The sequence below is a fragment of the Martes martes genome (genome assembly GCF_963455335.1).
Source record: "Martes martes genome assembly, chromosome: 7".
Taxonomy (NCBI): domain Eukaryota; kingdom Metazoa; phylum Chordata; class Mammalia; order Carnivora; family Mustelidae; genus Martes; species Martes martes.
In genome coordinates, this window is record NC_137894.1 from 67,028,807 (window position 1) to 67,154,128 (window position 125,322).

At 37.6% G+C, this 125,322-nt stretch overlaps 1 protein-coding gene across 1 annotated transcript; it reads right to left on the bottom strand.

Moving 5' to 3' along the window:
• Positions 1 to 21,620: 21,620 nt before the first annotated feature.
• Positions 21,621 to 120,149, bottom strand: CEP152 (centrosomal protein 152). Its single transcript, XM_080808327.1, has 27 exons — positions 119,607 to 120,149; positions 114,454 to 114,547; positions 105,965 to 106,068; positions 105,673 to 105,745; positions 105,314 to 105,592; positions 104,042 to 104,207; positions 99,840 to 99,980; positions 98,623 to 98,762; positions 95,370 to 95,570; positions 90,072 to 90,219; positions 88,311 to 88,402; positions 87,291 to 87,454; positions 70,490 to 70,694; positions 65,751 to 65,879; positions 65,058 to 65,167; positions 64,173 to 64,301; positions 63,909 to 64,041; positions 57,264 to 57,545; positions 54,579 to 54,710; positions 49,399 to 50,049; positions 46,229 to 46,370; positions 41,979 to 42,146; positions 38,653 to 38,749; positions 37,598 to 37,701; positions 35,038 to 35,194; positions 34,685 to 34,788; positions 21,621 to 22,951 (listed from the first exon to the last, which is right to left on the bottom strand). Exons 2-27 carry the CDS (start codon positions 114,538 to 114,540, stop codon positions 21,924 to 21,926), a joined length of 5,166 nt encoding a protein of 1,721 aa, XP_080664453.1. The 5' UTR covers positions 114,541 to 114,547; positions 119,607 to 120,149; the 3' UTR covers positions 21,621 to 21,923.
• Between the last annotated feature and the right edge of the window lie 5,173 nt (positions 120,150 to 125,322).

Here is a 125,322-nt window from a genome sequence, read left to right on the forward strand (position 1 = left end):
TGTAGAAACTAAAGATTTAGTTCCTATACAACCTGCCTGCCCCCTACATTTATATACTTTTCCCACCTGAAAATCTCAATATAGCTTATTATTCTTTTTTACTTAAATCAGTATAAAGTGTTTACATTATTAAAATAAATATTTAGAGATGAGTATATAGTATACAATGATAATATTACTTTCCACATGAAACTTTTAGTCTTCTTTAGAGGAAATACTGTCTTTTTAAAAATTTTCTCATTTTTTTACATACCTCTTAGTACTTCACCCACAATTCTTCAACCACACTAAAAATACTCTCTCAAATCCAAACTCATCAGGTACTCTACAGGTTTAATTTTTCTTGAAGACTGACCTCCCTTGGGTATTTCCATCTTTTTCTATCAGCTGTGCTCTGGGCTCATTGTACACTGGGACTTCCCTTCGTGATCATTCTGGGAATTTCCTCTCTTTCCTGGGAATTTCCTTCCTTCTCTACTGTGATGCATTGGGTCCTCATTCTCTGGGTCCTGTGTCTTCCACTTTCTTCATTTGCCACCTTGTTTTGGTGAAGTATATCCCATCATAGTTTCTTTAAAAAAGTAAATTTTAAAAGATATTGCATTATTCATGCTGACAGGCTGAGTATTGAAGTATGAGTTGAAAATCTCCTTTCATTGGAATTTTAAAAGCACTATTCCACTGTCTTCTAATTTTATTCATTGCAACTGAGAGGTCTGATGCCCTTCTGGCTCCTGATTCTTATTCTGTGATCTCTTTAATGTGTACATTTATGTGAAAAAACAAAAACAACTTATATGTCAAATAATAGGAAAACTATTGATTTAATTTTGATATCTTCATACAATTTAGACACTAAATATTTTAGAAAAACACAATATTATAATAAGTTCACATTGATAAAATGATATATGAATGTTTTAAAATATTGAAAGATAATTTACAAAAATATCAAAAGTGACACTTGGTATATGATGAACTTTTGGGAGCTTCCCTTTTTAGTAATTTCTTGTTCTGGGCTAAATGTTTGTGTTCAATCTTTAACTCCCAGTGTGATCATATTTGGAGTTAAGGTCTTTGGGAGGTAATCAGGTTTAGATGAGTTCATGAGGCTAGGGTTCCCATAACGGAATTAGCATCCTTGTAAGAAAAGAGACTAAAGTTCATTCTTTCCATATCACATGAGAACATAGGGAAAGGCAGGTGTCTGAAAACCAGGAATCAAATCTGCCAGGACCTTAATCTTGCATTTCCCAGTCTCCAGAACTGTGAGAAATAACTGTCTGTTGTTTAAGCCACCCAGTCTATGGTGTTTTGTTATAGCAACCCAAGCTGACTAAGACACTTCTACGTCAAGTATATTTCTGGAACCTGTATTTTTAGAGTTAGGTTTGGAACAGTGTTTGAATGCCATGAGCAAAGTCCTTTTTAAACCAGTAAAAAATATCATCGTTAAATTGAAAAAAGAATCAATAAGGGCATATTAATGCAAATCTTTATAACTGCATTTTAATCTCATATTTCCAATATTTTTAGTAAACACTTCCTAATGTATAGCAAAGGTAAAAGAATTTTTCAGTGAATGATATACCTATTACTTAAATTATACCAATAACATTTTATTATACTTGCTTCATCACATATTTATCTATCCATCCCTCTAGTCATACATTAATCTCTCACTTTTTATGTGTTTCACCATAAATAGCAGACATTAGTACACTTCTCTTTAAATTTTTTAGCATACATATCATTAACTAGAGCCTAATACTCTTTATAGTACTTTTGAGTATATAGTAAAATGTACATATCTAAAATATACATTCATTAAATTTTGAAAAATGCATACATTTAGTCTAAATTTCTTTGGTTTTCTTTTGTCTGAAAATGTCTTTATTATTTGCCTTCATTTCTTGAAGAATAGTTTTGTTGACATTGAATTTGGGATTCGCAGGTTATGCTTGTTCTTTTTTCTTGCAGTTCTTTAAAGATGTTAGTTAATTGTCTTCTGTCATTGTTTCTGAGACTACAGTGCTCATCGAATCACTGTTCCCCTATATGAAATGTATTTCTTTTTTTTTTCTGGTTGCTCTCAGGATTTTATCTTTATCCTTAGTTTTTAGCAGTGTCACTATTCTCTGAGTTGGGATTTGTTGAGATTTTCTAAACTGTAAATTTACAATTTCTATCAGAGTGGCAGGATTTTGGCCATTTTTTTATAAAAATATTTGTGTCCCATTCGCTGCTTCCTCTCTCTTCTGGGCTTCCAATAATAAATGTGTTAGCCTTTTGACATTGTGCCAAAAATCCCTGAAATTCTATTTTATTTTTAAGTGTTCTTGCTCACTGTATTTAGATTAGATCATTCCATTGATATGTCCTCAAGTTCAGTGGTTCTTTCTTTTCTCATCTCTTTCTGCTATTAAGCCCACCAGGTAAATTTTACATTTCAGGTCATTTAACTTTCAGTTCAATAACCTGTTTGATTCTTTTCATGGTTTGTTTCCTTCCTAAAATTTCCTATCTTTTCATTCATTGTAAGCATATTTTCTTTTACATCACTGTGCATAGCTATAATAGCTGTTTTAAAATTCTTGTCCAATTCTAATAGCTGTATCATATTGGTTTTTTTCTTTATTACCATTTTTCTCCCAAATAGATCAGAATTCGTTTCTATTATGTTGAGTAATTTTGGTTTGTATCCTGGTTGTGAACATTAGCTGGTGAAACTGTATTCTGTTACATTCCTCTGAAGAGTATTACTTTTTTTTTTTTTTTTTTTTAAATATTGGGTTAGTAGGTGTTAAACTCTAAACTCTAGTCTCTTGGGCACTAGCCCAAACCTCAACTCAGTTATTCTGTCTTAAGTTATTTAGAGATTAAGAATCAGCAAAGATTTTAACAGAATTTTTGGTTCCCTTTTCTGGCTTTCTCATTGCCAGGATTCTTCCCTCACTTTCCAGTGGCTTTGGTTGCCTTAAACTCTGTTCTGATTCTTCAGGTCAGAAAGATTATTGGTTTTCTGTAGTCATTTGCATTGCCACATATAGCCAAATGTGGTCTGTCTTGAAGCTAAAAGCTATAAAAAAACAAAGAAAACTCACACTTTGTCGTTTTCTCCTTCCAAATGCCAACTTCTCTACATATAATCTGTTTAATTTTATTCAGGCTTCATTGACTCCAGGTAGTTGTTTTTCATTTATTTCACCCAGAGTTTATAGTAGTCATCTGTGGAAGCATTCGTCTAGTAAGTGCTTAATCAGACATTGCTGAAATGAACAACCACTGTGGGAAATTTTTATTTTCTTTTTAATACTTTCCTATATTGTCCATATTGAACAAGAGTTACTTTAATGGTAAGATTATTACATTAGCATAGTATCACAAATTAAGAATTTTCATACAAAACATGTGACTAGTAGAAATGCTTTGGAGACTGATAGTGAACATTTTAGGAGACTGAAGCAGAGCTGAAAATTACACAACAAGAATTCAGACTATAAGGCAGTAAAGTCTCTAAGCCAAAGGACCCATCTGAGCAGTTATTGCATCCATTAGCAGCACCAAGAGGAAGCCAAACCAAAGCTTACCTAGGCACAATTTTCATCAGTAGGTATTCTTATTAGTACTTAGCCTTCCCTTCCCAGTGCAAGTCCCTCCCCTCCCAGAGTATCCATAGTCAATAATACACTTACTGAATTTGATTTCCAATTTCCTCGAAAGCATAAATCTCCCTCATTTGACGAGCATCTGAGTAGACAGGTGTAGGCTTTCTATTTCCATGAGAACCACAAGTTTATACGTTCAAAATTGCCTTTAGTAATGGAATGATCTATTAGAAACCAACTGTGTGATCTTGGATGAGTCATTTCCCCCTTTTGGATCTTAGCTTCTTCATCTGAAAAATAAGGAAACTGACAAAACTTCATTTTTTTAAACCTTTGAATTTCTACAGAACTGCACAGAAATCCTACAGAACATGAACATGCTTTAAATATATTTTTCAATTCTTTCCTTTAAAACCCACTATATCACACTTGGGGTATCATGTACTATATTAAAAAAATCCACTAGAGGGGAGTAAAACATTAGATGAGAGTTTACTACAGCTCAGCTTGGGTATCCTGCCTATGTTATATTTGCAACTGTTGCCTAACATACATTCTTTCCAATCAACCCCACTTAATAGCTTTAAAATACAAAGATGTGAGGGAATCACCATTCCTATGTGGAAATCCTCTGCTCTGTGGGATAAAGTCCAAGCTTGGGGCTAGGGAGTCTTTGTACTCTTTAAGGTTACTCACTAATGGAACAAAAGCAGCCCATTCCATTTCTAGTTTTCATTTACAACTGAGTTATAGTGACCAAAAAGATTCCCTAATCCTTAATTCGAAGAGATTCTTCATCCTGACAACTAATTTTTACGTGAAGGCCAGCGCAACCCCTGTGTTCCCATTCCTTGGGTAGTTCAATATTTAAAGAGACCTCAGAATCTTGTCTGTGTTCCAAGTTCTTTGCACCTTGAAGGCTGAAGAAAAGATTCCTTCGGTGGGGGTATAAGATGATTAGAGACCCCTGCCCCATTGGTTTAGTACTTTTACTTTGAAGAAATACAATTTAATATAATTAGTTCATGTTCTTCTCTTTCAGAGTAAAGTTTTTTAAAAGAGATCTGGGCCTCTGGTTTCTATTCTCAGGGAAACAGTTTCAGGGGAAGGGAAGGAGAGTCAGAGGCTAGAGAAAGAAGGTGATGCCTTGGTGGGGCTCCACTGGAGAATTAGCTCAGAGGGCCAGGCATTAGAAGAACCCAGTCACACACTTTTTCTTTGAGTTCTGTATCTTGAGGGTTTCATAATTTTTTAGTTTCCTCGTAGTTGCAGAATGACATAGCAGGAAGAACATTAATTGTGGAGTCAGCTGGACCAATTCTAGATCAATGAATTGACTTCTGTAGGATGTGGAACTATTTATGTAAACTTTCCTAAGTTACAATATATGAAGCAGGACTCTGGTTACAAAAGACAGATATCTAGCTCAAATTAGGTTAAGCATACAACATCATCAAGTCTATCTTTTGATTCCAGAGTCCCTGTATGTCATTCTAAGAGTATACTGTTTCTTTCACTTGGCTAATGGAGGACATTTAAACTGACATCAATCCAGAAAGACAGCATCTCTTTCTTTCAACTACTATATATAAATAAAATCCTAGCAAGAGATTCTGATTGCCCTAGCTTGAGTCGTGGCTGGAAAGAAAAGATTAAGGACCAGGACTCCCAGTTAAAACACAGGATGCCCTGCTAAATTTGCATTTTCAATGAACAACAAACAGATGTTTAGGGTGAATCTCATGCAACATTTGGGACATACTTACACTAAAAAAGTATTGTTTATCTGAAATTCAAATTTAAATTCTAATTGTGCCATACTTGGTCCTTCACCATCTATGGTTTGAGAAGCACTGTAATAGAGAAGACTTGAAGTGAGCATTCCCTTTAGTGAAGGGACTCAGGCAGCCCAGGGTAAACTAAGGGCTGGATTTAGGGAATTAAACTCCTGGATGTTCTTTTCCCCATCTCCTGCAAATATTATCCATTGGTCAATCCAACTGGAAGCCAGGAGGGGTTTGGAAGGAAGCACTGTTGATCCAGTCCAAACCAGCCAAAACCTGTCAGAGTGCCGAGGTTGAACAGGTGGACAAGGATGAGGGGGAGAGTCTGAATCAGCAAACCAAAGATATCCAGTATAAGGAGACTTGAAGTTATTTCTGTAACATCTCTGCTTTGGCTTATTTTCCAAATCTGGCATGGAAAAAGAAAATATATATTTTTAGCAGAAGTCTCTTCCCCTTCGAAAAATGGTCCTTGAACTATGTTGAAGGGTTGAGGAGCTCTCTGAGGCAGGGTAAAGGGCATATGGGAATGTCCTATTTCTGTTTGTGCCATTTTAAGGACCCTACAAAAGCAACAGTGGAGCAATAATTAGCTGTGAGTTCTTCCAGGATGAAGCTGGCCTGGCAAGGGCAGGGGCATTTGCCCACCAACTGCCCAGTTTATTAACTCTCTGTGATGACCTTGTAGTGTTTCAACTTGTTTGGGTTAAACTGTGTTAGCCAGAATTGCCTCTCTAGTATGTTTCTGGATAATGTGGGCTATAAGACACATTTTCTTATAAGAACTGGAGAATGAAAAGAAAATGGCAGCCATTTCATTGTATTCACATGTCCCCTTCTAGTTATTCTATCAAACACTAATCTATGTGCTGCTATGACTTTTGCAAATGTAAGTGAAGTCCTTAATGAGAATATGTAATTAGGGAGACTATCCTGGGTGGGCCTGACTTAATGGGTTGGAAAGCTTTACAAGAAACAGAGACCATGGGGTGCCTGGGTGGCTCTGTGGGTTAAGGCTCTGCCTTCAGATCAGGTCATGATCTCAGGGTCCTGGGATCAAGCCTCCCATTGGGCTCTCTGCTCGGCAGAGAGCCTGCTTCCCCCTGCCTCTCTGCCTACTTGTGATCTCTCTGTCAAATAAATAAATAAATAAAATCTTAAAAAAAAAAAAAAAGAAAAGAAAAAGAAAAACAGAGACCTTTCCTGTGGGCAATAACTTTGTCCCCATGGGGTTCTAGCCCCATCAGTGTTCTTCTCTTCTTGACTGCCTGTTCTAAAGACTTAGGACTTGCTTATCCAGCTATAACTGCATAAGCAAATTCTTTGTAATAAATCTCTTTATATCTATCTATCTATCTACCAATCTACCTATGCCTCCTACTGATTCTGCCTCTCTGATTTAACCCTGACTGATAACACTACTTCTTACATCTGAGCAGGTACTGAAGGCAGGGAAGACAGTCTTGATTCCAGCTCCTGGGCTATTTCCTCCACACCATCACCAGCTCAGTGTCATCCTCTCCAGACCCAGCCTGTTACAACCCTTACTGTTCTTCATCAATACACAGATAGCTCCTCCATTCCAACCAAAGAAGGAAGAACTCAAAGGTAAAGAATAGTAAAGATAAGGTAGTGATCAGGAAACCCAGAAAGTGGAAATGATGGAGGTGCAAAGAGTGGATGAAAAGAACTGGGAGTGATTTACAGAAGGAAGAGGAAGAAGAGGGTTGGAGAGGCAGGATGGGTAGCCTGGGAAGATGGCACAGAGGGGAAGATCTGAAGGAAGGGACTGAGTCAGACAGTGAGAAGAAGGTAGCAGGGGACACCTGTGTTCAGCTTTGTCCCTTTTTGTCAGGTTGCCTCCATCATCTCCTTGGGATAAGGAAGGCTGTCCCCACTAGAAGGTCACCTCACACTTCAGTTATAAATTACCTGTGAAAGACCACACCATACTTATAAGTGACTGACCATTTTTTTAATCCAGTTTTCACTATTTTGACTATTAAAAAAATGCCAATTTGCTGCTCATACACTCATTTTAAATTTTTTGATGTAAAAATAAGGCACAGAATAGTGGGTAAAATATGCTACCACTTACATAAAATAAGGGCTATATATACTTCTATACCTGTGTGTACAGATTCAGAGTAACGATTCTGCTTCAAGGTGAGAGAACTAGGATCTGGGGATCAGAGCAGGGAAGGAGGCTTTTCATAATACATATTCTTATACTGTTGGGGATCAGAGCAGGGAAGGAGGCTTTTCATAATACATATTCTTATACTGTTTAGCTTACTATTTGTATACACTAACAATTTAAAAATATAAGCTTACTTGGGGCACCCAGGTGGCTCAGTGGGTTAAAGCCTCTGCCTTCAGCTCAGGTCATGATCCCAGGGTCCTGGGATCGAGCCCCACATCAGGCTTTCTGCTCAGTGGGGAGACTGCTTCCCCCTTCCCCCCAGCCTGCCTCTCTGCTTACTTGTGCTCTGTGAAATAAATAAAAGTCTAAAAAATATATAGGCTCAATTATGAATTTTCACCACAGATACTGATCATTCTATGTGCTACACCTGCAACATGTCTTCAGATGTTAAGTAGAATGCATAGAGTAGGCAGCCATGGTTATCCTTATCGCTTTCCTAAGCCTCTCCAATGCTTAACCTATCAGTGATACTCTCCATAGAGGTATTTCCACTTAGGATTCTATCCCTCCTCAGCAAACACACAATTTGTGCCAGTTACTCTAACAGACTGCGGTGATCATGCTCTCCATTGGCATAACCATCCATCCCATGTGCCTTATGGGAAAAGGAGAAACTCCAATAACATATGGAGCCAAGTTTTCTGGATGAATTTAAGTGAGCACTCCAGAACAAAGGGAGCGCATTTTTACACCCATTTTTTATGTTCTTTAAAGATTTTATTTACTTATTTGACAGATCACAAGTAGGCAGAGAGGCAGGCAGAGAGAGAGAGATGGGGAAGCAGGCTCCCCGCTGGGCAGAGAGCCCAACGTAGGGCTTGATCCCAGGACCTTGGGATCATGACCTGAGCTGAAGGCAGAGGCTTTAACCCACTGAGCCACCCAGGCGCCCCATACCCATTTGAATGGAAAGAGGCATCTCTGTTTAGGACCTGCGTCTTAAGAAAACAAAGCTGCACCCACCACTGCAGAGGAGACAGTACATGAGATAAATACTGTGGAGGGGCTCTCCAGTCTTTCTCCAATAGAAACTCACATTATGGGTTTGGTGCTTCAACAATTATCCATGGTCTCTAGGATCATGGCAGCAAAGGGGAATGAGAGTACATCAAATTATTTTGCATTTTAAAAAGCACACAGAGAAGCTTTGTGTGATTACAAAGTAACAGATCCAAATAAGAGAGATTTGCCAGCTGGAACTATTGAGGAAAGGGCTCTTGGTGGTAAAACAACTATGTGTCTTGAGAAAACAACTAGTACGTGTTGCAGGCTCAGTGGAATTTGCTTAATAAGTTGCACATTTGTCATTGTAAGTCAGTTCTTTGGGTGCCAGGAGACATAACTTCTTTACATAATCAAATATTTGTCCTGAAACTGTGCACTGAAGAACGTCAATCACACTGCTATATCCGAAAGCCTTTCTCTGGCCAGCTGAGTATTCCGAATTGAGCCTCCATCATCAGGAACATCTCGAAAGCTAAGTCTGGCATTGAATTTTGGCCCCTCTGCCACCTATCTTTGCACTTTTTCTGGGAGAATACCACCTGGCCACTCTAGAAAGGCTGATGGGAACGGGGAGGAGAGCAGCTGTTCCTTCACGATCTTAGGAAGAGGTGGGAAGACAGAGGATTTCAAATTTTTCTACTTGCAAGTTTCTGTCTGGCCACAGATTTTATCAGCTACAGCAACATGTTAATTATTCTGAGGGACTTACAGACAAAACATCTTCATTGTTTGAGTTCTGTTTTGTTTTAATCTTATGGTGCCTGATGAGGGACAGCAGAAAAATGTTCTCCTTTAGTCCAGAAGGCTGATCTACAGCCCGCATAGCTTCAATTAAAGAGCAAACGGGGGCTGGCTCCTATGTTCTTAAAGGGTCTTCTGACTGCTTATACATCTCACTGCTAGTGAATATCCAGCTAGAATGATAAGCACCAAAGAAGTCTTGGGCAAGTTTTAAGAGCAGAAATTCAAAGAAGACATTTATGATCTAATACTCCCAGCACATCTCCTTCCCCTTGAACACTAAGCATATAACCAGCTTCATACAGCAAAAGTGCAGCTCTTTCTGCCCACAGGTCCTGTCCCCATGCTACTTAAACTTAATAAGTTTATGTAATGTCTCAAGAATCTTTTCTAGACCACTGTATTCCACAACCCCACAACACTGCCTATATCCATATGTGTTTGGCTTTAAAATCTTTGAAGACTTGTTTTAAGAACAATAAAGCTTTCGTTTCTTCTAAGGAGGACTCTTTTGGTTTACCGTACATATTCTGATTTGGGGCATGGTATCCAGTTTTACTTCTGAGTGGGCAAACAGATGTAGATAATTTGATTTGCTCCAAGGGAAAGACCTTTGAAAATAAACTTCATAGAATATTTATTCAGGAGGAGGTGACCTAAAGAAGATAATTTGCTTTTAATAGGTAAGACATCTAGAAAGTAGCTCTCACCTCTGATCTAGAGGTTATACGCTCGTCATTGCACATCAGTTCCATCCAATGTAACAGATACTATTTAGAAGGAACATTTTCCAGAAGCCCTCCAGCCCTTCCCTTATATCACATTGTCCAGAACAGAGTCATATGCCCACCTTAAACCAATCACTGGCAAAAGGAGTTGGAACCACTGTGCTTAGGTCATACTAAACATGAGTTAGCTCTTGAGTTGGAACAGAGTCACCAGGGGAAGGAACAAACACCCTCTCCTTGCTCTGACAAAAAGGAAGAAGTGGATGATAACGCTGTGTACACAAGCAACAGCCACATACCCATTTTTCAGAGGCAGAATTCCAAAGTCTGATCGGAATCACTACCTCGGTATTCTAAACTGAGAAAAGTATGGTTTGTACTAACTGGATTTGAGCTATGCAGTACAGACCTAATCTGATTTTAAGAAGGCGTTTCTTCAGGACAGTGTAGCAACTCCTAACTGTTTTTAGTAAGAAGGCCTCCCATGAATGATACAGTAGCATCCACATATAGTTTGGGGGAAAGAAGCAGCATCAGTGTTAGAGATAAATGGTTTGAGTTTATGGACAATGCCTGGTGAACATCTGGGCTCAGAGTCCCCTTGCAGTAACCCCATGGCCACTCTGGATACTTTATCAGCTGCATGAGAATCCTTGGGTCAGTCCCTTCACCTTTCTCTTCTGTAAAATGAGGATTTTAAAAAATCCACTTTGGAAGGATGGGATCAAAGTATATGTATGGAGCTTGATATGACAATTGTCCTGTTATACATAACCCCAAAACCATATGCTATTACTTCTGTTTATACATAGCCCAAACCTTAAGAAATCTAACAGGCAAGAATTTTGAAAAACTTTTAACCAATTACAACAGAAATTTGAATTCATGGGAAGATCAGAAACCATAATTATGTGAATGCTTGAACATCTAAGAATCAAAGTAATTATTTAATGAACAATCAAAGTCTTGGAGACTTTGCAAGGCAGATTTTGAAACTGCACCACATTTTTAAAAAATCTACAGAAAAACTAACTGGTAGTCATGAAACCATTAACACTTATAGGGCCATATAATGCATGAATTGGGTTCACCCAGTGTTATACAAATGAACTGTTTCTGGGATTCAGATGGTTGGGGAAATACAGAAAGCAGAATTTTGTCTAGTACATTATGTACACAACAAGATTAATAAAATTGTGAAATCAAATTTGTGAGGAAACAAAATCTTTCAGACAAGGACTATGCCTGAACCAAAACAAAACAATTTTAAAAACCACATTTTTGTCAGTTTTATTCAATTTACTCATCAGACATTTTTAATACAAAATTTAATTTGATCTCAAAGTTTCCATATTACTGCTGAGCTTTAAAGGAAGAAACCATTCTATTTATATTATTTTTAAAAATAAAGTTTCTCCTTAAAGACAGTTACCAGTTTGATTTCTAATTAATTTGCTGTCTGGTCCTTAAGGAAAAGTGTTGTTATAATAATATAATAATTATTATAATAATATCAAGAAGCTTGAATGGCCTATTTACTGCTAAGAAATTTCTAAACGTCTTTTAATCTTTCTTTTTAGATGAACCATTACTAGTCGAATTTTAAAATTACAGAAGACGGTTCTATTGTATTATAGGTTCTTCCGGTGTGTTGGTTAATTCCTAGTTTCGAAATAGCCTCCACATAATGTCCTATTTTATAAACCTTCCCTAAAGAGTAAATCTTGTTTTTTTTCCTATATCCTACCAAGAAAGCAAGTTAAACTGATTTCACATGTGGAGAAACCTGCTGAACTCATTTTCCTTCTTGGGAGCATAGGGGAGAAGTGGAAGGAGATGGAAAAGGAAAGAACTCTCCTTTAAAATAAATTCCAGCTCACCTATAAGCCAAGTCAAATAAAGACAGTATAGGGATTAGGACCATGGGTTCTTAAGTGGGGGGGGGGGGGGAAGGTTAAAAAAAAAAACCCCAAAACAAAAACCCTAGATGAAATCAATTCCTTAGTTGTGGCAAATGGAAGACGTTAACAATAGGGGAATCCAGGTGAGAGGTATATGACAACTCTCTGTACTATATTTGCAACTTTTTTGTAAATCTAAAACTATTTTAAATGAAGTTTATTGGAAAAAAAAAAAAAAAAGACCTGGGTGTGACTTCTGGCTTCCACATGTTAGCTGTGTTAGCCTTGAGCAAATTATTTAACCCCTCTAAGCCTCAATTTCATTGATCCAAAAAGTGCCCATACGGAGCCTACTTCAAAAGACTACCATGAGGATTAAATGAGCTAACGAAGTGCTTGCCACAACACTCAGCATGAAGTTAACATGTGTGTAGTTATAATCACTAATGTGTGCCCACTAAAGGCCTGGACATTGCAGTATTCAGTGGAAGGCAAAGCCACTCAAAATCATCATGTCCTAGTTTCTTCCTAATTTCTCAATACCTATAGATGGAAAATCATCTTTACAATCACCCAGGTTCTAAAAATCCCTTTTGGTACTTCTCTTTCACAATCAGGCAGCAAGTCCCATTAAACCTACTGCTGTACCATTGTCACCTCTTCATTCCAACCACTTGCACTTGGGCTCTGGCCTGGCTCCCATCTAAACTGTGCCAAGACATCATCCTCCTGGCTTCCCTGTCTATTTCCTCTGCTCCTCCAAGGCCTCCTGTGGCATGGTCTCACTAACCTCTGCACATCATGCTACCTGACCTCCAATAACTCTTCATTTTCTATGAACCAAACTTCTCATTCTTTGCTTTGCATTCAAAGTCACCCATAATGTAGTTTCACTGTACCTTTCCAGCTGTATTTCCCACTACTCCCCTTCATATACTCTTATATATACTCTACCTGAATCATTAACTAGTTGTGAGACATGCCTAAATCTTAATAACAGCAGACACTGAGGCCCAGAGATGCTAAGAAAATAGCCAAAGGCCATAGAGTTAACAGCAAAGCAGATTTTTGGTCACTGATGGCATTTTTAGTCAATACTTGGGGAGTATCCAACATCTGCCAATATATAGCAGTGATGAAAAAAAGAAAAAATCAAAAGTCATTAAAAAACAAGATATTTCTGAGGACTTGAAAAGTAAGGTACTACCTGTTCTGGATCCAAAAGCAGTACAGGTGGCCAGGAGTTCTTCAGAATATCAAGGATAAAAAGTGTCCTACCTAAAGGGGATAAAGGAAAAACTAGCTGTTTAAACTAGTAACCCAGGTAGAGCTTTCTTACCCTGGGGTGACTGAGAACAAAAATTACTGCCTGAGGCCATAGCTTATGTAAAAACTATGTACCTAAAGAGCCAGGAGGATCCAGACACAGTCTTGCAGCCAGGACCAGGGCCAACTTGCCTGCTGGCTCAGTGACCAGATTTAAGATATCCCTAAAGGATCAGAAACCACTTATATAAGACCTGCTCTGGAACTGGGGACCCAAGGGTCCAGGCAGAGGCGACCACAAAAATCTAGACAGGTGGATGGAGAGAATTCAGAAGGAAAAAAAAAAGTCCTCTTTACAACATTGCACTGCAAGTTAAAATTCCATACACAGGGCAAAACGAATTCTATGAAATGCAAAAAAGTAACCATTGTAACAATTTGGGTAAGGCTACTCCCAAGTGACATCAATAATTACTCTAGAAGTGAAGTATTTTTAGGTCTCTAAATATATAAACAGAATCTATTTTTTTTTCTAATTACTAAACAAAACAAGCAGAAATGATACAAAAAAATACAGGTATAAACTCATCAACTAGAAATCCTGAAAGTGAAATTTTAAAAAACTCCATAAACGGAATAAACAAAGAATTAGCAAATTGGAAGCTCGCACTGAAGAAGTCCACAAAGCAGCACAGCTAGAAATAGACAAAAGAACAACTAAAAGGTACAGAGGGTGCAGTCATATTTGATAAGAGTTCCTGAAGTAGAGAATGTAAGAAATGGTGAAGCTGTGATGAGGGAGCAAGAGGCTGGCTGAGCACAAAGCAAAAGCTGGCACCTTGCACCCCCTCTCCACCCACTCCCCTGGGTAATATGTGTGACATTCCTCAGGCACCCTTGACTGCCATAAATGAGAAACAAATAGTTAACTTGCAGAGATCACAATCCTGCAAGACAGGAGTCTCCCTTGGTTTACCAATGTCCTAGAGATCTACAAACAAAGAAGTTACCTTATTAATAGCACAATTATCAGAGGCAAATAACTCAGTTCCTCAAGCCCTGAATAAAGTTAAATTTCTTCTAAACCCAAATCTCACTAACAAGGACACTTGATAGGAGAAATGTGAAACTTTATCTCTAGATCTCCAAGATAGTGTCGAGAATCATTCCCAAGCATATGGCCCACTGCTATACATCTAAAGGGTCTCGTAAGAAGATTTTTACTACTAGTAATAAATAACCTTTCTCCCAACAATAGCTAGCCCCTCAAGGTCCTGGAGACCTTGCTTCCAAAATTCCTTAGAGACTAACATCATCCCCTTTGTTCTCACCTACCCAACTCCTGTGTATATAACCAGCCACTCCTCACATGTCCGGGGCAGCAGCTCTTCCTGCCCATGGGTCCTGTCCCTGTGCTTTAATAAACCACCATTTTGCACCAAAGATGTCTCAAGAATTCTTTCTTGGTCATCGACTCTGGCTCTCACCCCACGGAACCTCACCTAGGTTCTAGAACTTCATCAGCTGTATTCAATTCCTTCACATCATTACCCGAATGTTAGCATCTCAGAGCGACTACCCCCACTATCCCATTTAAACTTGTGACTACCTCTCTCCTATCACTCCGTCCCCTTACTTGACCTCACTTTTCTCCATAGCACTTAACCAGTTTCTAACATACTATGTAAGTTATGGGTATTTATTGTCTCCCTGACTAGAATGTGAGAGCTATGAGGATAGAAACTCATCTGTTTTGATAAGTGCTGCATCCCCCAGAACAGCAAAAAGCAATTGTTACAAATCATAAATCTGTAGTGAATGAAAATTAATGGCTGAGTGTTTTTCATAATGGAAGAAAAGCAGTGGTCCTCAGTTTGAAGGTGGAAGCAAAAATCTAAAAAAAAAGTTATAACACATTAATTATTGTGATAATTAGAGGAATTTGAATGTAGACTATGTATATGTTTATCAATATACAATTTCTTAAATATGACAATTGTATTTATGTAGGAAAAGGTCTTTGTTTTTAAGAGATGCATGTTGGAGTATTTGAGGAAGTGCCATGGTGTGTGCAACTAAATTTCATAGTTGAGAGTAAAAACATATATAACATATATGCATGTGTGTGTTTCCAAATGAATATAGAGCAAATGTAGAAATTTAACAATTGGTAAATCTAAATGAAGAGTATGCAGATGTTTATTTTCTATAGATTATGAAGTTTTTCTAGATAAAAAATTTTCAAGATAAAGGAAAAATTAGTACATGGAAAAGAATTTCAGAGAATAGATAAAAATAAGAGAACTTCTGGCAGTAAAAGAGGTCAGCAGTTCCTCTCCTCCCCACAAAACAACTATAACTCTAGAGGGGAAAAAAACAAAACAAAAAAAAAACAAAAAACAAAAAACTGTCAAAACCCACCTTTTCAGGGCTCAGGAAATAAACCAAAGGGAAACAACAACTTGGACAAGGGACTCTGAGGCATTGTTACCTGGGGCTACTCCCATTCTTTCCAGCTTGATGAGTTAGGTAGTGCTAACAGGGCATGGATGGTAGTGAAAATTAATAGCTTCTCTTCCAGATGGGCTGACTTAATCTGGAATGGAAGGAAAGGAGCCCACACCCAGAGGATACAGTGTTAGAGGGACAAAAATAAGGAAGGTATATAGTTCTGCTTGCCTGAGACTGTGGTCCCATTTGAGACCAGAATCCAGCAGACTAATGAAAAAATTGGCAAGAAGACTGCAAATGCGGGGCTAAATATGCTCTCTATGTTTCTGTCCCTGAGTGGGAGGCTGCATGAATATACAAGGAAGACATAAAGGACCCAAGCTCTCCATATATCGTTTGGCTGACAAAGAGGATACACATGTGCACAGAAGACCTGGAAAGGCTCAAGGGGATGTAAAAGTGGAGGAAGACAAAAAAACACTGTCTGATCTTGGAATGCATGACTCCACACACCTATGGATATATCAGCAAAGGATAGAAGAGCTACTGACTCAAGGTTTTTGAGTACAATCTCTGACTAATCATTGGATGACCACAAAACTATATATACAAGCAAGGGCATCCTCTAAAATCCAGACTTAAAAAATAAAAACACAAACTAAAATAACTGAGAAGAGAAATCAGCAGACACACTGCAGGAGAGAGATTTTTCAGATTAAGTCCAGGCAAATTACAGAGCAAACAAATTAACAACAATAACAGCAGAAGCAGCAACAACCCTCAGGGGAACAAATGTCAAATTCAGAGCTGCTATAGTATCTTACATAATATCCCAGTTTCCAACAAATTTATAAAGCATATAAAGAAATAGTAAAGTGTGACTCATGCTGAAGAAGAAAACTATCAAGAGAAACCGTGCTCAGATGTTGAATTCAATAAACAAAAACTATAACTCACAGAATACTGCATGATACTACATATATGAGATATCTAAAACAGCCAAACTCCTATGAACAGAGTAGAATGGTAATTGACAGGAGGAAAAAGTGGAGAGTTGCTTTTCAAGGCGTATAAAATTTTAGTTATGCAAGATGATTAAGTTGTAGAGACCTGCTGTACAACACTGTACATATAGCTAACAATACTGCATTGTGCAGTTAAAAAACTGTTAACAGAATAGATCTCATGTTAGTGTTCATACTACAATAAAAAAAGGGGGACTATAAAGTAGCCATTATAAATTTGTTTAAAAACTTAAAGAAAACAATGATTAAAGAATTAAAAAGAAATAGGACAATGAATCAACAGGGAATCTAAAAAAAAAAAAAAAGTAACTATTAAAAAGAATCCATGAAAATTCTAGAGTCAAAAACAATATCTGAAAATTCCTAGACAGGCTCGATAACAGAATTTAGAAGGCAGAAGAATCACCAAACTTGTAGATGAATAAAAATTATCCAATTTAAAGCATAAGATAATAAAAATTAAAGAAATATGTACAGGGCTTCAAAGAATGGCTCAACAGCAAATGTATCAATATACACATGAGCCCCAGAGAGGGGCAGAAGAAATAATGGAAAGAATAATGGTCAAAAAACCTCCTATTTTGATAAAAATATTAAACTACAAATCCCTGAATCTCCAAAGATCCCAAGTAGGATAAACACAAACAAATGCACACCTAGACACACTATGCTCAAACTGCTGAAAGCCAAAGAGAAAATCTTAAAAGCAGTAGGAGAAAAACAACTCTTCACAACAGAAAAACAATACGATTAACAGCTAATTTTTCATTAAAAACAATGGTGACAATAATGCAGTGGAAAGACATATTCAAAGTGCTGGGGTGGAGGGGTAACAATCAAAAATTCTAAATCCATCAAACTGTATCCCTCAAAAATTAATTGGACATATATCCCAAATAAAGACAGAGAATTTGTTGTTGGCACACTTACCTTATATGGAATGCTAAAAACAAAATGAAACAAAAGGCCTTTAGATGAAATAAATAAAAATAGACTCAGTAACTTGAATTCGTGGGAAAAAAGAAAAGCAGCAGCAATAGTAAACATTTTTAAATGTATATACATTCCCTCATATGTCATTGTTTAAAGTAATAACAGTATTGTGTATGCATGTATATATGTGTGTAGATATATATAAAATAAAACACAAGTGTAATATATATAACAATTAATAGAACAAAGGAAGGGGAAGGAAATAAAGGTATGCTGGAACAAAGTTGCTATATTGTACCAGAAGTTAGTAAATATTAATCTGAAGTAGTCTGTAATAAGTTATGCCTAATGACACCTAGAATGACTTAGAAAATGACTTAAAATAGTAAAAAGTTAAGATGAAAACAGTACCCCAGTAACCATGTTTAATACAAAATAAGGAGAAAAGGAATAACCCAATAATAAGAAGACATACTATATAGAGAAAGCAGGGGCACCTGGGTGGCTCAGTTGGTTAAGTGTTTGCCTTCAGTTCAGGTCATGGTCCCAGGGTCCTGGGATTAAGATCCATGTCAGGCTCTGTGCTTAGCAGTTCCTGGGATTGAGCACCCCACTGTGCTCTCTCTCTCTCAAATAAATAAATAAAATCTTAAAAAAAAAAAAAAGATATAGAGAAAGCAAATAGCAAAATGGCAGACATAAATCCAACCATAATTTTATTAAATTTTATGGACTAAAAACTCCAACCCAAGAGCAAAGCTGTATAGGAAAACAAACAAAAAAACAAAAATCAAGATCCAACAACATGCTACCAGAGGCCCACTTAAAAGACACAGATAAGCTAAAAGAAAAAGGACAGAAAAATATATGCCACATCAACGGTTATGAGAGTTGAAATGGCTGTATTAATATTAGACAAACGACTTTAAGAAATACCACTAGAGGCATAACGAGACACTTTATAATAATAAAAGGTCAATACATCAGAAAGACATAACAAATATAAAGGTATATATGCCTAAAAACAGAGCCCCAAGATATATGAAGTAAAAACTGACAGAATTGAAAGGAAAAAAGGAAAAATAGACAATTTAACAATTAGTTAGAAATTACAATGTTCTACTCTTAATAGCTAACAGAACAAACAAGCAAAAAATCAGCGAGAAGACTTGAGTAACACTGTCACCGAAGTGACCTGACATTTTTTTAACACTCCATCAAATGAGAGAAGAATATGCATTCTTTTCACATGCAGGTGAAACATTCTCCAGCATAGACCATATGCTAGACCTAAAACAAGCCTCAACATGGAGGTTCCCCAAAAAGCTGAAAATAGAGCTACCTTACGACCCAGCAATTGCACTACTGTGTATTTACCCTAAAGATACAAATGTAGTGATCTGAAGGGACATGTGCACCCGAATGTTTATAGCAGCAATGTCCATAATAGCCAAACTATAGAAAGAACCTAGATGTCCATCAACAGATGAATGGAGAAAGATGTCGTATATATATACAATGGAATACTATGCAGCCATCAAAAGAAATGAAATCTTGCCATTTGCGATGACGTGGATGGAACTAGAGGGTATTAGGCTTAGCGAATTAAGTCAATCAGAGAAAGACAACTATCATATGATCTCCCTGATATGATGAAGTGGAGATGCAACGTGGGGGGTTTGGGGATAGGAAAAGAATAAATGAAACAAGGTGGAATCGGGAGGGAGACAAACCATAAGAGACTCTTAATGTCACAAAACAAACTGAGGGGGGTCGGGGGGAGGGAGGGAGGGAAAAAGTGGTGGGGTTATGTCCATTGGGGAGGGTATATGCTATGGTGAGTGCTGTGAAGTGTGTAAACCTGGTGATTCACAGACCTGTACCCCTGGGGCTAATAATACATTATATGCTTATAAAAAATTTTAAAAAATAAAACAAGCCTCAAGAAATTTGAAAGGACTCCAATCATTGAAAGTATATTCTCCAACAAATAATTTAAAAATAAACAAAGAAATTCAGAAAATACCCAGTACTTGGAAATGAAGTGAAAATTTAGAAGTTTAAATATCTATACTAGGAAAGAAAGGTTTCACATCAATAATCTAAGCTTCCACTTTAAGAGCAAACAAAGAAGAGCAAATTAAACCTAAAGCAAGGAGAAGAAAGGAAATAAACATCAGAGGAGAAAGAAATCAATGAAATAGGAAACAGAAAAACAATAAAGAAAAACAAAGAAACCAAAAGTTCTTTGGGAAAAATAATCAACAAAATTGGGAAACCTTTAGCTAGGCTAAGAAAAAACAAGAGATGACAGAATACCAAAACTAGGGAAGAAAGAAGGGACATAAATAGCCACCCAAATAAAAAGGGCTATAAAAGAACCAATCTTACACAAATTCTTTCAGAAAATAGAGGCAAGGGAACTTTCCAACTCATTCTGAGACCAGTATTACCCTTTTACCAAAACAAGATAAAGATATCACAAGGAAAGTAGAGATCAATATCCCTTTTGTGCACTCACATGAAAATCCTTAACACAATATTAGCAAATAAAACCCAACAACATATAAAAAAGAAAAACCACCGTAAGGCAGTAGGATTTATATGACCATGACATCTATGAGGCTCCAACCTCCTCTCTGTGCTGATGTCACGCTTCATTCAGACTGATGCAAATTGCCAGTGGTACTTTGGCTGTGCAGTCCCTTCAGTATAAAGCTTCCTTGATGGTTGTGTGTAGAGTGGACAAAATAAAGTAACCTAATCCTACTGAACTTATGGAAGATACCATAAAAGAAGCAGAAACCAAGATGATTTCCAATTTCAACCTTGATATTGAGGGTTGAGATACCTGACAAGGATTTAAAACAAAGATGAAAAAGTAGGTGAGCAAGGAGCTAGATTTTCAGTTCAATTATATTCAGAGCTTAAAACTATCAATCACCAACCAGATCCAAGGGAAACATGGATGGTTAAGTAGTTTTCCTAGAATGAGAAACGACACCCTAACTGTTGGAAAAGGAACACTGTGTCACCAGGAATAGAAGTGAGACTTTGAGGAGATGTGTGTTCCTTTCTTCAGCTCATGTCAACTCAAACTCGAAAATCCAGGACTAAATTTTAGGCTTAGCACATCAGGTCACCAGTTAAGGTGACAGTGCTGTTCACTTCTAGGTGCTTGCTTTTAAAGATGGTTATCAGCAGGACAACGATGCACCCTGCTACCCATCCAACCACCAGCCAACTTAGCCTGGTAAAAAATAACTCAATCAATCCACAAATACAGTTCATAACACAGTTGAGGGTAAGAGATACCAGGGAAAGCTGTAAGAAATGTTTTCAAAATGCATTTGCACTCACCAAAGACTTTCATATCCATCTCTAGGAATCTGAAAAAAAAAATCATCTAGAAACATTGTTTAGGTGGGCATTCATTTGTGCATGGTTTAGAATTTTAAGTTTCGACCCATAGCATTAATAAGTTAACCAATTCTGCACTATGCATGAGCATAAAAATCTAATAATAAAAATCATAATCTTTTGCTATATGATGTTTTATTATTTCAATTTTATAAAAAGTAGTGTTTCAGATGAAACACTGTATGAAACCATAAAAGACAAAGCCTCTAGCTATCACATGAGATTTGAAATAAGGCAAATGTCAACTAAAAAATTTCAGATTAATATTTTAAATAACGAAATGAGGACACAATTATGTATTTTATGGCAATCCTTGAAATACTTCTTTTCCATTAGTTGAGAGTAAGGATCAAAAATTTGAGTCGATACTTCCAGGAAAAGTACGTCAAGTAAATCTACATCCTCATTAAATGTGACTAACGTCAAATACTGAATTTGGCTAATCATACATACAAACCATCAAGATTTATATTTTATTCTGGATGAATTTCCAACATATCAGTATAACATTTCTGTATTATGAACTGCAAAAGAACTTAGGACAATACAATGGGCAATATGCAAGTTTATTTAAATAATTTAACACTGCACAGAAAGCTAATTTAGAAGTATAAAAATAGATGGTTTAGGAACCAAATATAAAGCACCACACAGAAGAATATACACACACCATCAGGCCTTTGGAAGATTAAGGCAACATTAATATCTCAAATAATTTTATGAGAACACTTTACTCATATGATAGATGTTATTAAAACATCTCAAAATAGAGTCCACAATTTTTTCAGTATGAAGTCTTCCCTTCCAGTTTTCTTGTCAATATATTAATGATTTTTCTTAAATATTGTTCAACAATTAGTCTAGATTGACAAATGGGCTATCAAAGCCACTATCTTGCTGGCTAGATAGAGGAGCAATTAATTTTCTCGAGGGCTGCCGACACACAGATGATGGTACTGTACTGCTCAGTTTTTTGAAATCTGACTTTAACATATCAGCCTTATGATGAGGTGGGTGTCTAAGAGTCATACTGATCTCTGGCTGGGAACAAAGGTTGTCTTCTGACAGGTCTGAAGTGTGACCACTCTGACATTTCATTGGTTGACAAATCATTTTATTTTTCTCTGTATCTGAAAGACAAATGGCTGCTGAAAACTGTTTGAAATTAATAGCTTCAGTTGGTATATCCAGAGTTTCTTGTGGTCTACTGTGTAGAAATGACACTTCGTTGCAGGGTAAAGTGGCACTGTTGGACTGCCAGCCTATCGAGTCATCCAGGTCCCCTCCATCCTTCCCTGGAGTTTCCCGAACACCCAAACTTTGACTTTTCTCAGATGCAGCATTTTCACTTTCCATTAGTGCATTGCACTTATACACCTTCAAACCAAGCCTTTCATTAGGACCTCGAAAGGTTATATGTGTGGATTCAGATTCAGAAAGACTCGGGATATACCTAGGTGAGGGTTTATTTCCAAAGGATCCAAGAAAGGGGTATACAGCAGAATCCCCTAGTGATTCAGAGCCAGGATCACTGAGGTCTCTCTTCTTGTGCAAACCACAGCCTTTTTCACCTTCACAAGGAACAAACTGAGGGGAAACATTTTTTGGCAACATGTCTGGGTGTTTATAATCGTTATCCCCAAATTGGAAGACTGAGTGTGACCCTTTGGAACCCACGTGCTTCGTGTCCCCATGCTCCGCGTCCTCTAACCGTCTTCTTAAGTTACAAGCAGCCCTTCTCTTAGGGACTTGGTCACATATACTTCTGGGGATAGTTTGTATACTGTTTGATTTGCTCTCAGTGTGACATGGTGTATCCTGATTCATATCATTTCTTTTTGATTTTTCAACTCCAGTCAGCATCTCTGAAGTCAGAGGTAGTACTAAATACAAGGGAACACAAAATTAGGGGAAAACAAAATCAGGAGAAAATTGAAAGAGGAGGGAAAAAAATTACAGTTTCAAACATTTCCAAAGAAAGCTTATATTTTAATCATTCTCAAAGAAAATACATCAATGCTGGACATTTAAAAATATTATTTTACATATATACATTAAATAAAGTGAAGTGATTTTGTTATTGAAATCGGACATTGTTATATATCTGATCTGTTATTTTCTGCCACAGATATATATTGCATTTCAAGAGCCAAATGCAACATTTCCAATTCTGCTCTGATGAAGAAAATTTGCTAAAGAACCCCAACGCCCAATGCCTACATAAGCACACACACACACATACACACACACACACACACACAATAAAAGCTAGAATGGAGTTTCTGATTTAAGTTACCTAAGACACGAAATCTGTTCAGAAGCAAAGCAGCAACATAGCATAAAGTCAGAGAAATCAGACTTCAGAGTAGTGTCCCTTAGTCCCTACATCATGAAAAGGGTTTGCCTTTATTAGGGACATTTGAACAATTGCCCCACATCTTATACACCCAAGGTTCACATAACCATTCCCAAATTTACACAAATAATCTTTGTGCTTTTTTTTTTTTTTAAGATTTTATTTATTTGATAGAGACACAGTGAGAGAGGGAACACAAGCAGGGGGAGTGGGAAAGAGAGAAGCAGGCTTCCCGCCGAGCAAGGAGCCTGATGAGGGGCTTGATTTGGGGCTCGATCCCAGGATCCTGGGATCATGACCTGAGCCCAAAGCAAACACTTAACGACTGAGCCAGCCAGGCGTCACAATCTTTGTGCTTTTTAAAAGAATGTCTACCAATATCAGAATATCAGACTTGTGGATTCCTGAATAATCTCTGCTTCAAGGTTTCTAGAAATTCAAAAATCCCATTTCCCCACAGGTATGTTCAAAATCCCCCAGTGTGACTGGAAACTTATTTTTTTAAAACATTTCCATCAGCTTTTGCTTTATATAGTCAAAGCTATTTTATTATGAACAGAAAGAACCCATTTATAGGTTCTTAGGAGTCTTTACTACTAGCAACTTCACTTTAATTCAAGTATAATTGGCTTAATATTGTATTTAACTTTATGATTTATCTAATATCAATACTGCATTGCTTAGTATATTTATTCTCAATTGTTCTCGTAGAAATAACATACGTCTGGATTTTTAAAAAATGGAAATTATGGTCTTTTAATAAGTGAGTTTAACCTATTTATGTTTAGTGTGATTGCTGATGTTTGACCCTACAATAATTTTCTATTGACCCATGCTTTCTAGTTGTACTTTTCCTCTTTTGTGATTCTGTTAGATTGAAAAGTTTTCCTTACAAAATTTTCCCTTACTAGTTTGAGAGTTATATATTCTATTTCTCTATTGGCTAGTCTTCAATCTTAATACATGTACTTAAACTTGTATTTCTCTAGCAATGGCTAGAGTTATCAGTAACTATACCCTTTCCTTGAACATAGTAAACCTCTTAGGCATATTTGTTAGTTTCCTCTACAATATGTTCTTACATCCTTTTGAGAATACTACACTTTGCTAACATTCTCAGGTCCTTTTGTTTGCTCTATTACTTGGATCCACAGGTATAAGTTGTGTTTTTGTTTTTGCTTTTTGCCTTGTCTTATTTTGAGTTTGGTGTCTTATCATGGTGCTGGCTTTCTATAGGTATTTCGTGATTCTTGGTTGAATGTTTTGAGTATGGTGTCTTTTATCATGGTGCTGGCTTTCTATAATAGATATTTGCTGATTCTTGATTGAATGCTTATCTCATAGATGTTCTGAGTATGGCATCAGCTTATTTAAAGAAGTTGAGAGTGTAGTGAAAGGAACAAGCTGAAGGGTAGAAAAACCTAATAGCTACTACTTTGGGCATGTAAGATCTAACCTCTCCCTTGGTGTGACTAGCCATCTAGAGCCTTGCCCTGTTCTGAGACTCTTGGTTCCTCTTGCTCTTACTCCAGCCCAGTATTGGGAGTAGGGGAAGGGAAAGGAGAATGATTAATAAAGAGGGTGACCCTCCTTGGTTACTGTTGCTCTAAAACACCAGCTAATTATAATTATCTCACTGGTATCCCCTAGGCTTACTACTTCTCCTGCAACATACCGCCTTCATTTGTGGAACAGTTTTGATACTGCTCATATGCGTAGCTGTTATCTTCTGGCAGTTTTGAACTGTTTCCATCTTCAGTCTTATACAGTCTTTCTTTCAGGGATTTCTCACAGCTTCTGGCCTTTCAGTTGTAACTTTTTAAAATAATTTATATATTTTTAAAAATTGAAGTACACTTGCCATACAATATTGTATTAGTTTCAAGCATACATCATAGTGATTCAACAGTTCTAGACATATACACTGCTCACCACAATGAGTGTAATTACTGCCTACCACCAAAGTTATTAAAATACTATTGACTATATTTCTCATGCTGTACTCTTCATCCCTGTGACTTGCCTATTTTATAACTGGAAATTTTTTTTTTAATTTTTTTATTTTAATAAACATATAATGTATTTTTATCCCCAGGGGTACAGGTCTGTGAATCGTCTGGTTTACACATTTCACAGCACTCATCATAGCACATACCCTCCCCAATGTCCATTTCCCCACCACCCTCTCCCATCCCCCTTCCCCCCCGCAACCCTCAGTCTGTTTCTTGAGATTGAGTCTTTTATGGTTTGTCTCCCTCCCAATCCCATCTTTTCATTTTTTCTTTTCCTACCTCCCCCCAAACCCCCCCACTTTGCATCTCCACTTCCTCATATCAAAGAGATCATATGATAGTTATATTTCTCCGATTGACTTATTTCGCTAAGCATGATACCCTCTAGTTCCATCCACGTTGTCGCAAATGGCAAGATTTCATGTCTTTTGATGGCTGCATACTATTCCATTGTGTATATATACCACATCTTCTTTATCCATTCATCTGTTGATGGACATCTAGGCGCTTTCCACAGTTTGGCTATTGTGGACATTGCTGCTATAAACATTCGGGTGCACGTGCCCCTTCGGAGCACCACGTTTGTATCTTTAGGATATATACCCAGGAGTGCAATTGCTGGGTCGTAGGGTAGCTCTATTTTCAGTTTTTTGAGGAACCTCCACACTGTTTTCCAGAGTGGTTGCACCAGCTTGCATTCCCACCAGCAGTGTAGGAGGGTTCCCCTCTCTCCGCATCCTCGCCAGCATCTGTCATTTCTTGACTTGTTAATTTTAGCCATTCTGACTGGTGTGAGGTGGTATCTCATTGTGGTTTTGATTTGTATTTCCCTGATGCCGAGTGATGTGGAGCATTTTTTCATGTGTCTGTTGGCCATCTGGATGTCTTCCTTGCAGAAATGTCTGTTCATGTCCTCTGCCCATTTCTTGACTGGATTATTTGTTCTTTGGGTATTGAGTTTGATAAGCTCTTTATAGATTTTGGATACGAGCCCTTTATCTGATATGTCGTTTGCAAATATCTTCTCCCATTCTGTCAGTTGTCTTTTGGTTTTGTTAACTGTTTCCTTTGCTGTGCAAAAGCTTTTGATCTTGATGAAATCCCAATAGTTCATTTTTGCCCTTGCTTCTGTTGCCTTTGGCGATGTTCCTAGGAAGAAGTTGCTGCGGTGGAGGTCAAAGAGGTTGCTGCCTGCATTGTCCTCAAGGATTTTGATAGATTCCTTTCGCACATTGAGGTCCTTCATCCACTTTGAGTCTATTTTCGTGTGTGGTGTAAGGAAATAGTCCAATTTCATTTTTCTGCATGTGGCTGTCCAATTTTCCCAGCACCATTTGTTGAAGAGGCTGTCTTTTTTCCATTGGATATTCTTTCCTGCTTTGTCGAAGATTAGTTGACCATAGAGTTGAGGGTCTATTTCTGGGCTCTCTATTCTGTTCCATTGGTCTATATGTCTGTTTTTGTGCCAGTACCATACTGTCTTGATGATGACAGCTTTGTAATAGAGCTTGAAGTCTGGAATTGTGATACCACCGACTTTGGCTTTCTTTTTCAATATTCCTTTGGCTATTCGAGGTCTTTTCTGGTTCCATATAAATTTTAGGATTATTTGTTCTATTTCTTTAAAAAAAAATGGATGGGATTTTGATAGGGATTGCATTAAATGTGTAGATTGCTTTAGGTAAAATAGACATTTTCACAATATTTGTTCTTCCAATCCATGAGCATGGAATATTTTTCCATTTCTTTGTGTCTTCCTCAATTTCTTTCATGAGTACTTTATAGTTTTCTGAGTATAGATTCTTTGCCTCTTTGGTTAGATTTATTCCTAGGTATCTTATGGTTTTGGGTACGATTGTAAATGGGACTGACTCCTCAATTTCTCTTTCTTCTGTCTTGTTGTTAGTGTAAAGAAATGCGACTGATTTCTGTGCATTGACTTTATATCCTGACACTTTACTGAATTCCTGTATAAGTTCTAGCAGTTTTGGAGTGGAGCCTTTTGGGTTTTCCACATATAGTATCATATCATCTGCAAAGAGTGATAGTTTGACTTCTTCTTTGCCGATTTGGATGCCTTTAATTTCTTTTTGTTGTCTGATTGCTGAGGCTAGGACTTCTAGTACTATATTGAACAGCAGTGGTGATAACGGACATCCCTGCCGTGTTCCTGACCTTAGCGGAAAAGCTTTCAGTTTTTCTCCATTGAGAATGATATTTGCGGTGGGTTTTTCATAGATGGCTTTGATAATGTTGAGGTATGTGCCTTCTATCCCTACACTTTGAAGAGTTTTAATCAGGAAGGGATGCTGCACTTTGTCAAACGCTTTTTCAGCATCTATTGAGAGTATCATATGGTTCTTACTCTTTCTTTTATTAATGTATTGTATCACATTGATTGATTTGCAGATGTTGAACCAACCTTGCAGCCCTGGAATAAATCCCACTTGGTCGTGGTGAATAATCCTTTTAATGTACTGTTGGATCCTATTGGCCAGTATTTTGGTGAGAATTTTCGCATCTGTGTTCATCAAGGATATTGGTCTGTAATTCTCTTTTTTGGTGGGATCCTTGTCTGGTTTTGGGATCAAGGTGATGCTGGCCTCATAGAATGAGTTTGGAAGTTTTCCTTCCATTTCTATTTTTTGGAACAGTTTCAGGAGAATAGGAATTAATTCTTCTTTAAATGTTTGGTAGAATTCCCCTGGGAAGCCGTCTGGTCCTGGACTTTTGTTTGTTTGGAGATTTTTGATGACTCTTTCAATCTCCTTACTGGTTATGGGTCTGTTCAGGTTATCTATTTCTTCCTGGTTCAGTTGTGGTAGTTTATACATCTCTAGAAATGTATCCATTTCTTCCAGGTTGTCAAATTTGTTGCCATAGAGTTGCTCGTAGTATGTTCTTATAATTGTTTGTATTTCTTTGGTGTTGGTTGTGATCTCTCCTCTTTCATTCATGATTTTATTTATTTGCGTCCTTTCTCTTTTCTTTTTGATAAGTCTGGCCAGAGGCTTATCAATCTTATTAATTCTTTCAAAGAACCAGCTCCTAGTTTTGTTGATTTGTTCTATTGTTTTTTTAGTTTCTATTTCATTGATTTCTGCTCTGATCTTTATGATTTCTCTTCCCCTGCTGGGTTTAGGCTTTCTTTGTTGTTCTCTCTCCAGCTCCTTTAGGTGTAGGGTTAGGTTGTGTATTTGAGACCTTTCTTGTTTCTTGAGAAAGGCTTGCACCGCTATATATTTTCCTCTCAGGACTGCCTTTGTTGTGTCCCACAGATTTTGAACTGTTGTGTTTTCATTATCATTTGTTTCCATGAATTTTTTCAATTCTTCTTTAATTTCCTGGTTGATCCATTCATTTTTTAGAAGGATGCTGTTTAGTCTCCATGTATTTGCGTTCTTTCTAAATTTCCTCTTGTGATTGAGTTCGAGCTTCAGAGCATTGTGGTCTGAAAATATGCAGGGAATGATCTCGATCTTTTGGTACCGATTGAGACCTGATTTATGACCCAGGATGTGGTCTATTCTGGAGAATGTTCCATGTGCACTAGAGAAGAATGTATATTCTGTTGCTTTGGGATGGAATGTTCTGAATATATCTGTGATGTCCATCTGGTCCAGTGTGTCATTTAAGGCCTTTATTTCCTTGTTGATCTTTTGCTTAGATGATCTGTCCATTTCAGTGAGGGGAGTGTTAAAGTCCCCTGCTATTATTGTATTACTGTCGATGTATTTCTTTGATTTTGTTATTAATTGGTTTATATAGTTGGCTGCTCCCATGTTAGGGGCATAGATATTTAAGATTGTTAGATCTTCTTGTTGGACAGACCCTTTGAGTATGATATAGTGTCCTTCCTCATCTCTTATTATAGTCTTTGGCTTAAAATCTAATTGATCTGATATAAGGATTGCCACCCCAGCTTTCTTCTGATGTCCATTAGCATGGTACATTGTTTTCCACCCCCTCACTTTAAATCTGGAGGTGTCTTCGGGTCTAAAATGAGTTTCTTGTAGGCAGCATATGGATGGGTTTTGTTTTTTTATCCATTCTGATACCCTGTGTCTTTTGATTGGGGCATTTAGCCCACTAACATTCAGGGTAACTATTGAGAGATATGAATTTAGTGCCATTGTATTGCCTGTAAGGTGATTGTTACTGTATATTGTTTCTGTTTCTTTCTGATCTACTACTTTTAGGGTCTCTCTTTGCTTAGAGGACCCCTTTCAATATTTCCTGTAGAGCTGGTTTGGTGTTTGCAAATTCTTTCAGCTTTTGTTTGTCCTGGAAGCTCTTTATCTCTCCTTCTATTTTCAATGATAGCCTAGCCGGATATAGTATTCTTGGCTGCATGTTTTTCTCGTTTAGTGCTCTGAATATATCATGCCAGTTCTTTCTGGCCTGCCAGGTCTCTGTGGATAGGTCCGCTGCCAATCTAATGTTTTTACCCTTGTATGTTACAGACTTCTTTTCCCGGGCTGCTTTCAGGATTTTCTCTTTGTCGCTAAGACCTGTAAATTTTACTATCAGGTGACGAGGTGTGGACCTATTTTTATTGATTTTGAGGGGCGTTCTTAGCATCTCCTGGATTTTGATGTTTGTTCCCTTTGCCATATTAGGGAAATTCTCTCCAATAATTGTCTCCAATATACCTTCTGCTCCCCTCTCTCTTTCTTCTTCTTCTGGAATCCCAATTATTCTAATGTTGTGTCGTCTTATGGTGTCACTTATCTCTCGAATCCTCTCCTCGTGTTCCAGTAGTTGTTTGTCTCTCTTTTGCTCAGCTTCTTTATTCTCTGTCATTTGGTCTTCTATGTCACTAATTCTTTCTTCTGCCTCATTTATCCTGGCAGTGAGAGCTTCCATTTTTGATTGCACCTCATGAATAGCTTTTTTTATTTCAACTTGGTTAGATTTTAGTTCTTTTATTTCTCCAGAAAGGGCTTTTATCTCTCCGGAGAGGGTTTCTCTAATATCTTCTATGCCTTTTTCGAGCCCGGCTAGAACCTTGAGAATTGTCATTCTGAACTCTAGATCTGTCATGCTACCTATGTCTGTATTGATTAGGTCTCCAGCCTTCGGTACGGCCTCTTGTTCTTTTTTTTGAGGTGAGTTTTTCCGCCTTGTCATTTTGTCCAGGTAGGATTTGCTTTCTCCTGCTGTGGAATTCCGCTGTTCTTGGTGACTGAAGTTGGTTTTGGATGGTTTCTTGTTGATCTTCTGGGGGAGGGGCCTGTTGTAGTGATTCTCAAGTGTCTTTGCCGCAGGCGGAATTGCACCGCCCTTGCCAGGGGCCGGGCTAAGTAATCCGCTCGGGTTCGCTTTCGGGAGCTTTTGTTCCCTGAGCGCTTTCCGTAGAGTTCCGGAGGACGGGAATGAAGATGGCGGCCTCCCAGTCTCCGGCCCGGAGGAGCCGAGAGCTTGGGGTTCCGCTCCTCAGTGCGCTCTCAGAGCAAAGCGCCCAATAGCCCCGCCTCCCTGGCTTGCGGTCGCGCCTCGAGGAAAGCAGTCAATTGTTGGAGCTGGAGAAAAGCGCCGGGTCGCTTTTGTCTCCGTGGCCTCCGGCCGCGCTCCGAGCCCACCCAGCCTGCGACCGGCACAAGGTAACCCCGGGCTTAGAGCTCACTCCTCGGCTTTGTCGCTATAGCCGGCTTCCCCGCTCTAATACCTGCGAGCTCTGCGGCACTCAGACACCCCCAGTCCTTCTGTGACCCCGCGGGTCCTGGGGTTATGCTGACCCCGCCTGGGTTTCCCCCCAGTTTAGCCTCTGGAGCGATGTCTCCCAGTGGAGCCGACTTTTAAAAGTCCCGATTTTGTGCTCCGTCGCTCCGCCGCTTGCCGGGTGCCGGCCCCTCCCCCCGGGGTCTATCTTCCCGTCGCTTTGGATTCACTTCTCCGCAGGTCCTACCTTTCAGAAAGTGATCGATTTTCTGTTTCTGGGATTGTTGCTCTTCTTCTCTTCGATTTCCCGTTGGATTTATAGGTGTTCACAATGGTTAGATAAGCTATCTAGCTGATCTCCTGCTACCCGATGTCGTCTCAGCCTGCTACTTCTCCGCCATCTTGACTCCTCCCCCCATAACTGGAAATTTTTGTACCTTTTAATCTTCCTCACCAGTTTCACCCATCCCCACCCTGCTCCACTCTGGGAACTATCAATTTGTTCTCTGTATTTATGAGACTGTTTCTCTTCAACATGTTGTTTTTTTAGATTACACATATAAGTGAAATCATATGGTATTTGTCTTTCTGTCTTATTTCACTTAGCACAATACTCTCTGTATTCATCCATGTTGTTATAAATGGTAAGATTTCTTTCTTTTATTATGGCTGTGTAATACTTCTGTGTATGTGTGTGTGTGTATGAAGTCTTCTTAGTCCATTCACCTAGTGGTGGACAGTTAAGTTGCTTCCATGTCTTGGCTATTGTAAATAATGTTGCAATAAACATAGGTGCATATATTTTTTTCAAATTAGTGTTGTTTTTTTTAATTTTTTGTTTTGGGGGTAAATACCCAGTAGTGCAACTACTAGACTGTAAGGTAGTTCTATTTTTAACTTTTGGAGGAACTTTTATACTGCCTTCCACAGCAGCTGCACCAGTTTGCATTCCCACCAACAGTGAGGGTCCCTTTTTCTCCACATTTTCTTCACCAACATTTGTTTCTTGTGTTTTTTCTTTTAACCATTCTGACAGGTGTAAGATGGATGTCTCATTGGACTTTTGATTTGCATTTCCCTGATGATGACTGATGAGAGCATCTTTTCACATGTCTGTTGGCCAACTACGACTTCTTTGTAGAAATATCTGTTCATGTCTTCTGCCCATTTTTTAATTTTTAATTTTGGACTATTTGTTCTGTGGGTGCTGAGTTTAAGTCATATGATATTAACCCCCTTATAAAATATACCATTTGCAAATATGCTCTACCATTCAGGAGGTTGCCTTTTTGTTTTGTTGATTGTTTCCTTTGCTGTGCAGAAACTTTTGCTGCATTCCCAATAGTTTATTTTTGCTTTTGTTTCCCTTGGCTGAGAAGACATAACTCAGAAAAAAGCCGCTAAGGCCAATGTACAAGAGATTACTGTTTAATTTTTTTATGGTTTGAGGTCTTACAAATATTTAGGTCTTTAATACATTTTGAGTTTATTTTTGTTTATGGTTTAAGAAAGTGATTCAGTTTCATTCTTTTGCATGTAGCTGTGCAGTCACAGCTACACAATGACTGTCATTAAAGAGACTGTCTTTTCACCATTGTATATTCTTGTCTCCTTTGTGGTAGATTAATTGACCATATATAATTGACCATATAACTAATTGACCATGTAATAATGAGCTTATTGAATTCTGTCATTTTCCATTGATCTATGTATCTATTTTTGTTCCAGTACCACAGTTTGATTACCAAAACTTTATCATATAGCTTGAAATCTAGAACTGTGATACCTCTAGTTTTGTTCTTTCTCAAGATTGCTTCTGCTATTCAGGGTCTTAGTGTTTCCATACAAATTTTAGGGTTATTTGTTCTATTTTTGCGGAAAATACTATCAACACTTTGATTGGAATTGCACTGAATATGTAGTTTGCTTTGGGTAGTATGAGCATTTTAACAATATTAACCCTCTCATTTATATACATCATTTTCAATTTCTTTCATTGATGTCTTAAAGTTTTCAGAGGATAGGTCTTTCACCTCTATCATTAAATTTATTCCTAGGTATTTCATTCTATCTGATGTAATTATAAATGGAATTATTTTATTTCTCTTTCTGATACTTTGTTATTAGTGTATATAAACACAACAGTTTTCCATACATTAATTTTATTTCCTACAACATTACTGAATTCATTTATTAATTCTAGTCATTTTTAAGTGTTGTCTTTAGGGTCTTTTATGTATAGTATCATGTCATCTGCAAAAAATGACAGTTTTGCTTCTTCCCTAATAATTTGGATTTTTCTTATCTGACTGCTGTGGCCAGGACTTCTGGTGCTATGTTGAATAAAAGTGGTGGAGTGGACATCTTTGTCTTGTTCCTGATCTTAGAGGAAAAGCTTTCAGTTTTTCCCCATTGAGTATGATGTCAGCTGTGGGTTTGTTATATACAGACTATATTATGTTGAGGTATAATCCCTCTAAACCCACTTTGTTGAGAGTTTTTATCGTAAACTGACGGTGAATTTTATCAAAAGCTTTTTCTGCATCTATTGTGATGATCGTATGGTTTGTTCGCTTAGCTTTGTTAATGTGGTGTATCATGTAGATTGATTTGTGAGTAATGAACCATCCTTGCATGCCTGGAATAAATCCCACTTGATCATTGTCAATGATCCTTTGCATGTACCATTGAATTTAGTTTGCTAATTATTTTGTCAAGGATTTTTGTATCTATACTCGTCAGAGATTTGGCCAGTAGTTTTCTTTTTTTTAATAGTATCTTTCTCTACGTTGGTATCAGGGTAATGCTGGCCTCGTAGAAATGAATTTAGAAATGAATTCCTTCCTCTTGTATTTTTTGGAATAGTTTGAGGATGATAGGCATTAACTCTTCTCCAAGAGTTTGGTAGCATTCACCTGTGAATACATCTGGCTCTAGACTTGCGTTTGTTGGAACCTTTGTTAATTACGGATTCAATTTCATTCTAGTAACTGGTCTGTACGGATTTTCTATTTTTTTCCTGACTCAGTCTAAGAAGATTGCATATTTTGAGAAATGTATCCTTTTCTTCTAGGTTGTCCAACTTGTTGGCATAGAGTTTTGTGGTAGTCTCTTACAAACCTCTGTATTTTTGTGGTGTCAGTTGTTACTTCTCTTACATTTCTAATTTTATTTGAGTCCTCTTTTTTTTTTCTTGAAGAGTCTGGGTAAAGGTTTATCAATTTTGTTTATCTTTTTAAAAAAACAGCTCTTGGTTTTGTTGATCTTTCCTACTATTTTTTTTAAATCTCTATTTCATTTATTTCTGCTCTGTTCTTTATCATTCCCTCCCTTCTACTAACTTTTCTAAAATCTTTTCTGTCATTTCTAGGAAGGAAAGCAACTTTGGGAAACTGATGGGTATGCTCAGTCCGCCTACTCAAACTGAAAACTCCATACTTTAAGTTTTTAGTTTAAATAAAACACAGACACAACTTTACAAATTATCTCTCTCTCCTTACATTCCTTGTTCTTTTCCATGCTAAAAATGTTAAGTATTTAAGAGAGAAGAGAGAAAAAAGCCCTTTAAGTGACTCATTTTGACATACCTGACTGTGTAGTTTTGCTCTGGGATTTATGAGAAATTGGTGTTTCCAGCAATTTTGCCATTGTAGCAAGTTTGCTAGCAGCATTCATAATCTTTTTCTCAGCCCTGTGGGGAATTCCAGAATATTAAATTAATAATAGTTTAAAGGAAAAAATGAGTTTCCTTAGCCCCAGGATTTCTGTTTTCCTATTAGTTCTGCCAATATTTAGGGTAGTACAGACATAAGCCTCTCTTAACCCCTAATGGCCGATCATGTAGAAATAGTTAATTTTGTGGTTAAGGAAAATGTTTAGAAAATGACAACATGCTGTCCTGGTAGTCTCAGGACACACTGTTTGTTTAGATTGAACTTACCCTTCCTGTTTTCCATTATCCTGCAAAATCTGTTGGAGGCAAGTCAAGTAGTATTTGCGCATCTTCCGGGCGGTTTCTTGACGTTCTCGCAATACCTCTGCTTTTACCATTTCCGCAGCTCTTTCCTTACTCTCCTGAATATAACGAAGCATATCACCTAGTGGGAAGGTGAGAGTTGGTGGGGAGACAGGAATCCCCACAAAATGCATGTTTACTACCGGTTTTTCAAAAACAGGGGAGGCAGACTTCAGATCAATTTTCTGGGAGAGGAAGTGACTAAAGGCGTAGTTTAAACATTGTACTTTTCCACCATCATTAAAACAGAATGTTTCAGATCACTGTTTTAGGAGACTCAAAGGAGAAATAATCTAAAAGTCCTTTTAGAATGATGGTAGCCACATACGTTAAGGAAACAGCATATTCCCTATGAAAACATAGAATACAGAAACTTTCACATTTCAATTATGTATTGTCTGATTAAGAGAAAAGAAAAAAATACACATAAAGGGTGAGGAAGAAAGGAAGAAAGAACGAGTCACAGAAAGATAGTAGGCAATATGAACTGGAGATACCCATATTCCGATTTACTTAAGCTCTGAAAATCCATGTTTCATTATTTAATTCTTTTAGCAGCACTTATGAGTACCCAAGTAATATAATATTACAATCCATGAGGGATATGTACAAAATGCCAGGGAGAAGGTTGAGACCTATGTTGCCTTCTGAAATATACATTTAAAAATAGTTCACAGGGATGCCTGGGTGGCTCAGTAGGTTAGGCATCTGCCTTTGGCTCAGGTCATGATTCCAGGGTCCCGGGATCGAGTCCTACATCAGGCTCTTTTCTCAGCAGGGAGAAACAGGCTACTGTTCCCCCTGCTTGTGTGCTCCCTCTCTCTCTGACAAATAAATAAATAAAATCTTCAAATAAATAAATCAGTAAGATTAAATAAAATAAAAATAGTTCACTGATTTCAAGTTTTCTTTTTATCTTTGATTCAACACGATTTGATTGAGATTACCATTACTTAAGGTCAACATTTTTTTTTTTTTTTTTTACTAAATCTAGGGCTATAGCCTGCCTCTAGAATACCACCACTCTGTTATATTAAAGATTCAATTCATATGGGAATCTCCCTCAATATCAGTCAGCTCTTTCTGAATATTAGACACTCTATGCAAAAAATACTAACTGAAAGACTACTTCTCATTATTTGCAGTGGGACAAGTTAAATTGGAATACATATCAACACAAAACCTCCAACCCATGTCTAAAATGTTAAACAATACACATACATACAAATTAGCATATGAGTATGAAAAAATGCTTAAAATTTCATATCCCAACTGATATGATTGTTAACAAAAAGTTGCTTTGTTTTGTAGTAATATGTACTCTATTGGCACCAGCAACAACTGAGAAGTAAAGTATCTTTATTAATACCAAGTGGGTTTCTCAAAACATCTACACAAGACTATGATGATCTAACACATTTGGAACTTATGACCTTTCCCACTCATTTTGTTAAAAATAAAAGCGATTTTAAGAGGTAAACATACATTTCTCCTGTATCAACGCTGGTTATTGTTCTGGGACATACATATAATCTAAGCAATATTGTAATTAAAAAACAGAAGAGGGGCGCCTGGGTGGCTCAGTGGGTTAAAGCCTCTGCCTTCGGCTCAGGTCATGATCCCAGGGTCCTGGGATAGAGCCCCACATCGGGCTCTCTGCTCAGCAGGGAGCCTGCTTCCTCCCTTCCCTCTCTCTGCCTGCCTCTCTGCCTACTTGTGATCTGTCAAATAAATAAATAAAATCTTAAAAAAAAAAAAACAAACAGGAGATATCCTACTGAGAAAACAAACCAGAGAAATCCTCTGCATGGTATGCTACATCGGCTCTTAATGCAAAGTACCTGATAAATTTACATGTATGTCTTAATCCATTATCGAAATAATGGGAAAGAACAGAATAATGCCTAGCTAGATCTATTTCCTATGGCCTTTAATAGCTTATGGTAGAGGGACCCCTGGGTGGCTCAGTAAGTTAAGTGTCTGCCTTCAGCTCAGGTCATGATCATAGGGTCCTGGGATTGAGTCCCGGATCGGGCTTCTTGCTCAGCAGGTAATCTGCTTCTCCCCCCACCTGCTGCTCTCCCACTGGTTGTGCTCTCTCTCTTTCTCTGGCAAATAAGTAAAATATTAAAAGAAAAGAAAAGAAAAGCTTATGGTAGAAAGTAATACTTGCTAATTTAAAACTCATATCAGATTTTGTTTTAATTATTTAAGTTTTAAGATTCTGAAATTTTTAGTTTAACATTAGTACCCAAAAAAGAAACAAGAAAATTAACAACAAAAAATAACTCTACCCTCCTGTCACTTCCAAAAGATATTAGCCAAAATGATGCACTGCTGCATAATTTAGTGGCACTAATTTCTTCTTAAAAGTAGATAAGATCTCAGAACAAGATAGTTTGGAAAATTACCCCAAATTACTAGTGCTAGTAATAAAAAAGGCTCAAACCACCTTAAAATCCTGGGACTCTCCTCAAGGACTTACGCTTAATTTTTTTTACAGCTTTAATGTACTGTCCACGAAGTTCTTCCAAGGCCCTCCCACTGCACAGCAGGCAAGCATTTTCAATGGCCCCTTCTGACAACGACCTAACAATGGAACAAAATATTGCAAACAGAGATTAAGTAAAAATATCTAGCTATCTATATATTCTAATAATATCTCACTGAGATGTGCTAAAAAAATTATATTATCAGGATCTTTATTATATTGTTATTTAAAATAGAAGAAAAATAGAAACAAATGTTAGGGTTACTTAAATAAATGATAAATCCACACAATGAAAATATATGCAGCTACTAAAAAGCACATTATAGGAGAATATTTAATGATATGGGAATGTTTATCTTATACCAATTATATTAATAAAAGCTTACAAAATAGCTTACATGACAATCTCAGTTTTAAAAACATGCACATATGAGTATAAAGGGGCTTAAATGATAAAACAAGAGGTTAACAGAGGGTACCTACTAGAAATAAGGTTTTGGAAGGTTTTTTTTTTTTTAATACTTCTTGTCATGTAACAATAACAAGTTTTATACTCTTGGTATGAGTATTATTGATATAAACGGTATTATAAAGTTAAAAAATACTTAGAAATAAAGTTTCTTTAAAATAGTAAAAGTTGGGCACCTGGGTGGCTCAGTAGGTTAACAACTAAACTCTTGATTTTGGCTCAGGTCATGATCTCGGGGTTGTGACGTCAGGCCCTGAGTGGGGCTCTGTGCTGGGTGTGGAGCCTGCTTAAAATTCTCTCTCCCTCCTCCTCTCCCCGCTCACAAATGTTCTTCTCTCTCTCTCAAAAAAATAAACAAAATAAATTCAAAAATAAAAATAAGGGGCACCTGGGTGGCTCAGTTGGTTAGGCATCTGCCTTCGGCTCCTGATCCCAGGGTCCTGGGATCAAGTCCCTTATTGGGCTCCTTGCTCAGCAGGGAGCCTGCTTCTCCCTCTGCCTGCCTCTGTCTCTCACAAATAAATAAAATCTTAAAAAATAAATAAATAAATAAAAATAAAATAAAATAGTAAAAGTCTACCTTGGTGGTGTTTTATGAAGTGTTTTAAGTTCATCCAATTTACTCTTCATGTCATTGTTTTCTTCTAGTAATTCTTCAACAACTTTGCTATTCTCTTCTAAAAAAAGAAAATTAATGGTATGTTGGTCAATCTTTTTTCCCCTCAGTCTTCCTCTCCCTGAAATTCCCAGTGCAAATGTTTATAGAGGAGATTGTGGAACTGGCAGTTGCACCCTGTGTCATTCATTTCCTGATTAAGTCCTCATCTGACCAGTTCCTGTTTCAGTTTCTTAGCACTTAAAATCTGTGTTATATCCACATCTTGCTCTGGGTTACATACTGCCCTGGAATAGGTCTCCAACTGTTTGATATACATCTATTTTGTTTCCTAGCTAGACTGAAGCTCTGTTGAAACATACTGGGTCTTCTACTTTCATGTTGCTCCTGGATCTATGCTCATATATATACATATACATATATGTATATATGTATACATATATATACAATCATTGAACAAGCACTGCTATACAAAATAAAAAGAAAAGTAATATTAAGTAGATACCACTTTCACAATTAATGTAAGATTTTCAATTCTTTGAACTTCTAAAAAGAGGATCAGGAGACCAGTGGAGTTCATATAGAATGGAGGATAAAGCATGAATTTCAGAGTGAGACATGGGTTTAAATCTTAGCTATGCTTCTTTACCAGTTAAATCAACTTAGGCAAATCACTTATGCTTTCTGAAACTGAGTTTTTTCATATGTTAAATGGAAGTAGTATCATTTACCTTTAAGATAATAGAAATAAAATCCTAAGTGCACAGTACCTTAAACAAAGTTTGGCAATACCAGTGTTTAATAAATATGAACAGTACACACCATGTTTCCTACCATGCCACCCTCTCAACACACCCTATAAGTTGGGTAATGAACCATTCTACTCCTCCTAGTGATTGATATAATTTGTATATTTTTAAATCACTCACTCTTACTCTACCACTTTTCAATAAATGCTACGAGAAGAAAACAGAATTTAAGAAAAGAGCAACCATAATAGTGAAAATATTATCAACTAAGGGATGTACATTAAGACAAACACTGAAATGAAACTATCAGATGACTTAATTCTGACCCTGACCCATTTTATCAGCCCATTGTTTTGAGCTAAGTACCAACTTCTTGGATTATTTCTAAGTCTATGGATTACATAAGACAGCCTCAAAAAGCACTGTGCAGAATAACTATGATCACAATGTATGGTGCTACATACTATTTACAAATAACACTCTTATCCAGCTGCCTTTGTCATTTTATTATGTAAAACACATATTCTTGATTTCCATCAAATTCTTCAAGAGCTACAAATAACTCATTTACTCTTCTGGCCTCTACCAAAGAGCTAAGCCAACATCATGGGAATTACAGTTGTTAAAATTTTTATCTCAAAGTTCTTAAAATCCTGTCTTGTCTTACAATAAGGATTATCTGTCTCTAACAGACTTGGTAAGTCGGGGTGGAGGAGTGAAGCAGGTGGCTCCTCTAAGCCAACATTATTTCCCAAGTGCACTAAGTGCCAGGCCAGGACTTGATCCTTGTTGTCATCATCAAGGCCACATTCCAAAGGACAATACAGATACAAATTAATTACAAGCATGATATAATGTTAGAAAAATCATTGGAGCTGCAGGTAATGTCTAAGACAAGAAGCTAACCAAGTCGGGGGTGGTCAGGAAAGCCTCCCTGAGGAAGCCATGCACTGGGGAGGAAGAAGTAGGAGTTAGCCAGGCAATACGATCAGGATGGGAAGACATGTTTTGGTAAGTGGAGATGAAAACAGACAATAAGAGAAAAGAGACGGAAATCCATGCTCTGGCCCAATGAGAGAATAAATGGGATGGGGCAAGACAAGGCGAAGGCCCTGGCAGACGCCGAATCATGAAAGGCTTCTTAGATGATGTTAAATAAAGTGTGTGTATTTCCTACTGAGGGCCAGCTAAGCCACAGGACTTTAAACAAGAGAGTGTCATGATCCAATTTACTTTTTTAAAAGGTCACTGGAGCTCCCTGATGGGGAATGGCTTGGAGGGGCAAGATTGGAAGCAGAAAAGGGAGGGAGGTGACTGGTGTCCAGGCAAGCAATCAAGTTAAAATGTAGAAAAAAAGTGAACCTATCTGTCTGTTTTTTTCTGGATCACACAATTATTTGCGACCCTTGCATTCAATCCTCATTCATTCAAACATTTATTGTCTATTATCGCCTGGCATGTAATGGGCATCATGACTATAATGATGAACAAGATACAACATATTCTTTTTTCTCAGGGAATGCATAAGTTGGAAAGAGTATCAGGCAAGTAACCAAAAATATTAAATTCAGAATGGTAAGAGAGTAGGAACCCAGAGTGCTATGGGGCCACACAGAAGTAGCCCGAATAACCTAAATGGGAAAATCAAGAAGGGCTCTGCAGATAAGGCATCTTTCTCAGCTGAACCTTAAAGGATAAGGAAGAGTTAGGTCAAATGAGAATGAAAGGATAAGGTGTAGGATAGAGTGACAACACTGTATGCAAGGTCCAGCAGTACAATTCCTGCCCCACTCAGCAGTCTGAGTACTACTTCAAATGCACACAGGACAGCACAGGAGAGAAGTGACTAGTAAAGCAGCCCAGTAGCCTCCCTGGTGCAGAAGGGCAAGAGGAGATACCAGAAGCTATCCCTTCCAGACAATCTCCCTGACAGCACTGAGAAGAATGGACTGGAAGGATGTCAGACCAGGCCCATAGATCTTTGTACACATCTTTCCCCTCTGCCTAGAATGCTGTGCTCATTGGCAAACGCCTTCATCTTTCCAGGCCTAGTCAAGCCCCCCTTAACTCAAATAGGAGGAAGAGTTCACTCACATCCTTTCTGCCAAGTTTACACAAGCATACCGCCAGGAGCACTTGGCCCTGCAATTATTTATTAGTCAGTTTTTCGGTCTCCTCTCTTGATGATAAGCTTCTTGAAGGAAGGAAACAAGAGTCTTGTACATCTAAAGCAGAACTGGAATTCCATCAGATGTCTTCACTGCTGTGTTCCTAGGGCGTAGAACACTGCCTGACACATACTGGGGGACTCAATATCTATTCAATCCAAAAAGGAAGAAAGGAATGTGACCTTTTAATTAGAGCTCCAGTTTTCCTCTTTGTAGTTCAGGAATAATAATTTGGTCAGTAAAAACAAGGTCCAAATTAGTTTACATTAATCCTCAAAGAGAATCAGGGCCTACATTAACTAAAATGTCACATTTGAACATTTCAAGGATCAAAGAGATTTATACCGGTAGTAGTGCTACTTTAAATGCTAACCTCCAATTTTTTCCACTACAGCTTTGTGCTTCCTTTCTAAATGCTGAAGATGCCTACAGCATTTCTCCAGTTTTCTTTTCAGATCTTGACATTCCTGCTTTGCCTTTTCAAGTTCTTGGAAGCAGTGTCCACAGCATGAATCTTTAATTTCAAGGATCTTTTTCTTATCTGCAAAAATTAAATGACAGCAAACTTTCATATCAGTTTAGACTAAGAACTAAAAAAGAAGGGAAGGAATAAAGGAACTAAGGAACGAAAGAAGGAAGGAAACCAGGGGACATGACTAAAGAAAGGCAACAGAGCAAATGAAAAGAATGCAATGCTTAAGAGAGAGAGACCTGGGTTTAGATCTTCTTTATACTATTTATTGGCAGTGTGGCTCAGAGCATACTATGTAATGTGAGACCTTGTTTTTTAACATGTAAAATTAAATAATACCATCTATTTTAAAAATTGCTATGAAACATAATGTTCAGCTTTTGGTATTGAACACCATTCCTCACTAAAAGGAACCACGAATCTTCAAGAAAGGCCTAGCTCCAGTACTGGGACAGGGGTATATACAAGATGAATGCCAGAAAGAAATTCCTGAAAAATACAGGAACGTCACAAGGAAAAAGGAGTCAGTTTGAAAGGGCTCCAGTAGCTGAATATGGGGCAATCTGAACACTAAGTATACTACTGAATTATAAAATATTAAAAAAAAAAATTCATGAGCCATACCAATAATCTTACCCATAATGGGATAGATGGATAGATAGATAGGTAAGCAGGTGAAGTTGATAGGTAAGTAGGTAGATGGACTGATGGACAGATTGATAAATAGACAAAAAGACCAATAAGTAAGTACACAAACTAACAGGAGGATTCACGATTATAGCAACATTCCAAGTGCCAACTGGTAAAAGTGGAGGGTAGTCTAGAGCCAGAAAAATTGTAATATGGCAACCACCACAGTGAAGACTGAATCAGACAAGCATCATCGATGATTGCTAAATAGAAGGGAAATATTTAATAAAAAGGACATTTTCATGGTCTTAGAAGTGTCTCCCCACAGATTACTTATTAGTTGTGAGGTGGGAGGAACCCACTGAAGAAAATGGACCATACTGTGACCGGGTATTCAAATGAATGTCACCAATAAGACAAATGGACACTGTGCACCTCCGCATGTGATAAGACATCACCCATGCAGTGTTCCAGGCAAGGAAACACAGCTTGAATCTAATTGTGAAGAAACATCAGACAAACTCAAAATGAGGAAAGTTCTTCCAAAAGCCGGAGGTGGGGGTGGAGCAGTGGGGAATAAGTCTTTCAAAAACGTCAATGTCATAAAAGTCAAAAAGAGACTGTGGAAATATTCTAGACTAAAGGACACTAAAGAAAGACGACATCTAAAGGTAGTACCTGACCCTGGACAGATTCCTGTTCTGCAGGGGGAAAAATAATGAAAGACATTATTGCATCAGTTGACAAAATTAGAATCCAAACAAGTCGATACAATATTTATCAAATGCTTAATTTACTATACTAAGGTATAAAAGAAAGAAATTCCTATTTTTTGAAAATATACACTGAAGTATTTAGGGGTGAAAGGGCACAATGAATATAACATCCTCAAATGGTTCAGGAAGGGAAATGAAATGTTTACATACACATAAGCACAGAAAAACATAAAATTTTATACAACGTTATTAACAAATGTATCTAGGTAAAGGATAGATGAGTGCTACTTGTAACTATTTTTACTTTTGTGACTTTTCTGTAAGTTTAAAATTGTGTCCAAATGAAAAAAATATTTAAAACTCTCAAGAGGTACAAATGTATAAAAGTTGTGTGGCATAGTACCTGGCAGAGAATAGCATACAATATGTAACAGCTATTGCTATTAGTAATATACAGAATTTGCAAAATTTAAATTATATGCAAAAATGATACAAAAGTAGATTATTACTATTAACATAATTGATATAATAAAGTAGGAACACAAACTGGCATAGGATCAAAAGCCCATACCCAAAAATTTAATGTAAAATCATTGGTTCAGCAAAATTATTCTTAGCTCTTTCCTGACTTTAGTTTCCTTTGAATGGTGCCACTTATGTCCATGAGCATCAAAGAATTAATGAAGCATCACACTGGTATCATATACAGCATTTATATTTTTCATTTAAGATACTGTTGTAAAACTAGAAACCAGACAAATGCCCACTGACAAGAGATTTAATTATAGTATATTCATGGAATGGACTAGTACACAGCAACTAGAACTATATGCATTAACATAGACAAATATCAGAAGCTTGCTAGTAAGTAGGAAAAAGCACATTACAAAGACTACAATGAATATTAAATCATTTTTAAAATGTTAGAAGACAAAACAATAGCTTTTGCAGGATACCCGTATTTGGTCAAAATACAAAGAAAAGCAAGAGAATAATTTTTAAAAATCAGAATTTTGTTACCCTGGATTGTAAGGAAGTTACAGGGATGGAACTGTGGTCAAACACAGAGAGGGGTCTTCAACAGTACTGGTGACACTCTAGTTCTTAAGTCAAAGAATGGGCTCCTGGTTGGTAGGCTTCCTAACTTACATGTCTATCACATATTTTCTTTGCATGTATCAAATATTTCATAATATTTAACTTACTTTAAAAAATGATAAGATATTAGGAGACTATAATCAAATGGTTAACAATGGTACTCTCTGGTGGTAATATTATAAAGGACTATAGCACTTAATATATATTTTGGATTAGTTAGTCTTTTCTAATGAATTGGTTAATGTGTTTGGTTTTAGGGAAAAAAGACTAAAGAAAGAAAAATCTTTTTGTTGTTTGTTTTGTCTTAAGTAAAAACAAATTCCTTTCATATTGATAGGGCTTCTCAAAGCCAAATAATATGTAAAACTTGTTGCTAGCCATTTCATAATTTTTTTTAAAGATTTTATTTATTATTTTGACAGACAGAGATCAGAAGCAGGCAGAGAGGCAGGCAGAGAGAGAGGGAGGAAGCAGGCTCTCTGCTGAGCAGAGAGCCCGATGCGGGGCTTGATCCCAGGACCCTGAGATCATGACCTGAGCCGAAGGCAGAGGCTTAACCCACTGAGCCACCCAGGCACCCCCCCATTTCATAAATTTAAAAAAAAAAAAAATTCTCTGGTTATTCCAAATAAAAACAACAGATATACAATGACACTGAAAAGTAAGAAACAATACAAATTAAGGTAGTATTCCCATATACCTAATGAACAATAAGATATTCTCAACTACTCAGAATCTAGAAGTTAGGAAAAAGGGCTTATGGACGATCAGGAAAATAACTGTCAACTTACTTCTTAGGAAAGGCAGAGGTTCTCTAAAATTCTGATAATATTACTTACTAAATTAGAAATGGTGGAAACTAAGGTTATTAACCTAGTACATATGAGTTGTTCTGGCAAATCACAGTTCTTTTCCAGGTTGCAATAGAGACAGCAGGTAACAAACAGAAAGAGTGGGTAGGTGTTTGTGGAGGGCAGAAGCAATCTGTGAGAGATCTGTATTTTGAAAAGGATTAGAGCTAATAAAGGCTATGTCAGTTTCTAGATGAGAATTCTCAGTGATTAGGCAATATAAGCCCAATCAATATTCCTCAGCGAGGTCTGAATATGTCAAGGAGCTTCAGGACAATCCAGTAATTCTTTTTCATAATGACAACTGTACGTCATTATGGAAACATTAAGCTATTAATTTACCAAATATTCAAGGACACATTCACTCTGCCATGTATTGGAGAGGAAAAGATAAAACACTGTTCCTGCTCTCAAGAAACTCACCAATCAGGAAACACCTCTTCAGAAAGATTTCCATTAAAAAATGGTTGAAATAAGCGTCAGTAACGTGAACAAAAAGGTCCCAGTTGTTTGGCAATTCTTTTATATGAAACCCGTGATTTCCCAATAAAGCCAGGGAATAAAAACATGACTGTTCTATTAAAATTCTCATTCTTCTCCTTATAATAAGAACTACTTATGAATGGCAGGAAGACCATGAAAAAATAGAATTAAGAGGGTCTAAAGCATCCCCATCTCCTAAATGCAAAATGAAATCTAGGGAGAAGACACAGATTAGGTAGGAGTAATATTACCTACCCACTTGTTCGCTCATAAAAGCTGCATGCATCTTTGACTTCCTTTTATCCTCAAAGCAACCCTCTGCAACTGTGAGTATGAATGTAACAAAGACCAGTAGGAATAAAATCCCCATTACCAGCTTCTGCTTCTGTTTTTTGCAAGGCCAAGGCCTGAGCACAGCGTCCAAAAGTAGGTGCAGGAAGGACTGCCAGGACTCTGGGGTCTCCTCTGCCAGTGACCTCTGTGGCAGGGTCCTTAGAGATCTTGGCTGTATTTCTCTGAAAGAGAGTATCTTCACAGTTAATGCATGTAAAAATCTTTACACAGTTCTCTATTTAAAATGCTCATATTAAAAACATAAAAAGAAAACACTGCCTGAAAAAAATCTTGCTTAAATCATCACCAGTATTTTTGTTAGGGTGTTTCAGGAATACTGTCATTACTATGAACGAGTCTACTATGACCATAATTTTCAAATTAGAACATTATCTGACAGAAGTCTGGTGGGCCAACTATGAGACAGATAGGAGATACACTTTGCAAACATATATATGAATTTAAGATATTTTAATGGTTTATGTGGTCAAATCACAATTGTTCTTAGAAATCTAGAATATTAAAAAAAAAAAAAGAAGAAGTCTAGAATATTTTCACTGCAGCAGAGGTCAAACTCAGAAACTGTATCAAACTTTTGTCTCCCACAAATTTAAAGTTACATTTATATAGTATGTTACATTTCTAAATACTTTAACATATACTGTCAACTTATAAGGAAGTTCTGTTGAATTCCAAAGTTAGAGAAACTGAAGCTAACCTGAACATTTTGCACAAAACTATTTCTTCACTAACATTTATTGAACACTTTTGGTGTTCTATTCCCTGTTATGGCAATACAGCTACTAAAACCATTAATGGTGAAACATTCTTTTAAGGCAGTGTTTTCAGATTCTAGATGACTACTAAATCCCAAAGGAACAGAACAGGTGATCTTGAAAAAGCCACCTTGTTTAATTACTTAAAACTGACATATCAGCTTGATTCTAGAAGCCTTGGTTTTGATTTTAAGAAACCCATTTAACTGGCTGTTGGAAAACCTACTTACAATGTGCATCAGAAGTAGAGGTCAGCAGTTACATAGAAAATGCAAACTCCAGGCAATCAAGGGGATATGAGGCTGAGGCCAAAAGGAGTAATAAAAGTTGAACACTAAGGTAGCCAATGTTTCCAGATTTTACTCAAAACTGGAGAAAAGCCAAGATGACCAAAAAAGCAGAAGCAGCAACTTTCTTGTCTTAGTTTTAACTTGACATTGGTGGTAAGGAAAGACAGAACAAGCATCCTTAAATTTGTTTGAAAATTCTGTTCCAATTGATATTTTTGCTTTTTGCGTTTTTTTTTTTTCCCCATCATGGCCCATTGTATTAATGTATTCCAGTAAGGCATTCATTTTCTTGGAAACTTCATTTTTTAACTGATTGCATCCTGTCCATTTTAAAAAACTTCTGATCATCTAGGTTATTTTAACAAGGACTTGTTTTTATATGTACTGATTATTTTTTCCTGGTTTAATTTTCACAAACAGTTCTAAAACTGACAAACTTAATAAACTATGATTCATATTTCTTCATATTAGTAGCACTTATATTGCAAACTTAAAATCACTGGTTACAATCATTGCTTTACCTCAAGGTCCTGAGCTGGGATAGATCTCGAACAGCAGACAATCAAGTATTCTTCTATGACAAATGCCAGAGAAGGCATTTCAAAGCCACCCTTTTTTCAGGAATAGAATCTGATTCCACCCAACAAAAGCCACAAAAGTCTAAGTTCTTAACCAAATTATGTGATTCTGTCTCCACAGGCATGCGAGCAACATTAAGTCATCCAGATGATCTTAACACTGCTAGCACAATCAGAAACCCTATACAGAGACCCCAGAATTGAGTGAATATTGATAGAAGAAAGGTGTTATATTTTCTTGATCTTGGTAGCAGAGATTGCCTTTTCAGGAAAGTAAACTAGAAAGCATGTAACACGATTTTCCCATCTCTACTCATCCTTAACACTAGCTCTAAGTAATTCTTAGTTATTTTTCCAAAATTTTCAATTAAGTATTACAAGCATTATTCATGGGAAGTGATCTTTTTACATTGAAAACAACTCTTAACTAGTTGCTTTCACATCTCTGTGAAATCAGAATAATAGTATCAACTGGAGTGAACTGGGATGGGGTGAACTGATCTTTCAGGTAACTTTTGGGTATAAAATTCTGTACTACCTCAAACACAGGAGGCAGAAAGGCCAAGCCGTGTCATTCATACCCTACAAAACCCAAGGAATTAGGCCAGAGATTTATACTTTCTTTTTAGATAAGCAGTTACGCAGGTAGTTACACAGGTAGATACACTGGCAGTTACCAGTTACGCAGGTAACAGAGTAGTTATCCTCAAGTGCAGGACTGGAACTCAGATTTTTTTCCCAGCTTGTAACTCTCCAGTAAGTATTACTATCAAATGTTCAATCCTGCCTTGAAAATCATTAATCATGGTATCTTAATGAAACTTAACTCTTCTGTCTGTTCTCAAAACTTGTAATATTGGCATTTTTTTCTACCTCTAATTCCAAATGTTGAAATTGGCTACATATCATTCTAGACTTTTCATGCCTATCTCCTTTCTTTAATCATCAGATCTTTCACCAAAACTAAAAGCTGGTATCAGAGACTACTTAGACAACTAAAAGAATACCACTAACTCATTCTACATGCACAGATATAATAGAGCAACAAAACTGGGCTTCAGAGTTTTGTATGAGTGAGCCATACTTCTAACTGCTTGTTCTACAACATTTTTTGTACTTGGTTGGCATTTTTTTGCCTTTGTGACATAAATTCCTTGAGGGCAAGAAATAGGCTTCCAAATTCTTTAGAAGCTCTTAAGAAACCCTAGTTTAATATGATGCATATTTCTTGAAGTGGTCATGCCCAAGAAACAAAAATAGGAATGAGAGTTAATTCAGTTTCTCAAAGCTCAGGCCCTTACAAAGAACAGCATATATTTTTTAGGAAAAAGAGGTCTACAGCCTAAAAGCTCTGCCTCCTATTTGTGGCACCATGAAGAAGCAAAGCTTTTTGGCAAAAAGAAATGAAATCCTCTGGATTCACTACAAAAAGTTGTTAAGCCACTGCTAAAAACTCAAGTTTTGTCTACTAAACTGTAAAACGAAGAAAGGAAAAAAGACCATATTCGACTTCTACAATCATCTCTGATATTTATTAATAGTGCTTTTCATTTATCAGGAACATACCTTTTCCCACTCGGAGTTGGCATTTTCTATAGCTAGGGAGAGGAGATCTCGAAAAGCTTTCTGTATGCAGGCCTTTAGCTTTTCAAAATATTGGACAGACACCCATTTTGAAGAACAAGTTGACATGAGTTCCAAGAGTTGCTTGTTCTCTGAATCACTGACATGTTCCTTTTGTGTGTCCTTCAGGAGAAATTCAAGTACAGTGAGGATGTCTTCCTCATACTGAGAGATTTCCAGTTGGATCCTCCTGGCTTCCTGCGTTGCCCATTCCCTACGACTCTGGTCTAGACATGTTTGCAATTCTGTCTCCTTCTGAAGAAGTAGTTCAGTTTTCTGTTTCACAAAGTCTTCTTTGGCTGCTGCAAGAACCTCATTAATTTTATTTCGATGATCATCTAAAAATTGCCGGTAATCTTGTTCGTTTTGTTCTTGAATTCTGTGGATTTCTTCTTGCTTTTCTTTGTTCCATTCACTCCGGGCCTTCGCCAGCTCAGCCCTGACAACCACAGGGACTTCCTCGTTCTTTAACTCAAGCTCTCTCTGGAGAGAATGAATCTTCTCTTCCAATTCTTTTCCAGGTATTCTACTTTTTTTCATATTTTCAAGCTCGTTTTTCCATTTCTCTTTAGCTTCAGAAATAGCATATGATATCTAAAAGACATAACAATGCACATTTAAAATTCTTTGTGATCTCCTCATTAATTAAAAAATTAAAGTAACTATTTGGGATAAGACATTGTTCCTAAAGTATACCTATATACTATAACCAAAGATCCTTTCCTTATTTTTTTTTTAAAGACTTCATTTATTAATTTGAGAGAGAATGAGCAGGGGGAGGAAGAGAGGGAGAAGCAGAAGCAGACTCCCCACCCATCAGGGAGCCCAATGTGGGGCTCAATCCCAGGACCCAGGATCATGACCCAAGCCCAAGGCAGATGCTTAAGCGACTGAGCCACCTAGGTGCCCCCCCTTCATTTTAAATGACCTAATATTTTAGGTCTTATGCTATCTTAAAAACACCAGTTTCTTGAAGGAGAACTAGAAATTTAAACTGACCCCAAATATATGTAATTATACAATTACCCAAAATTAACTTTTGAAAAAAATTCCTATTAGTCTTACACAGATATAGCCTCAAATTTTACCTACGCCCATGGCAAATGAAATATCTTCTTACATAAAGCAAAAGCAGCCTCATAAAGAAATCTATAACACATACCTGTATAACTTGCAGACAAATATAACTATATTTTAATGGAAGCACAGTGGTTAGCAGAGTTCATTAAATGACAATACCAAACAGAAAAAGTCATTTTACTCATTAATCTAATTTTCTGACAGGGTAAGAAGACTAGCAGATCACAGACAGTAGTAGTATATAACCAAGAAGTCCTAGGGAACCAAAAAACTGAAGCCTGGCTCTAACCCCACCTCTGGCTGCTGAGAGCTGCCTCGCACAGTGCTTAACAGGGCAGGCTCTGGTGCTTAACTGACCAGCTGTGGGATCAAGGGCCCAATCCTCAATTTCTTTGAGCCTTAGTGTCCTCAACTATAAAATGGGGACAATTATAATGCTTACTTGATAGAATTTTGTTAGGAACAAATGACAAAAGAAAAAAAAAATCTATTTAAAGCCTTTAGTCTAGAGCCTAGCAGATAAGGACTCAATAAATGTTATGTCGTTCTTACTTTTGGCTGCATGGCCTTAGAAAAGTCACTTAATCTCTGTTGTACTTAGTGTCTTCTTCTACATAAGGTGCAGATCAGATAATGACCTTGAGTCTCTTTTATAAATTCAAAAATGTCAAAAGCATATGTGTTAAAGCAAGCATCTCCAAAAGCTGGCCTGGACAGTGGTGACTGCTAGTAATCAATACCATCTATATGTATGCTCTGGCTGTTGAAATAGGGTTATTTCCTAAATTTTCAGGTATTATATAATCTTAGCAAACATCTTCAACTAAAAAATTCTTAAACATGTTATACACCTTTATTCAACGATGTATTCCTGAATAGTTTCACATAAAACAAAATTTTTGAATTGTATTTTAAATTTTCTAAGGGAACCCACCATCTAAGATGAGCTTTACAAAAGAATGCACAGCAAAATTCTCTTGCTACCAGCAGGATAATTCAGTAGTGATGTGAAACATGTTTAAAGACTGCTGTTAGGGAAAACAGGCTTGTCACCGTGGATACCTAAAAATCATTACCAGGTGACTTGGTGGAGGTGGAAGATCCTACAGAATTTGGATGACCCGCTGACCTCATCAAAAGTGTGTATCCTCTCACATGAAGTGGTGCAAAGCAAATTTGACAGCATTAAGCAACTCAGGGGTTTCCTGATAGTTGCTGCACATTACATCACCTGAGAAGCCTTTAAAAATCCTAATACCCAGGCCACACCCTGTACCATTAAAACATTTAGCCTGGGGGATGGGAGCCTGGCAACAGTATTTTTTAAAAGATCCTCTTCACTTTGATATTCAGGCAGAAATCACATTGCATCAACACCCGCCGTGGGCCTTCACGATGCTTTGTTCCAAGTTTTTCTAATGTGCAGCTAAAGTTTAGGAACCACTGAACCACCTTGACTCTGGTCAAAGTTGGACTCTGGACAAACTGGCTTTAAATTTTTACAGATGTTGAAGGATCACTCTAACCTTATAAGAACCCTCCAGCCAGTGCTATGAAACTGGCCCTTGCTCACCTTCTTTGGTTTGGAGGAAGACTCCACAAGAGGTTAACATTATGTTTTGGGGCTCAATAATTATTTAGAATAGTGCTACTCACACCCGAGTGGCTCTAAAAACTTGCAGTGTCACATCACCTAGGAGTCTGTTAGACACACAAATTCTGAGGATTCTCTGTAGGCCCACCATTTCAGATTCTCTAGGAAAAAAGCCCAGGAATCTGCTTTAACAAACCCTCCAGGGGGATCTCATGCCAGCTAAAGTTTGAGAATTAACACACTGTGCTCTGATTTCTGCATGTCTGCATTCACATATATTCAGGTCTTCTGGTTCTTAAGGAAAGATCTCTTGACTACTTTATTTTCTGTATTCTACCCAACTTTATAATTCTTGACTTTAGAGCTCTGAAACACAGGTACATCATCACATTATTTCCCTTTTCTCTTCCTCTTAAATTTCCTTTTGAAATATGTCAGCTTACTAAAAAGTATAGAGAATAATGCAATGAGCACCAGTGTGTACTATCACATAACTTAAAAAGAATGTTAAAATAGTTTTTTCATGAATTATTTCCCTAAGTAATCTGTGGATTAAGATTATAAATATGACATATGAATAATTTACAATGTCTGTTGTACATATTATTTTCCAAAATGGTTGTAATATTGGGAGAACAGTATGTACTTAACACTGCAATGTATTATGTTTTTTTGTATTATAATTAAGAAGAGAGAATTTACACATGTGGCATAAAATAGTACCCTAAGTTTGTTATTTGGACTTCTCATTTAGACTGTATGTCCATTTTCTGCTGTACTTATCCACAGATTCTTGTTTTTCTCATAAATTTGTATTGTTTTTATCATGTATTAGTATTAACATTTCTCATGTTTAAGATTATTTATTTATTTATTTATTTGACAGAGCGAGAGAGAGAGAGAGCACACGCGAGCACAAGCAGACAGAGTGGCAGGCCGAGGGAGAGGGAGTAGCAGACTTCCTGCTGAGCGGGGAGCCCAATGTGGGGTCCTGATTCCAGGATTCTCAGATCATGACCTGAGCCAAAGGCAGACACTCAAATGACTGAGCCACCCAGGTGCCCCATCATTTCCCATGTTTAATTCATTCATTTTCCTTTTCATTATCCTGTCACTTTTTTAAATTACAAAAGCAAAAATGTTTTAAATGTTTGTACCTATTTTATCCACTTACTTTATCTATCTTTGCTACTATGTCTGTTGTCCCAAAATTGAGTTATTATGGTACAGATCTAAAATACTCCATTTTTTTCCCCTATGTGCTTATTTAAAAATGGTTAACTTTTTTTTTTTTTTTTTTTTGGGAGGGCAGTAAAGCAAAACCTATTGATAGTAAAGTTTATTGACTGATAGTACAAAGCCCCCGGAGAAAGACCTGAGAGGGTTGCCCTAAAAATGTTTAACTTCTTAACCAATTTAGACTTTATTGTGATGCATGCTTGGGTAACCTTAATTTTTCCAAATTGCTCTCTGGCTATCATAAGAGTATTTATTATGGAATAATTCCTTATCCCCTTGTTTTGAAACAATTAAGCTTTTATTCATAGTTGGTCCTATCTCTGAAGTATGTATAATACAGAATGAAAAAGAATTCTCTTTTTGTGACTCAACACTGAATTGTCGTTTTCCAACATATTCTATTATGTGTTAGGGCTGGACTACTATTTCTTTTCCAGAACATTTAAAAAATTTCTAGTCCTTTCCAAGTAAATTTTAGTATTATTATGTCAAAATTCAAAACCATGTTCAGTTTATTGGTATTTTGATTAGAATTGGTTTACTCTAATAAATTGGGAGAATGCAAAATGATTTTGTTTCTGGTCAAACATGACATATCCGGGAAGGAGTGTTGGCTATTTTCCAAGATTTTTTTTTTTTTTTTTTTTTTAAAGATTTTATTTATTTATTTGACAGAGAGAGATCACAGTAGACAGAGAGGCAGGCAGAGAGAGAGAGGGAAGCAGGCTCCCCGCTGAGCAGAGAGCCCGATGCGGGACTCGATCCCAGGACCCTGAGATCATGACCTGAGCCGAAGGCAGCGGCTTAACCCACTGAGCCACCCAGGCGCCCGGCTATTTTCCAAGATTATAAGACTACTGAGCGAGCGCAGAGAACAAACCATGTGAAAGGATACTGCACAACTATTAATAAACAGATAAACACCTGCTCCAAATTTCTCCTAAAGATAGGGCAAGATAAATGGAATTCAGTTTCACAGTTAAGGTTACCTTCCTGACTATGGGAGTTTTAGGACCCTAAAATATATTCTTTCTCCCACAATGTCTTGATGATGATAACAGACATCATCAGCCAGGCTCTGAGCTAATGTTCAACATGAATGTTGTACTTAATCCTTCCATAACCATCTGAGTAGATACAAATTCCCGGGACGAAGCTGGGAGGTCAGGAGAGAGGCCGTTGTGAAGCATCTTTCAAGGAGAGCGCTTACCCGTCTGGCCACAGTGATGTCTTGTTGTTCTTCCCACTTCTTCTGTTCTGCTCTGACACGTGCTTTATACTCTGCAAGGTCAGGCATTTCTTCCAGCCATCGATGACGAGCATTTTGTACAGCTGTTTCCACCTGCAATTGGATATTGCGAGAGAAAGAGGTAAAGTGAGGTATTAACCTTCAGAAAGAGCCCATTTGCAAATAGCTACTACAATTTCATGTGTATTTTTCTTTTTTTCTTTTTTTAATTTTTTATTTCTTTTCAGCATAACAGTATTCATTGTTTTTGCACCACACCCAGTGCTCCAGGAAATCCATGCCCTCCCTAATACCCACACCTGGTTCCCCCAACCTCCCAGCCCCCGCCCCTTCAAAACCCTCAGGTTGTTTTTCAGAGTCCGTAGTCTCTCCCTTCCAATTTCCCTCATGTGTATTTCACATTGTACCGCACTACATTAGTTACAGTGACTTCTAGTACTCCACCTTACCCCCAACAGTAGATTCTCATCCTTCTGTTCAAAACTTCCCACACTGTCTCATGCGAATGCCACCACAACAAGCAAGAATCTATAAATGTTCGACAGTCAATACTACTATTGGAAAGCTTCATACAAAGTACCAATGCCATTTCCAAAATACTCCTATTTCTCTTGAGAAAAGGAGAAGACATGCAGGAATGCTACTTGACGTCAGTTGATGTCTAGTAGCACACCAACCGTATCCACAGTCCTCATGCCTTACATATAAACACATTAACACATGCCAGCACACACCAATATTGTTTATAGCTTTGTCCCAGAGCAAGTTTTCCTGTCTATTGTGAGTTTGCAACTAAAGAATGAAGGTGATACATCGATTCAGGCAAAAATGTAAGACCTGATGAATTATGAGGGCTACATGGTTGTAAATCTGTCACAGGTTACCACAAGATAATTTATTAAGTACTCTTTCCTTATTTTGAAATACATAGACACATATATACCTACATCCATACAAACATACAGAAACCAAGTTGACATAAGGGGCTGAACTGTTTTTGCAAAATGCTAAATATATTTACAGGTAAATTCCAGGGAGTTAAAAATATGGGGAAAAGATAAAGCTCCTATAGAAATTTATATTCCTTAAAAAGTTATTATGAATACTTCCTTTCTACTACATCATGTTATTTTTCTTCACAAGATCTGTGATTAGATATACACCAGAGCAGTATCCTTAAACATATCTCTTTGTCTGTAGAACATTTTCTTAACTCTGTTCAAACCTTAAACATTTCAGGAAATTATTTAACTGACAGAAGATACCCTTGATACCATTATATATATTTGCATATGTTTCCATCCGATAAGGATTCCCTCTAAAATCACACAGAACAATTTAACAAAGAGGCAGAATGCCAAGTTTTTGTCAAAAGTGGAATATACTTTTTTAAAATATTACTTCAGGTATTATTTTAAGAGTTTATAGTAAGTGATAGGTCTAAAATAGTAAATACAAACTAAAGAATGTTATGTTAAAGTCCAGGAACCTCTGAGGGACTAAATACCCTGTCAGGTGCTCTGTGAGGTCAAGACTATTTTCAAAATAATATTTAGACCTTTTCTTTTTTCACTGCCACTCCTTCATGTGTGGATAACACAATGCTCCAGAGGCTACATGCTATATGGCATCTCACTGCTCTGACAGACAATGGCAAGCGTGCTTCAGTATTCTTTTTTAAAAATTTCTCAAAGTTATTTTCCAATACAGTAAATAGGTATAACACACACACACAGAAAAGCTCTTTAGGGTCTTACATTTTTTAAAGGTGTAAAGGCATCCTGAAACCAAAAAATTCAGGAATCACTATAATAATAGATAAAAAAATATTAACTCTTTATTCCATTTATACAGAGCTATACTTTTCTCAGTATGACACTTCTGGAAACCAAGTAACATGACCCAGTTAAATGGGAGCTAGTTTTCTGAGTGTTTGGTCCAAGGGGAGGCAATGGCACCGCTTTCTGGCAGGATATGGGATTGACAGACAATGTCCCATTTGAGGGACATGCCTGCAGATTCAACCCTGCAAGTCTCAATGTAAATACTGTTAAATATCTTACTTGCTTTAAGTTTGTTTTTCTATAACTACTTCAGTGGAGTATTTTCTGTAAAGTTAGATATGAAAGATACATAGTGAAATTGTGCTTCATTCAGCTGTAAAACCACCTTTAACCTTGATCATCCTAATGCTAGATTGAAAAAGGAGCAAATATTCTGAAAACTTAAAGAATACACAGAAAAACCAAGGGAATAAAAGCTTTGTGACAGAAATATAATGAAGAAAATTTTAGTGACAACATAAGAGGTTCTCTACCCTAGAATGCACAAAATTTTTTAAAATATAAAGTTATGAGGGCGCCTGGGAGTCTCAGTCTGTTAAGCGGTTGCTTTCGGTCATGATCCCAGGGTCCTGGAATCGAGCCCTAAGTCGGGTTCCTGGTTTGGCGGGGAGTCTGCTTCTCCCTCTACCTCTGCCTGCCTGTAGCTTCCCCTGCTTGTGTTCTCTCTATCTGTGTCAAAAAAAATAAAATCTTAAAAAAAAATATATATATAAATTTACAAACAAGTTCAATGGTACCATTTTACAGGTTTTCATTAATAGGCAGTTCCAATAATTTTACAATAATAAAGCATTAATATTACCTGTTTGGCAATATTTTCACAGTATTTGAGTTCTAATTCAACCTCAAGTTTTTTCAAGCCCCCATTGATAGCTGTCTCCTTCTCTTGTTCTAAATCTTGCCGGATCTTCCGCGTTTGTTCTTCTAGCATGACTGCCATCTCTTTTTTGGAAATAACATCCATGGCGGTAACTTGGTCAGTTTGGCTGCAACAATCTGAGGTCTTCTTTTTCAGGACCTTTATGGTTTGATCCAGCTTAGACTGCCACTCCTTTTCAAGCTGTTGAATAAGTTCTTGTTTGATCTGTTTTCAGAAGAAAAATCATACAAAAAATACTCAAATAAGCAAAAACTAGAATAGCTAGCTAGCCAAAAGAGCAACCACAGCTGTGTTTGAAAACCATCTAGACATTGTTGTAGTAATTACATGAGATTTAGAAACTTAGTTGATGAAAATATATTCTCAAGTAAATCCTGAAAGTTACTGTGTATATATGTGACATAAATCACATGGAGGATTAAAGTGTACTGCATAAGGTCAGGCTATCTTGCTCTCAAGATGCAACCTTCTGGAAGCTTTGACACTGCCAATACAAAGATGACAGGATTCCTTTTTTTTTTTTTTTTTAAAGAAGAAAACTTCTATTAATATGTGGTTTTTTTCCCATCGACACCAGACTTTCCACAAAGCAGGGACTGAGTTAAATCTAATTAATCAACCTAAAACTGAACAATATAAAAATAGTTCTATTTACTTAAACAGATTAGAATCTTGTTTGTTATGATACTAAGCTCTACTGAGTTAACTGTAAATTCAAGAAGGGGGGTGCATAGTAGAAGAATGTTTTGTTGTTGTTGTTATTTTATTTTTTTCAGTGTTCCAGGATTGTTTACGTACCACACTCAGTGCTCCATGCAATATGTGCCCTCCTTAATACGCACCACCAGGCCATCCCACACCCCCCAAACCCTCAGTTTGTTTCTCAGAGTCCACAGTCTCTCATGGTTTGTCTCCCCCTCCGATTCCCCCAACTCACTTCTCCTCTCCATCTCCCACTCTCCTCCATGTTACTCCTTGTGCTCCACCAGTAAGTCAGAAGAATGTTTTAATAACTTTCTACTTTCAACAAAATGCTAGGATGCATCCAAACACAGTCAGTCTTAGGCAAAAATGTGATACAGCAGAACTTGCTTTTTCTTTTTCCTGTTTTCTACCTTCTGGGTATCCAGAGTTCTCAGACCACTTCCCTGGCTACCACATTCCCAGGTTGTATTGGTTCATTTGAAATGGCAACCTGTGTAAGGGTTTATGCTTTCCTGACAGTCTCACAAAAACATTAGCTATTTCATCCTTCTTGTAAAAACTGGTTAGCAAATTCAACAAAAAACAATCTGCAACAATGTAAAAATAGGGAATTTGTTTTATGCTACCCAGATTTTATATATATAAATACATATAACATATATATTCTAGAATATATATTTTTATATTAAAACATGATGAGTAAAAGAATTTCAGGTGCCAACACTAGACTAATGAATTGCTCTTGGGGATGTGGAAAGCAGGAAAGGCCGAAAGAAAGAACAGTGGTCTACTAGTCCACCTTTATAGGTGGTCCCAACTCCAGTTAATAGCGATCTTGTGGTTAAAAGAATCTAGTTTCAATAAGCATGAAAATTTATTTCATTTCCGACTAAGTTTTCTAGATCATAAACTGATTCTAAATTTTCTAGAAAACTACTAGCAATCTCATTTGCTACTTAGGTAACAGAGGTAATGTTTTGTGCTTCTGAGCCTGTCTAGTCATTACTTCTTTCTTCTAATCTACAATACAGGGTATTTCTTATTATAGACTGTTCTGGCATTATCTGAACCATTCCCTAATATGAAATTAGATGTGGATTTCATTTTGAGGAATCAAAAAAGTGCTCCTCCAAAAACCATTATATCCTGAATTGGGTTGAAGAGTTGTGGGGGGGGAGGGAGTTTAAAAAAAATAAAAGCTTACTAGTGTAAGCTGCCAATAGCCCAATTCTGAGACATGAAATAAATGATTACGTATGTACTTGGCAATTAAAAATTGTGTTCAGGAAGAACTGTTCTCTATAGTTAATACTACCTTTTTTAAACATGGTGACTAGAAAGAAATTTTAACCCACACCTCTTTCTGCTCCTCATCCCAGTGTGATTTGGCTAACATCACTTCATTTTCAACCTGTTGCTTAATATCAGTTTCTTGTTCTTTCAGCCACTTGTTCTTTTCCATCATTAGGGTATGTTGGTACTTTTCTTCAAGTTCCACCTGCAGTTTGCTTACATATTCTTCTCTTTCCTCCAATAGCTGTCTCTTTAAACAAAATTCAAGTAAATATCTTTGTATAACACTAATATTCTTCAAGTCAAATATATAAAATAATGGTTACATGCATGTAATAGCAACAGAGACAAATGATCTTCCTGCATGTTAACTCTATCAGCTTAGTAAACTGTCTTGTGAAGACCTTAGATCTCAAATATTGGATAAAAAAAATTATATATGCCTGTATCAAAAGAAAAAGCATCTAACTATTCAATAAATAAGTAAATTTCCAGAACACCAACTTTTTAAAAAGTGAAACTGACATTTACATTTACACCTTACCTATCACGGGACCCATTAGATATTCTAGCCCAGAAAAAAAATGTATACTTCTCAAAGACTTATTCCAGTGGAAGTCAAAAATTATTGCTCTATCTTAAAAGTTACACATCCTGTAATAAATTCAGATTGGTATTATTTTTTTTCCACTACCAAAGACAAAAGTTTTTATCACAACCAGCTGAAGCATTATCAAATAGTAACTGTCAAGGGCCAGATAAAGTCTAATAATTTAAGTATTACTATAACATTCTCTACGTACTCTAGGAATCCAGTTGATCGAAAAACTCTAATAAAGGTCTACTCGGGGATCAAAATGACCTATAACAGTTTTGTTTTAGAAATTTTTAGAAATGGTTCTCTGGACATTCTACTGAGATGCCACTGAAGCCCACAGAATGTCATGCCTGAGAAGTGTACATGTGCCATCCCTACTGCCAAGCAGCAACAATGCTCGGGCTCAGTGTCTCTTTACCATTAGATCCGATTTAGGACTACCTGGTTGCCTGGGTTTTTTTCTAGTTCACACCTGACCTGGCTTATTTTGGTCTGAATTGCCATCTGATTCCAATGGAATCTGCACCAATGGCAGGTGCCAAAAAGATGCCACCTAGTTTTGCTCAGTGTTGCATGGTTTCAGAAATTCTCTGGTGACTAAAGGACCCATTTCCTCACACTCAAGTCATGGAAACTACAGTTGTACTAACACTATAGGACAGTCTCCATCACATGGCTAAGAAAGTTGTCCAGGCTCATATCACATATCACTGTGATTTTTTGTTGACTTTAGAAGGAATCCTCAAACTGTCTTACTTGTGTACATCTACCGTTCAGGAGTTGTTTCCATATGTATCTACATTTCCTTTTGACTAAGTAGAAAACTGCTACCAATTTTCTGTGTATTTGTATGTTTGTATGTTTATCAGCTTTGCTACAAAGTAAGCCAGCCAAATTTAACAAAACTAAACTAAAACAGCAAACATCTATTATTTCTCATGATTCTCTGGGTCAGCTGGGTGGTGGTTCTGACCTAAGTCAATGCAGCTGATCTCTGCAGGCAGTTGAGGTTATATGGTCTAAGATGGCCTCGCTCGCATGTCTGGCTAGAAGGACAACTTGGTCACATGGGTCATCACTCAGCAGGTTATCCCAGATCATTCACATGGTGGTGGTCACAGTGTTCCTCAGAGCGTCAAGCTTGTAAGCCCCAATGCACAAATGCTTTTTAAGGCTCTTTTTGCATATACTAATGTCCCATTGCCCAAAGTAAGTCATGCAGCCAAGATCAGATTCAAGGGATGACAAACCACTTCTTATTGAGAATAGCCACAAAGCCACACTACAATACTACAGCACACATTCACTGACGGGAAGAACATGTGGCCATTTTTGCAATCTACCACAATGAGGAAAACCTTCCTTTCCTCTCTTTATAGAAGTAAAGTAATAGATCTATTGAGCACCAGGGATCTGCCATTTGAACATCCTACACGGGAATACCTCATTTTTAAAGTTTTATCATTAAAGGGAAGTAAATTTCCGGATGGCTTTAAAACATCTGAACTTTGCATGCCTGACAGCAAAAGAATTCTAACTTCTAAGGAATGACTTAGCATTTATTACAATTTGTATAAATGAGTCTTAAGGTATATGGAAATGACATTACGAATGGGAATACTGCCCACCTTTGCCTTGTCTGCAAATTCATGACTTCCAATGATTACTACACAGTCTGAAGGGCTCTGTGTCTACGTTTTTCCCATTCTCTGAACAAACCAGGCTAACATGTGAGGGAAGTTCACTGTGTTTTAATAAGTTTTAAAACTTGGAATTGAGTTCTACTTAACCCACAGTCTGACTCAGTAAGTGTTTCAGAAAAGAACACATATGGAACAGGAAAATACACCCTGGGATTCTTGGGGTTACCTATCTTATAAATTCTGTATCCAGACTAAGTTACTGACCTGAAAGCCAACTGCAGGGAAAATGGCTATATCCTGCAGAGAAGGACTACCCTCAAGTTCCCTAGCTTGCTTGAGTTTAGTAAGTCTTCGATGGTGTGCGTGTGAGACATTTCCTAGGAAAACAGATTGGTATATCTTTGCCTACCTCTGGAGGATATGAAAAGATTAATAAATTTCTCTTACATTTAAAATTCTGTTCTGTCTGGCTTACGAAGATCACTAAATTTTATAACGGGTTTGTGTAAGTCTAAATAAAAAACTAAAGTATTCCCAGAAAAGGAATGAATTCTACATCTCATGTGGTTAAGTACTTGGGCCCTCTCAGTGGGGTTGGGTATAACTACAAAGGGCTAGCACAAGGCAGTCTTGTAGGGTGATAAGTCTTCTGTACCCTCATTACTCCATACCTGTGTTAAATCGTGTGTTAAAAGTGTATAGAACTCTAAACCAAATTAAAAGTCAATTTCACTGTATGACAATTTGAAATTTTTAAAGTAAAAAATTTAACCCCTAAGTTTTTTTGGAAGGGCCAAATAGCAGTTTTTTTTGTTTTAAGATTTTATTTATTTATTTGACAGAGATCACAAGTAGGCAGAGAGGCAGGCAGAGAGAGAGAGGAGAAAGCAGGTTCCCGCTGAGCAGAGAGCCTGGATGCGGGGCTCGATCCCAGGACCCTGAGATCATGACCTGAGGCTTTAACCCACTGAGCCACCCAGGTGCCCCAAATAGCAGTTTTAACTTTCCTTCCTGCTGTGGTGCACAAGCATTCATGAACCAATGTCGTATCTGCTGTTAACTGCAAGTGGCTGATTATATGAGATCCAATTTTATAGCTAAACTGATTCTTTTAAAAGTACCAAAAAATATATTCCTGAAAGGAATGACCTCTTTGAGAGAAGTGTTCTTCTGTTCTTTGTCAATTTATATATTTAAAAAGAAGTAATCCCAGTAAAGATCTTCCCCCATTTTAATTCTTTTAAACGTTACTGCAAGCTAAGTTCTTAATTTCTAAGTAATTTAATATACTTTCTAAATTTTATACTGCCAGCACTAACTCAAATAGCTCCCTTTAGAAGTTCTTTTTCCATTAGATGATATGTGTACATGGTATGTTATTTTTATCATACTAATCTACTAAAAAATAATCAAAATATTAAACGAGCTGAATTCCTCACCTGCTCTTTACTAATTCTTTTTAAGCCTGTAGTAGCAATAGCCTGCTTTAATGTAACTTTGTTCAGAAAACCTCTGTATAGAACATTTACTCAAGCCTTTAAAAATATTTTCTAATCTTGACGCAGGTGGCTTTCAAATTGTGGTCTGTAGGCTGGTCCAAAGTGGAAGGGAGAGTCAGACGTGCGTCTGGATGAGACTCCCGCCAGGACAGAGAAGAAAAGAGAGGTGACTGTTTACATGTGATTTTACTTCTGGACACTCACCAATAGCAACTTGGAAGATTCAGGCAGGAGAAGGGAGGAGAGTAGCCCCTCCGGCTTCCCTAAAAATGAGAAATTCCCTGAAAGATTGGGTCACACTAACAGTGTGACCTTGCTCTCCATAGCTCCATAAGTTCCAAGTTCAAATTCCTGCCCTTCTCCCCAGAAGAAGAAAATGATACTTAGGTACTGAGAGAGAAGTGGGTCAGAGGAAAATGTGTCTGAGGGAATATTTTGTGCAGTGCTCACAGGACTAGGCAGGTTTGCCTGCAGCCAACAAATGATTGCAAAACAAGGATCCCTGGGTTTCAGAGTCAAAGTGACTTGGGTCCATTCTTATTTATTTATTTATTTATTTATTTATTTTTAGAACCCTATTTTGCCTCTTAGAATAAATATATAAGGAAGAATCCTTTTCTTCTATATGTACGACATTTTCTACTTAGGCTTTACTAACCATCTCAATACTTACTATACGTTGTGAGCTATACTGATGTGATACAGCCAAAAGCAAAGGGACTTCGTATGCCTTCAAGAGTTCACAAGAGAACAAGTGCATTCGTTTCCACGACAACAGTGAGGCCAGAGGGATGAGATGGAGCAAAGAGAACATGAACTTGCCCCATACCTTCTCCTGAGCCTGTTGCTCCTTTTCAATGGTCTTCCTGAGAGTCGACTCCAGGTCATCCTTCTCTCTGCACACCTCCAGGTAACATTCTTGCACAGCAGCCATCTCCTTATTCATCTTGTCTAAGTCAGACCTTGGATACACAAAACCGGCAACTAAATGACCACAAAATAATACAAGAGCTGAAAAACAATTTTCTTCTCAAGTATGGAAGAGAATACTGTCTCTACAGCGTAAAGGGTAGCTACATGCTCCTGTTCTTACCTAAGTTGTAAGCGAGCCCCCTCATAAACTTCAAAGAGCTGCTGCTTCTCCAGAGCATGCTTTGCTAGGAGGCTTTCCCGAATTTGGGCTTTCATGGCTTCATGGTGCTGCTGGTAAGTCCTCTCACACCTAGAAACAGAGAGCCGACAGTAGAATCTGTGGCAGTACCCAGTGTTACTAGAAACACCAAGATGAACTGGTTTCTTTTCCTTCCTTCCCTACCCACTCCCTCCCTCTGATACAAATTATAATTAAGGTCAGGTTGGTTTTCCCCAACCAAAAGTGGTAATAATTAATTCCCAATGGATGAGCTTAAAGAATCTTCAAAATCGTCTTTCATCTAATGTTTCTAGAGAAAAATTAGAAACTTGGACATGAAAATGCCCCAATCCTTCACACAGATAATGGTCTTTGGTTGAGGATTATTGATAAAAAATTAATTGAAATAATAGGGTATAGTTCCAAAATTCCAAGATATCTAGATTAAACGTAAATACTAGAAGTACCCAACTCACAAGTAAGTTATGCTCCAAAAATCTGTTTCCAAGTTTATGATTTGGTATTTGGAAGACATATGCCCTCCCACAGATTTCTTCCTAATAAAGAATAGTTTCCCAGACAGTCTATAAAAACCATAAAGCTATACTATTTCAATGAACTAGTTTTGATGGTGCTATAGAACCCAACCCACTATATAACATCATTCCCATGGAAAATGTGTTCTGAATTCTAATTTGAGAAGCCAGGGACTCCTCTTCTTCGGTCTAAGATCTCAGCAGGGAGGGTTCACTCCATAATTTCTCTTGAATCTTTTTTTTTTTTTCCTAAGCAGGGACTGGAGGGCAGAGAGTGGAGGCAGGCATTAGACCTCTACGTAGACTTTACCTATCCACTGCCTCCTGTTTATCACGGTCAAAATCTTGTACCATTTGTCTCATCTGACTACATAAGTCTTGATTTATATTTCTCAGTTTTTCTTCAGTTTCTTTAAGTTCCTAGATACAAAAGAATAAAGTAGTTAGAGGAAATAAACACCATTTTCACTGATTAGTCCAATCTTATCTTTTAATATCCTCTGTGCTTTATCTCTACCCTGTAACACTGATGAATCATTTTCATAATTCTACAAAGTCTCTTTATAACCCCTGTAAGAGTATAGATTCACTTATTTGACAAGTAGCTTTCTGATGGGGTTAAGACTTAAAATTTTGAATTCCTTTTGAACTGTATGATATGAAAACATTTAACCAGAGAAGTATTAGCTAACCAAGGTCTTAAAATAAGTCTTAGGATTCAATAATCTTCACAACTATATAAGTAGACAAGGTGTAACCTTTTGGTCAAGAGAAGAACACCTCTAGTAGCCATGTTTCTCTATAGACAGGAAACTGGAATCGCCTTCTCATGAAACTACCACCTCATGACCAATAAAGGGGAATACCTGGAGTCCTTAGTCACCTACTAATAAACCTGTCTACTAAATCACATTGCCTCTGGATTTTTGAGAAGTCTGTTATATCCTTTGAATTTAATGAGGTCATAAAAACTCTCACAAAATACAGGAAATTTTTTAATCACCTGATTTTGTTGTTGTAAAACGTGAATTTCATTTTTAAGTCGCAGAATATCATCTTTGACAATCGTACCAGAAGTAGAAGAGCCAGGCCATAATTGATTCGTTCCATTTTCTGAGGTCTCTATTTTAGTCTAAATGTTAAAAAGAAATCAAAAGCTTTTCAGGTTTTTAAAAAATTCTAAGTTCTGCTTTTGAATGAGTTTCATACCTTCAAAGAAACTGCAAAAACAACACAAATAATTTCCATATAACTTTTATCACCATCCCCAAATACAACCACAGTGCAATGATCAGAACCAGGAAATTAACAAGGATATAGTACTATTAACTAATCTGCAGACCCTACAAAAAAATTCTCCAATTTTCCTCTCATGTCCATTTTCCTAATTCAGGATCCAATCAACGATTCCACATTGCATTTAATTGTCATGTCTCCTTAGTCTCCTTCAATCTAGGGACAGTTCAGTCTTTGTCTTTCAAACCTATGACTTTTTTTAAGAGTATCAACTAGTTATTTTGTAAGATGTCTTTCAATTTGGGTTTCTCTGATATTACTTCATTATTAAATTCAGGTCATCCATTTTTGTCATGAATACCACAGAAGTGACGTGTGTGTGCTTTAGGAAAGAGAGGATGTCAACGCCTGTCGTCACTGATGATGGTCAATAAATGAAGGTGGTGTCTGCAGGCACCTTCACTGTAAAGTCATAATTTTTCTACTTGTTATTAGGAATAAGTAGCTTATGAGGAGATACTTGGAGACTATGCAAATATTCTATTTTTTTATCTTACATCTACTAAGTTTAACATCTCTTCTATTTCTGTACTTATTTGTTTGAATAACCAGTATTAACTCATAGATCTGTATTTTATTCAACAGGTACAATTTTTAAGACTCATGACAGACTTTGGCAAGTTGTTTCCCATAAGGCCATGCAAATGTACATGGTCAGTTAGTCTGAGTGAATCTGTCCAACTCTCTTTGCCTCCAATGGCAGTGACTCTCTAGAAATAATTATTGTACTTGATGGGGTAAGGGTAGCCAACAATTGCTTTCATTTGCATTTCTTACATTGCCATCATACCAGAACCTCTTACAAACCTTCACTGTTTGTTTCTCATCTTCCCAGATTTGCCTGTTTACAGGACTTCTCATTTTCCTCTCACCTCTAAGTGTCTGCCTTACCTACCTTTATACCTTTATGAATTCTTTATTCATTGTGGGGGCTACAGAGATTTTTTTTTCTTTTAAATATCTGCTACATTTGTCTGCGCTCTCTTTCACAATGTCTGAAAAATATCCTGTATTGAGATTCATTCTCCTCATTGGGGAGATAATGTGCACCTCACTCATGTGTGGGGTGGTGGAACACCAAGGTTCTGGTTCAGTCTTCCATTTCATAGCCTTTGCCTTTCTTTACACAGAGATTGCTCTAGTTGTTGACTTTCCCCTTTCACTTGCCATCGTTGCCCAGAAGCCATGCTTTTACTCTAGTCAGAAAAGAGAAGAGCTACGAATACCTACTGTTACCTTCTCTCTAAATGTAGGGGTACTAATGAGACTTTCAAGGATTTTACTGACTCATTAGAATGCCCTTTTTTTAATTTTAATTTAATTTTTTTATTTTTTTTTAACTTGGCCCCCACTTTTTTAAAGTTTAAGATACTCATTTGTGCTTCCTTCCCCATTGGCGAGTTTTTATTCCTATGGGATGAAATGATTGAAAATAACATCATAATGATATATGGGAAAACAATTTTCATGGCTAGCTATGACACTCAGTTTTGACATATTATCACACTGTAGGCAGACAGACACTAGATACTTATACCTATCAGCACAAAACCCTTATGAAAATCTTTAAAAAGAAAACACCACTTGAGTGTCACAATGAAACTTCTTTCTAAAGTTGGAATACTAAAGACATTACCTTCAAGAAAATAAGACATGTAATACACCAATTCTCACATTATCTTCCTAGTTTCTATGTCTAAAAAGATTCTAGCTAGGAACCTTCTGAGCTATTGAACACTGCCTATCAAGTACCTTGGAATCAGAGTATGGCTTTAACAGCTTTAACCACAGCTCATAGTTAGGTAATGATCTCTACCGAGTATCAGATACAGAAAGGCCTCTGTGTTTTATTATTATGCTAACAAAAAATTCCATGTGGATATGGGTCCTGACTGCTAGACTGATCTTCCTAAGAACTTTACTACATTCTACCTTAATGGCCCAGTTGTTCAATTGGAATGAACAGCAGAGGATTTGGTCCACTCCCAATCAATGCATAGTGCTGCATTTGGACAAGCTACTAACCTTCATCACTTATGGTCCTGGAAATGTCAGAGAGCAGCACTGTTTGAACAGTCAAATGAAATGAAAGCAAAAACAACAGACTCTTTGTGATAATCTGTAATTGTTCTCTATAAAATGGATATGCAGTAAGAATAGTAATACTTTCAAATGTTCATAAAGGAAACATGCTAAGTAAGATTACATAGTACATATTCTTGCTTGCCTTTTCAATACTTAGAAAGGCTTTAAGAAAGGATTTTGATGACCTAATTCTCTTTAAAAAGATATCTTAGGAAGTTTAAATAGATATGTTCTCTCTCTCAACATCCTTACAGCAAGCAGAGAAACTCAACATTATATCATTAACGTCAGGATTTAATATTATTCTAAAAACTGATATAATATCTATATATTTTTGGCTTCAAAAATTCCAGAAAGGTTGAGTTTATACAATATTGACTTTCATTCACATGCCCTACTCCCTACTTACATCAGCTTATTTGCTACAACCTCTCATATACTTCTGCTCACGGCTGAAATGTTTCTTCCTATTTTCTCTCCTGCATTTATCCTTCAGGACAGAGATCAAACATTCTCTCCCTAAAGACCTCACTAAGGCTTGCCTTACCATCTCCCCTACAAACATGCCTGGTTAGTTATTCCATCTCAGAGCACTTTGCAACTAGCATCATCCTTACTACACAAAGTTATACACATCCATCTCCTTACAGACCTGTACTGTTGAATATGGTAGCCACTAACCTCATATGGCTATAGAGCACTTGAAAAATGTCCATTGACAGATGAATGGATAAAGAAGATGTGGTACACAAACCAAAACACACACACACACACACACACACACACACACAAACATACACACACACACACGATGGAATATTAGCCATCAAAAATAATGAAATCTTGCCATTTGCAATGATGTGGATGGAACCAGAGGGTATTACACTAAGCAAAATAAGTCAGAGAAAGACAAATACCATATGATTTCACTCATATGTGGAATTTAAGAAACAAAACAGATGAACAGAGGGGAAGGGAAGGAAAAATAAAATAAGATGAAAACAGAGAGGGAGGCAAGTCATAAGAAACTCTTAACTATAGAAAACAAAGTGTTGCTGGAGGGGAAGTGGGTGGGGGGATGGGGTAACTGGGTGATGGGCATTAAGGAGGGCACTTGAAGTAATGAGCACTGGGTTTTGTATAAAACTGATGAATCACTAAATTCTACCTCTGAAACTAATAATATAGCATATGTTAATTAAATTGAAATTAAATAAAAAATTACCAAGAAAGAAATGTGCCTTGTCCAAATTGAAATGTGCTGTAAGTAGATAATACATGTTAGATTTCAAGGACTTGGCACAAACATAGAAAATGTAAACCATCTCATTAATAATTTTATATTGATTACATACTGAGAAAATAATATTTTTAATATATTGGGTTGAATAAAATATATTCTTAAAATTAATTTCACCATTACTTTTACTTTAATGGGATTACTAGAAGATTTTAAATTACATAGGTGGCTCCATTATACTGCTATTAGGATAGTGTGGTTCTAGATTCTAAATTCCTTCAAGGAATGACCATTGTTTCTTTTCACTGAATCCCACAAGACCTTGCACAGAATAGCTTTACCAAAAACAAAACCCAAAAATAAACAAACAAAAAAACACCTTAAGCTGAACAGTTTGCTCTTATTCCATATACCCCACAACCCTGCTTTCTAATGTTACAGCCTAAGTAGAAAGCTCATTAGAAATGTGGGAAATAAGTAAAGGCATAGTTTGAAGGTGTCCATGGGCTAATTAGATGACTGTGAGCTTGAGTGTTCATCTAAAAAAATACCTGTTGGTTAAATTACTACTTCCTCCAGCTTCATTTTCCTCATCTGTACAGTGAGGACACTAACTAAAGGATATAAAAGTGGATTCAATGATTCTGACTTAACTGGTTTCTGTGCAGATCCCACTCATGTGCTCACTTCGGCAGCACATATACCACTCATAACACCACCACTACATAATTAATTTCCTTATGTAGAATGATGCTTATTACAGGAGCATGGGCCAGAGAATTCTTATGGACAAAATGCTGAAAGATCTAGCTGTGAAGAATTTAAAACTACAACATCATTGGTACAAGCCAATCTTGAGGAAATACAGGTAATTTGTTATGTAGACTGTTTCCTTGAATTTGTGGTAAAGGAATTTTACCTAATTAGCATCTCATTTACGAGATGCCAGGAGGAACTAGAAAATATATTACTTTATGTGGCATTCCCTTCTTTATACTTTACTTCTAAATAACGTCAAATGAAACCCTGGAAGACAAAGGTTTGATTTAAATGTAAAGACTGTAAACATTTTCTTTATTTAACTTTTTAAAAACGGGTTTTTGATGACAAATTCTACAAACCTCAACTGTGATGCTTTTTTCATCTTTCTCCACTTGTTGGAGACCTTCAATTTTGTTGCGACAGTCTCTGAGATCATTTTGTAACTGAGATACCAGGTGACGCTTCACAGAGTTGCTTCCCAGCAAACGCTGCACTTCCGCTTTCAGCTTCAGAATGACCTCATCTTTGGAAAGTTCGTCCTTTGGCTCTTCTTGCTGTATAGTGCTAATGGAGAAATTATCATATTTAATATTAAAGCAAGTAACAAATCAAGCATGGTTAGTCCTTGAAAATAACTGACTGCAGTTGAGACCATGTTTTGTGACCATGTATACAACTATACACTAGTATTTCAAAAATAATTTTAAGTTCTTTCATACACAACGATATTACCCTTGCTACATCCCCATATATAGAAGTCTATTGATAAGACTATGATTATGCTTAGACCACCTGCCTCACTGAAAAGAGTTGAACCATGTGAACTTCGGTATGGCATGCTTTTTTCGCTTTTGGTTAAGTTGCATGCTTTATATACATGTCCTTTATGAACCAAAGAGAAACAACACAAAAATAAAGGAAGCAGTGAAAAAAGTAAGATACTAGTCATCCTAACAATTTCTGTATCTCTTTTATTAATACACAAATCTGAGTGGTTATCTGAGCAACTGGGGCAAAAATAACAAAAATAAAAGCCATGCTAATTTAATTACAAATTTAGTTTCAATAAATTTCAAAACTGGAATGAGAATGAGAAATCTGCGCCATGCCGTAATAGATTAATAGTACCAAACTTCTCTTCCTGCCTTAAAAAACAAGAAATAAATAATAAATAAAAAACAAATAAAATACACGAAATGATCATTTTCAATCATTAGACAACAGACAGCACAGCATAATGATCCCTCAGGAAAGGAAAACAAACAAGGTGAGCCCTATCTATGCTCATTCCTGTTTTCTCCCCAGGAAGTTTCCAGCCTGCAGCACAGGGAGAGAAAAGCCAAAGGCAGCCTAGCAATCTTACCAAGTTGCAGAGTTCAGTTTGGGAAGGACAAAATGGCTAGAATTTGATGAGGGAAATACTATGGGAAAGGTAACTACAGAAAGAGAGAGCTCTAGACATCTGTATATCCATGTGAGAATATTACTGCCAAGGCCAGGGAAAGAGTCACAGGAAAGAAATAGGGCTGGGAATACTGCAGGTTCCAAAGAACCATAGTGGAAAGACCTAATTCACAAAATATCAAATACTGCCTTAGTAATGGGGCCAAATTAGGCCCAGATTAAATAAAGACTGCTCTAAATCTGACCTAACAAAACCTATAAAGAAGCCTTAAAAGGACCAAATGGATTCCAGGAAACTTAAGTGTGCCACAGAAAAAGAATAAAAATATTTTTAAAATTAAACAAGATTAACATCTCAAACATAAAATTCAAAATGTTCAGCATCCAATCAAAATTTACCAGGCATGCAAATAGGGAAAGAAAATATAAACCACAACCAGGAGAAAAATCAGTCAATAGAAACTGACCCAGCAATGATGTTGGCAGTAGAACTAATTATATTTCAGATGTTAAGAGAAACAACACGAACACAATGAGAAATAAAGGATATAAAAATGACCCAAACCAAACTTTGATGAAAAATTACATCTGAAATGAAAAATATCCTGGATGAGATTAACAGCTTATTTAACATTAATTATTAATGCAGAAAAGATCAGCAGACATAAAGACATAACAATAGAACCCTATAAAATTAAACATGGAGAGAAAGAAGACTAAAACAGAAATATACTAAGCATGTTAAGTTTTCTAACCCCATTGTAACTGAAATCCCAGAAGAGGAGAGGGGAAGGGGACAAAAAAAAAGATTTGTTTATTCTTTTAAAGATTTTACTTATTTCAGAGAGAGAGAATCAGCACAAGTGGGAGAGGGGCAGAGGGAAAGGGGGAAGCAGACTCCTGACTGAGCAGGTAGCCCAACAGAGGGCTCAATCCCAGAACCCTGGGATCATGATCTGAGCCGAAGGACTGAGCCACGCACAACCCAATTTTTTTTAATGACCAAAATTCTATTTGATAAAAATTAAAACCCTATTAAAACCTACAAGCTCAATGAATCTCTAGCAGAAAATGAAGAAAACCACTGTAAGTTATATTAACATCAAATTGCTGAAAACCAAGATAAAGAGAGAGTGCAGGAAGACTTCTAGAGAGGAGAGAACCAGAGAAAGGAGTCATAAATTCTGTGCATAAATGTGTACACGCCTCAGTCTAAGCCCTGAACTATGCATGCACAGAACAGACTCACAAACCTGCAGAGTAAATATTTGGAGAATTTAACTGAAGTGTAAACCACACACACAAATCTCACAATGACTAACCTTTGAGCTATGCATATAAAGACAGATTCAGACCAATGTGGCAAAGGCTTGGACAAATAAACTGAGATTTGAAACTCCATACAATTTTCTACACAACTTAAAAATCTGAACATCTAATATAGGCATTCCCAGGTGATATCACAGATTTGGTTGCAGACCACCACAATAAAGCAGACAGTGCAGTAAGTGACTCAACTGAAGTCAACTAAGTAATATCATTATATCTAAAAAACAATATACAAACTTTACTTAAAAAATACTTTCTTGTTGGGGCGTCTGGGTGGCTCAGTGGGTTAAAGCCTCTACCTTCAGCTCAGGTCATGATCCCAAAGTCCTGGGATCGAGCCCCGCAATGGGCTCTCCGCTCAGCGGGGAGCCTGCTTCCTCCTCTCTCTGTCTGCCTCTCTGCCTACTTGTGATCTCTGTCTGTCAAATGAATAAATAAAAATCTTAAAAAAAAAAAAAAAACTTTCTTGCTAAAACATGCTGACCATTGTCTGAGTTTTAGTGAGTTGTAATCGTAGAACACAGATCACCATAACAAATATAATAAGAAAGCTTGAAATATAGTAAGAATTACCAAAATGTGACATAGAGACATGAGATCTGAGATCAGCAAACACTGTTGGCAAAATGGCATCAATAGACTTTCTTGGTGCAGGGTTTCCAATCTGTAAAGAAAATACAGTATCTGCAAAGCACAATAAAACAAGGTGTGCCTGATCATAATCTAAAATTACTCGACATGCAACTAACCAAGAAAATGGACCAATCTGCAAGAAAAAAAAAAATCTACAGATGATGAAAATGCTGGAGCTACCACAAAGTTTTCAAAGTTTAAAGCACCTATTATGTCTCTGTTCTATGAAATAAAGGGAAACAAATTTAAAATGAATGAAAATATAGGAATTCTCAGCAAATAAAAACTATAAAGGAACCAAAAAGAAATGTAATCATTGAAAAATACAGTATTTGACAGGGCGCCTGGGTGGCTCAGTGGGTTAAAGCCTCTGCCTTCAGCTCAGGTCATGATCTTGGGGTCCTGGGATGGAGTCCCGCATTGGGCTCTCTGCTCGGCAGGGAGCCTGCTTCCCCCTCTCTTTCCGCCTGCCTCTCTGCCTACTTGTGATCTTTCTCTCTGTGTCAAATAAATAAATAAAATCTTTGAAAGAGCAAAAAAGAAAAATACAGTATTTGAAAGTTAAAAGAAAAAAAAATCCTCACTGGACAAGTTTAATAAAACTCAGATAACAGAACAAAGAGTGAGTAAAATTAAATATATCTCAATAGAAATTATCCAAAATGAAACAGAAAAAAAAATTGGAAAAAAAGGACGTGTCTCAGGAACTGTGGGACAATATAAAAAAATTTAAGTTGTATAATTAGAGACCTAGAGTAGGAGAAGAAGAAGCAGGGACAGAAAAGATATTTGAATAATGATCAACATTCCATGCGTCTGGTAAAAGACATAATAAATTTACATTTTCAATAAACTTGGTGAACCCCAAATAGACTAAAAAAAAAAAAAAACACACTTAAGACACATCATAATCAAAGTGTGAAAAGGAGAAAAAAATCTTGAAAACAACAAAAGTAAAACAACACATTACACACAAGATAATGGTCCAAATAACAACAGATTTCTCTTCAGAAACCACCAAGGCCAGAGATAGTCCAAGAACATATCTTTAAAATGCTGAAATAAAAGAACAATTGGTCCAGAATTCTATAATCAGGAAATAAAAGGACATCATCTAAGGAAGCTTAGAAGAAATGCTAAAGAAAATTCTTCAATTTAATGGAAAATGTCATCTATAAAAAACTACAGGGACGCCTGGGTGGCTTAGTGGGTTAAGCCTCTGCCTTCAGCTCAGGTCATGATCTCAGGGTCCTGGGATCGAGTCCCACATCAGGCTCTCTGCTCAGCAGGGCGCCTGTTTCCTCTCTCTGCCTGCCCCTCTGCCCACTTGTGATCTCTGTCTGTCAAATAAATAAAATCTTAAAAAAAAAAAAAACACTACAAAACATTACTGGAGAGAAACTAAAGAAGACATAAATAAAGAGAGAGGTACAACAAGTATGTTCTGAAATTGGAAGACTCAATTTTTTTTCTTCCTCCAGCTTTATTTAGGTATAACTGACAAATAGCAATTTCTTAAGGTGTCGATTCTCTCCAAATTGGTCTATAGATTCAACATAATCCCAATTAAAAGTCCAGTAGACTTTGTTGTAGAAATTGACTAGCTAATCATTAAATTCATTTTGTAATGCAAAGAACTTAGAATATTCAAAACAATTTTTTTAAAATTTTTTTTTAAGATTTTATTTATTCATTTGACAGACAGAGATCACAAGTAGGCAGAGAGGCAGGCAGAGAGAGAGGAGGAAGCAGGCTCCCCATTGAGCAGAGAGCCCGATGCGGGGCTCGATCCCAGGACCCTGGGACCATGACCCGGGCCGAAGGCAGAGGCTCTAACCCACTGAGCCACCCAGGCGCCCCTATTCAAAACAATTTTGAAAATAAAGTTGAAGGACTTGTCCAAAACATTTCAACACTTTACTGTAAAGCTACAGTATCAAGACTGTTATTAACCAAAAGGGTAGGGGAACAGAATGGAAAGTTCAGAAATAGGCCACAAATGGTCAATTATCAACAAAGATACCAAGGCAATTCAATGAGGAAAGAAGTTTTTCTGACAAATGGTATTAGATCAACTGGATATTGATATGAAAAAATTGAGAGTGGTGCAACCAGTACCACAACCTAATTTAGAACATTTCAACATCCCAAAAAAGAAACTCTATACCTACATTTATCATACATTCCTCATTACCCCCTCTTGTCCTGACAGCTCCAAGCAATCACTAATCTACCTTCTACCTATGGATTTGCCTATTCTGTATATTTACATTTACATTTACCTCATACCATACTAAAAAACTAATTCATAATGGACCATAGATATAAATGTAAGAGGTAAAACTATCAAATTTCTAAAGTCCTAAGAAAATTTCTGTGACACGATTACATTAGAACAAAAAACCATGAACTCTTAAAAGAGATAACTGATTTGAATTCATAAAAACTTAAGCTTTTGCTCTTCAAAAGATACATTAAGAACCTGATAAGGAAAACCAGGGCAGAAGAAAATATTCACAACATACATATCAGAGAAAGGGCTTGTATCCTGGAATAAATAAAGACAAAATGACATATATAAATGGCAATTAAGCACATCAGAAAAAAAAAAAAAGGGGGGAAAGAAAAGCACATCAAAAGATGCATAGGGGCCTCTAGGTGGCTTCATCAGCTCAGTGTCCAACTGCTGATTTTGGCTCAGGTCATGATTTCAGAGTTGTGAAATTAAGCCCAGTGTCAGTTCCTTCCACCCTGGCCCTGAACCTGCTTAAAATTCTCTCTCCCCTGCCCTTCCCCTCCCTCTTGCACATGTTCTATCTCTCTCCAATCAATCAATCAATCAAAAAAAAAAAAAAAAGATGCTTAGATCATGGGTCAGTAGGTAAATAAAAATTAAAGCACAGTAAGATTACCAATACACGCTACAAATTAAAAAAGATTAATACCACCAAGTTTTAACAAAAATGTAGAACAACCAAAACCTCAGACATTGCTTCTGGTAATGCGAAATAGTATGGTCACTTTGAAAAACAGCATTCATGCTATGAATATCCTAATAAAATAGAAGGACTCTAATGTAACCTTAAAGAGAAAATGATTTGGAGCACCAGTGAAACAAAAAAGCTACAATTATCTCCACTAGCAAATGATATACTCCTATCTAGTAAAACCTAAAATATAATGGAAAAATTACTACAAACAGTAAGAGAATTAAAAAGTAACAGGTTATAACAAAAAATATAGAAATCATATGTACAAACATTATTCAAGAAGAAATAGAAATGAATACCCTACTTACTATTACAAAAATAAAATATCTAAGCATCAATTTTACAAGATTTGTGCAAAAACCTAAATATAAAAAATTCCAAAACACTCTTGAGAAACAAAAATAGATTTAAGCAAATGAAAAGGCATGCTATATTCTTAGATTAAAAAATTCAATATCATAATAATATCAATTCTCCCTAAGAACTGGGAGAGAGTCAATGCATATGTTTAATGTGATCCTAATAAAAATTAGGATTGTATTCTATTGTATTCTCAGGATTTTTTTCCAGGAGTAGAACAAGTTAAATATAAAGTTCGTTTGCACGTGTACACAAGCAAGACCCATCAGAAAAACCCTAACAAAAACAGCAATTCCAGAGAGATGGTTAAACTCAAGTATAAGGCAAATTATTAAAGCTTTTAGAAGGCAGCATTGGATAATAGGAAAGGTTTAGTTTTTGTTTTTTAAGATTGATTTATTTTAGAGAGAAGGCACATGAGTGCATGAGCAAGGGGAGGGACAGAGGGAGAGAGAGAATCCTTGAGTCAACTCCCCACTGAGTGCAGAGCCCCAAGTACGAGGACCCTGAGACCATGACCTGAGCCAAAACCAAGAGTTCGCCACTTAACCAACTGAGCCACCCAGGTGCCCCAACAGGAAAGATTTCTTAAAGGAAACATTAAAAGCACTAACCATGATTGACAAATTTGACTACAGTTAAAAAACTTCCATTCATCAAAAGACAAATTAAAAGGTTAAAAAGAGAAGATATTTACAATACACATTACTGTCAAAGAACTCTTATCTGGAACAGATATTTAAAAAAGAAAAAACTGGGACACCTGGGTGGCTCAGTTGGTTAAACAGCTGCCTTCGGCTCAGGTCATGATCCCAGCGTCCTGGGATCGAGTCCCACATCGGGCTCCTTGCCCCGCAGGGAGCCTGCTTCTCCCTCTGCCACTCTGTCTGCCCTTGCTCGCTTGCGCTCTCTCTCTCTGACAAATAAATAAATAAAATCTAAAAAAAAAAATAAATAAATAAAAAAGAAAAAAGAAAAAACTGCTACATTTCAACAGAACACATGCACACGCAAACACAAAGTCATTTAAAAACTGAGGAGGGACATGAGCAAGTCACACACACACACACACACACACACACGCACACAAAGCCAATAAACAGTTTTTCTCAATGCAGCTCAATCTCATTAGTAATCCAGGATAATGGATTATGTGGAAAACCCAATAGAATATCACAACACATTAAATGGCTGAAAGTAAACAACTTAAAATATCAAGTGTCAGCAAAGAGACAGAGCAATTAAGAATTTCATACACTTCTCATGTAAAGGTAAATTGGCACAACCACTATGGAAAACAAGTTGGCATGACCTCTTAAAGTTTGAAATACACATACCACAAGCAATTTCACCTCTAAGTATATACCCAACAGAAATGTATGCACATTGCACTAGGGAGGAACATTAAGAATCTATGGTTAGTAGAATGGAAAGTAAGCTGGAATATTCATACAACTAAAGATACACGTTAAATATTTATATAAGTAAATGAATGAGCTACAGTTACATGCTACACCATGAGTCTCACAACAAAATGTTAAGTGAAAAAAAGTCTGAAGAACACCTATATATATGAAAAACACACGGCTAGCACTCATGCTTAATGGAGAATGACCAAATGCTTCCCTGTAAGATGAGGAGCAAAACAATAATACCAGTTTTTACCACTTCTATTTAACCTTGTTCTAGAGATTCTAGCTGGAACAATTAGTCAAGGAAAAAATAAAGGCATCCAGATTGGAAAGAAAGACAAAATGATCTCTATTTTCAGGTGACAAGACCCTATACCTAAAAAATCCTAAGAAATCCACTAAAAAAACTATTTGAACTAAACTGACAAGTTCAACAATGTGTCAGATACAACATCAATATACTTAAAATCAATTGTATCTCTCTACACTAGGAATTAACCACCTGAAAATAAAATTAAGAAAACAATCCAGCAAAAAGAATAGCCAAGAGAATGAAACACTGAGGAGTAAATTTAACAAAAGTATATGACTACTACACCGAAAACCACAAAAATACAAAATACATGAGTAGTACACTCAAAGAGATTAAAGAAGACCTAAATAAATGGAAAGACATCCTGTGTTCAGGAATCAGAACCCAGTATTGGTAAGATTGCAATACCTCCCCTAAACTGATATACAGACTACATGCAAATCTCAATCAAAATCCCAGTTGGTTTCTGTACAGAAATGGATCCTAAAACTTATATGGAAATATAAGAGACCCAGGATAGTCCAGGAAATACTGAAAAAGAAGACAAAGTTGAAAGATTTAGACATTCCAATTTCAAAACTTAACAAAGCAAGACTGTTTGGCAATGGCATGAGGACAGGCATATAGATGAATGGAATAGAAGTGAGAGTCCAGAAAGAAACCCTCATATTTAGAGTCAACTGATTTTTGACAAGGATGTCAAAACAAATTCTGGTACTGGACAACCAGATAGTCATATACAAAAGAATGAAGTTCTATATCACATCATATAGTAAAAATTAATTCAAAATGAATCCAAGACCTAATGTAAGAGAGAAAACTCTTGGAGAAGAAAATGTAGGTATAAATCTTCAGGATCTGGGGTTAGAGAATGGTTTCTTAGAAAGTCAAAAGCACAAACCAAAGAAAAAATAGGTTAAGTTGGACTTCATAAAATTAAAGACTTGTGCTTCAAAGGATGCCATCAAGAAAGTGAAAAAACAACCCACAGGAGAAAATACTTGCAAATCATATATCTGACAATGAACTTGTGTTCAGAATATATAAAGAACTCTCAAAACCAATAAAAGGACAACCCAATTTTAAAATGGGCAAAAGATTCGAAGAGATCTCTCTGAAGATATACAAATGGCCAATATACCCAGCAAAAGATGTTCAACATAATTAACCATCAAATAAAACTACATCATTAGAAAATCAAAACCAAATAGCAAGTGTCGACAAGGATATAAAAACACTGGAACCCTCATACAGCGCTGGTGGGAATATAAAATGGTGTAGCCACTTTGGAAAACAGTAGGACCATTTTTTGAAATGCTAAACATAGAACTACCACATTACCCAGCAATTCCCCTCCCAGGTAAACAGTTGCCCTTGAGTAATATGGGTTTGAATTGCAGAGGTCCACTTATACGCAGATGTTTTTTAATACAATCAGTATCATAAATGTATTTTCTCTTCCTTATGATTGTCTCAACATTTTCTTTTCTCTAGCTTACTTTAATGTAAGAATAAAATATACAATACACATAACATGCAAAATATGTGTTAATTAACAGCTTATGTTATTGGTAAGGTTTCTGGCCAATAGCAGGCTATTAGGGGCGCCTGGGTGGCTCAGTGGGTTAAAGCCTCTGCCTTCGGCTCAGGTCATGATCTCGGGGTCCTGGGATCGAGCCCCGCATCGGGCTCTCTGCTCGGCGGGGAGCCTGCTTCCCCACCCCCCCTCTGCCTGCCTCTCTGCCTACTTGTGATCTCTTGTCAAATAAGTGGATGGGATCTTTAAAAAAAAAAATAGCAGGCTATTAGCAGTTAAGTTTTTGAAAAGTCCAAGTCATATGCAGATTCTCAACCACATAGCAGGTCAGCGCCCCTAACATGTGCACTGATCAAGGGTCAACTGTATATCTAAGATAAATGGAAATTTCTCTTAAATTTGTGCATAAATATTCCTAGTAGCATTATTCACAATAGCCAAAAAGTAGAAACAACTCAAATAAGTGTCTATTAGTTGATGCATGACTAAGTCAAGGTGATATATATTCACACAATGGAATATTTTACTTGGCTACAAAACGGAATGAAGCACTGATACACACAGCAACACAGATGAACCTTGAAAGCATTATGCTTTCAAGTTACAAAATACCACATACTATACAATTCCATTCATGTGAAATGTACAGAATAGGCAAATCCATAGGTAGAAGGTAGATTAGTGATTGCTTGGAGCTGGGAGGACAAGAAGGGGTAATGAGGAATGTATGAGGAATGCAGGTACAGGGTTTCTTTTTTGGGATGTTGAAATGTTCTAAATTAGGTTGTGGTACTGGTTGCACCACTCTCAATATACAAAACACCACTGGACCGTAAACTTCAAACGGGTGAATTTTATGGTGTTTTAAATACAGTTCAATAAAATTATAGAAGAAGAAAAAAATAACATCTAACATATGAGTTACATTATATAAAGGCAAACCTAACCCATAGTGTTTAGGTAGGAATAATTAGGTCTTATGAGATAACAAAAAAAACAGAAAACAATTGTTACACAGCAGTTAGAATAGTTGTTAACTTCAAGGTTATGACTGGAAAGAGGCATATGAACAGCTGCTGGCAATGTTTATTTCTGGGTGGTGGTTTCATGGGCATTCACTTTAAAATCAGTCGTTAAGGCTGTACACCTACATTTCACGCACTTTTCTCAATTTTAAAAGGTTTAAAAAGTAAAATAAAACTATACGGCTTACTAGAAAAACACCATCAAGAAATCATACAGGTAGAGGGGCGCCTGGGTGGCTCAGTGGGTGAAAGCCTCTGCCTTGGGCTTGGGTCATGATCCCAGGGTCCTGGTATCAAGCCCCACATCGGGCTCTCTGCTCAGCAGGGAGCCTGCTTCCTCCTCTCTCTCTGCCTGCCTCTCTGCCTACTTGTGATCTCTGTCAAATAAATAAATAAAATCTTTAAAAAAAGAAATCATACAGGTAGAGAGTGATGGATCTAACTGCATAAAAAGTTTAAACAGGAAAACTCTCAGCACTGGCTAGGATACACAGAAATAGGTATTGCCACATGATGTGGGTAATAATGAAACTACAGAGCTGCTTGGAAGTATGTATCAAAAACCTCAAATATGTGCACACCTCTTGGCATATCCAAGAGGTATTTATTTCTTTTAAGAAATTTTTTAAGGTACTGATTTAATGTGGGTGAGATATTCACCCACATCTTAAAAAAATAAAGATGTGCCTAAAGACATGACTACAAAGATGCCTGTGATAATAAAACTGCATTATTTATCACAAAAAAATAAAGTGTATTACTATAGTTCCTTCATCCACATATCCATCAGTAAATACATACAAAAATATTCATTGTCATCTATAGATCTCAGAATGTATTAATTTAAAAAACACATTATCAAATATACTCAGTATTATTTTCTTTCAGAAATACACAAAACAGATAATGTGGAAATTATACACCAAAATGTTAAAAGTGGTTTTCTTTGTGGGAGGTAAAGGAAGATGATACTGCTTCTAATTTTCTTCAATTTTCTTTATTATGGAAAAATTAGAAAATACAGATTAAGGAAAATGTTACTTTTTAAGAGAAATAGTTTTGCTAGTATGCACCCTAATATGATGTGATGAAAATGGCATCTCATCACTATGGGCTTCCTCCACAAAACCCATGAAAAAAATACAATCATAAAAGAAACATCAAATTCCAAGAGGGGCTTCCTACCAAATAACTTAACCGGTACTTCTCAAACTGTCAAGGTCATCAAAAACATGGAAAGTTAAGAGGAACCTAAGGAAACATAACTCCTAAATGTAATGTGGTATCCTGGGTGTAATTCTAGAAAAGAAAAAGGACATCAGGCAAAAACTGAGGACATCTAAATAAACTATGGGCATTATTAATAATGTGTCAATATTAATTCATTAACTGTAACAAAGGTTCCAGGGTGGTGCAAGACGTTAACAGAGGAAAATGGGTGCAGAGTATAGGGAAACTCTGTACTAATTTTTCTGGTAATCTAGAACTACTCTAAAAAACTAAAAGGTAGTTCTAAAAAGAGAAATAAATAATAGTATCTTGAGTTTAATTTTTACTGTTCTTCAGTTTCAGATGATTCCAAATGAAATATATACATATATATTATGTGTACACACACATAATACAGAGAGACAGAGGGAAAAGGAGAATAAACAAAATATTAGGGTTTTTTAGACAATATAAAAGGAGTTCCTTATAATACACTAGATATTTATCAATATACACAACACCTGTACAGGACATCGATATGGTATAAATATGTCTGTGTAGATCTCATCTACTTAAACCACTTCTATTTATACAGAAATAGTAATAGAAGATAAAAATATAATTCACAGAAATAGAATTATATAAAAAATATAAAATCTATTACAATGCATCTTCCTGAGCTGTTAGATGTGGAAAACTTTTAGCAGAGGGCTTATTTTGCTCAACTAACAAATTAGGCACCCCTAATTTCTTTTCTTACCGAATGCTGACCACTGAAATAGCACATCATGTACTCCTAGAGGGAGCCAAGTCAGAGAGCAGAGAAAGTGCTTGCTAAAATAATTTTCTCTTCTTTCCCAAAAGGGAAAAAGTCAGCAGTGGTGACCAGTCCTGCTGAGCCCTGTGGAAGTCAGTTCCCCTAAGTCCAAATAAACTGTAGTCCCCTATGAAGCCTGCTGAGAAGACCAAAGGGAAAAGGCATTCCACTTGTTAAATGTTTATTATTTGAGCTTCGCAGCCAACTATAATAAGGGAGAGGGGAAGCTGTCTGCAAGCTGCATGCAGATTTAGCTACTCAAATTCCATGAATGTGAAATAGAACCCTGAGCCTAAACCCTTAAAATTTACTAGGCAGTAGCTTGAGGGAGGTGGTAGTTGAGAATAAAAGCTTGGAGCCGCTAATATTTGGGTCAGTGATTTGAAAGCAGCTCAAGTCAACAAAGAACCAAAATTCTCAACACTGGGAAAACTGTGGCTTCCTCTTGTTCTAAGAATCACAATCCAGCAGAGAAAAGATACAACTCTCTTTTCTCCTATAAATAAATATTTTTGATCTACAAATAAATATTTTTACTTTTGCCTTAAAGCCAAACTCCTATCTATTAAACCGCTGGTGGGTGGGATGACTACAAACTAAACCTTTTTTCACTAATCCTGTGATTCAGAGTATGTCTTCTAGCTGAATCTCAATGACCACTCACTCTGTGCTGAGTTATTCTCCACTTTCCTAGCTGAATGTGGCGGAAATCCTTTTACTAAAATAGTGATATGATGTCTCAGGTTGGATATTCACAGGAATGTGCTTTATATTACTGTAGGATTTTGGCTATGAGTACTAATTAAATAAAAGGGGTAGAAGAAGAATACATTTTAGCAGATATCATGATGAAATAAGTCTACTTGAAAAAATAAAATATATATGTATTATTTTTATATAACATATATATTATTTTCCAAATTCCCAGGCTAATTATGGCTCAAATTAAAATTAATAACAACCTGGATGAGAATGAAAGCTGGTGCAGCCACTCCGGAAAACAGTATGGAGATTCCTCAAAAAGTTGAAAATAGAGCTACCCTACAACCCAGCAATTGCACTACTGTGTATTTACCTCAAAGATGCAAATGTAGTGATCCAAAGGGGCACCTGCACCCCAATGTTTATAGCAGCAATGTCCACAATAGCCAAAATATGGAAAGAGCATAAATGTCCATCAACAGATGAATGGATAAAGATATGGTGTATATATATACAGTAGAATATTGTGCAGCCATCAAAAAAAAAAATGAAATCTTGCCATTTGCAATGACATGGATGGATCTAGAGGGTATTATGCTAAGTGAAACAAGTCAGTCAGAGAAAGACAATTACATCTCGCTGATATGTGGAATTTGAGAAACAAGGCAGAGGATCATAGGGGAAGAGAGGAAACAATGAAACAAGATGAACCAGAGAGGAAGACAACCCGTAAGAGACTCTTAATCTCAGGAAACAAACAGGGTTGCTGGAGGGGAGGTGGGTAGGAGGGATGGGGTTGTTGGGTGATGGACATTGGGGAGGGTATGTGCTATGGTGAGTGCTGTGAATTGTGTAAGACTGATGAATCACCGACCTATACCCCTGAAACAAATAATACATTATATGTTAATAAAAAACAGGAAATAAATTAAAACAAAACAAAACAAAACAAAAACAAAACAACCTGGAGAAAAATCTTTGAGATGAACTAAATCTTTAATGCTCTAAAATACAAGACATAAGGAAGAATGAAGTTGAAAGTAAAAAGATTTGATTGTCATGTAAATATGAACCAACAGATTTACAGGACAGTGAAGTTTTGCGCTCCAGGACTGGTTCTCTGCTAATGGTCTGTCGTCTTGGGCAAAAGAGTTCAACCCTTTCAGCTCCAGTTTTCCCAACCCTAAAACGAAGATACAGATCTGATGTTTCCCCAAGGTTGAGATGAAGATCAAAAACCTTTTACAAAGTATATGTTGAATTAAAAGAGAATATGAAAACTGGATCAATGGTATATTTTAGCCAATCATCTACTAAATAATAACAGCAATAGCTATCAATAATTAAATGTCTGATATGTGTGGGGCACCCGGGGGCTCAGTCAGTTAGGCGTCCAACTCTTGATTTCGGCTCCAGTCATTATCTCAGGGTCCTGGGGTCCAGCTGCATTGGGCTCCATGCTCAGCGGGGAGTCTGTCTGAGATCCTCTCCCTCCCTCTGACCCTTCCCCCGCTGCTTGCGCATTCACTCTCTAATAATCTTTTTTTAATTAAAAATAAATGCCTAATATGTGCAAGAACATATTCTATGAGGTCCTTTATATTTTAATCCTCATTTTAACCCCAAAGGACATCTATAATCTACTTAATAGAAAAAGTCTGATGAGAAAACAGGCACAGAAAAGCCAAGAAACTTTCCCAGGATCACAAAGCTAGTGATGAATGGCGAAACTGCAAATCAAAACAAAATCTGGGTCTAAAAACCAAGCTCTTTCCACTAGCCATTTAGAACTAACCCAGCATGATCAGGAAATAAGGCATTCACAGCAGTAAATTTTCCAGATAACTACCTTTTAACTTCAAAATTTTATATACATCTGTCTAAAAAATATAATGCATGCAACCTTTTTTGCTTTAACTAACCAAAGATGATGGCTTTCTTCAAAACTCAGGAGTATGACCGTGGTCATTTTGAGGGAGATTACAGCTGTGGTTCCTATAGTTCTCTCCCTGCTAAGGCTGAGCTAGCGGACTCAAATGCTGGCATTATCTCTCCCAACTCTCTGCCCCAGCTACTGCACAGCCAGGAACTCAGAGAATTCACGGGATACACACAAATCTAAGTCAGTAAGGCCCTGGATAAGAGCCTGCAGGAGGCTCCTGCTAAACACAGCGCCCATGCTAGTTGTGCTATTTGTGTTCTAGCTTCTTGCTGGGTTGTAGCTGTCATCTGTCAAAATGGGAGTCCCTAAAGACCAACCCTCCAGATAAATGGAGCCTTACTGAACTGAATAAACATTTTGTTTCACAGTATTACCCGATCACTTTAGATTTCAATTCTCTGAATGTCATCTTACTGTTTTGAAAATGGTATCACAGGATTAAAATACCTCACTTCTAAAACCTATTGTAGTGCAAACCCTTCAGGAGATTCATACACTTGTATTTAGTTGCAGGACACCTGAAACACGACAGGTAATAAACACTCTCCTGGAACAATGATGATGGTAAACTCAGTCTGCAACTACCGACTGGCCCGTGGGTGTGTGGCATTTGAATGCATTCAAGAAAGGCTCTCCTTGGCCTACATGTCATCTCTGCCACACACCCATCCTTCATCCTTCTCCCACACCAGAAGGAATGACTGGATAAGCGCTTCTTTGTTCATCAAGGATAACGTGTAGCATGCAGCACTCAGCTGCTCACAAGTAGGTCTCCCTCTCCCTGCCCAGGCAAATGCAAACACCCTGCCGGAAGGGAGACTTTCATCCTCATCTTCCGTACTCCACTCCCAGAGCCTTGGGTAGCACCTTCAAGACTGCGAGTGCCTCAAGAGTGTACATCCTGTCCTTCATTCATCTACTAAGTATTTGATGGCACCAAAATGTGTTCCCTCTTCTACCACCTCACTCCCTGCAAGGGATGATAAGGCCCTCCCTTTCATGAGACCGCTGAAGTATCTGTGTTAAACAGTGGAATAAAAGACAGAATCCCTATTTTAAAAGTAAGGTCACAGGAAAGATCCTACGGAAAATTAATGCTTGTTTTCTCACATGCCATTGATACACTGATAAATGCCACACACCCGCCTTCAACACAGTGTGAATAAAAATATGTCCTTGCCTTAATAATAAAAGATATATAACCTCAGTCATAGAATTTACTCTGTATATTTTAACTGTAACTTCATCATTTTTACCTTATTGAAACTGATGTACCTACGGTACCGAAGATAGTACAATATCAATAGTTGAGGTTTCCTTCATTTTGATTTCAGACATTTACACTTCATTAGAAATAAGTAAAAACTTCTGTCCCATATTCAAGGCCCCCTAGTCAGCTCATTATGTCATGCCTGGTGTCACTTATTTACATGTATCATCAGTACTATTAATGTAGGTTGTTATATAGTAAATGATTTTCTTAATACCTCTTCACTTTGGATTTTTTCCAGTTGACTCTTTTAATACCCAAATCCACATATGATTCAGTGAGTTCTATATTCAATTCTCCTTCTGAGTCACTTGGAAGTATTCCTAATTTTGCAGCAGATTCATAGAGAGAAATTTCATCTTTCAGTTCTGCTAATTCTTCCTGAAACATAAAATTATTGAAAATTATTTTCTTATATGAAAGAATCATTCATTCATCTATGCTTCGAAATTCATTTTAATGATCAGCAGAAATGCTTCTTCACATACACTAAAAATAACTTAAAAATAATGCTGCTATGAACACAGGTGTACAACTAATATATACATTAATAACTTTAGAGGTATATATCCATATATACACACAGAGAGAAATATATAACTTTAGAAAGGCCAGCACACATCGGTTTTCAAGTAAACTGAATGAACAAATGAATAAATGAAGGAGAAAGCAAACGTAAGGAGCTTCTCACACACCTCCCTCGCTTACGTTCTGTCCTCCACAAAAAGTGTCCCTTGAGCTGAGAAATTGACGGCAGCACTTTTTGGCATTCTAGAGGACAGAGTGGACTGGTTTGCCAAGAACGTGTTGTACTTTAGTCTGCCGGTGGGAAAAGGCAAAATGTGTCTTTCCAGCAGAGGTAATACTGGAACTCGTCCTCCAGTGGAAAATGTAAGTAGCGCTGGAGGAGGAGGTGAGAGAGCTGCAGCGAAACTGCAGGTCTCTCACACCTGTACATGTACTTATCTCCAGGATACACCCATAAATGAAAGGACACGCCACGTGAAGGAGGCTACAGGCAGCCTGGGGGCGGGGGGGCGGTGCCCTGGCTCTGCAGTCATGAAGGACCAGGGCTTAACTACCTAACTGTGTGGGTGAGACTGCGAACAACTCTCAGTGTCTGGTCTGGAGATGGTCCAACTACCTCTTTTATAGAGAAATCCAAGGTTCAGAAAAGTGATGTAAGCACTGCCTAATTCAGTTACCCACAGAGTCTCTTCCAAGTGGCAACACTCACTTGCAAAGCCTTGTTCATGTTTTCACTCATAGCATGTGCTTTTTGTGCTTGCTGCAGCTGGAACCGTAGCTGAGCCACCTCCTGTACGGAGCCTGTGGGGGAAAAAAAAAATCACAGAGTACACCACAAGTAAAGGGATAAAGTACCCACGATGTTCAGAAGACGTTGAATCCACCGAGGCTATGGAAGGTGGAGCTCTGCTTTATTACCTTTTCATTACCTTTCTAGGAGCACAAAGGTGTAGCCACTGGGACCCAGAAGACAGAGGTCCAGACATTTCCAACACACGTCCACACATTTAGTATGGCTTCTCTTATGTCCCTGGGAGGTTGAAGACTTGGGACTACTGTGACCTTGCTATGAATCAAATCAGCCACGTCTACAGACCTTAATTCCCCACGAGTCCTTTAATAGGAGCATAATGTTCCAACTCATAGAAAGCCAAAGCAAAAATTCTTTGGAACCCATTTCTACCCTCTAATAAGAAAACTACATCTTGCTGCCTTTAGCTTCTTTCGAAATGCTTTTATTTCCACCACCCCCACCTCCACATGTGAAAAAATCATATTCAGGCCATGCTTCGGAAACTTCGGTAACCTAATGTTTTAAATGTACTAGGGGAGGCTCCCATTTAAAAGGAACTTTATGGTGCCTTCTCAAAAGAAAATGAGCATCTGGGAAATGGTTAAGCAAAGTAATGATGGCATATTATGCAACGAAAGAAAATAGTATTTTCAAACCCTTTAGTGGCAAGGAGAAAAGCTCACTAAATAATGCCATGTGAAACAAACAGATACAAAACTGAAGAGGGAGGGGGGGCCCAAACGGTATAAGCCAAATTTTGCCCCTACCAAAACCTCTGCACACACATATTTTGACAGCCTTTGACTTTAGCACCTTCAGCTTCTGAGTAAGTGACTCTGATACACATTGTACCAACAGTCTGAATTGGCTTTACATGCCGAAGCGTGACTTTCATATGTCAGGTCCTGAGAACCACTGAGCTATTTCCACAGCAGGAGCTACTCACCAGCACCCAGGGCAGTTTTGTCAGTGGGACAGTTTGCATAAACATGTGATTATTTTATTGCCTTTTACTCTAATGTCATTCTATAAAAACGGATAAGAAAAGTACTGCTGAAACTAATGACGAACAATGTAAGTCACAAACTTAATACCATGGAAACCATATGAGAAATCTTAAGCATGACAAAAATAGAACTCCCTAGCTTCTACCGACCAGGTTAAGTGCGAGAGGGGGAAAAAAAATTAAAGAAGTTTCACAAAACAATAGAAACAGATGATCAGACTGATGTTAAAAAGCAAAATATAATGGGATTTCATAATCATTTTCACTTCCCAGGGACAGAACCCACCTTCTAACATACATTTTATTGTTTAATTTTTGCACGTTCAGCTTTGGTATGTTTTCAAAAATGTATTATGTGCAGAAGCAGGGAATTACCTAAGTATGTGTTCAATTTCACTTGAGGGCAATGCATTCAAACATTAAAAAGTTACCTCTGTGTCACAGGATTATTGGTTATTTTTATTTGCTACTTTGTACTTGTCTACGTTCTCTAAATTATCTAATGAAAACGCATCATACCTTTATACATATATACTAATAATGTTTAAAAAATTGTCACTGATGATCTTTTCTGTCTTTTCTGGATTTTAATAATCTGCAGATCCTACTATGTTCTCTCTGCATATTATACTAGCCACCTGGGGAGACAAGGGTTCATCTTGAACACCCACCTGAGTGCAAGAAGTTGGCACACTGCTTCTGACTCTCCTCTAGACTTCTCGTCAATCTGTTAATGATCTCAGTCTTTTCTAATTTCATTGCTTCTTGATTCCTTTCCAGTTCTTTCACTTGATCTTTTAAATGACAACAAATATCTTCCTAAGTAGAAAAAGTATTCAAGAAGTCATTTTCATGATCAGTTATTAAATACTAAACTAACAAATACAATACATAATTGGATTTTAGCTCAAACATAAAATCATCACAGAGAAGTATCACCTCTTTTTCAAGGTTAAGTGCATAGGACTGGAAGTTAGAAAAAACTTTTATGATCTTGGGGGAGTCATCAACTTCTCCATCTGTTTTTTCTTTTATAATTATGCTAATAAAGGTTAAATTCAATGATTTCTGAAGTCCTTTCTGTTCTATAATCACAATATTCTAAAACTAGATTCCATTCAAGCCAAAGAAAATGTATTATACCTACCTCTATCTGCATGTTACACCGTCAGTATAAGTGTATGTATATATATTTAGGCAGACCACTTTGAACCATGGAACCTATATCCCAAGACAGTAAGGATTCAAATACATGGAAACTCACTCTATTCTGAAGAGCCAAAAACTCATTATACTCTGAGTAGCCAAAAATAATCTCTCCCTCCTCTGAACTTCTTTTATACTTAATCTATTATATTTTTCTACCTTTTACATGTCTTATTTTTCTTAATAAAGTCTCCTTGAAGGTACCTATGCAGTGCCTTATACACAGTGAGCGTTATAAAAACAAACAAACAACCCTTTAAAAATGAATGACAGAGAAAACCAGACAGGAAATATGTGTATGCATGTGCACGCACTTGTGCAAGCACACATGCATGCATTCATGTGTGTAACTGTATGGGAATATATAGAAAAATAGGGAGCGTGTATATAATATATTCAAATTTCTTCAAAAAGAAAAATGTGTTTGGGAGTAATAAGCCATGCTAGTCCCAAGTCTACGTAGAAGAAATCATCCCTTCTCATTCAAGAAAGAGTACACATGGGAATGCCTGGGTGGCTCAGTTGTTAAGCATCTACCTTCAGCTCAGGTCATGATCCCAGGGTCCTGGGATAGAGAGCCCCACATCACGCTTCCTGTTTCTCCCTCTCCCACTCCCCCTGCTTGTTTCCTTCCCTTGCTGTGTCTCTCTCCATCAAATAAATAAATAAAAATATTTTAAAAAAACAAAAACAGGGCGCCTGGGTGGCTCAGTGGGTTAAGCCTCTGCTTTCAGCTCAGATCATGATCTCAGGGTCCTGGGATCGAGTCCCGCATCGGGCTCTCTGCTCCACGGGGAGCCTGCTTCCCCCTCTCTCTCTCTGTCTGCCTCTCTGCCTACTTGTGATCTCTGTCAAATAAATAAATAAAATATTAAAAACAAAAACAAAAACAAAAAAAAGACTACACAGGCTGAATTGCAGAGCATGAGACAGGCAGGAGTAAGTTAACTGGCTGAAGTTACCTGAAAAAGCCTCAAGAAAATAAGTATTAAGGATATCAAGAAAGGGTTTTGAAGCAAAGAGAAGGCATTTGCGACCTGATCCATAGGATAATCTAAAGCCCAATAATGCCTTAAGGATAGTAACATAAGGTACACCTCATAAGGATACTGACAGCATCATTAAGCAGAGGAAAGGGACTGTGAAGTCTATTTTAGTTAAAAAATTCGTGTGAATTTTGCATTCTATTTCATAATGTAGTCATGTTTGCTTTAAATTTTTTCTACCAAATTTCTGAGCAAAATGAAGCTTCTGGAAACTGCTCCATGTTTATTCAACAGTGCAAACCTCTTGGCACACTGCTGTGGATTCCCAAGCCAGCTTGAAAAGCATGGTCCTAAAGCGCCAAAACAACATGGCAAACACAATGAATAGGCTAACATTAACACCAGTGTGAATGTGTGTGTGAGAAGGGGTGGGGAGACAACATTTATGGGCTGGGGAGGCCGTAATACTTTAAGAGACGAAGAACTGGCAAAAAGAAAGTTCAAGAGAAAGTAGATATGAAAAACATATGAAGAGAAGGCCGATGATGGCAATAACTTGACTAAATGCAACAATCAACTGAAACATGTTGTTTCCTATTGACAAGTTCAGGGAAACCAATTACACTCAAACTTGCTCAGTTTCAATATTATGGAACACTACATCAAAAACTAATGATGTACTGTATGGTGACTAACATAATAAAAAATAAAAACAATTAGAAGACCCTCAAAAACGAATAAACAAAAATGAGTCATTCCTCCTTTTCTATGGGTAGCTTGAGTGAGAACATGCAGTTCAAGATGGTTAAAGGCTGACAGCTTTAAGACTCAACAAGCAGCAATGTCCACAACAGCCCAACTGTGGCAGGAGCCGAGATGCCCTTCAACAGATGAATAGATAAAGAAGATGTGGTCCATACACACAATGGAGTATCACTCAGCCATCAGAAAGGATGAATACCAACATTTGCATCCACATGGTTGGAACTAGAGGGGATTATGTTAAATGAAGTTAAGTCAAGCAGAGAAAGACAGTTACCATATGGTTTCACTCACATGTGGAACATAAGCAACAGTATGGAGGACATAGGGGAAGGGAAGGAAATCCAAAGGGGAAAATCCGAGAGGGAGATAAACCATGAGAAACTATGGACCCCAAGAAACAATATGGGGGTTTCAGACGGGAGGTGGGTGGGGGTAGGGGGGAAATAGGGTGATGGGTATTGAGGAGGGCACGTGTTATGATGAGCACTGGGTGTTATACTTAACTAATAAATCAGTGAACAATACGTCAAAAACTAAATATGTACTATACAGTGGCTAACTGAATGTAGTAAAAAAATTAAAAAAAAAAAAAGACTGAACAAGACAAGTGTGATGACAGAGATAATAGCTGAATCTATGGGAGCAAATAGAATTGAACAGATTTTTTGAGCACAGAGACATGAGTATTATGCCACACAAAGGTCTGTGGTAATCTCTTAGCCAAGAGAAGGTATTTCAACTGGAGCCTTTAAATATAACTTTAAAGGAAAGTTAGAAAGTAGACCAGGCAAGTCATTACATAGAAACCAAAGTCCATGACTTCACCCAAAGCTGCAGATTTCAAGAAGATCAGAGTGAAGAAAGATTTTATACCATCAAGGAGATAATCAGAGATCTTAACCTGACATTCAGAGACCTCAGAACATGACACTCCCAAGAATGGGAGACAGAAGACAGGAGAGTCCAGGAGGTGGTTTACTATAAGAGAGTTCTGTCACTGAAGGAACATGGAGCTCCAAGAAGTTTTGGCTGAGTATAACAATATGATTAGTTTACAACTGTAGTCCTTTCCCACTGAGAAACTTACTCAAGTTCATCTACTAAATTATCCAGTCATTTGTACCTTGCTACTATTTTCCAAGAATTGTTTTAGTTGTCTTGGTACTGTGCTGAATGGAACATAGGAAAAGGTTTGTCTGAAAGGGAAATACTTTACACCTCTTCAATGACTTTATAAAGAAAAAGAGGGCAAGGGGCAAAATGCAGAATGTATGTATGGTTACCAGCTACTCTAAGAAATCAACCCCCTCTGTACAGAATATTCATACATTTTTTCTGATTATAGGCAGGCAACTCTCTAGCTCCTGGTTGATCTAATTTATAGCAGCTTTCTAATCAGGAATTTCAATTTGGATTCTAAGGTAGTATGGATTGTCTTTTTATTAAAAATACTGCTGAGCCAACTAATCCCAAATTGTCAGCACAAAAGAAATACCCTAAGAAACATTCCCAAGAGGAAAAACTATAAGCACTTCGGAATCATCACTTTGCAGAGCAGCTATGCAATTACATCCAGAGGGCTAACATCAGTCTTATGATCTGTTTAAAAAAAAATAAAATAAAATCAGTCACAGAATGTAACAGTAGAAAAGACCTCAGTCAACACATTCAATCTGTGGTTCAGGAGTCTGAAACCCAGTCAGCACAGAATCAAGAGTTTGTTCTGTGTTCTAGTCTAAGGTCCTTTTATTGGGGGCGGGGGGAGGGGTAGTGGTGAAAACAGAGAATGGAGTGGGCACAGGGGTTGAACACAGCAAGAATTTCTTTCAGCCCTTCCCTGTGTCATGTGTCAAAGTCAGCAGAGAATGGAGAGATCTTCAACCCTGCAAGGAAAAGCCACCAGACTCCACCCCTCTTGTCATCCAAAAAGGACCACTGTCCAAGTCCAACTAACTTTAATGCTACTATACCAACATAGCCAAAATAAATAAAACTATATCTCAAATGTCATTTGTTTAAATACTGAAGATTTTTTCAATAATTTGGCATAGCTTTTGTTTTTCCCCACATAGCCTCCACACCAATCAAACTCACAATATTTTTCTATACAAAAAGTATATTTAAGAATAAATCTCATAACTCATATAAATACATATAAAATAAGATGGTATACAATTATTACTGGCAATAATGCAGTACTTGTGTACCTAATCTTATGTACTTCTACCTAAAATATGGAAAAATTTAGTCAGCTCTTATAAATAAAAAATAGCAACACAAATCAGGATGAATTTTAAGTATGGTGGGATTTGCCATACCCTTCCATTTTATTTTTTTGCTCTTCTTCCCTTGGGTTAAATTAATTTTGAAATTACATGAAGTAAATTACACTCTGAAATTTTACTCATTCAAGTGGTTACCTGGGGTTTGGAACACAAGCAAACTCACCACCTGACTCCCCGTCATCTTCCATTTTATTCTCTTTGGGGCAGAAATAATACAGACTGTGAGAGATGCTCAAGTTTCACATCTTGGCGATTTTAAATCAGACTTTCTTCCTTATGTTATTACACTATTCTCAAAAATGAACTCTTCTCCCAAGAACCACTTCTACACAGTATTTACTGACAGGTAAATTACCCAAGAAAGGCTTTCTACTGGTTAAGCTCCCAGGACAACCTCTCAAGTTCACTCCAGCTCCCAGAACACTCACTCTTTTCAGTATGGATTTACTCTAGGGCAACAACAACAATATGTATAAATACTGTACAAATACAGGACTAGTAATGTGAGAACTGAGAAAGCACTAACCAATCCTATTAGGGAGAGAATTTCCAAAATTAAGCCTTCAGGACATATGCATTGATGAAAAATCATTGGCTTGTAAGTTTTACTCAGAAACACCTACTGCAAACATCCAAAATTTTCACATGAGGAACCACAAAATATCAGTCACAAAAAATAGCCAGCCTTCCTTGTTTATAACAGCTGCTCATGCGAAAGCCTCCTAACCTGTTCCTTAAGGGCAGTAACTGTAGCATCCAGCTTCCTTTGTAAGGACACCACTTGCTCTTCGTGCTTTTTCGTGAGGCCCATCACGATGCTCTCATGCTGCTCTCTAGCACGCTGAAGGGATTCCGAGTGACGGAGGTCCAGCAGCTGCTGCTTCAGGCTCTCCAGAGCCATTTCAGTTGTCCTGGACTTCTTAATCATCTAGTGGATACACACAGGAGAGCCATGTTTGCAGTACTTTAACTCTGTCCTCTCTTTATAGAATGTAATGCCAAAAATCAACCATCCTTCAAGAAGAATGGTCAAGAAAGGGTCTCCCTATGGTGGGGCAGCTTTAGTTCCTTAGGACTTCCCTAGCTGGAACCCACCAGGCCCACAGTTGCTGGAAACATTCACTGAGAAAAAGAACCGATAGTTACCTGAGGAGAGTGATAGAGGATTTTGCTCAGCATAATGGCAATGTGGGTACCAGACAAGGCATCTGCTGCTACAATAGTGGTCCCAGCGCTATTTGCATTGATCTGTGAACCAAGTGTGAGGGGCAAGCCAATTGCTGGGTCATAGAAAAATGACAATCGTTTCTTGAAAGACTGATGAAAACTGTCAATGACCATTTGTTAAAAACAAAGTTTTGAATCTCTACAGTTGTGGAAAAAATAATGGTGTACCAGGCTAAACAACGGTTCCCAAAAGAGGGCTGTATCCTAATCCCTAAACCCTGTGAATATGTTATGTTACATGGCAAGGGAAAAGTAAGGCTGTAGACCAAATTAAAATTGCTATTCAGATGACCTTAAATTAAAAACGATTATCCTGGATTATCTGGGTGGGCCCAATGTATCCAGAAAGGTCCTTAAATGAGGAAAACTGAGGCAGAAAAATCAGAACCAGTGACTTCTGGCTCTGAAGATGAAAATGGGCCACAAGCCAAGGAATGCCGGTGGCCTCCAGGAGCTGGAAAAGGCAAGAAAATGGATTCTTCCTTAGAGCCTCTGAAAAGCAACAAATCCCTGCTGACAACTTGATTTTCACCCAGTGAGACCCATGTCAGACTTCCGGCCTCTAGAACAGTAAGATAATATGCATTGTTTCAAGCCATTAAGTTTATGCTAACAATAGAAAATTAGTACACGTGGTGATTGTTGCTTTTATGTTTTCATTTATGCCGTATTTTTTATACACGCAATTTCTAATTTATAAAAAGATTTAAAAGTTATAACATTTTACTATATAAAAGCAATTCAACTTTTTATAAGAACCATCAATTTTCAAAAAGTTAAAAATGCTAACAGTCTCTTACACAAAAAAATTAAAATTTCATCAAATGAGTCTTATTCTTCCTTTCTATTCCAGAGATTGACCATTTATTCCAAAACTGTTTAAAGCGCTTATGACAGTTACTCATTTGCTCAATAAAGAATGGGACTACTTTGTACCAGGCAGGCTTCTAAAAACTTAAGGACATGATGACAGGACAGGCAAGGTCCAAACTCTTGCTACTTTCTGGTGGAAAGAGACAAACAACAAGAAGTAAACAAAGAGATCATTTCAGATAGTTTTAAAATAGAGTAACAGGATATGGCATGATGAAGTAGAGTAGGAATATGGAGCTATGGGCTACTCTAGATATAATGTGGCTTGTTTTAGCTGACACCTGAAGGATAAGGAGCCAGCTATGAGACAGCATTGTTTAAATTCTTTCATAGAACCATCCTCAGAACTAGCTACACATCTCCTCCAAAACCAAACTCACAACTTTATAGGCACTTTTAATTTTAACCACCTTCCTTTCCCCCACCTCCAGAACAGTATCACTCTCATTCACCCCCACCAGCCTTCGCTACCAATGACTTATGACCATTTCCAACCATTAAATGGCTACCTATCTCATTAATCAAAGAATGTACCACTTTTTTTTTTTTAAGATTTTATTTTTAACTAACCTCTATACCCAACATGGGGATCGAACCCACAACCCCCAGATCAAGTCACACATTCCACCAACTGAGCCAGCCAGGCTCCCTTGTGCCACCACTTTAAAGGCAAGTCTACCGGGGTCAGGAAATTCAGGCGCTGCTGTTTTGTCAATAACTGGCTTCGTAACCTTGGGCAATTTTGACTTCTCCAAAACTTGATTAATTCATCAATAAAATAGTAAACACAATGCCTCATGCCTCACTAATCAAAATCCCAACAAAATTTTTTACAAACATAAAAAGTTGATATGCAAAATCTAGAAAAGAAAATGTGAAAAAGAGCTACAAATTTTTTAAGAATACTAATTTGTTTACCACATTTTAAAACACACCATAAAACCACAGTCGTGCCAGTATCAGAGCAAGAATAGAGAAATACATAAGACAAAATATGTACAGGTTACATCAGTTTTCAACAACATTCACTCAACCTATACTGACCTCCTATTATGTGCCAGAAGGCAGGGAAGACTTAGGAAAAGAAAACCCATGAGCAGGGGGTGTTAATCAACTAGCAGTTTGCTGAGGAAAGCACCTTCCAGAGAGAAGAAATGGCATATACAAGTACATAAAAACAACACACGCACTACTGAGTTTGAGAAGAATAAGGAAAGAGGTAGGCAAGGATCTGATAGCCATTTCCATGCCATACTTCATCCCACAAGTAAAGTGGGGTCAGGCTTTAAGCAAGGGAAAAACAATCAGGATTTTAGAAAGACTGGCCAAGAGACTTTGCAGAAGGGGTAAAAGCCCAGAGACTAAGGACGCCTGGATGACTCAGTGGGTTAAGTGCCCGACTCTCGATTTCAGCTCAGGTTACAATCTCAGAGTCATGAAATCAACCCCCGCATTGGGCTCCACACTGGGCATGGAGCCTGCTTAAGATTCTTAAGATTCTCTCTCTCTCTCCAGCTCCCTCTGCCCCTCCACCCACCCCTCAAAAAAAGACTAGAGACTAGTTAAGATACTTTTGCAACAAATGGTAAAATCCTGAATCAGGGACATGGGGACAGAAATGTGGAGACTCAAAAGAAGGTAGTAGCTGACAGGATGAGCGGGAACAGAGGAGCTGTGCAGACTTTTATCTGGTAAGCAGTTGACTGGGTAGATGGGAGCACCGTCCCTCCAAGGTCAGGGAAACCAAAGCAGGCTGATGCTGGAAGAAGATATAAACTGCAAAGTTCTGCTGAATTTAGTCCCACATTACCAAAAGTTAAGTAAACTTTTCACTGTAATAAATAATCTTTTACCATAAATAATAACAATAAAATATTTACCTGTTCCTCGTTCACTTTTAATGCTTGTATTTGGGTCTCCAGTGTTTTTATTTGTGCTTCAAGCTGTATCTCTCTTTCTTTTCCATTCTGAAAGAGTTTCTGTGATTCTCGGAGGCTGAGGGTCAAACCATCCTTTTCATCTACAACATTAAAAATTATTATATAAATAACTTACTGTGCAGGGACCCTTATTTTCACAATTTCTTATCAAATATCAGGTTGGTATCATATGAATGTTCAGTTCAATTCAGATAGTAAACTTCAGTTGATTTAGAGAAAACCAGGAAAGTTCCAAAAACAGAATGCCTCAGTGGCACCAAAAAATTGAGAAAATCAGAACCACTTCCCTCAAAAATATTATTGTATCCTTTTGAGGACCACAAGATTTCCTAACAATGGTTTCAGCATTTGTTTACTTGAGAAGTTACATAGATGGGACAAATCCCTGCTAATCAAAGAAGGAATCTGAGGACTATTTGTTTATTATACACACTTGCAATGAACTTTTACATTCACCTAATCTTAAATTCTTCCCACATACTTTACGGTAACAGTTTACAAGTTCTTCTCTCAAAATAAATTTTATAAACATTACAGAAAGATCTTTTCACTATTAAGTTTGAAACAAGCTAGAGTTCAGTCACAAAATTATTCTACAAATGAAAATTTCACCATTGACCAAAACTACAGAATGCATGAAGAGTAAACAATTATAACTTGAAACTATTTTCCTCTATGTGCCTCTGTCAGTAATGGCACTATTTTTCTCCTTGACACACCAAAAGGAGTTCGAGATCACAAACTCTTACTTGGATTAAAATCTTATTTTAATCTGTAGGCTTAGAAAATGTATTGCAAACTAAACACAAGTGTCTCTGGGAATTGGGATACTTCATCCAAGGTAAACTACATATGGAATCAACAACTTATTAGGACAGAATTCTATCAGCATAGTTAAATAATGTTCACTGATTCTAACAGCCCAATAGAAGATAATGAGAAAGTGAGGACCTCAAAATAGAATGTCCTGGTGAGAGATAATCCAAGGCAAGGTGTCAAAATCCTGGGTTTTTGTTTCATTCTGACTGACTCATTATGAGCCCTTTGACCAGGCGCATCCACTCTCCAATTTTCATATTTAAAATAAGCTGTTAGAAACAAGATGTCTAGCTTTAGTGTACCTCATAAATGACAGCACCCAACAGGTGTCATCTTACCTTTGATTATCAGAAGCTGGTGATTCAGATATCTAATTTGATGCTCACTTTCATTTAACTTTTCAACTAAATTGTCTAGTTGTCTCTCTTTTGCTTTGTTAAGAACCTGAAGTTGGATAATCTGCATATTTTCTGCAGCATCTGCATTAAAATTAGAGATAATTTATTAGATAAAAACATACCGAAATGTAAATTTGTGGATACAACTCATTAGTATCGTGAAATCAATTCAGTGAATTTTGACTACCATTTTTTAAAAAAATAAGACAATATATCCGAGTGCATCATGGAGTACGAATAATGATTATTTTGTGAAATGTGTTTTCGTTATGTATACTTATTTACATAGATAAATATTATAAGACCTCATCACAGTGTAAAAAAGGTACTTCTTACTGTGGTCCCTGCCAGAAAAGTTTAAGAAGTCACTGCTCTAGAGTATAACCCTGAGTCACACTACCACTTTGGCTAGTTAAAAATAAGCACCGATCAATTACAATGGAACAGAGTTCTATGTTCTCATAAAATTGGAAAAAAAAAAAAAAAAACTACATCAGATTCTATAAAGCCAATTTTTTTTTTAATTTTTTTATTTTAATAAACATATAATGTATTTTTATCCCCAGGGGTACAGGTCTGTGAATCGTCTGGTTTACACATTTCACAGCACTCATCATAGCCCATACCCTCCCCAATGTCCATTTCCCCACCACCCTCTCCCGTCCCCCTTCCCCCCTGCAACCCTCAGTCTGTTTCTTGAGATTGAGTCTTTTATGGTTTGTCTCCCTCCCAATCCCATCTTTTCATTTTTTCTTTTCCTACCTCCCCCCAACCCCCCCCGCCTTGCATCTCCACTTCCTCATATCAAAGAGATCATATGATAGTTATATTTCTCCGATTGACTTATTTCGCTAAGCATGATACCCTCTAGTTCCATCCACGTTGTCGCAAATGGCAAGATTTCATGTCTTTTGATGGCTGCATAGTATTCCATTGTGTATATATACCACATCTTCTTTATCCATTCATCTGTTGATGGACATCTAGGCGCTTTCCACAGTTTGGCTATTGTGGACATTGCTGCTATAAACATTCGGGTGCACGTGCCCCTTCGGAGCACCACGTTTGTATCTTTAGGATATATACCCAGGAGTGCAATTGCTGGGTCGTAGGGTAGCTCTATTTTCAGTTTTTTGAGGAACCTCCACACTGTTTTCCAGAGTGGTTGCACCAGCTTGCATTCCCACCAACAGTGTAGGAGGGTTCCCCTCTCTCCGCATCCTCGCCAGCATCTGTCATTTCTTGACTTGTTAATTTTAGCCATTCTGACTGGTGTGAGGTGGTATCTCATTGTGGTTTTGATTTGTATTTCCCTGATGCCGAGTGATGTGGAGCATTTTTTCATGTGTCTGTTGGCCATCTGGATGTCTTCCTTGCAGAAATGTCTGTTCATGTCCTCTGCCCATTTCTTGACTGGATTATTTGTTCTTTGGGTATTGAGTTTGATAAGCTCTTTATAGATTTTGGATACGAGCCCTTTATCTGATATGTCGTTTGCAAATATCTTCTCCCATTCTGTCAGTTGTCTTTTGGTTTTGTTAACTGTTTCCTTTGCTGTGCAAAAGCTTTTGATCTTGATGAAATCCCAATAGTTCATTTTTGCCCTTGCTTCTGTTGCCTTTGGCGATGTTCCTAGGAAGAAGTTGCTGCGGTGGAGGTCAAAGAGGTTGCTGCCTGCATTGTCCTCAAGGATTTTGATAGATTCCTTTCGCACATTGAGGTCCTTCATCCACTTTGAGTCTATTTTCGTGTGTGGTGTAAGGAAATAGTCCAATTTCATTTTTCTGCATGTGGCTGTCCAATTTTCCCAGCACCATTTGTTGAAGAGGCTGTCTTTTTTCCATTGGATATTCTTTCCTGCTTTGTCAAAGATTAGTTGACCATAGAGTTGAGGGTCTATTTCTGGGCTCTCTATTCTGTTCCATTGGTCTATATGTCTGTTTTTGTGCCAGTACCATACTGTCTTGATGATGACAGCTTTGTAATAGAGCTTGAAGTCTGGAATTGTGATACCACCGACTTTGGCTTTCTTTTTCAATATTCCTTTGGCTATTCGAGGTCTTTTCTGGTATAAAGCCAATTTTAAAGAAAATTTCTAGGCACTCTTCTCAAAGTGTTTTATCTTAAACAGGAATGGGAATTACATCGTATTCACGTTCATGCTAGCACATAACTGCTGCACTAATAAATCAATGAAGAGATTAATAAAGAATTTTGAGGTCTTCCCTCAGAAATGATTAAAGTCACTTTAGGGACCACTTAAAAATGACCAGGGGGAAAAAAGAGAAAAAGTGATGTGTAGGAGAAGGATAGTGTTTCAACCACAAAATGACAAATATTTCTCTTCATTTTCTTCTAAAACAATACTTCTACTTGCCAACAAACAAAAAATCTTCTTTTTAAAAAAGAGATAAGGCTGAGACCAAAAGAAACCCCTGAAGACTGAAAACTTTGTTACAGGTCAACTTAGAACAGGGTTAACTGAAGAATGAGCGGTCTACAGGCCACACCTCTCGCCAAAGTCATTTTTTTAACTACTGTGGCTAAGAAGCTATAATCACTAAAATTCAGCACTACCGTACCATTAAGTTACCTAATTAACTTCCAAATGTTTAATTTAGGCAAATGTGTAACTTACTTAAACAAAAAATAAATCAACTTGATAAAACACAGACTCTTAAGAGTGTCACGTAAGGTTATCTACACAGAAAGACCAGACATACAAACGTCATTGAACATAGTAGAACTGAAAGAGCAAATACCAAGGTATCAGGCCACTGGTGTGATTCTTATTCACTCAGCATAAAACCAGTTATGCCACCCATGCTGTCCACCCCCTCACCTCATTCCATAAAACCTCCTGAACAAAGAGAGGTGACCCTGATTTGCTGTCGACTCCTTGCGGGGAAGTGAGGTCTGGCCTCCCCCATAGCACTCCTGCAGCCCACGTGTATGTGTTATGCCACAAGCAGTGCTCTGAAGTTAGGGCGTGCAGCCCAGTCTTCTAGGTGGAGTCCAGGAAGCCCAGAACAGCCAATGACGTACCCCCCTGCTTCTTAAATGTGAAACAAACCACCACCTTGCTGTCACACTCTAGAGTCACCCTGGCTCTTCAATACACACAATAATTGGAAGCTATTTCACATGCTGGAGAGTAGGACAACAAAAGTTAAATGTAGGAAACACTCATTCAGTTCAGTCACAGCCTAAGTTCTGGCTTTTGATTTTGGGTGTTTCATCTCCTCCAAACTCTCCAGTAACATTTCTCTCATTCTCATATTTATACATGCAGTATATAAAGGGAATTTTTTTCACAAATGCCACATGACTAAACCCAAGATAACCCTCGTTTAAATTCTGACTATTAAGTACTGTATATCAGAGTTACCTCATTACTACACTAAAAGTCTAAAAATTAAAAGAAAAACTTAAGATAATGGCTAACTTACTGAATTTTTTTTTTTTTAAGATTTTATTTATTTGACAGAGATCACAAGTAGGCAGAGAGGCAGGCAGAGAGAGAGGAAGGGAAGCAGGCTCCCTGTTGAGCAGAGAGCCCGATGCAGGGCTCAATCCCAGGACCCTGAGACCATGACCTGAGCTGAAGGCAGAGGCTTAACCCACTGAGCCACCCAGGCACCCCTGAATTACATTTCTATGTAGTAACGAAAAATTTAAGTTTGAAGAGAAAACTCAATTTCATTTTCCAAATTAGACTTCAGTAAGAAAAACATGTATCTAATGAAAAGTCTTAACCAACTAGAAAAACTGAAATATGCAGCTGAGGAGAACTATTAATGTTTTATTATGGTAAGTTTCAAATATATAAGGTAGAGAGTAGAGTGGCAATGAATCCCATGAACCCACCACCCAGAATCAGTAACTACAAACTCATGGTCAGTCTTGCTTTATCTGTATCTCCACCTAACATTACCCCCAACAACATATTATTTAAAGTAAATCCAAGACTCCATATCAGTTTATTCATAAACACTTCCGGATTTCTAATAACAGAACTTTTAAAAAAAAAAAAACCCACAATCCCATTATCATACTTTAAGAAAAAAATGGCAATTTTTGAGTATGCCCAGTGTTCAAAACTAATTCTGTTATTAAGAAATAAATATAAACTTGATACCTACTTTCATTAGCTCCTAAAAATTGTTGTTGCAGGCTTTCAAATGTGTCACTTCCTGCTATCTCTTGGGCTGGTGAGTCATTATTCTGGGCAGAAGCTTGATAAGGTTTATATGTCACTTTATATGATTCCAAAGCTTGACAACTGGGACCTTGTGATGTAACAAATTGCTATCAAAAGATAATAAATGAAACTGACAATCAGGATTTGGCTTTTTCTGTCTGAATTAGACACCTCAATTTTGTTAGGAAATTTAATTGTGGTACAATTACAAACTTTATACATATATCTTAGCTTAAAAATACCACTTACAGTCATTTAACACTATTAATTAAAAGTCTATAATACATAATTTTACATATCTTAATTGTACTTCTGAGCATGCAATGGATCCAATTACATAAATAACACTCAAGAATTCCAGTAAGATTGTATACAAATAAGAATGATTTAGGTGATGCCAACATCTTGAGAACATAAGAATGTACATATTCAATAGCAAGAACATGCGTCGTATATAATAAATATTCAATAACATTTGTGGAATAGTTAATATTCCATAGAGATAGAAAATGACCATCTTAAAAGGATGAAAAAGTCATCCTGTCATTGGGTGACACAGAATAGATGTTGGCAAAATGAGAAAAGCTACTAGCAAAATCAATGTCACTCAAAGTCCAAGAAGCAGCCACCCATATCCTAAGCTCATCCTATATCTGAGACACCTATATCCTTAGCTCATTAATAAACTTCCCCGGGGTGACAAAGAAGGGAATGACCCTTGTTTATTTCCTTAGCATTCATCCTGTCTACTGCTGTATCACCTCAAAACAGATAACAGCTTTGAAGTATTCAACCTAAAATTTGTTATCAAGGTGGTGGGCTAGAAAATCAAGTAACTAAATGGGGTCATCTATGTAGATTGGCCACTTTATACCAAGATACCTGAACATGGCTTCTCGCTGAAGCATGGTGAAGTGTAGAAGCCAGAAGCGGCAGTAAATGAGGGTGGTTCTTCTTTGGTAGACTTAACTTTTACCTTTTAACTGTTTCTGTAAAGCCTCTATTTTAAAATTTGAACTTACGGCCATGATTTCATTAGATTGTAAACAGAAAACAGCATGACTAATTCAGCATGAGCCTGAATAAAAGCACTCTCAGGGATTTTTGTACTTAAAGCTTATCATTGCACCTACATACGTTTTCTAAACATACACATACAAGCAAATGTGTGCAGACATATACACAAATTCCTGAAAATCAAGTTTTATAATACCTGGAAATGATTCCTTTGAGGATCTGAAAATTTAATTACATTGGTTGGTTGACTATTAAATTCCTGCTTCTGACCATTGATATATGGCTTAAAGTTTTCAGGAAGGTGATATAAATCTGTCTGTTCATAATTACTTGGAGGACTATAACCACTTCCGCCTTCATCTCCACCTTCTTTGGGATGGTAGCCAGGATGCTGGTCGTCTTTTTTACTTGGATTGTCTTCCCAGCTGTTGCTACTTTTCTCTCCAACATACACATCCCGAATCTCATTATAGTCCTAGTAGATAACAAGAGTGAAACAAAGGCACTAAGATCTATTCCCACCCTTGCCAAAGTCATTATCCACTAGATACTTACATTCACATTTTGAGATTTAGGCAGCACTGGATGCTCACACCAATTCACCTCCAATTGCTCGGAGCGATGCAGTCTTGAGAAAAATCAATACCTTAGATTTAGAGCCCATCACTTACTCAGACACAGATTTCACAAAGAACCCCAAGATTTTAACATGTTCTCCCTCTATCACCTACAATTCTAAGAATTAGTCTACAATTTTACAACTGTGTCCATTATTGCCTACAGAGAATCAAAAGAAAGAGCCTTATAGAATCGGAACATATGAGTGCAAGTGACTTCAGGTCCTTACTCTCCCTCTGTGCCATCCTCGCTGCAGTCAGAATAGTGGAGCTCGGGCGAGGACAGGTCATCATCCAGCATATCGTGCGGCAGGTCGGTGAGTAACTGCTGCAACTGAGACAGGAAAGTCGGTGTCAATATTACACTGACGGAGACATGAGCTGCCAAACCAAAGCGGCCTTTCAACAAGTGACTTTGACTTGAGAAGTCAGTGACAGTCCTAATTTCTCCACAACCGTTTGAAATTCCACACAAATTATCAGGATTTATTCTGGAAGGCTTTTTTTCTACAAATGTCTTAGACTTAAAAACACTTAACAATACAATACAACTTTAAACCTTCTTTATGGAAACACAGCAACTCATGGTAATGGTACAATCACTGTATTATGTTATCATGCAGCAGACCTGAGTCTCAGAATCCTGTTCTCCCAGTAATCAGACCTTGGGGACTTGACAATCACACATTCCCCTGGGAATCCAAGCAGCCAGCTCTGCTGTGCCCAGGTGGTAAGAACAGTAGTACCAGCAGCAGCAGGTGGCCCAGAAGCTCTTAAAAGCTTTAATAATGTGATAGAAACCCCTTGGAGAGTGACTAATTTAGCGGACTGCCATCTAATTCCAACGATGAAAAGATAAATGATACTCTGCTCTGCTAACACAATTGAGTAAAAAGGGAGTTTTGAGACTCAGTTTTCTAACAAGAGCACTCTCAAAAGCATAACTCCAAACCTGGCATAAAAGCAGTTGACTTCACTCTCCAATTTTTGTCCAGATAAATCACATCTTTAGCATTCTTCTACCTTTAAAAACTAGATAAATTTGTTTATTGTTTCAAGATAAACGGTGATTAAGAGATGAATGAATTCTCTAATTTGTTGAATTTCAGTATCTGTAAATGACTTTCTTCAATTCCCAATATATTGTCTTAAAATTTATAGCCATCAGAATATTCAAATATTATTAAACAGAAGAGGGCTGCTTATGACTTCTTTTTAAAATTAAGCAGGGGCACCTGGGTGGCTCAGTGGGTTAGAGCCTCTGCCTTTGGTCATGATCCCGGGATCCTGGGATTGAGCCCCGAATCAGGCTCTCTGCTCGGCAGGGAGCCTGCTTTCCCTCACTCTCTGCCTACTTGTGATCTCTGTCAAATAAATGAATAAAATCTTTAAAAAATAAATAAATAAAGCATTAGTTAAATTAACAAGTTGACTGAGTCCTCCGCAGTACATAAATAAATGAACCCCATCAAGTTATGCAATGAGTGAAATTTTTTTTTTTTTTAAAGATTGTATTTATATATTGGTGAGAGAGAGAACAAACAGGGAGAGCAGCAGGGAGAGGGAGAGTCAGGGTCACTGCTGAGCAAGGAACCCCAGCGCAGGACTCTATCCCAGGATCCTGGGTTCTGGATCATGACACTTAACTGACTGAGTCCCCCAGGCATCCTGCAATGACTAAGATATTAAATAATCTGTAAAACCTGGGGTTAAAAATGAGATGCTCCTTGGTCTATGGCTTAGTCTATGGCAAGTTTTTTTTTTTTTTTTTATCCATTTTAGGAGAAATAAAATGTAGCTATAAAATATATCTGAGTGTTACATTTACAACCAAAAGCCTCCTGAAAGCAAATACATATGTGAAAAGTTAAAATATTATGGGGGCACATGGATGGCTCAATCAGTTAAAGGCCTAACTCTTTGTCTGACCACAGGTCTTGATCTCAGGGTCATGAGTTCAAGCCCTGCACTGGGCTCCACACTGGGCATGGAGCCCACTTTTTTAAAAAATTGTTTTAAGAAAGGTCTCAAAGGAATGTTCCAATTGTTAACTGGGTTTTGGAGATGTCAAATTTGGGAATGGAAATGGGGTATGTGAAGAGGGGAGGGGGATATTTCCTTGATCTCACATATATTTCTAATATTCACTATTTTTTTTGAAAAAAGGTTTGTCTTGATCCATCATTCTTTAAAAATTAAACAAGAGAAAAATATTCTATCCCAATGAAAAGTTAACTTCATCTCAAAATTTATTTGATATTAGTATTAGTAACCAAGACCTTGATTTATTGGTCACCTGCTCATGTTGGATAATTGAAAAGTCATTCTGAGAATTAGCCATATCATAGATGACCCAAAGATATAAAGAATAAGAAACACAAAAGAATCATCAAAAGCTAAACAGAACACATCAAAATATTAGTATACCACACGTGTGCCTTAAGTGAAAGGTAGCCAAGTGATTTGAGAAAGACACAAAATTCACTAAAAAAAATACATGAGGTCTTTTAAAAGTGGTCCAACCTGCTTGTCTATAATTATGCATCACTCCTTTATGGAAAAAGACTACCCCCACATTCTACACAGAGAAAAATAACAAAATAAATCTCTTATACTTGCATCAAGTAAAGAGTCCTGTACAGAAAGAATATTTTCTTCTAAACCTTCTGTGAGTTTCAAGTACATGGCCTTATAATTAAGGGGAACCTTAAGAGAGACATCTGAACAATACATTTTTTTCCTCTCACCTAGAAAAAGCTGCATGATAACTAAGCAGTTCTTGTGGCTTTCTTTGTGACACCTCAAAATTTACAAAATTGGCATCCAGAGAGGAAAATTAATTTAAGCATAAGCAATAAGTTCATCAAAATGTTTCTGGAACCACAGGTGAACTTATCAACTGGCAAAATCATTCCTATAGTATTTAGTTTCTTATAAAATATTTTACATATATGCTAACACTTTGAAAGCATTTCATTCACCTTCAAAAAATTTCTCCATGAAGCTCTTTGGAATAGCTGGGCCATATTCCTTGGTTCCCATAACTCTCAGGACCAAGAGAAGCTAAATGAGGTGAGCCCTCCTCATAAAGCCATTCAGGAACAAAATCCTCCCCCAAGCCCGCCATTCCCAGGACCAAAGTGTGCACTTGTCATATACACTGTCAAACAGATTTTGCTTTCCGTCATTGAACCTTGTGCCATAAAACACAGAATTATCAGATCAACTTGGCATGTTACCAAGTACAGAATTTTATAAACCATAAATTTTCCTTGTTAAAGATTCACCTAGCTACGAAACAGATTCATGGGCAAAGAATTCATGGGCAAATAATCTTTATAAATGACACTTAATTCCACTCATTACTTTCAAATTCATCAGACTGCTTTTTGGTCACAAATGCAATCTTTTCAGTGGGATGTTCTTATGTGTCAACTGAGTTTAATAATTAAACAGAAAAAAAATAATTAAACAGATACCTTGCCTAGGGAAAAAAAGATCATTTGCCATTGCTAACACTTCTATGGAATGGTTTAGAATGCATTTCAGTAAACTCCTCTACCTTTACTACTTGACAGGTTTCTTCCCTAAAAAGAAAAAAACTGAGGGCATTTTACTCAAAGAACTTCAACAGCAAAATACTTTGCAATAACCCATGAAGAACATCCAAAACACCTATGTTTAGGGGGGATGTAAAACAGAGAACATGTAAACCTTTTGTTAGGATTTTCTACTTAAATTAACTAAACACACTGTCTCCAGAGACTATGATCTTCAATACTCATGAAAGCCAGAGTTCTAGGATTACAAACCATACATCTTCTCCCAGGAGAAAAGCAGCAGCAAATGGAGTAAACAACGTTCATATGGCTTTTGAACAGGTTACCTCATAAGTATACTGAAAAGATTGATATTTTACAATATAAATTATTAAATAATGCTTTCGTGGATATACAGTCAAGAGAATCTTCCTCTTAACCTAAGAGCTGAGTTAAAAACCTCCTTGCAAAGGCTCAGTATGGGAACGCTAAAGGGCCAAGTAACTGGGCAGCCAGAGCTTTAGTTTATGAATTATATTGCATGCAGAATTTTTTTTTAAAATCCATTCCATTAGTTAAACTAAAGTTTAGGTTAGTGGGGAAGGCTGTATCTAGATTGCCCCATATCTGAAAAAGAAATATGGCAGTCTTTGTTAGACAAGTACTGGCTGCCCCACAAATGACACAGAACTTTAGGCCTGGGAGGAACACCGGAGCTCCTCCCAGGCAAATCTGGCCTTGTAAAAGGGAGCAAACCAAGGCCCAGAGAAGGTGAGGGGCAAGCCCAACGAAGAGAGTTACAGCCCCAGAGCCAGCAGCAGAACCTGAATCTCACCATTCTTACTCCATTTTTCTTCTACAAGACATTTCATTTGTCACTGGAAGACACTTATTTGTACCTGTTTGTGTACAATCGAGCTAGAGTAATGTTTGTGTTCCCATCGTGACAGTGCCTGAAAAACTGTATGTTTTGAGAAACATTCAAAAGGCACAATCCAGATCAAGTATAAGAAATTGCTAAAGAAAAACATCAACGATGTGAATTACTAAACCATCTGTTTCTTTTTCTCTGGTGATGACAAGAAAATGCCACTAAATAAGTCAAATATCATAAAATGTAAACAAATACTAGCTACATAACTCCCTCTAGTGGGGACAAAATGTCAAAAAAATCTTTCTATAATTACATCAAACAAGGCAATTAAAAAGTAGAAGAAAGGCTATGTAATGGGAAACCCTACCTCTTAAAAATACAGGATTTGAAGCTCAAATGAGCTCTATTATTCTATTAGAGAAGCACCGATATAAAAACCAAATGGACTCCGATCAGCATGGCCAGGTGTGAGCTTCTCTCTGCCATCTGCTACTTAAACCACATACGTTTCTACTCAAGATCATTTTCCTGACTTCAAATCGATCATTACTAAAGTATTACCCTGACAGCAGAGATTACTAGTACTTCTGCTAGTACCATACCTAGAAGCGAGCAATAAGCATAGAGCTGTTTCTGGGGAGACTGCATAAAAGTACGTGTATACTCCAGCAAACTGGAAGATCCCAAATGAAAGATCTTAAGCTGTGGGTTCAACAATAATTTTGGAGCTTCACTCTTATCACAATAACAACAACAACTCTATGTCTGTAATATCCCACGATGATCACAAAGCACGCTGACTTAAGTGAAAAGTATTTGGAAAAATCACATTGTTACATTATGAACGAGTTAATAAAAGAACTTTTGAATTCCTCTTCTTTGGGCCAGTATTCCAAGGAAAAGTTTGCCTAGAATACTTTGAATGAGGTCTACTTGGTAGCAAAGATAACTACAGCCATAATTCTCAAATGGTACCATAAGAAAGTAGTGTGCTCCAGTATGTCATGAGAAATAGGAGTGAGATGGATACTAATTGATGTGACCGCTTATAATCCATGGTCCTCACTCATCTGCACCCTAATCTGCCCTGTTTACTATGTAGAAAATGGAGTTTTGGGTGAAACACTGGGTGAGGCTGGGGGTTGTACACTTCTCTGCTACACCTTGGCCAACAGTGCCCAAACTTTACCATTACACCATTTAGAACTGAGGGACTTTAGAAAGGATTGTAGTGCCGGACTCTTCTGCAAAAAATCTTGGAGATTTTTTCAAAATACGGGTCTAATCATGTGGTTTGAGATTCCATTGGTCTAAATGTCCTCTGAATATTGAATCGCTTTACTAAATGAGGTGACTATTTCCTCTTCCAAAGGTTAAATGCACTTTCTTCCCTCGCTCTTCAATGCAAACAATGGAGAGAACAGAAATGGAAAAGGCAAGATCATAATTATAGAGCTGCTGCTGGAATGGCAAGGAAGTCAGAATTTGACTGTGACTTATTCACTGACCTAGGGGCAAGTGTGGACAAAATTCAAACTGACCCCCAGAGCACCAAAATTAAACTTAGCAACTGGCCATTCACACCAGAAGGTCAAAATCAGGATTACTCAAACATTTCTAGAGAGAGGATCTCACAAATCCTTAGCAGGTAGACCGAGAGTCAGATAAGGTCCTGCTTGGCCCTATAGTACATCCTCAGGGATACAGACATTCCTCCTACATGAGGAAATTGAATACCAAGTGATTCACTAAGTAGAGAAAGAATATGCCTTAGGCCACTATTAACACTTATAACCCAGTTGTCAATCCCAAAGCTACCAACAAGGGAGCAGGAAGACCACTCTTCTTTAACCACCCAAGGCTGTGAAATGTTCTGCTACAGCAAGGTCAGACAGCCTGAGGAGGTTGAAATGGCCTCTGGATATGCAAACAAACTTAGGTTTGATTAACCAATTTATCATTTTAACATGCAGTGACAAAATATACGTAAGTCTAATTTTATGAATAATCCTGAATTTTGTTGGTGAAAATCTGAAACCCTCTAGCCTCTGATCTCACTTCTTCCCTTGAAGCAATTAAAGAAAAAAGGCAAAAACACATTTTATTAACACAATACATAATCATGTCAGAGTCAAGTTGGCTGTACATTCTTTTCTTCCACTCTGCTAGCAACACTCATTCTTAGGTATTTCACTACTTAAGAGCTCCTTTTCCTCTGGAAATTCCCTATCCCAGCTTATAACCTACCAAGAAGTGATCCCTAGGGCTATTTTCTATATACCTAGAATTAACTGCCTCTTTTAAAGTTACTAATGTCACCCTTAAAACTTTCACCACAAAATACACCTCTAATTAGTTCCTGTAATACCCTAATGATCTCTCTAATATCTTTTCCAGTGAAAAATCACCTGTCAGATTATTTTTTCTTTTTCTTTAAAGTCTATTATAATAATTACTTAAACTGATCCCCTCAGGAATCCTGGTAGCTAAATTCCAGTGAACTATCCAAAGCCATTGGGGCCATCAAGACCTCATGCTGTGAGTTCACAAAGTAACAGAAAATCCTCACCTCCATCTTTGCCACAACAATTGCTGTGAAGGACCCGGTCAAAATCCAGAAACCCTGCTCAGGGTCATAAATGCCAATGCTTCAGCAACCTGGCAGAGGACTAACAAGAGGGAAGCTATTAAGTTCACGTGAATAAGGCCATGTTGGTGTGAGAGGACCGTGGCCAGCTGGGAAGGGACAGCCACTGCTCAGATCCAGCCTGCCTGCTGCCATGTGCACATGTGGCCAGGACGTAGGATGTTTCAAGACAAGCCAGAGTTGCTTGTTACAATCAATTTTCTAATCTTTAAATATAGATTGAACTTTAAAAACACTGTACAACCAAACAAGACAAAATGTCTATGGACAAAAATCCACCAAGCTGCCAGTTTCTAGCTCTATCCAAACTCTACTGCCAGCTACATGGGCAACTGACCCTATTCCCTACTTCCTGTTGATACGGATAGTTCACAGTAACGATTAAAAAGGATTGTTTTATAGATGAGAAAATGGATCATATCAAGCATAGTCTAGTACAAAAGAAGCCCATCATCATAGGCAACCCAGGAAATCTGACTCAAGGTGCATCTGTGTGGCTTAGTTGTTAAGATTCTGCCTTGGGCTCAGGTCATGATCCCAGGGTCCTGGGATCAAGCCCCGCATTGGGCTCTCTGCTCAGTGGGAAGCCTGCTTCTCCTTCTCCCACTCCCTCTGCCTGTGTTCTCTCTCTTGCTGTCTCTGTCAAATAAATAAAATCTTAAAAAAAAAAAGAAAAGAAAAAAGAAATCTGATTCAAACTAAAAATGATCCTAATAAATTGACTTTTATCAAGTGCTGCTACTACTACTATTGGCCCCATTTACTGAACATGACTCTGTGCCAAGAATTCCGTTAAACTCATTTATGTATCTAAAATATAATCTTCTCTTCTTATTCTTTTTCTCCTTGTCTTTCAACACACAGCAGACAGTAAGATCTTTAAAAACATGATCAGACATCACTTCCCTGCTTAAAATCCTCCACTGAATTCCCATTGCTCCTGGAATAAATTCCAAACATCTTCCCATGACATACACTGATTTGACCCTAGCTCACCTCTTCACACTGTCTCCATACTCACTCCTTGGTTACACAATCCCCACACCATGGCCTTCTGGCTGGTCTGCAGATATACAGGGTCTATTCCCACTTATGTGCTTTACACTCATTGCATGTCTTGGCCTAGAATATTCTTCCTTAGGCCTCTGCATGGCTGTTCCTTCTCATGAGTCAAGTCTCAACTCAGGCATTTCCTCCTCCAAAAGGCCTCCTCTCACCAGTTGCTTTAATTTCACTCTATTTTGTTTCCTTAGCACTTATCAGTGCTAAATTATCAGTCACTTGAATTACTTTATTCATCTGTTTACTTGCTTATTGCTTGCCTCCACAAGGACATAAGCTACCTGAAGCAAAGAACCTTGCTGGACTTGTTCAAGGCAAAGTTCCAAACGATGAGAAACTAGGTCTCTGCCTCCAAAACTAACCACTACCTCCTAAATGAAAAGATCTTAAAGAATCAAACCATTTAGTATGTTTTAGTCTTGTCTCAAAAAAGGAAGCATTCCACTCAACCACCTTTTAAAAGTTCAAATACTGATCAGGTTTTAGGGGGTGACAAAAAAATTATAAATTCCTTCAAAAGGACACAAGAAGATATAATTTTGATCAGGAAATAAAACTTAAAGATTGGGTTTAGAGTCTTTTCTCTGGGTAACCTACCTCTTTCTCCCTTTCATAGTCTTCTTTGTCATACTCTTCATCTTCATTTTGTGTCTGCAGTGCCACGCTGCCAAAATCTAATGACATGGTGTTCCTGTGGAAAGAGAAAGACACTTGGTTTCTAAATATCCCATAAAATCTCTCCAAATGACACAACAGATGCCACACACACACACACAAAAAGACAGCAGCAGCCAGGGAAAAGATATATGTAACTCATGCATAACAAATGGTTAGTATTCCAAATATAAAGACTATGCTTACAAATTAATTGTGATTCACAGAAAATAGCTGTATGACAGTAACTCAAAGAAAAGGAAAATGCGGGGTACCTGGGGGGCTCAGCTGGTTAAATGTCTGCCTTGGGTCCTCTGGGCTCTCTGCTCAGTAGGGAGCCTGCTTCTACTCCCCACCCCCTACTCCAGCTCTCTTGGTAGCTCTCTTTGAAATAAATAAAATCTTAAAGAAAAAACAAAAATGCAAAAATCTAATAAATCTGTGACTAGACCTTTCTCATGGTCTGGAACGTATAACTTAAAACAGCAAGAGTTTTGTTCACAGACATAAAAATAAAATAATAATTTATTTTATTAAAAATTTTAAGAATATGCTCAAAGTTACTAATTTTGTTTATTAGATATGGCAAAGGTGGTAACCTCCACAAACTGGTTCATCCTTTCGGTATCACAAATCCAAACATCGTGTTTTACAAAAAGAGACCCACTAAATGCCGAGTTAATGATTGCCACCTGAAAACCTTGACGATCTGGTCAACTCTGTGTAGCACATGACAAAAAAGTCAGTGTTAAATGTCCTGCTCTTTTGCTTGATAAAATCAGGCTCAAGGAAAAAATACTCAGGAAAAACAATTGAAGAGTGTGAAGCTGTACCATGCAGAGTTCCAATTCCAAAAGCAACAGCAGAATTTCTCTGCAGAGCGGTTACTGCTGTGGTAGAAGCAGCAGCAGCAGCAGCAGGAGGTGGGTTTTCAAGTACTTACAGTCAAAAGCCTGCTGATGATTTGAATTATATTTAGGAATCGATGCTACATGGTGACTAGCCAGAATTTCAAAGGTCCAAAGAATCCCAACAAAAAAGTAGGCAGGCGTCATCAATTACCCAGCCTAATACTGCCTTCCCTTCACTCCACTCCTCTGCATGCCAGCAAAATGCACTTTGATGTGAGCCTAAGCTACAACTCATTCCCTGCACTTTTCGGGCTCTAAAATGTCATTAAATTGGAAGTGAATTAAGAAGCACAGGCCCAGGCATCCAAATACATTTTACCATAAAGAACTTAGCTCCCTCGTGTTAACAGCTGAGAACTATGACGACAAACTTTTTTATGTAAGCCAACAGCTCTACAAGCAAAAGATACTCCACTGCATCAGATCTAACACGCCTTTGATTGTATGACACCATTCCATTTGTACCACTAAGAAAAAGATGTGGCCAATTAAATTATGACACATCATTAATTTTAAACTGCAGCCTTTGTAGATATTAAAATCCAAAAAGAAAATGAGAACTTTAGAATAGATGAAATATGGTGTTAGACTAACACAAATATAAATTTTAATGCTGAAAATCCCCAAACATCAAGTTTTTGTTTGTTTTTCAAGGACTGAATTACATTTCTTGTCCAAACTGTACTTTGCAGTCGACCTTCCTTAACCCTCCCTCTCTGGTCCCTACACCCAGCCCATCCCTTCCAACTCATCAGCTCAACCCCCTTCCATCAACTTAAACTCTTCGAACTTCTGTTTCTTTGACCAGACTTGCTCCTTTCTATTCTTGTGCCAGAGCTGAAAGGAGGAAGGGAAATGTGCACTTTTTCACTAAGAGGGAAAATACATAAGTTTAGGGAATCTAAACCTCGTCTCCATCCAACAGCTACAAGAACCTTCTTGTACACCTGCATTAGTTACAGACCTGAATGTAAAGAGCTTATAATATAGCTGAAATGGTAAGGGGAAAACACACAAGCCCATGTCTCTAGGGATTTTTTATTACTGCAAGTGAACACCAAGTCTATAGAATTCAACAGATAATGAAAATACTAGCCAATTTAAATCCTGGCTCCTTAAAGGAGGAGTTAGACTTTAAGGACATCCCTGAATTCTCTGGGCAGAAATCATCTTTCCTGCTTCTGGTATTTACAGTATTCTCTACCTCTTCCTGTATTTTATAGTTAATTTCTCCTGTATTAGGTAAAAGAAAGGAGAGGGGTTTTTTCTGTCAATTGTTCACTAACATGCCATCAATTCCTGTTGAATATTGGAAAAGAACATCGATTTACAAAAGCCTTTTGCTAAATACAGCTATTTTATTTTTTTAAAAAGATTTTATTTATTTATTTGACAGAGAGAGATCACAAGTAGGCAGAGAGGCAGGCAGAGAGAGAGGAAGGGAAGCAGGCTCCCCGCTGAGCAGATCACCGATGTTGGGCTTATCCCAGGACTCTGGGATCATGACCTGAGGTGAAGGCAGAGGCTTTAACACACTGAGCCACCCAGGCACCCCAATATAGGTATTTTAAATAAAGAGCTACTTTTTTTCTCAGAAAATAGTGAATTTTGCAAGGTATTTTCATTTTTAAATGAAGAGAATGTAAAAGACCAAAACGTATCACTTTTGAATGGCTTTTTAATCCAATGTCACTGAAGAAATCTACAAATATCTGAAAAGACTAAAATCTCTCTAGACTGGGGAAGAAAAGACACAAATAAGTTTTCCTTCTCAAAAGTGCAAACTACTGGAGACCTTAAGAAACTACTTTGGCATAAAGAGAAATCTGATAACCTTATTGTGGATAAATAGATAATTAGTATTTTAATGAAAATTTAAAATAAAAGCTAATGCTTTTCCTCAACTTATTAACTACTACTACTTATCACTGTTATCAGAGACTTTACCATAATATTCAGAATAAAAGAGACTGCTTCATAAGAAAAACTAAATAGTAAGAGAGTAAACCCAGAAGCCATGAAAGAAAAACTGGAAAGAAACTTAAGCACAAAAAATAAAATTTTCATATGGCAAAAGACATCACTGACAAGTCAAATATTATGTATGAAAAAACACACTTAACAAAGTCAAAAGATAAAATAATGCATAAGAAAATGTTTGCAAAACACATGACAAAGTCCCAATATACAGCGTTCAAAAAGAAATGAGAAAAAGACAACCTAATTAAAAATGGGCAACTGACAATTCATTTTAAAAAAGTGTCTAATATTCAATTAACTTAAAAGTAAGCTCATGAAGAATTCACAGTGTCATTTAAACACTGAAATGATTTTCAACCACTAAATTAAAAAAAAAAGTTAACACCTAGTGGTGGCTATTTTGTAGGAAAGAGATATCCTCATGAATTGCTGGTGAAACGTATGAATTGCTGGTGAAATATATGAATTGCAAAAACCATCCTGAAAACTACCATATGAGTATACTGAAAAAGAACACTTGTCCTAGTAAAAGTACTTTTGAATAAATTTGGTGATACTATACTAAGAGAAATAATGACATATTTCTGTATTTACTGACTGATCCTTAAACAATCAAGACACAGAATAAGTGTACTGTATGCTTTTTTTTTAATAGTTAATACTTTCTCCCCAGATAACTTTTTCTGAACCTATTAATAAGACTATGTTCGGGTTTTTTGGTTGTTTTTGTTTGTTTTTAACACTCAGATCAGAAGGGCTCAGTCTCAGTCTCATTTTGTAGTTACTCTTTATGTTTTCTTTGCCCTCCTTGCAATGAGAGGAAAAACCAATGAGTGTTTAGTTGGACAAAATATCAGAAACCAAAAGCACTCCTTTTGTCTCATCCAAAAACCTATAAGCTCTCTGAAAGCAGAGTTAAAATGCATGTCCTCCACATTTTGCACAAGGCAGGCACACAATAAGAATCAGTTGAATGAATATGATACATTCATGCCACCCTCTAGGATTCATTATTTCAATAAAATTTTCCTCGGCATCTACTGTGTGCCAGTTTATATCCTAGATGTATCTAAGACATGGTATCAGCCATGGGGAGTTTACAGTCCCTTAGAGAAACAATGATATGAATCAAGAGTTACCATGATACACTGTAATATGTTCTACAATAGAGGAGAGTATAAAGCACAAATTAACTGACTGAAAAGAAAGGGCAGCTGAGGGAAATTTCACAGAAAAAGACTTTCAGTTAGAAAGAACTCAATACCGCTGGAAGTGGTTAAGAATAAGGGCACTCATTCAGACAACCTGGGCTCAATTCTAGCTCTTTTATTTATCAGCTGTGCATGTTTGAGGATGCTGCTTCCATTTTTCATTAAACAAATGCGGGAAAAAATAGTACCTGCTTCAAAGATTGGTTATGAAGATTCACAAGATAATGAATATAAAGTGTTTAGCACCATGTACCAATCACTACATTTTAGTTTTGTTACTGTAACATTCTTACCTATGAACAGGAGTCTGCAGCTACAGAAGAGGTAAACAGCATTCAGTGTATCTAAGAAAGGTGAATACGCTGCCTGTGGGAAACCTAACTTCAACTAATACCTCTTCTGGGATGAAAACGCTACCTCCTTCAAGATGCCCTCCCAATCCTGTTGCCCTAGGGAGGAGGGGAGGATTCTGCACTTTCAGACTGTACGTCTTATACTTTTCTTATGGCTTCCATTTCAACCTCTCACTTCGTTGTTTGCATTTACGTGTCTAGGGAGTGCATATAAATTGCCATGCATTGTGAAAGATATGGTCAAATTCAGCTTAAATCAGACTTAAGTCCATGACTATAAGATAAAAAAAGGTTAAATGCCAGGAAGGGGGTTGGTCTATAAACGCCCTAGGAAATTCTACTTACTTGTTTACATGCTAGTTTTCCTTCTACAAGGAAAACCAGAACACACTAGCCTGTTTCAGACGTGCAATATGAGTTTAAGAGGCCTGGTCATTTATTCAACAATGATTCACCATGCACTGTTCAAGATTACAAAGTTCAACAGGACTTGGTAGAGAAGAGACTAGACATTTAAACAAATGATGACAATCTGTCATCAGTGCTAATGACAGCAGCTTGGACAAATCGAGTCAAGGTGCCTGAAGAATGCAGCAAGTAGGCACCCACAGCTGAACGACAGAATCAATCAGCGGCCTTACCAAGAACTCCGTTTGGCGTCACCCACAGCACAACAAACAGGTACGGCGACAGCGAAGCTGTAGAGTGCCAGCACGGGGTGCCTTGGGGCTGCTGGCTTTGGCTGCCAGCGTCACATGCACTCAGTCAACACACGTGGACAGAGCACCCACTGTGAGCCAGGCGCGGCGCCAGGGTGACCACAGCGGGGGTCCCCAGGATAGGGTCTCGGGCTTTCCCCCACAGCCTGCAGGGGGCCAGGGGGGCTTCCCACACGTCGCTTGTAAGGAGAAACTGGGGTCTCGTTGACACTTCAAAGTCAAAGCCGGAATCCTGCAACCCGCGGACAGTCCACCACCACTGGATTTGAGGAGGGGGCGGCGGGTCAGCCCGCGGGCAGCCACAGCCAGAATCCCGAGGACCCCGCACCCCCTCCAACCCCAGCTCCAAGCCAAGCCGAGAAGCGAAACTCACCGGAGGCCACGGGTGCTGCCCCCACGGGGAAACCCTAGTCCCCGCCGAAGACAGACTTCTAACAAACCCCCTTCCCAAGGACTCTAATCCTCTCGTTCCTTCCTCGTCACAACCGAACCCAGCGGTGCAGAGGCCATTGAGGAGCAGCCGCCTCCTTCAATCGCCGGCTAAAAGCTGGCTGGGCGGGCGGGGCCGTGCCGGCTCGAGGCGGGGCGCGGCGGCGGAAGTCCCCGCCTTTCTCAAGCTTGGTTGAGAATTCCGCCCGCAGTTGCGAATGTCTGGCTGTTTGAAAGCGGGCGCCAGAGGTGGCGGGAAGGTCCTCCTGTGCGCCCATTGGTGGGTTAGGGAGCCAATTATGAAAGGGTTGGCTCTAGACTGGGCGGGTTTACGGTTGCTAAGAGATGCCAAGGGGCGCGGTTTAGGACTTTGGCAGGGGATGAGCGGGTTTTGTCAGGGGTCCCTCGCCCCTTCCTGTACCTGCTGGTTCCCCCTAGGCCCCTCTCGCTCCGCGCTCTCCATTCCTAAACCTCAGCTCTGGGTTACAGCACACAGAATCCCTCACTTTCCCCACCGAACCCTGACCTTAAAGGTTTTTGCACCTGCCCTTCTGATTCTCTAAGGTGCCCGCTTCCCCATCACCTAAACGCACTTAGATGTAGTTTTACTTTGTCTTCTTTCTTACCGGGTTCTGCCTTGTTTGATTTTGTGTTTGTTGTTTTTTTTTTTTCATTACCGATGAGATGGCACATTTTCCACGTGTCTACTCACTACTTGAATTTCCCCAAGTGTGAATGTTCTTGTTTTAGGTATCTGTTAACCCGTGCTTTAAGACAGTGCTGTCCGGGGTGCACTAAAGCCCATTCTGTACGCACCTGCCAAGCTAAAACGCTTTTGGTGAATATCAAGGAATTAGTAGCCCTAGGTTCACATATCTTTTTCACCCTTTCCCTTAAGTATGAGAAAAGTATGCAGTAAAAAGGTTGTTTAAGGCTCTTCATAATCCAGCTAGTTTTCTTTTGCTACCTCACCATGCCACTCCTGTGATACCTATACTAATCCCTCGTTACCCCACCAACTAGCATAAGGTTATGCCACATAATAAGTACTAACTCAATCCATAGCAATAAGGTACTGAACTACTGGCTGAGCTGCCTACCATTCCCAGAGTGCTTTTGTTTTGCTCAAGCTCTTTCTCTCACCCGCATTTCCCTATCTTACTATCCACTCAAGTCTTGAAGACAGGTGAGCGCCTCTTCTGAAACCCTTCATGACACACTTCCCCCCAACCTTGACAGAAATGATCCTTCCTACATCTGTACATGGTATACATATCTTATGTTTCTTATTATCTTCTGTAATTAGTTGCACATCTGTTTTACTCAGTTCAACGTCAATATCTTGAGGTACTTACATTACTTCTTGGACATCAATCATGCTTCATGGTCTCTGGCAGGCACTCAGAACAAACTGGTTAAATGAGTAAAGGAATGAACAAATAAATTAAGACTTCTGTGCCAGAAAATATGAATAAAAGGCATTCAGGTAAATGGCAGTTGTTGAAACCTGAGCCAAGGTATCTGTTAGAGGGAACTAGGCTTGGTTTAAGATGGAATGCTACAGCAAGGATGCTAAGTGATCCCTGTTTCTTACAGAGATGAACACATTAAAGATATAAGGGTGGGGGGGAAGTACATGAGGAGACAATGTTTATAATCCCTTACATACATAATACTTTAGAATTTGGTGAGTTCTTACAACAAACCTGTGAGGACCCAGGACAGGTATACATATCCCATTTTACAGCAGAAGAAACAGATTAAAAAAAAATTACTTGTCCAAGGCTACACAGCTAGTGCAAGACAGAGAAAGAATTTCATTTTTTTTACACTTAAAAAAATTTATTTATTTGACAGAGAGAGAGGGAGATCACACCAGGGGGAACAGCAAGCAGAGGAAGAAGGAGAAGCAGACTCCCCACCGAGCAGGGAGCCCAGTACAGGGAGTCTTGGCGAGGCTTGATCCCAGGCCCCTGGGATCATGACCTGAGCAGAAGGCAGACACTTAATGACTGAGCCACCCAGGTGCCCCTGAGACAGAGAATTTCAGCACATTTCCTTTATCTCCAAATCCAAAGCTATTTATATTTAATATTATATTAAATGTAACTGAGATTTAAGCACATATGTTACCAAAAAATGCAAAGTAAAGAATAGATCAGAGCCCCTTGCCTCTTAAAATAGATCTGGGTGAAGCTATGCGTATAATCAATGAAATTTTTTTTAAAGATTTTATTTATTTATTTGACAGAGATCACAAATAGGCAGAGAGGCAAGCAGAGAGAGAGAGGAGGAAGCAGGCTCCCCGAAGAGCAGAGAGCCCAATGTGGGGCTCGATCCCAGAACCCTGGGATCATGACCTGAGCCAAAGGCAGAGGCTTTAACCCACTGAGCCACCCAGGTGCCCCTCAATGAAATTTTTTTGACTGCCTATCCTGTTTAACTCCTGGCCTAGATGCTTGAAAATAAAGTGTGAAGCAGGACCCCTCCCCTCAAGGTACCCATACTCTTTGACAGTGCAAGATGCTTACATAAGAAGACAAATATATATATACACACACACACACATGCACACGAACCCACAAAATGGTTTACTACATGCAATATAAGAATGGGTGATGAATCTGGGGAAAAGAGAATATCTAAGAAAGGATCTATCAGAAAGAGTTCTCGGAGGAAGAGGAAAAGAGAGTCAACAGGAAGGTTGTTAGGACGAGTGACTGCAATGTGAAACCAGACCAGCAAAAACAAAAGATTCTTATATTTATGGGGCACATGGGTGGCTCAGTAGGTTAAGTGTCTGGAATTTGACTCAGGTCATGATCTCAGGTCCTGGGATCAGAGCCCCATGCTGAGCTCCGTGCTCAGGGGCCAGTCTTCTTGTCTCCCTCTCCTGCCCCCCTCCTCCTGAGAACTCTCTCTCTGTGTCTCTCTCTCTTAAATAAATAAATCTTTTTAAGACATAAAAAGGATTCTTATAAGAGAAGTGGGCTGGAAGAGGGGGCAGCCAACTGAAGAGCTTGATGCCTGAAGAAATGGGAAATGCATGCTACAGAAGTAAGGTATGATGTACACAAAGAATGAACTTAATAACATGTCCAGAGAAACAAGTAGACAAAGTCATTCTAGAATAATAAAAATAAATGTGGAGTGAGAGAAAAACTGCCAAAGATCTTACGTGCTGGACAAGAGATTATTTCTGGAATGCTGGGTCAATATTTATCTTGCATTTTTAAACTGACACACCTATGAGCTGGGAGGGACAATACCTCCACCAGCTTTGTCTACATTTCAGGCGAAAATGTCATGCTGTCGAGGAGATGTGGTCCTTCCCATTCAGAACATCTATAAAGGTGGAGCTAAACCATCATTCTTCTTTTTTACTACCTTCTCTCTGGTGTCAAAGCTAACAGGTCAAAGCAACGCCATCACAAAATAAGGAGTGTTATCCTTCAAAGAGGACTGAACTTAAAGAAGATCTGAGTTCAAGTTCCAGCTCTCCTACCCACTAGCTTTTATCCACAGCAGTTTCTTTAAACCTTCTGAGCCTCAAAGTTCTTATTTAAAAAGAGGAATGATAATATCTACCTTGCAGGATTGTAAAAAGGATGAAGTCAGACTGTGTGAAAGAAATTCTAAAATGTAGAAATGCTATCTTACTGAGTGTTATTTAACTGAGAAAGATCAGACCATTATTTGCAGTATATTCATTTAATAATGTTTTTTGAGCATCCACGTTGGACCACGCACTATTCTAGGGGCTCATTTAATATTGATACATGGGTCAAAAGGCTTGCCCTAATTAAGCCCCTAATTGCCAATTCTATTCCTGCCCACAGGCACTCTAACTTCACCACCACCACTTCTCCACCACCCTAAGATCTGGCCATCCCTTCCCAAGTAACTGAAATAAGACTTCATGAAATTGAATCAGGTGGTAAACATATGAAAGAGAAGCAAACTTTTATTACAGTTGTCTGTATTTTATGGGAAATGCACCACTTCCATATGTGGAATTGTATGTTTATGGTGGAGCCTAGACTGAAGATCATGAACTTCTGGCTCTCGGAGCCATGGGTCTGCCTGATTCTTGCATTTTGTAAAGCCCGAGAGTTCAGCTTTTCTTTGGGTCTTGTGATAACCTGAACCTTAAAGCAACCTTTTGACTTACACTGACTCAGATCGTTTAGGAGTGGATACTGTCCCCCTGAATTTCATGTCCACCCAGAACTCAGAATGTAACCTTATTTGGAAATAGGGTCTTTGCAAATGTAATTAGTTAATATAGATGAGGATGGGTCCTAAATCTAAAACCGGTGTCCTTAAAAGAAGAGAAGAAGCACCTGAAACTAATGTAACAGCATGTGTCAATTATACACACATGCACACAAATATATACATTATTGTAGCACAGGTTCACTTTTAAAATAAAATTTTTAATTTCCTAAAAAAGAAGAAGAAGGAGAAAGGAGGAAGAGGAGGAAGACAGGGAGGGAGAAGAAGAAAGAGAGAGAACACAGAAAAACACACAAGGAGAGGACAGCCATGTGAAGATGAAGGCAGAGAAAGGAGTTATGTCACCATAAGCCAAGGAACATCCAGGGCCCCAGAAGCTGGCAAGGGATTCTTCTCCAGAACTTTCAGAAGGAGCATGGCCCTGTCAACACCTTGATTTCAGAATTCTAATCTCCAGTACTGTGAGGGAACAAATTTGTTATTTTAATCACCTAGTTTGTAGTACTTTGCTGCAGTAGCCCTAGGAAATTAATACAGGTAGGTTTTCATTCCTTACAACCAAACAGTTATGACTAAGATGCATTTGTGACAATAGATTGATTGTCTGTGAATAGTCTAAACCAGTGGTTCTCCAAATATGATCCATAGCCCACTAGTGGGCCTAAGAATATTCCTGATAGGTCGCTAAATGGTAAACTGACCATATAAGTTGTTTCTTCAGTTTTCACGGCAAAATATCTTGCAATTTTATGGTTTTTATTTTCACATACAACTAAGGTTTACCTATTAGGAATCCACCAAGTAAGATATGAGGGATTACTAATGTTTAGAATTTGTAAATTAAAGTTATTGTATTATGTAAGCTTACCAAGAATGGTGTATCATTGTTTCTATGTGAAATATTATAAAAACTGTTCATGCACATCTGAAGATAACTTAAATGCCCACTTTGGGGAGAAGGGTATAAATAGTG

What these genes read in the sequence shown, in the direction of transcription:
- CEP152 (XM_080808327.1), bottom strand. Translation starts at nt 114,540, where the DNA reads ATGTCATTAGATTTTGGCAGCGTGGCACTGCAGACACAAAATGAAGAT. An exon ending in ATTTTTAGGAGCTAATGAAA is followed by an intron (nt 99,981 to 104,041) that starts GTAGGTATCAAG and finishes ATTTTAATGCAG; the next exon opens with ATGCTGCAGAAAATATGCAG. An exon ending in AAAAACAGAAGCAGAAGCTG is followed by an intron (nt 42,147 to 46,228) that starts GTAATGGGGATT and finishes TAATTTTTGCAG; the next exon opens with ATAAGAAAAAGATCCTTGAA.